This window comes from Urocitellus parryii, chromosome 6 (assembly GCF_045843805.1).
Source record: "Urocitellus parryii isolate mUroPar1 chromosome 6, mUroPar1.hap1, whole genome shotgun sequence".
Taxonomy (NCBI): Eukaryota; Metazoa; Chordata; class Mammalia; order Rodentia; family Sciuridae; genus Urocitellus; species Urocitellus parryii.
This window is the reverse complement of record NC_135536.1, coordinates 189,581,869-189,726,047: the sequence shown is the minus strand read 5'-3', so window position 1 is coordinate 189,726,047 and position 144,179 is coordinate 189,581,869. Positions and strand designations below refer to the sequence as shown.

General features: G+C 47.2%; 1 protein-coding gene across 6 annotated transcripts; it reads right to left on the bottom strand.

Moving 5' to 3' along the window:
- Positions 1–23,155: 23,155 nt before the first annotated feature.
- Bcas1 (brain enriched myelin associated protein 1) lies at positions 23,156–108,427 on the bottom strand. 6 transcript variants are annotated; one of them, XM_077800084.1, is made up of 13 exons: positions 108,356–108,427; positions 107,409–107,426; positions 105,733–105,784; positions 92,679–93,226; positions 67,973–68,131; positions 66,979–67,023; positions 64,610–64,744; positions 58,807–59,019; positions 49,483–49,524; positions 42,063–42,236; positions 35,165–35,230; positions 30,049–30,318; positions 23,156–23,271 (listed from the first exon to the last, which is right to left on the bottom strand). In XM_077800084.1, the coding sequence occupies exons 1-13, from the start codon at positions 108,425–108,427 to the stop codon at positions 23,197–23,199; spliced, it is 1,869 nt and encodes a 622-aa protein (XP_077656210.1). In that variant the 3' UTR covers positions 23,156–23,196. The 6 variants fall into 6 exon arrangements, with proteins under 6 accessions (XP_077656210.1, XP_026246807.2, XP_077656212.1 ...); XM_026391022.2 differs by lacking the exon at positions 64,610–64,744; XM_077800086.1 differs by lacking the exons at positions 35,165–35,230; positions 64,610–64,744.
- Between the last annotated feature and the right edge of the window lie 35,752 nt (positions 108,428–144,179).

Genomic DNA, 144,179 nt, shown 5'->3' with positions numbered 1-144,179 from the left:
ATAGATCAGGGCTGCCTAGATGCTGGGGTGTGTGGTGGGGGTGGTTAGGTATGTAGTGGGCCCTGGCAAGAGCGCCAAAGAGGCGCTCTGAGTGTGTTTTGCGCATGGTCTAGGGAGTGGTACAGAGAGGCCTTGTAGAGAAATGTCTTACAACCTCATAGAGAGGAGGTCAAAGGTGAGGGCCAACCCTGTCCTAAGGAGTCTGGGGTTCAGTAGTGCAGAACTGCTTCACCGGGCATCAGAACCAGCATGGTGTTATTCCTTCCTTAAGGAAGGCCCGGTTATTACAGAAGAAGGAAAGCCGGTGCTGCCGTCAGACCTGGTGCCCACTGCCGCCCACTACTGCGGGGATTAGCCACAGGCTGGGTTTCTTCTCCAGGGCGCCAGGAGCAGCACTGGGCACTTCCCATCCAGCAGTCCCTTGGGAAGGTATCCGGGCATCTTAAGTAGTTAACCTCTATTTAGAAAGGAGCTTTTCAATCCGATAAATATGTCCAGTGCTCCAAAACACACCCTCAGAACAACCCAGACTCTTAACTCCCCCCACTACTTAAGAACTACTACTAGCTGCTTGGTACTGAGTTAACAGCACCCGGGGCGGGAGGGTGCTGCAGGGAGCCGCGCAGGGGAATGGGGCGAGAGGTGAGGGGAAAGGGAGAGAGACCGGGCGCCACCAGTGCTGTGCAGCTGGGGAGGGGACAACCCAAGCAAGGTGCCCAACGTCTCGGGCGCCTCCCCCTTGCCAGTCACCACCATTTTGTCGCCAGGCAGAAGTGGAGATGCGAGCCCGTTCGCAGCCCGCGCCAAGAGCCCTTGGTCCCAAGCGCTCTCGGTCCAGCCCGCGAGCACAGCGGGCTGTCGCGATGCCCCCGCTCGGAGCGCAGCCCGACCCCTTCCTAAGAGTTCTGCAAAATGGTGTCGTCCTTGTCACCGGCGCCGCCCCGCTGCTGCGCCCCCACCGCAGCCCTAGGAGCTTCCTAGGGCCTGAGGTTAACTGCACTTCATGGCTCTGGTCCCCAGGTGACCAATATTTTCTGCCACCTACGGTAGCAGCTCACACAAAAAGTGTCCCTGGAAGGAAGAAAAAAAAAAAAAAAAAAAAAAAAAAAAAACCAAACCCGAGCGATCGGGTGCACTCCTTGCTGGGAATCTTTGAACGCAGCTGCCCTCTGCTGGGGACACGCGAGGGCCGCGGCTCGCCTGGTCCCAGCCGATCCCGGCATCCTTCCTGGCAGGGGCCCGAGCTGTTTTAGGCCAGGGCTGGGGAGGGTGAAGAACGAAACCGAAAGTGCTGACAAGTCAGTCTCTTTCGGAAAACAGATAATGGGCTCACCTGGATCTTTTTTTTTTCCCACCTATTATTGAATTGTTGGATTTTATAGGTGGGAATTAGGAAAAAGAGAGGAGGCTGCAGAACACCACCAACTTTTTCATCATGACAGAGGGCCCTAGGTCTCAGGTGGCTCAGTGGTTAGAGACAGTAGGACATACCATGACATTGTGAGAGTGGAAGAGAGCACCAAATCTGACCATTTAATCCAGCGCTGTACAAAGAGGACTTTCCAGGATAAGAATGTTCTGTGTTGCTCCTGTCTAAGAGGGTAACCACCACCCACAAATAGCTGCTCAGTACTTGAAAAGAGGCTTATGAAATTGAAGAAACAAAATGTTTGCTTCATTTAATTTTTGTTTATCTGAATTTGTATTTAAATAGTCCCACATGTCTAGTGGCTTCATGTTCAGGTGTGGATCAGCAGCGCTCAGGCCATAGTGTCTGTAGGAACTGACCAGAAGCCTCAGCACAATGGTGGAAGCCCCAGGCAGAGGCTTGCTGGGAGAGGCCCCCCCAACATCAGCTTGTTGAGCAAATAAAAACTCAACAATAAAAAGTCACTGTGCTCTGACTCCACAGGGATGGGAATTCAGACCCATTCTTGGAGATGAGCAGGAACTTTGAGGAACACAATTTCACTTGGGGAGTGCCAAGAGCCCAGTGACATTTCTTGTGCACTGTCCAAGGCTGGCCCTGATCTTGAGCAACGGCCCTCACCCGTGGCTCTGCATTGGCAGTAGGAAAGTTCATCTTAACTTACTTCCAGGGCTTTCCTGGTAGCATCCTGAATGGGGGCTGGTTTCACGAGCCACTTTAAAAATTTCTTTAATTGTCTCCTGGTGTTATAGATTTGGCATTTTTGTTTCTAATTATACATTCCTGGGTGATGTCATGAAATCCCCAAACACCCAGAGGGGCTGTACTGAATAGGGAAAGACAATATGCTAACAAGTTATCTGGAGGTGTCAGAAAGAAATGATGAGAAACAGTACACTGGGGGGAAATGTTTTCCAGCCTGCTCTCTGGTTTTAGCAACTGCTCTGGAAGAGATAAGACACACATGGCTCTTATAAGGAGGCACTGGGGTCTCCAGGGAACATGAGGCAGAAGAAAAGAACTGGGCTGCAGTCATCGCATATTCTCGGAGAAAGAGATTGCAGCGTGGCCAGGGAGCTGCGGCAGGGACCTTTGGGGCAGAGATTCAGTGGGCTCTGGGACAACTTGACTTCAACTAGATGGTATTTGAATAATCTGCTAGAGAGAAAACAGATATAGCACACATTGTCACATTTAGCATTGAAACTCTCGGTTTGACTATGAGTAATGTGCAGCCATGCCCAGAGGTCAGGCCTACACTCACTCAAAAACAAGTGGGGAATTGAAGCAATTATTCAGATAATCCATAGACATAGTGCTATGGCCGGTGCTGCATCCTTGATTTAGCCCAGAAACAGTAATGCTATTATAAACTGTTAGTGATTTGTGGAGCTATCTTGAATATATTAAGGAAAGAAGATTACAGAAAAATCCAGAATGTCAATGGAGATGCATTTAGGTTGAGTCATACAAAGTGGGAAACTGAGGGCCTCCCACTCCGGAAAGGAACATCTTGCTTTCAGCCAAAATGGAAAAATTTAGGTTTGACTGTTGCAGATGGTTACAGACTTGGGGTCTCCAAGCCACTATTTTTGCACCTACAGCTGATAATTTTCACATTGGATTGTATTTGGCCCAACAGACAGAAAATGGTAAAATAGGTCATTAAGAATTGTGAGACTTTATGGATAAAATAATATTATTTACAACTATCCCTTCATTACTACCTTCCTGCGGTTTTTAATAGGCTAGTTATTGGAGAAAAGGTGTTTCTTTTTCCTTCTTCAGTTGTTCAAAGTCATTTACCTGCCTAAAAAGAAAAACCCAAATTCAAGCAGCTAAGATGTATTTTTTCTATCCAGTGTGAAATCCAGAGGTAGGTGACTGCCAGCGTTGTTGTAGTGTGGGTACTAAGGCCAGACTTGTGGCCTTTTCCTGAATCACACAGCATTTAGCTAGCAGGAAGGGAGAGGCACAAACGGGGTCACAAGCTGCACTCCTGCACACCTCCACCTTTAAGGAGCTGTTGGAAAGCCCCGCCCAGCGGCTGCTGACATCCCATTGGCCAGAAGTCTGTTAAGGCCATTCCTAGCTGCAAAGGAGGCTGGGAACTGTAGTTTTAAAAACCTCTCACGGAAGTCTGATACTCTTAGAAAGAAAGAAGGAAGATTGGATAACAAACATCAAGTAGACCACCATGTCCAAGAACTTTGATACAAAAGGAACAAACAGAAAAACTATACTTTTTACTAAGTTTTATAAAAATAAGCCTAACTCAATGATTCATTTCAGCAACTTTTATTTGTAACTAATTATCAGGGAATGAAACAATTATTGTGTATAATAATTAAATATGTATATCAAGGACAAGAATCAAAGGGAGTGTGTGTGTGAGTGTGTGTGTGTGTGTGTGTGTGTGTGTGTGTGTGTGCGCGCGCGCGCACGCTAAGGGTATTAGTGGCTCTTTGAGGGGGTTTGGTTTAATTTTCTTTATAGAAATTATAGGTATTTAATAGGTTTGTGGTATTAATATCACTGATGATAACATCACTGAAAATTTCAGAGTTATACATTATAACTCTACAAAAATAAGTCATATATATTAAAAGAATTTGATTTCTGTTAAGATAAACATCTCTGGGCTAATATCATAAGCATCCAGAAATACTTCCTACCCAAACTCAGCCCGTATCTGCAGCATCACAGCATCGCCATTGTGGACATAACCATGGAGTACCACCACCACAGCACCTGCCAGGGACAGCCATACACTTTGTTATTTAACCAGGTTCCTCAAAACTGTCGTTTCCTTAAATGACACAAAATTTTGTCAGTTGGGACCAAAAGAGTTCTTTCTATCCTTCATATTTTAAAAAGTTCTGAAAAATACACATAATTTAAAATGTTGTCTGTAGAGCAAAATTTTTAAATAATTCCTAATAATATTCTTCAAGGAACAGAACTTGGCAATCATGGTTTCTTGCCTCAGAAGATCAAGATGGTCACGAATGTGGCCCCATAGCCTCCAGCCCACTTCAGCCTCAGGTGAGGACAGAACGAGCCTCACCGCATTTCTCTGGGTGGGGGATGGATGAGGTGTGTCTTTGCAAAGCAGCTCCTTGGACTCTGAGCTGAGTAGGATACTCCTGAGCACTAAATAAAGAGCCTCAGCAGTAGATTCTTAAACCTGAAATGCACTGTCTACAGCAAGTTCAACTTCATTAGCAATTTGAGGAGTGATTTATTGAGTCAAAGGAAGACCTCTCTGAATGGAGCTTGTCCACCTTGATTAAAGTGGCTCAAGCAGCCGTGGCATTTGAGTGGTGGTTAGGTTCAGGTCTGAAACAATTTCTTTGTGAGTCAGCTCTTATTAGCGGGGGAAGAAAGGATGGAACAGAAGGAAGGCTGGGAGCAGAGGCTATGCTGGGGCAGGGGGGCCCGATCTCACGGGTCTTGTGTGTACAGTACGGGCTGAGCTGTGGCCTGGGGCTGGGAGTTGCAACCTCCCTAGGCGCCAGGCATGGGCTGGTGGGAGTGAGGAAGCAGAGAAGGGGGCAGAATGGCAAGACTACGAATCACCTGATTCCCAAGGCCACGGTCACTGCTTGGCTCCTGCCAGATTTTTCAGGTAAAGTCCATTATCTGAACATCCAGAGGGAATCTGACTTGATAAAGTTGGATCAAATTTTATAATGCTGGGTCGAATGCGGATTAAACGTGGCTACATTTGGCAATAGTGCTTTTGGGCAACAAGGTGTTCATGAGGCTCTGGGCAGAAGAGGGACATGGTACCTCCTCCTCCTGTCCGTCTCCTCTCACGTGAGGCTCCACCTGGCTGCCATGGTGAGGAGGCTTCTAGAAGAAGAGGGTAGCACGGGCAGCTGAGGGCAGCACAGGACTATCAGCTGATGACAGGAAGGCCAGGTAGGATCTCGTGGTGAGAGGATGGGATTTGGCGAGAACAGTGAAGATGGACGGGTGGGCTGATTCTAGGACAGTACTCAGGTGGAATCACAGGAGGAGGGTCTGATTGGAAGGATACAAGTGCAGAAAGGAGGACTTGAGGAAGGGGAGTGAGTTGAGTTACAGTTGAATTAACACTGCTAATTTTCATCTTTTATGAAACTGTGAGCTGTTACATTCAAATCTAGATTTGCAGTTTCTTTTGAAAAAAAAAAAAGAAAGAAAACCTGAGAGTATTGGGCTTGGATCTCAATAAAGCCATAGCCACTGGAGCTATGGATGGGGTTGAGCTTGGGCAACCGGGGACAGTTGCATGGACTCCTGAGTATTTCTTTCGCTGTTCTGGCTCCTACAGGTATTTGAGTCTATGACCCCTAAAGGGTCAGATTGTGCAAGGTGTAGGAATAAATGCAATCACTCAGGCAGAGCAAGAAGTTAGGAATTCCAGGCAACAAGTGCATTTCAGGACAGAGGGAGCAGGGGAAGATGGCAAAGGGGATTTAGAAAAGATAATCTGAGAGAGAAGAAAACCAGGGGGAAGAAGTGGAATTAAAAAAAGAAAAGCTCAGTGCTGCTCAGCAGGTCAGTTGCACAAAGATGGAAAGAAGTTGGCTGTGTCATTGTGTGCTGCCACTGAGGAGTGGCGTCAAAGTGTAGTCACATAAAAGGAAAAGGTACACACTCGGATGGCCTGCAGGTGCAACTGTCTCTCTGCTCCAGAGGAATGAAATCCCACAGGTGTGCCCAGAAAGAGGGTGGTAAAGCATGCGCTTTGGTGCATTACTGTTTGTTACGGTGAAGAACTGGAAACAACCTTTTTATCAGCAGACTTATAGGTAAATAAACCATGGGTTAATTGTGCTGTGGAGGCCTAAAGAACAGTTAAAAAGATCAGACACACTGGAAAATTTCCAAAGAAAATAAACACTGCATGTACGCCCTGCTCCACTCATCCCAACAGAATGTCCATCCCTCAAACTCTCCATGTCCTTCGTAAAAGGGGAAAGTTTCCAAGATTGGGAGTAAGAGGCCAGAAGGGACTGTATTCGCCTTTATGTTTAAATTGTTAGTAATTATTTTAACGAGGAGAATGCATTTTGTGTATCACTTGTGAAAGTGAACATTAGTCAGAGCATTGAACAATGAATCTGGCATTTTGGCAAGTGCTGTTTCAGCAGAACAGAGGGAGTGCAGAATAGATGACCACATGTTGAGGCGGAACTAGGAGACGAAGAAGCAGAAGTCTAAGTTAAGGGGACAAGGAACGTAAGACTACAGAAAGGATGGGGTGGGGACCAAGAGAGTCTAGGGGATGTCTTTGTTGGTCTGCTTGTATCAGGGATGACCCAAAAACTCCACTCAAGGCGTTGGCCTCTCCTTGGAGGCTGTTGCTTCTTCAGAAGAGAAATGGACCTTGCTTCAGAGTTGGATCACACTTTACTGTGATTTGCATCCGAACTCTTCTGATGATCTCTGTGCAAGGGTTAAACATTTATATGGGATAAAACATTGCCTGATGCAGAATGCATACGATGTCCGCCAGTAGAGGGATGATTAAATGCTACCCGTGGTGGTGGAGATCATTACTCAGTTATTAAAATCCTGTTTTCCAAATTTTCTTGTAAACATGCTACAAAAAAAAAAAATCGCATACAGTTGAGTCTAATTGTGCCAAGAAAGAAGTTGATGTGTACAAGAAAAAAAGAGGAGAAGCACTGAATGCTCACTGTGGTTCTCCCTGGACGACGGTGATTTTATTTTTTATGCATTTCTGTTGACGCAGCAATTTTCTACCAAAAACATTATTGTTCTTATAATTCCCCAAAGGAACTGTTTTTCAAACTGCAGTTTGAACATGGTTTATGAGGAAAGACAGCCAGGGAAGGGTTCCCGTTTGGCAGGGACTCAGGAGGCAGGCCCTCGGCGCCTGGCTTCCCTTTTGCCCACATATCAAATGTCAGGCTCCCACACGGTCACAGAGGATCTAGAACGATCCACTTCCCCAAGGCTGGGTGGCAAAAGTCAGCTCCTCCCTGTGCCCAGTGCCAGTGGCTGTTGTGTGTGTGAAGTTTACAAGAGAAAACGGCCCTCTAGCAGGCTGGAGCCTCAAGCCAGAAGCAGAACTGTGGCCTGGCTCCTCAGCAGATCCTAAAGGACAGAGAGAAAACGGCTCCTCTCTCTCACACCAAATCCCCCTGCAGCCCCCAAGATGGCGGCAGGCAATGACACCTCCTGATTAACTCTGGAATCAGATGTGCCTGTGTGGAATCTTTGGTCTTTTCACCTACCAGCTCTGTGGCTTCTGGAAAATTCTGTAACGTCTTTGAACCTCCGTTTCTCATGTGTAGAAAGGGAATGAAGATACCCTCCTCTTCCCAACCACCACTGGGTTTCTCTGAAGATTGAAGAGGATAAAATGTATGGAGTGGAACATGTAATGATCACTAAACCAGTGATTCATGCTCAGGATCTCTAATTATATGTCTTCACACTCTATGTTATGGCCAGATCTGCAGATTTTCTGTGAAAGGCCAAGACTTGCCAATGCTAGGTCATTCTCCATCCCGAGTCAGTGAACGCATCTGATGACCATGGTTGCTTTCCATGTAGGGGGCTTCCGCCTCCTTCCAGGTAGATGACCAGAGTTCACAAGGATGATAGGATCCTTTCATGATGCGCTGAAATAAATCCTGGAAGCAGCCAGTCCCACCACGCCTTGGGCAGTCACACAAACCCAGGTCACTACCTTTTCTTGCTCAGTGATAATGGCCTTCCTGTATTTACTCTTCCCACTTGTAGAGAACTTTGGGATCATATCAAGTAGGAGAAAAATAAATTTTTAGAGCTGGGCATTAGGCCCAAGGGTTTGGAGGTAAGGACTTAATGATGTCCTGCTCACTAGGTGGCCAGTGACAGAGCTGCTGTTCCCACCCAGGGCTGCCTGGCTCTGGGGATCACTGCTCTGGGAAGTGAGCCTAGACATGCAGCCGGCTGACCTGGCCTCTCACAGAGGGAAATACATGGTTCCTCTTTGCTTTCCCAGCTCCATGAGGGAGAAGCATATCCATCCAACATGTCCTAAGAGTCTGGAGGTTTGCTGCTTTAGAAAACAACACATAGCTGGAAATATTCAGCTTGTTAAAGCCAATCTTAGAATGAGTTAGGTCTGCTGCGGGCTTTCTTCACTTATCTACTAAGAGTGAATTATTGATGCTTTTGCTAATGCGTACCTCAAAATGCTCAATCTTTTACTGAGCTGTGGTGTAAGAGAACAACTTACACCATGATTGCATGTAACAGTAAAAAGCAAGGTTTCAAAATGAAAATCTGATCACGATATAATTTCATCATTTTGTGGATTTCGTCTTATTACTTCTTTTGGAAGGAAGCCCAGTTTGGTTTAAGCTTTTTTTAGGTTCTGTTAGCAGATAACTTAAAAGGTTTTGCCTAAAATATTTATTTCCATAGTCTACAATTATCTTGGGGAAATTTGTAAAAATTGAAAACAACAATAACAACAACAACAACAAAAACAACCCGCAATAGGATGCAGAAGTATTTATAGTGGTGTTATCTAATATGGGGTGGTCTACAGTAATTCCTTTTATAACTGGTCAGCCAAAGGGAACGCCTTCTTCAAGTCTTGACATTGACACAAGATACTTGTGGCCATAAACCATAAACATGTAGCTTACGGAAAACACACAAGGGAAATGTACACAATATAATTGTAGATACACAAAGCATAAAACCAACAAACAAAATGGCTTGCCTTGAACTGGGAGTCAGACGTTCAGTGAGTACTTTGTTGAGTAAATAAGAGTTGAGAGTCTCCTACACACTGAGGATGTTTATGACCACCCTGGGAGTCTGGGTGTCAGCTAGCTGGTCCCCTCGCTTTGAGCCCCCATAGGCTGAATCAGTGCATTAGTCAGGGTTGCCGGGCAGAGAGGAGGGCTGAGGGGACTATGGAAAGATAAGATTGTGTCCAAGGGGAAGGATTATGGTGGACCATGTGCCATTTCCCCCATAAAATTTTGAAACGTCCTGGTTTAATAATTTTTAAAGAAACTAAAGGAATATCTGAAACAGCATGGTGATTAAAAATTACAAATATTCATTTGTGCTAACTGCGCCTTAGGTGCTGCTCTGAGCAGTTTGTGCCCACACCTGATTTTCTTCTAGGATGACAGTATGGTCAACATCACGGCTCTTTACAGCCAGGAGGTGCATGGAGACAGGACACCTCCTATCAGACAGTATCTTTGAGTCTTCTGGAAACCACATCCTCAGTTACTCCAAACACATCACCCAAGGGCACCGACAGCATCATGTGCCCAGGTCCCCCTTGGGTGGCCCCTCCCGCAGACTGCAGTGTTCTTTATTTTTCACTTCCGTGAATCCGGACTCACAGTGTGCACTGAATCAGCTGATGAATAAACCCTGTCCATTTCCTTCTCATGAAAGAGACGGGGAGGAGGGTTGGCCACTCATTGGTTCAGAGCTATCTGTGAGCTCCCTGGGAGGTTCCTAGAGTTTCTCTTCCAGACTGATGATGCCAGCTCACAAGACAAGCCAACACTCACACTGGGAAGGCAGTGATAAAAACAGGAAATTAGTTCATCCTGGGAAAATTCCGGAAACCAAGTTTGAATAATCGCTGCATGTTCAGGTGGACATAGGTTCACTCCCAGGCTGACTCACACATGTAAATGCTCCTGGCTACACTCTGACTGCAGTGCACACACACGCACACACACACCTGGCTGAGCAGTGGCATGAATGAGTCACTCTGGATGTGGGAGCCCTGAGCCCTCCCCCGTCCACCCTTGGTTCCTCTTCTGCTCTCCTACTCACATCCAGTCCAACAGCACCTGCCGCCCCTCCCTCTCAGTATATCCAGAATCTCACCCTCTGCTCACGTTCCAACCATCTTAGAGCTGGAGGACAGTTGTCACCTCCAAACCCCTCTCCTGGTTTCCTCCATCAGAAGGTTTGTGCAGATTGTGACATGACACATTTTGGAAGAATCTCTATCCCCCTACTTTCTAGGTGACTTTATAGGCTACAGTGGGAATGTGAGATCAGCAGGAGCTCTGCCTGTCCTCCTCTCTCTGCTACAGCTACAGTCCAGCTCTGGACCACCCCCAGCACACACAAAGGGTGCACTCACTGCCTAGTTGTTGAGTGAACACCTGTGAGTTCATTTTCTACTGTTGTGATGACTGCTCAGTCCACACCTTCCACTTGGAACCCTTCTCTGGGCTTCCAGCCTCCCGCCCACGGGCCAGCACAGCAACCTGACATTGCTCATCTAAAGGTTTCTTGAGCTCAGAGAGCATGACCCTTCCCACGTAGGTCACTTTCCCAGTCCCTCCTGATGGGTGCTTCTCCTTCCTGGTGGGGCTAAAGGCATCCACCTCCACCTGGTCAACCAACCACAGATGGGAGCCATGATTTTGGCCCTCTTTCTCTCTCTTGCTTCCCTAACAGCCTAACAGGTGGAGTTAGAAAATTGCCCTCTGAAAATCTTCCTGGAGTCCAGGCAGGCAGAGGGCTTGTTCTGGGGGGAGTTCGCTTCTTCTTTGGAAAATAATATTAATGGAAATTTAATTACAGAATGAAAAGCCTGTTGGAAGGGAAGTGACAAATTAATCTCCTCGAAGGAGCAGAAGAAAAACACATCACATAGAACGATGGGACCCTGCCATTTCCCTGTCGAATGTTCCAGCACCTTCCTATCAAAGCCAGGCTCCGTCTAGCTCTTGTGGCTAGGAGGGCTTTGCGGTGCCTGATAGCCCCTCTGACTTCGCCTCCGGGGCACTTTCGGATGGGTCCTTTAAGCAATCACAGAGGGCTTCTTTGGTACCTCATCCTTCAGTCTGGTGTGCTTTCCTGCTCACGATTTGCATGATTGATTCCTGACTTCATGAAATGCTGGTCACATGTCACCTTAAAGAAGCCTTCCCTGGTCCCTCTCGTGAGTGCACCTGCCTCTCTCTGTGTTACCTCTCTTGGTCCTTCACCGTGCGGTCCTCGTCCTCCTGTCCATCCTTGCTCTAGTCTTTTCTGGTTGCCAGTTTTTCTGCACTGACACAGACTCTTTGAAGGCAGGAACTTTGCTTTGCTTACTTCCTGTTCTAAGAAATTAGTACAGTGGCTTCCAGGCAGCAGAGATTCTCAGTCAGTATTGCTTGACTGATTGAATGAATGAATGAGTGGGCGAGCGCATGCAAGGATGGACGGACAGGTGGGCGGTGGGGCTTTGGACCAGCAGCGAGAAGCGCTGCATCTCTGCAGGGATGGTTCAGTGTGTTTTTGTTCTCTTTTTCACAACTTTCTTCTTCCACATTTTTTTTTAAATTGGTGCTAGCAAAGATTTTCTCTCATTCTGTAGGTTCTCTTTTTGTTTCCTTTGCTGTGCAGAAGCTTTTCAACTTGATGCCATCTCATTTATTAACTCCTGCCATTATTTTCTAGGCTTCTTCATATGGAAGGTCACTTGTCCCAGCACCATTTGTTTAAAAAGGCTGTCTTTTCTCCAGTGAATGTTTTGGCCCCTTTGTCAAAGATCAGATGACTGTAGATGCATGGGTTTGTCTCTATGTTTTTAAGCCAGTGCCATGCAGTTTTGTTGCTTTAGCTCTGTAGTATAATTTGAAGTCAGCTATTGTGATGCTTCCAGCATTGGTTTCTTGACTTATAATTTATTTGTCTATTCTTGGTCTTTTATTCTTCCAAATAAGTTTTAGGACTTTTTTTTTTTTTGTTCCCTAGTTCTATGAAGAATGTCTTTGGTTTATTGATGGGAATGGCATTGAATCTGTATATTGCTTTTGGTAGTATGGTCATTTTTTGATGGGGGTGGGGTACCAGGGATTGAACTCAGGGGCACTCAACCACTGAGCCACATCCCCAGCCCAGTTTTGTATTCTATTAGAGACAGGGTCTCACTGAGTTGTTTAGTGCTTCGCCATTGCTGAGCGTGGCTTTGAACTTGCAATCCTCCTGTCTCAGCCTCCCAAGGTGCTGGGATTACAGGCATGCACCACCGTGCCTGGCTAGTATGGCCATTTTAACAATATTAATTCTGCCATTCCATGAACATGGGAAGCCTTGATATTATCTTTTGTTACTGATTCCTAGCTAATTCCACTGTGGTCTGAAAACATGTATGCTTTTATCCTTTGCAGTTTATTGAGACCTGATCCACTGCCAGCATGTGACCATTTCTGATAAGTGTAACATGTGTACTTAAGATCATGAACTTGTGCAGCTGTTGGCTGTTCTGCTTCATAAATGACAGGGGGGTCACCCGTGTGTGTGGTACTGGTCCACGTTTCTCCACCCTTACTGGTTACTGTCTTTGTTGATCAGCTACTGATGGAGGTACAGCCCATCCCTGTATGTGATTTCTTTACTTCTCCTTTTAGATCTGGCTGTTTCTGCTCTTGGCCTGCTGAGGCTGTGTTAGTAGGTACTTGTAGCAGAAATGCTTTATGTTTCTGGTGGGTAACTTGGCTGTCATAAAATGTCCCTCTTTGTTCATATTGTTTCTTGCCTTAGAATCTATTTCCCTTGATACTGGAAGAGCTGCACTGGTTTTCCTTTGTTTCCTTCAGTCAGTGTGAGCTTCCGTCTCTTATTTCTTCCTTTCTGTGTGTTCATATTTAGAGATACAGTTGGAGTTGTTTTTTCTTTTCATTCGGCGTGAAATTTTTTATTGGGCTATTTAGTTCCTTTCTATTTAATGTAATTACTAATACATCACTAATATAGATTATTGCGTGTTTTCAATAGTTTCATCTGTTGTGAGCCCCCCCCCTTTCTCCTTTCTGGCCTTTTAATGAAGAGAGGAGTTTCTTAGATACTCTATGTATCCTATCAGCTTGCTATTGCTACATTTTCTTCTTTTATTACCCTATGGGTTATCTTCAACTTCTCAGAGACTAATAAAACAAATTCGACCACGATTCCACAGACATTACGGGAACTTGGGACATGTTTGTGGGCTTCCTCTGCATGCCTGCCTTTTGAGCTGTTGCTGCCTTGTTCAATTACACAATCTTTCAAACCCCATAAGACACTGTTTTTATCTTAACGGTTGATATTTATTTAGACTTACTGACAATGTATTCTTCTGTCGCTACATTCTTTCCTACATTTTTATTCTCCCACCTGAGATCATTTTATTCCTCCCCAGAGGGCTCCTTTCGGCATTTGTGTGTGTGTGTGTGTGTGTGTGTGTGTCTGTCTGTCTGTCTGTCTGTCTACTGGTAAAGAATTAACTCAGTTATCATTTTCCTTTGGGTATTTATTTCCTCTTCAGTTCTGCTGGGCATTTCCTTCTGGATCTAGGGTTATAGGTTGGCAGTTATTTTCTTTCAGCCCCTTATTTCCTTCTTTCTTCCTTCTTTTTGTTCCTTTCTTTCTTCCTTGTACCCGTTTTATTCTCTGTCTTTCACAAGTTCTGCTGAAAAAAAAAAAATCAACTGTTGGGCTCATAGTTGTTTTCCACTGGGGCGGAACATGGCTGCATTGTCCCAGGTACCTTAAGAATATATATATGTATTTTGGCTACTTTGGGCCATTGTGTTCAGTAGTTGAGGTGAATGGAGATAGTCAATGGCTTTGACTTTCCCTGGCTGTCGCTGGAGAGAGCAGGTGGAGCGGGAGGGAATGAGAGGAGATGGGAGGGTGAGAGATAAAGACGGAGGAGAAACTGTACTTAGGAGCAGTTGACCCCAGAAGATCAGCAGCAGGCTGGGACCCAAGGAGACTGCGGGAGACAGCGGGACACCCAGCACTCCTGCGACAGTGTCATCCAATCTGACATCTGGTATTTCTCTGCTGTGTTCCTTCTGCTTCCCTGAAAGCCCTCAGCGAGGAGGCGGGTCAGCACAGGAGAAGAGTCACAATGGTCATTTCTTGGACCAGGCCCAGCTTTTCAGAGCTGCTCTCTTGGGCTGCTTGGCTGCTGAGGGATTAAAGAAAAAAATGCCCCCCCCCCCCCCCCCCCCCCCGCCACTCCAGAATTTCCTGTCCCGTCTTGTGGTCGGCTGAGGAGGTTTTCGACGCCCGCCTCCCGTTTTCTCACCAGCTCTTCTTCATGGTTAGGGTGGTTAGAAATTTGCAAAGGAAATGATTAAGCAAATCCAGAGATCTTGGCCACGGGGCCTGATTTTTCAAGGCCCTCCTTTTTGAGGGCTGCAGGATTTTGCACATGAGTGTTGGAGCCTCAGCCGGGGTTGGGGCTCTTCCTGTTTTTGTCTTCTCAGAACTGCTAAAGCTACTTGTGAGCAACTGGCCAGCAAGATAGGGAGGGGTGGGGGGTGCGAGAGAGGGCTGCGAGCCAGCAGGGAGGAGGGGGCGCGCCCCCCAGCACTGGCAGGACCTCTGTGACAGCGGAAAGATGTGTTTAAGACATCTAGGGGCAGACTGTAGCCCTGAACTGGGGGGAGAAGTCCTAGCAGGAGTGGGAATGGGCTGGCAGCTGCTCAAAGAGCAGCCGAATCTCCAACTGCTCCTGCAGCGGGCAGGCTGATCAGGCCCTGGTTATGTGGCAGGCGCGGTGCTGAGGGTCTTGTGTGGCACAGTGCCACACACCTGGCTGTGGCCACTGGCTCCACTTCATAGATGTGAAAGTGAGGCTTGGAGAAGTCGAGAACTTGCTCAAGGCCACGAGGCTAGCGAGCCGCAGCACTTGGATTCCAGCCAAGGCCATTTGGTCCCGAGCTTGTGTTCCTAACCACTCCTCTGTTCTGAAGATGCAGAAGGTGACAGGTCTGTCACCAGGACTGCCGTAACACGATCTTCATTGATTCAGACTCAGGGTAGGAGCTGGGACCCTAACCATGGCTGCTCCCTGATGCTTTCCCCCTCTGACTGTGCTGGGCATTGGCCTGCATGCTCTCGGGTCTTCTTCCCAAGGGCCCTTCAAACGGCAGTTTCCCAGCTTGCATTGCCAAGTGGCTCTGGTTGGGAGAGGCCAGTGGGGTTCCTGCCCCTCCCATAGCAGATCCCTGGCTGGTCCAGCTCCCATGGGCTCCTTAGCACCCCCCCCCCCGCCCGCCCCATGCACTTGGCCTTCACATCCTAGGGTGCTCACGCTCCCTGGCTCTAGTACCTTTGCCTCTCCCCTGCCCTCTGTGTCTAAGAGAAGCCCTGGCCTCCGTATTCCTGCCTCTGCTGCCTCTCTGCCTTAGGACTCCTTCGGGCCTCCTCTAGCATCTCGAAGACTCCTGTGGTATTCACTCCCCTCCGTCCCCATCCTTGGCAGGGGCTCGGTTTTCCATAGAGGACCCTAAGTGAGACGCAGACGCTGAGAAGGGCACGTGATGCACTTGTTTATTGGGGAGGGGACCCCAGGAAGCACAGAGCAGGGAGGGTGGGGTCGGGAGCACAATGCGACTGTGGGCGGCTGTGTCCAGTCCTGCTGAGGACCCCGTGGGAAGGCCCAGAAGAACCTCAAGTGTGTCCCCCTGAGAGATGGGAACCTGATAAATCCTGGGGTCGTCGTTTCCCATGCCTCTCTGGTGGAGGGTTGCCCCTCGGGCACAAAATCTCAGATGTTTCCAGAAAGCCCTGCAGGTGGACTAAACAAGAGCCCACTGCCTCTGCAAAAAGCCACCAAAAAGGAACGAGAAGGCTGGGGGCGTTGAGCTGGGAAGCCCCCGGGGCTGCTGGGCGTTCGGCGGTGGGCTGAAGAGCCCTCGGGTGGGGCACCCGCCCCTTCTGCTGCCATGGCAACCGGGCTCCTGCTCTCAGTGGGTCCAACAAGGAAAGCCGACGACCCTCCGGAGGTTTCTCTCTGCTTCAGAACGGGATGAGCCCTGAGGACACTGGCATCTTTCTTGGTCTTCTCTCCTTGCTCCTTTCTCTCTCTGCCCGGCAGCTAAAGACTTGGTGGCTTTTGGGCCCGTGCACTCAGGAGAGAACCCGTGTTCTCCCTGGACAGATGTCACCTGCACCCTCAGCAGGAATGCTTCCTGCGCACCTGTCAGCTGCCGACTCTGGACTCTCCCTAAGAGACTCCCATTTCCTGCCCTCAGCGGCCCGCTGGCTCAGGGACCTGTCCTTATTGTTCCCATTCTAGAGAAGGACAAACTAAGGCTCAGAGAGGCAAAGTCATTTGCTCAAGACCTCACTGCCTTGGACCTCGGCTGTGGATCATCTGGGAGGATGGGTGGGCCAAATTCCAAGTCCACACTTATGACGCTTGGGAATGAACAGTTATGTGTCCTTTTAAGAGCCAAAGCCACTTAGATGTTGATCTGAGCATTGGTTACAAACTTAACAGAATCTTCAAAAGAAAATGATTCACTTTATAATCAACATCTGGCAGATAGGCCACTGGATGAATATTACTTGAACGTCGTTGGGATTGGATCCTACCCGCAGTCAAAATACAAACCTGACTTTGCCACTCTCCAGCTCAAGTCTCTTCCTAGGCTCCCTATTACCCTCTGCAGATAGCTTTTCTTCCTTTCTTTTTTCCTTCCTTGTGCTGCTGGGGAGGGAACCCACGGCCTCCTGCAGGCTCAGCATGCCCTGGGCCACTGAGCGACATCCCGAGCCCCTAGACAGTTTAAACTTCTTACCCTAAACTCCTTCCTACATGTCCTGACGGATCTGGCTGGGCCGCTTCCCGCCTCTCTCCTCCCGCCATGCTCTGACTTGCTGAGCTACTTGCCATGCCCTCTCTGGACTCTGCTCTAGCACTTGCTGCTCTTCCGGGGACTCTGTCCTTTATCAGTCCGTCTGTCACCATCTCAGGTGTGCCCTCCAGGTGGTCTTCTGCTGTGCCTTCCTCTGGGTCCCACGATGTCCCATGGCGTCACACCATAATCTTTTTGCCTGCCTGTCTCTTCCACAGGCACGAAAGTGGGCCTTTAGGAGCCTAGGATGGGTTTCCACCTTGGGCAAAGTTGCTTTTTCTCTCTCAGCCTTAGTTTTTTCATCTGTAAAATGATCAGTAAACAAGATTTGTGGGATGCACGATGCCTGGGACATGGCATGGCAAAGTTCAATGCCAGCTTTTATTATCTGTGCATGTTCAGGGCCAATGTTCACTGAAGTGGCAGCTCCTCTGAGACCAGTGGTTTTCAGAGTCTCTCCTACGTTAGAACCATGGGGAGGGCTCCGTAGACAGAGACCAGGTCCTGCTCCGAGAGCTCTTGATCCTGTGGATCTGGAGTAGGGCTTGTAATCTCTATTCCTAACAGCATCTCAGGTAAGGCGGATCCTGCTGACCTGGAAGCATACTTAGAGAACCACTGGGCTGGCCACCTGTGGAGGTGGATATCTGATGAGAATGAGCAGCACTTGGAGCTGAAATATGCTCATACAACAATATAAGGCAACCCGCTTGAAGCAGGAAGTCTCTGTGGAATATTTGTTTATCAATTTATCCATGCAGCCAGCACTTATTGAGCAATCTACTACTCCAGGCATTGTGCTAGACACAGACCAGAACAGAGCAATCCATGAGATGAGCCAGAAGGCCCCCATCCCCTGCTTTGGAGAGAGGAGCTTCATAATTACCCAGGGCCTATCAATCTGAATTGAAAAGGGGTGATTTGTTGGGAAATGGCTCACCTTAAAAATACCGGTATGGAGGACAGCACCAGTTCACCAAAACGGTTAGTTGACACTGACAATATCCACCCCCCACTCCCCTTGCCTGGAACAGCAGCCATCGCTCGGCCACTAGTTTGAGGATGAAGTCAACCCATACAACAAGGCAGAGCCTCAGAGAACCAGGGTCAGACTGTGACCTGACACCTGTTGCAGGTAATGTTGTGTCTCCTCATGGTTGCTATCAGCCAGCACAGAGTCTCAGATAGTCAAAGCCAAGGCTGTTACCCAATGCCTATATGTGAAATAATCCAGATCTTCATTGTTATTATCGTATAAGCTAATTTGACTTGGGGCTTTCTGTTACTTGGTACTAAAGCGCCCTCTGATAGAGGTGCTCTCACTAAATGCTCCTTGCGTGCCCCCCAGTGTGCCTGTCAGCGTGCCCACCACTGCACCAAGTGGCTAGAACCATCTCCCAGCTCACGACAACAGGTGTGGAGGGTGGGAGGCAAGATGGCTATGTGGGGCCTGATGACCAGTAAGGGTGACTGAAATGTTTCACAGTCACCCAGCCTTGGCCTTGCAGGATGGAGCACATAAGGATGGAGACACACTTGCCTTTGGAGGGTTGGGAATCATAGAAAGCAAATGACTTGCCTGTTTGGCCTTCTCGCCTGGTTGTCCTCATCAAAGTTGACTACTTTCTAGAAGCTGATCTGCAACACACTCCGGATACTGCTTTGGCCCAACTTCCTTGTTAGGCGATCTTGGGAAAAGGCCTAGAGATGGTAGGACCCCAGGTCCTGGAGTGCCCCCGTGTGGCTGGATTTGGGGACAGCCGGCGGGTAAGGAAAGACTTTCTCTGGCAATCATTAGCAGAGGTGCAGCTGGGGGCCATTTTGTCAAGAAGTGCTCATTTGAAAAACAACAACAAAACTCACACAGGCGCCTGCCAGTCACCCCCATGATGAAATGCAACCAAGGAAGCAATTAAATTCAATTAGGGGCATTTGGCTTTAAATTAGATAATGCATTCAGAAAACAGTCTGTAAACTGTAATGTGTTCCCCTTACTCCTGTGAAATTGCCTGGGCTGCTGCTTCTGCCTTTGCCAATTAGAGGCCTGGGGATGGAGAGCAAAGAGGGCAGCAGAGGCTAAAGAGTCACACTCCCCAGAAAAACCAATTTTTGCTAAGGGCTGGACCCTGATGGAGCAGGGAGGTTGGGCCTGGGCTGCAGAGCTGCCTTACCCATGTGCAGAATCTGCTGTTCATAATTTCTTTTCTTCCTAACGCAGCCTGTAATTTCCAGGGGGCCAGTGCCTCTTCATTTTCACTGATAGAGCAAACAAAATCTTGACCACGGAGAAGCCTAATTCTACTCACCGTGCAAAATTGCCTTCTTAAAAGGCTTAAAGGGGGCATTGAGAGCATGGTGAAAGCCAAGCCCCCCAACCGCATGTGGCTGCAAAGCGCCCCTCACCCGCCCCCAGTGTGAGCAAGTTAGACTGGCACATTTCCCTCAGGGCAGTAGGAGAGGTGACGTTGTGTTCTAAGGCTTCAGATGAAGCTGGGACTATCTGACAGAAGAAATGACCCTGTCAAATCCTGGCTGCACAGATCTGCTCTTTTGCTAGCTCTTTGAGAAGGATCCAGAGGGACATGTTCTGGCCTCTTGGAATCTAATTTAATGGGACCTCAGCACATCTGGACTCCTTGCAAACAGTAAGGGCAGCTGAGAGAGAGAGAGAGAGAGAGAGAGAGAGAGAGAGAGAGAGAGGGGGGGGGTGGGGAGCCTCTGTGGAAGAGACAGACAGACAGACAGACAGACAGTGCTTACATCCCTGACAACATGCTTGAAGAAAAGGGGTACAACCAACCAACTTCCCTGCTCTCTTTTCTCCCCTCCGCTGCAGCTCCTGGCGGGTTGCTTGTTCCCCAAGGTGGTGGATTCAAAGGGGCCTCCTGGGCTGCTGGGAACAGCTGCTTTTTTGAATAATTCTTCTATGGATATCAGTCAAAAGTCACCGTTAGCTGGAACTGGAAAGCAGAGCGTGTGTGTGTGTGTGTGTGTGTGTGTGTGTGTGTGTGTGCATGTATGTGTGTGTGCATGTGAGAGTGTGACGCGTTTCTGTGGGTGTGCGCGCATGGTGGCAGCCATTTCAGGTCACCAGCGCCGTTCCTGGAAAGGCCACCTCTTCTTGGCATGGGAGAAGATACACTTCCCTGTGCACCTAAAAATAAACCAGTACAGAAGTCAATGAATCACCCTCATCGAGAGGCACCTTTGCCCTCCCGCGGCCTGAGGCCCTGTTTCCCGGAGGGCAGGTTGCAGTGACGAGCTGTGGCCACTTGGGCTCTGCCTCTGTCCCCTTTGGGGACACAGCTGGGCTGGGCATTGGTGGAATCGGTCCCTCCCTGAATCCTAATCCTTCTGTGTCCTCAGGGCTCTCCTGAGCTCCCCTGCAGAATTTCTGCCCTTTTGTACCCTAGGAGTGGAGATTAGTGTTGTTGTAAATGCGCCAGGAATGGGGATGCAACTGAAGACAAGAAGCAAGTGCGGGGAGCCAGAGACCAGGACAGGACACACACAACAGAGTGGAGTGGAAACTCGCTCTTTCCACAACAGCTGGATTTAGGGTGCCCCAGCAAGGCATTTTTTGAGTTCTCCGTGGTTTACATGTTCTTGTCTTAAAAAAATTTTTTTTTTCATTAAAAGATTTTTCTTTGGCCCTGGAGGAGAGCACACCAGTTATAAAAAAAACAAAAACAAAAACAAAAACCATCTGCCATGCTTCATGGAGTCAAAGAATGCTTTTTTCCCACCCCCTGTTTTGTTTTGTTTTGTTTCTGGGAGGTATAGAGGGAGGGTCAGTCTGCATCAGTGACCCAGCCTGGCCACTCACTCTTCCCGTCCCCACCTCCTGCTGGGGACATTTCTCATCTAGGCAAAAAGCCTCCTGTGCCCAGCGAGGTGAAACTTGCAAATGATACTGTCACCTTCCTCAATGGACAGCCGCCAGCAGCTCACCAAAGGTCACAGCAGGCAAACCCCCAGGGGCTTGGGGACAAAGGAGCCGTCAGCTGCCTGATTTCCGGGATCCATCCCCTGTTCTCAGATGGCCACAGCAGAGGGACGGTCTCCCCACAGGCTTCCCCGAGGGGTCCTTCCTGCTTTGTGGAAGCAGCAGTCAGGCTGGGGTGGCCTGAGAGCTCTCAACAGCGTGAAGTGAGGCACCAGTCATCTCCAGGTCTGGTCAGGACAGAAGAAACCAATCCAGCTTGAAGCAGGTGGCCTCTGGTCTCTCCTTGCACCTAGAGTCTCCATGGGCACTGGCAGGTCCCACAGCAAACCCTCCACTCAAGTTCGGGTGATGGGAGAGATGGGACTTGGGGACACGTCTCAAGAAGCCATCTTGCCAAAGGCCGTGGCCCCGTGCTGTGGTCCATGTAGGGAGACTGTGTTCAAGGCTCAGTTCTGATCAGTGTGGGGTGGATCTGGAGAGCAGGCAGTGCGTGTGGGTCTGTGTGCACCGCGTATGCTCCACCTCTACACTTTTCTGTTTGTAAACATGAGTGTGCAAGTGTACAGAGTTGGGCATAAATACACTTCTGGACATACCTGCCGTGGACACTGCCTACGCACACATCCTGCGGTTGCTTAGGGTCCCAAGCTCTCAGATGGATGGGAGCAGCTCGCTGACCCTGCCACTTCCCAGGACAGCTGTGGCTCACTTCCAGGGGCCCAGGGCTGGCCTCTTGCCTCAGGCTGGAATGAATCGTGTAGTGCAATTTGCAGGCCAACAGAGACCCCCTTTCCCCTCTGCCCACTCTCAATATATCACAAGCATTTGAATCCCTGTCTTGAGCTCTGCTCTCAGCATCCTGGCCTAAGACAGCATCGTATTAGCACTATGCATATGCTAATACACAGGCACACACATGTGTGCACGCACGTGTGTGCTCTCCAAGCGCACCCACACATGAGGAAATCCAGGAGGATTGGAGGGGAGAGAATTATCTTCCAAAGATTCCAAAAGGATCTTCCAAAGAGGAAGAGCATTGATTTTTTTTCACTGGGGAAGGTCAAGCCACGTCAAACAGAATAGGAGCACCTTGCTTTAAAAGTTGAACATCAAAGGATACTTTAGAAATAAATGAATTTTTTATTAAATCAGAAAAAGAAAGATACAGTATACATGACTGTCAGTCAATCCTATGCTGCTGTGAATTACATTGTAACAGACTCATCGCCCTATTTAGTCCTCTCTACAAGGGTTAAAAAAAAAAACTTCAGGTATTTGAGTAACATTCTGTAAATTTTTATTAACAGGGGTTATGGGGAGGGTTTTATGAGAGCACATCCTGAGAACATTAGGGAATTACAGACAGACTTGAGATAAGCGTCAGACGGAACAGATGAAGCAAGCCCCCCAGCCATCTGAGAGACATTAATAATGTAAGCTTCGCTAGACCAGATCCTTGTTAGGGATGCGGGATGCAGAATAAAAAGGGGAGACCTTGGCGCCCCCTTGTGTTGCAAGACAAACGTGCAACCTCCTGTATTGTATTCTTGTTTTCTGAAGCTGTGATCCTTTTCCTTGTCCCTGAGCCTAAAGAACAATTGTCCCAAATCGTTTCAAGCCCTCTCCAGTCAATCGTTTCCCTCCTGTCAATAACTCTCAAGGGCCCTATTTGAAAACCTGCTCTTATTCATTCCTTTCTCATACCCCACACATTCCATTTCAGGAAATTGGCAACCGCCCAACACAGAGCCCCGTGCTCTCCCTCCTTCAAGTGTGAACTTAAACAAACGGATCTTCCCCCTCCCCTCTTCAAACTTAGAGGAGGAGCATGCATTTGCTACAATGCCTTCCCCCCCCCCTCTCAGACAATTTTCTTCTGTGACTTCCTTGTTATCCATCTTTCATAGCTTAACACAAAGGCATCCCCCCACCTCCTTCCTCCCCGGCTCAGCAGTCAACTCTCTGGACCTAAGGATTCAACCTGCAGACCCATGCTTACAGTTATTTGCTAGGAAAGACTGGACCAGAGAGATAAATAATACACCTCAATATACAACAGCTCAGGCTTAATTTGTAGGCAAAATTTCATTTGATGGCCATGAGAAGAAAAAAATATATATACAGAGTGTGTTTAGGGAGGAGATGGAGTAGGGAGAAAACATCCTGGTGGTGGGAGACCCTGGTGGGGACTGTGGTGATGTTTACTTGGATTTGCCAACTGGTCCGATGGATACCGGGTCTGTCTGCACTTGAGCATCTGACATCCGCTTTGGTCCCTGGGAAAAAAAAACAAGGGGTAGCCCATTGAAGACGGGTAATAGCAACAGCAAAAATCACCTTTTGGTGAGCACTTATTCCGTGCTAGGTGCCATGCTAAGTCAATGTTTCTTAGACCTGAGTGTTGGTTAGGAGAACGGTCTCCAATCAGATGTCCAGATTCACTGCCCAGCTATATTACTTTCTAGCTTTGCCAGATCTTGGACAAATTACAAATTTATCATTACAAATGATAAAACTATTCCCAGAGGCTGGTTCCCAACACAAAGCGAGTTTATACTTATAATGCAGTTAGAACAGTCCCTGGGGTGTACACCCCACACTTCAGCTGTCCCTCTGCAATCCCTGTCTTATTCGCTCATAAGCCAACCCTGTTTTATTTTATCGGAAGTGAGCTTCTCATCTGTCTTGTTAGTCTCACACCTGCCTCCTGACAGGGTGCAAGCTCCATGGATTCTGTCTGCTGTGTCCTCGGTGCCTTGCAAGGACCTGGCACACCGTGGCTGCTCCTGAAGGGTGAAGGCTGAGGGCACCTGCCATTGCCACTGTGGTTATTGTTGTTCTACCCGTTCTGTCCAGTAGAACTTATGAAACTGTCCCTTTCCTTCTGTAATGATATAAGCGTGGACCAACACGTGACCAGGTCACATTAGCACCACCCAAACCAACATATCGCATGGGTTCATTGCCCCCACCCCACCTTGTCCCCCTTACAGTTAAGCCTCCCCAGTCGAGACTGACCCCAGACCCTGGCAACCACTGATCTGTTTCCTATTCCAGAGTTGTGCCTCTTCCAGAATGTCATGTCAAGGAATGGTGAAGTACGCAGCCTTTGAACCTGGCTTCTTTTACATGTCGTGATGGGTCTGAGGTTCACACAGGCTGGGCATGGTCAGAGGCACCAGCATTGCTGGTCCAGAGTAGAGCAGTAGGGTTGGTGGAGTATACTGGAGTGCATGAGTGGTAAAGTATGTGGATAATAAGTACAGAATAGTGCAATGTGGCGAAGCATGCATGGTATACAGAGGTGGGGGCAGGTAGTGTAATTCTGGGACAGAGCAACATTGGTGGTTGGTGTAGGTTATATGGTAAATATGGAAGATAATTAGTATGCATGGAATATATACATAGTATAGCCTACTGTACTAAACATAATACATACAGCATAGTATCAGAGCACATTATATAAACTACAGTATTGCCTTATATATGTAGTATAGGGTAACATACATAGTGCAGGATAATGTTGGTTAGGGTAATAAAATATACATCCTTGGTGCACATGATATAGCCTGTGTGCACAGTGCCATGTGGTATAATGTGGTCTACATGGTATAACAGAGGATCGTATAAGCCATAGCCAGCATATATAACTCTAAGGACACTGTATACCCTCTCATTTCATTTTCATGCTGACCCTATGACGTCAGGACTATTAGCCTCATTAAAGAGGTACCTGCTGCTCGAGGTGCCGACTTGACCCTGGCTGCACAGCCACTGAGACGGAGAGCTAGGTTCAAACCCAGGAGCCAGCTGCACCCGGTGCACCTCCCTGGTGTCCTGGTGTGCACACGCTTCTCTGCCAACGCTTCCTCCTTGGGAGTCCCCTGACCTCAGTCCCAATGGGCTAAACACAGCAAACTTAGGCGGCCCAGTGGACTTTCACAAGAAATGCTCTCTCTTATTTTAACATTGAATCTGACATTTAAAAATCCAGTGCTTTCATGTACATGGCTGCTGGTGGCACTCTGTTTAAACAGCACTTGCTCTTCAGGTTGCAAAGACCCCCCTCCTTCCCCGGGGCCCACTCCTTCCTGCACCGTCTCTTTTGCCGCTTGGGGTTGGACTCTGGAGGTCGGAGTCACGTATGTGTCGCTTTGTGTGTCAGGAGTGCGCTTCACAGTTAATAGTGCCAAAGCCACTCTCTCTTCTGTTCTCTTACCAATGTGGTGAGGTGGGCAGCGACCACTAACCCATTTTACAGATGAGGCAAGTGAATCTCCAAGAAGACCCAGGACTGCACTGTGCCAGATGGTCAGGCCGCCCTGACCTGAAGCCTGGGCCTCGGCTCACCCCTCCCCGGCCCCTTCCTGCTCACTCTCCACTCCTTCTAGTCCCTGTCCCAAGCTCCTTGTGGTGCAGAGCTGATGGGTGTAAGCCTCAGGCCATGCCCAGTGGGAGACCGTCTTCCCTGGGCAAGTCGCCCGCGGACCATCTGCTACACCTGCAGATCACAGCGCACACAGTTCCAGAGCTTTGGGGACCTGTGAGTAGGAGAAAGGTGAGGAGGACAGGAAGTTGGGGGGCTTGGGGGCAGTGGGACCCAATCTCCACCGGCCAGGGTAGCTCACTTTTATCAGGTGTGTGTGTGTGTATGTGTGTGTGTGTGTGTGTGTGCGCGCACACACACACGTGCGAGTCCCTTTGCATAAAAAGAAGAGAAAATCCAAGCCCCAGGACTTTCTTCCAGGTCCTTCCTGACCTGTCAGCATCAGCCAGGCAGCTCTGGGTGGGAACCCCAGCAGCTGGAGGGGGAAGGAGGAGATGAGGACTGAGAGAGGTGGGTGGCCGAGGAGGGCCTGGTGGACACGCGGTCAGAGGCAGGAGCTCATTTCCTGTTGGCGACGGGCACTGCAAGGCACCTTCCTGGTGCCAGTGCTGGCGCCACCACTACCTTCTCAGGAAGGGGCTGGGCAACCACAGGAATGTGCCAGCTGGAAGTTCCTGGGGGTCCGATCTCTGGAGAGTGTCAGAAACCCCTCCCTCCTGCCTCCACCATGGCTGCAGGTCTCCTGGCAGTGGCCGGAAGCAGGACCCGGGGTCTGGGAGGCAGGAACTGAGTCCCGCCTCCTCTCTGCCTCTAGACGCCGTGGGATGCCCAGGAGAGGACACCACTTCTGGCCGACTCATCCAAGACGTGGGAATAAGTACTCCCACCGGGAGGGCTTGATGTCCGTAAGAAGCTGGTCCCAGAGCAGGGACCAGTGACTACAACTGTAATTAGTGTCTTAAACGCATCCACCCCGTCACCTCTGCGGACATCACCAGGCTAAACCGTCACCAGCCTCCAGGCTCACAAGGACACGCTCTACCGGGGCCTCTATCTCTGTGGTTGCCCTTGACAGCCTCTTCTGGGCCTCAGCCATGCAGCCTTTACAGCCAGGACGGGATCCCACTCCTCCTGCTCAACTCTGCGACTAGCTTCCCAGTTTACCCAGGGCCCTGGCCACATCCTCTCCCTGCCCAGGGCTCCTGTCTCACCTCCTGTTATCCACTGTGTCCCCGGCCACTCAGGCCTCTGTCTCCTCTTCAAACACCCTGGACTCCCCCAGCTCGACCCCTCCCTGGGGCCTTATGCCAAGGCTGCTTCTCCAGGAAGTGCCCTGCTGGTCTGCTGTCTGACACCTTGAACCCTCTGCTATCACCTGAGACATTTTCTCTGCTGGGACATTTCTGGATCCATTTCAAAGTAGCAACACCCCTCCCCACACCCAGGCAAGCACTCCCACGCACCCTGCTCATTTCCCTCAGTGACCTCACATACTAATTCCTCCTCTTCTTCTTTTTTTTGACAGGGGCTTGAACCCAGGGGTGCTCTACCACTGAGCTACATCCCCAACCTTTTTATTTCTTATTTTAGGACAGGGCCTTGCTGAGTTGCTGAGTCTGGCCTTGAACTTGCCATCCTCCTGCTTCAGCCTCCGGAGCCGCTAACATTACAGGTATGTGTCACCACTTGGCCCACACTTACATTCTCGTCTGCTAATTTAGTTTACCAATTTTGTTTGTTAATTTGTAGAACAATGATGGAAGAAGAAAGGAAGGGAGAGAGGGAATATCTTCGACATCTAGAGATCAGTGGGCAGGAAGAGGAGGGGGCCAGGGCCCTGGGTAACCCGGGAAGCTAGTCACAGGGAGAAAGAAAGGAAGGAATCTGAATTATTTCAAAGAGTAAATCAAACCATAAAGAATACCAGGCCTCAGTGTCTCCATCCAGAAGTGGACTCTTTAAAACATGCAAGTAGAACCCCTAAGTGCGGCTGAAGTTGAGTACAACATTCCATTAAAGGGTAACAAAGTAACTTATTTGATTCTTGGGCACAATATTTTAACATCTATTATATTTTCTTCTTTCTGCTCATCCCTCTGTTTACTGGGTGCATGTTGTGTGCATGGTCCTATTCTGGGTGAGTGGGAACCAGCCGTGACCCCAAAAGATGAAGCCCTATGGTTGGGATCTGAGGTCCAATGGTGGAGGGGGTACTTCCATGTTGTGGGGAGATTGAAATAAGCAAATCTAAAATACCTTCTCCTCAGTCTGCCGAAAATTGCAACCAATACAAGGGAATTCTGCATCTGGCAGCCATTGCTCCCACAATTGGGGAGATTGAACTGGGCATTTATATCCTGTTAAATTAAATAAACAGGAGGCTTTTAGCCTGAGGCTATCTCTTTACTTTAAGTTCTATGTGACAAGCTACAACCTAGCTTACTTCAAGAACAAACCAATACCTACTCAGGAGTGTAATTTATAAATAACGAATACCTGGGTTTCTGGCAATCACAGCTGAGCGTGGCCAATTGCAGGCTGCCAGCTAGTCAGACCCCACCCAAGGAAGGCCAGTGCCTCCTCAGGCCATGCTGAACAGGACAAGGCATCCCTGTGGCCAACAGGCCAAAGGCGATGTCCCCCTCTGTCCCTGGCACAGGTCTGTGAGGTCACTGCTCACGCTGCAGGGTGGAGCTCTCTGAACCTCTTCTGGTTCTGAATCCTGCCTGATTCTTGGATTGTTCTTTGCTCAAATCAACTCTCTTAAATTTAATTTATGTAGTTTTTCTGTTAACACCCCCACAACGGTACCACGTAAATGGGATAAGCTGATAATGCATTCATGCCCCATACATTCCTTCAATAAATATGTGCCCAGAGCATCGGCCACCTGCAAGACATTGGCCCCTCCAGAGGATGAGCTGGAGGAGGAGGAAGGCTCCAATATGCAGCTTTGCTCATTTGACCCGTTGGTAGTTGGACCATCGGGTTTTGCAGTTCAAAATCCAGCACCATGGACCAAGGAACCCAGGGCAGGGAATCACATTTAGAATGTGGGAAGGGACTGGGCAGATGGCCTGGGGGAGGGAGTGAGGGAGGACCCTGGATGTGGGCTGCAGGGAGAAGGGAAGGGAGAAGGGATCCCCCTGTGGTGACTTCTACTACTGAACTCCTGCTTTGTGCTGGGCACTGGGCCCAGGAGTTTAAATAGTCATTCAGTTCCCACAGGAGCATCAAGACCATGGCTGCAATCATGAGCTCAGTTTTACAGGTGGATACCTGAGCCTCAGAGGGGGCGGGCAGTTAAACTGAGGTCACGCTCAGGACCTAGGAGGAAGGGGCTTCAGCCAAGCCTCTGGCACTGACGTCCAGCACAGACTCTCAGCTAATCCCTCTTCTGTCCACTATCCTGTGCTATTGGGTTAGAACAGGGCTCCTCCACCTTGGCCCTGTGGATGCTCTGGGCTGGTCACTTCTTTGTTGTGGGTACTATCCTGTGCCCTGTAGTTCACTTAGCCATACCCCTGTCTCTACTGACATCTCAAGAAGACTTACTCCCAGCTATGACTGTCAAAAACCTGTTTCTGTACACTGCCAAACGTCCCCCGGAGGACAATATCATTCCTGGTTAAGGACCCTTGGATTAGCCCCCCTCCCCTGAGCCAGGGTAAGGAGAGAGCGCAGATTGCATTTTGGATCTCTGGCCAAAGACACTAGGACCCACAGAGAAAGAGAGGAAGCAGGCTGTGGACTCAGAAGCACCAGGGCCACCCCCCACCCTGCAGACCATGTTCCACCCAATGCCACAGCACTGCAGTGACCAGTTCCACCAGAACACTGCACAGAAAAAGGAGACGGTTTGGAAATCACTGAGGAAAGTGGGACTAGCGTTTGCACTTCTCCCTGAGGAGCGGGAGCCCAGAATGGAGACAAACGCTCCAACAGGACCACCCAGGGGCCAACAATCTGCATGCAGCCCCTTGTTTTGATGGATACCCTCTTTTCTTCAAGGGAAGGGCTTTTCTCCTGAGGAGCTGGGGAGAGCTGGGCTTCCGGCCAGGCTTTCACATTGCCAAGCAGCCTCAAGTCTGGGTTCTTAACACCGCCTTCAACTGGGGTTCCACATACACACTCGAGGACAGAGACGCGGGATAGCAAGACGATGACATTTACCACAGAACCTTAAACTTAGGGCCTGAAATCTGTGTTTCTAACAAGCTCCCCGGAGATGCTGCTGGGAGCCACATGCAGGGCAGGGGGAGAGAGAGTGCCCACTGACCTCCTCGCCAGAGCTCACTGATGCCCCCTGGTATCTACGGAATGAAACGGTTATGAATGCATAAAGGGTCAGCACCTGTGCACCTGTGGATCCCTCCATCTAGAACACGCTGTGCCTTGGCCTCCCCTGGCCTGCTTTCCAGGCTAAGGTGAGGTCCTGCCTGAGACGGAATCTGCTCTGCAAGGCCTCCCTGTCCCTCCTCTCAAACCCAAGGCCAGACTCAGCCCCATTCAGCCTTCCTTCACGAGCCTCCTTCCCCTCTCCCACCTCCCCGTGCTCTCAGCACCTGGCGACCCTCTCCATCCAGCACCTGACCATGAACCCGGAAATACCTATGGGCTTGTCTCTTTCCTGCTCCCAAAGCCCAGCCAGCCCTCCCCTTCAGAGGTATGGAAACCGCATCCCTTGCCTGAGAGCTCCGAAAGAAGAGGCGAAAAATCCACCTACCAGGCCCCTAAGGAAGCCCCCCAGGGACTGTCGCGGTTTCTCCAGTTTCTTTGGGGACTTGCCCCCGTTCTGCAGCGAGTTCACGTCCACTGTGACCTGCTCCGTGCACGGGGCGGGTTCTTTGGCCTCCTGCTTGCTGTTCTTCTGCTTGGTGGTCTCGGCTGCGGGCCTCTTGTCCTTGGAGGAGGCCTCTGAGCCCTTCTGGGCCGCCCCCGCGGGCGCGGGCTCGGGCTCTGGTGGCGTGGCGGGCTTCTCCGTGGAGCTGGACGTCTGCGGCAATTTCAAACAAAGCCCATTTTTAGTGACTGCAAGGCAATTGCCAAAGGCAGCGGAGTGAATGTGTGGAAGCAGGGATGTTCAAATGAGGGGTGGCGTCTGCAGGTTCGTAAGTCTTGGGTGAAATGAGAAAAAAATGATATGAGGTTACGCACGGTGCGGGACATTTCTTATCCATGAACCCTTGAGTTAATGCTATGTTTTTCCAGCAAGCGTTCTTCCTCCTTTGTTGGTACCAGAACTTGGATTGCTCTTTGGAAACCAGCCTTTTCCCTTCTTGGGGTCTAAGAAAACTCATTCTACCCGTGGGCAAGACACCTGATGCAGGCCTGGCCAATCAGAACACTGCGTGGTGATTGGGCAGCTATGATTGGTTCAGGGGAGCAGAAGAGCAAAAGCTGAGCCACTCTCAGAACTTAAGAGGCACAGATTTGAAGCTGTGAAAAGGTAAGCCTGGGGCTTTCAGAACCAACACCATTTTTAGGGTACACGTGCCTGGAAAGGAAGCCAACACAAGAAAGCAGAGCGGAGACAGGGAGAAAACGACAAGGTGTTGATGGAATCATGTGAGACCACTTGACCTAGCTGTTCTTGAAGCCCACTTTGTGCTTAAACCAGCTTAAAATCTACTTATAACCAGATGGATACCTCTTGGGGATACCCATTCTTTTCTTTGTGATTGGATCTACCTTAATTTTTGATATGAAACTGTCCTTTCACTTCATGAAATGGTGGCAAAAGAAGATGATTGGCTGATTTTGAGTTTCGATGTACATTCTTCTATGCCACGACAAGAAGCTGACGATTGCCGTTGGTTCCTACCATCTAGAGAGCTGAAGCTATGGAGTCTAGAAAATGGTGGGTAAATTCCAGATTTACAGATCAAAAAAAAAAAAAGGAAAAAATGTTAGGAAATAGAGATCCTTTTCTCGTAATTTTCTTAAATGCCAATGCCTACAAGGGCAAGACAGATAATGTGAATGCAAAAGAAAAAAGAAAAAGAAAAAAGAAGCCAAGGGTAAGAATAGCCAGTTGGAGATCTTCTTTCCCCAACGGTGCAAGCAACAGAGGTCAAAGAAGTATTTCTCGATTGTGAGAAAAACACCAGTTCAAGGAACGCTGGTTTTGGTAACGGGGAGATAAGCTGAAGCCCGGTCAGAGGGACTGCTCTGAGCTGAAAGTCACATGCCCTGGCCAAAGAGATCCCAGCTGGGAGGCACCGGATGGGCGTGCAGACTGCTGCTGTCAGATGGGCTGTATTTTCATTGGAACCTCAAAGCTAAATCTTTTAAAAATGAAAAATGTGTCGACTTTCGACTTTAAAATACTGACTTCAAAAGTTTTTAAGCCGTGGTCACAGCAAACAAAAGGAGCCACTGAATATGTGGTCACAACCTAATCCATCAAGGTATGTGCTGTCCCCAGGAAAGAAGTTCTCTGACAGAGCTGCAGCTATGATTGAGAAGACCACAGGCAAAGAACTATCATTTTGAACCCAGTGAACCCAGCACACCACTTAGATGAGCCTCTTCAGCCCTGAAGGTGGCCTCAGGTGGCCGCTCTCAGGAGGCAGAAGACCTTGGAGAAAAAGCACCGAGGGCCAGCACCAGAGAAGCCGAGCTTAGGATACACACCCTCCATGCCCTGCCCCAGCCCAGCAGCCAAGTTGCAGCAAGTGCTAAGACGTCGATGTCCAAGTACCATGGACAGCCTGGAGCAGGCCTGGCCTCAGAATGACACAGAAAAGCCCACCATGGTGCTCTGCAGAGAGGTCAGAAGCCTGTGACCCATTTCTGTTGGGTGGAAGAGGTCAAGATCTAGTAAGGGCTAAAGGCTCAGGGTCCAGAGTCACAGGGCTCTGGTTTGGATCTAGTTCCATCACATCCTTGCTATGACCTGGAACAAATGGTTCCGTCTCTTGGTGTCCTTGTCTGTATGAATATGAAAAGACACCTCGTGGGGTGGCCAGGATCAGACTAGCCAGGATGGAAGACCTGCTTGGCGCAGCGTCTGGCCCAGGTGACATGCCAGACACAAGGTGGCCAGTCACCTTTGTCCTGGAACAAGGAGGTTCCAGGACAGGGAACTGACAGCTTTACTATCAGGAGAGTCCCAGACCAATGGGGACAAGTAGGTCACCCTGACTTAGTATCCCCAGTGGCGACTCCTTAAAAAGACTGTGTGGCTCTTGACTGCCTGGTACAGAGGGGACACCAGTAAATAACTGTTGAGCATGACAAGACAGTGGCCCCCATGCCTCTCTCCACTTGTCGCCTGTCCCTTGCCCTTCTAGTCCCTCTGCTCAGCTACAAGACCTGCTTTCCCCTTGGAACAGGGCTTCACATTTCCTCTAACTTCTGTCCAGTCTGCCGCCATGGTTTCCCGCTGAGGCTCAGCTCTGATGGCATCTCCTGGGAGACACAGCCCCTGATCCCCTCTGGAGCACAGCAGTTGCTTTCTTTATGCTTACAGGGACTCAGGGCTTCTCTGTTCACTCAATAACGTCTATATCTGGGGATTGAACACCTGGGGATTTATTCAGGTGCTGGGACAGGGTTGGTCTCCAGTGAAATATGTTGAATGAATGGCCAGCAACTCACCCTCCAAATGCTTCCCAAGTCTTTCACTGTGGGGCAGGAGGTGGGAAGCGCAAGGAACCAAGAAAGAGCTTTGGAGAGTTGAGGTCCATCCTCCACACGACCGCCCCTTCCTGGCCAGGCTTAGAGCACCTTTGCAATGACCTAGGTACTAACTTCTGAAGATGGTCATTGACCGTCTCCTTATCCATGGAGTCAGTTGAGAATCAAAACCATGCAAGGATTGCTCTGTCACTAAACTCAAACCTTTACTTGGGTTTGACTCCTTCTGCAAACGCACAAGCATCTTCTCATCTGAGCTCTCGGGAGCAACCTCTCCTGGAACCCAGCAGCTCTGGCAGGAAGAACAAGGCTGTCTCATGCGATTCCGACTCCAGAGGCCCAACTAGCAGGAGGGCCTGGGCTTCCATCCCTAGAAGCATCCACTAAGGGTTTTACAACCGTAAAGAGGAGAATCGCAAAGGAGCAGGGAATATCTACTCTTGTCCCTCCAAATTAAATAAGTATTTGTGACCTCCCAGAGAGTCAGCATCTCTCTTGCCTGGATTCAAGGTCCTGGAAGACCAAGTTCCCTGAGAGACTCTCAGGAACCTCGTGGGCGAGCCCAAGTAGATTTCCACAGACTGCATTCCATTTCTGCATTTTGTTTTGCCTTGTTTGGGGCTGGGGGTAGAGGCCACACCCTGGGGCACACCAAGCACAAGCTCACCACTGAGCTACACTCCCAACCCCTGTTACAGTTTTAGAACCACCAGAAAAATTGGCATAGCGGTTTCACGGAAGATTCCAGACCAAATACACAATCACATTTAAGTCCCCCCCCCCTTGCTTTTTGAATTAGGTAAGTTTATCATGTTTGCAATGTGGTAAGCTTGGAATTTTTGGTTCTAAGACTGTACTTTGAGGGTGGGTGTAGACATACATAAATAAAGGAAAAAAAAAACAGTTTGAAGTATATGAAGAAGGAAAACCCCTATTATTATAGAAATACTAAAAGCGCAATCATGCTGTGAGCACTGCAGGGTGGTAACTCCCAACCAGCAACCCAACAGTGAGAGAAGGAAACAGCAACTGCTGAAGACTGAATGTGCGCCCAGGTTCCTGGGCCAAAGCCCCAACTCCAGTGTGACTGTATTTGGATGAAGGAAGTAATTCAGGTTAAAAGAGGTCACAGGGTGGGCTCTGATTCTCAAGGATGAGTTAGGGTCAATGTAAGAGGGCTCTCTCTCTGTCTTTCTGCAGTGTGAGGGCCAGGCTCCAGGGCAGCCCCCTGCAAGACAGGAAGGGAGCACTCAGCAGGGACTGACACCTGCCGGCACTTCGCCTTGGCCTTTCCAGTTTCCAGTGCTGTCATCTGACCCCCCAGCCTACAGCATTTTGTTAGGGCAGCTGGGGGTGCCTCATGCAGCAGCTAACATTCATGGAAGCTGTTGTGCCAGGAAGGATCTCGGTGCTCCAGTGCTCCGTGTGCATTGACTCATCTGAGTGTGACACCCTAGTGGGTCTTCTTTTCCTAGCTCCCTCATCAACGAGGAAAGCGAGATGCTGGAAGATTTGGTAACTGGCCAGAAGTCACACTGCTAAAAAGTTGGCTGTGCCAGGATTGGCACCTGGGCAGTCTGAGTCCACGACTCAGCCTCTCGAGCATTTCTCTATCTTGCCCAAATTGAAAAAAGAGGATTGATGACATTTTTTTTTCAGAGATACATTTTTTAAGTTAAAAGAAGAGTGCAGATTACAAAGTAGGATGGGCATGATCCCATTTTTTTTAAAGAACACCTGAGGTTGTAAAAATGTCATAGCTCTGTTTTCTTAGAATAGAGAAATTATGGAAGCAAACTCTGTGACCCCATGTCTTTCACTCCCACGACGTGCCAAGCACCCTGCGACGTGATGGGAAATAGAAATGAATGCTTCACAGATGTTCCCAGAGGGATGAGAGGGGCAGGTGGGACAGGCAGCTAACAGACGAGTGACTGCAATTTGTGACCGGTGGATGAAGCAAAAACACAAAGCGGGGTGACTGGCGGGCTTGAAAGGCTCTTTGAAGAGGTGACACTTGTGCTGACTTGAAGGACAGGAAGTGAGGAGGGAAGAGTGCTGTGGAAGGCCGGAGCTAACTCCAGCAGGTCTGCAGAGCCCAGCAGGCGCCTAATATGCAGCTGGGAAGTGCACTGCAGACAGGTGGGAAGAAGAGCACACACCGCCAAGCCCACCACCAAACCAAGTTCAAGGTCACTTACATGGCAGCTGGAGTCTTTCCCGTTTATTTCTTCTGAGGGCGGGATCCCTTCATCCCCTTTCACTGACTAAAATAACAAACAGACAAGGGCCTTTCAGCTCCCATGGTATGCAAACCTGGGGAACGCGAGCACCACTCATTATTGAGACTCGGATCAAGACAAACGCAAGGCCCACCGGACACCTGCGAGTCTTGGGATACCTGGATTTCCTTCCACATGTGCAACCAGAGTCTGACAGAATCCGAGCCTTGGCCTCCAAAAAACACAACAGAAGCTCTCAAACCCTGGTTAGGTCATTCTGAGACAAATAAATGGTGACAGTACTATCAGTGCTGCAACCAAGCGGTGGTTGAACATGTTGCAAGAATGAATCTCCAAATGGGAAATCCAGCCTTGTAACCCCCCGCTGGTACCATTTAGGTGGTGGGTGTAACTAAAGTAGAGATTTGAGTTAGACTGAGCATTCGCTTTCCACCCTATAGCGCCCCCTATAGCACCCATAACAGGCCTGGCTGAGGCTGAGTTGGTTCCTTGGTTCCTTAAACCCCACACTCTGAGCTATTTTTTCTAGAAGTGTGGTTCCAAAACCTGCAGCGTCAGCCTCACCTGGAGCTGTGTTAGAAATGCAAACTCCTGACGAGCACTCCAGATCTACTGAATCAGAAATCCTGGGTCTGGGGCTCAGCCATCTAACCAGCCCCCCAATGGTGCTGACTAATGCTGGAATTGGAGCACCAGCACTTTAAGCTATTTGGCCACAAATGAATTCGGACCAATCCTGGGGGTTGTAGTTTTAACCGTGCATTTAATAATGCCCTATTATTGATGCTCGATAAATCTGATAATGAATCACTCAGTCCATATCAACAATACTGACTCAGGTCTAATCCCTGAATTGGTCAGTGCTTAACATCTCCTCCCAGTTGGTAAGGGAGTGCACAGTGGGGCAGAGAAGACCTCAGGTTGCACTCATGTCACCATGGCTGTGCTCTCAGTGGACAGCAGGAATCCACAATATGTGCAAAACAGTTAACAATGTGAAAGACACTCAGATGCATTGGGGCTGAGGAGCATCATATGCCTCCTCTGAGCTATGGCACTCATGTCTTCACAGGTAATGGCAGGATTACGTTTGGAAGCTAACTTTTGGCTGGTGCTAAGCACCAAGACACTGGGCTAAATGAGAGGACAACTTGCATAATTCAATCATCCTATTAGAACCTTAAGAAAGAGGAGGAGGTGTGATTATTTCCTTCCCTCAATATATGGGCAAAAAAAAAAGAAATCTCAGAGACACCTTGGGTCATGAAACTAGCAGGGTAGAGAGACTGAGTGTGTGCTCCATACTGGAAACCTTCCCAATATCACTGTGCATGAGGAGGCACCGCTCAATGAACAATGGTTCCTGAACATCTACTATGAAGTTGGTAACACTAGCTTCAGCCACGCGATTAGGGTTTGGGTGAGAGGAAGGTTGGTAAACCTCACAGAAGGGCATGTGTGGGACCAGCCCTTTCCCAAGGTCAACAGTGCTCTCCTTGGGGTTGCTCTCCAGTTCAGAAGACTTGAACAGGACCTCCAAGGGCATAACAGTGAGTGGGATCCTGTGCTTTGACCCAAAACCCACACTGACAGATCTTGCACAGGGCAAAAGCCTGACATGCACTTCGGATTGGCTGGGATGGACAAAGTGGTGTCTGACAGCTCTCCATGCTTTCCTTAGGGACAGCACTGTGGCACTCCCCCAAGGTTTTCATCCTAAAGGCAAATAAGAATCATCCTGTCCTCTACATAAAATTTGCATCTCTTAACGCACTAAGTGGTTTCTCCTTCCTCTGGGTCTCCTGCTTTGTTCTGCTGAGGTCCAGCCTTGCTTGAGAAGGTTTAGAAGAAGAATCGGCCTCTGTTGCCTTTGCCCTCAGTCTGCCCATCACACGTGAGGGTTAGACCTTGGGGATTTCATTCAGCCTCCTGGATTCAGGCTGCATCTTTAGGGCGCTTACTGCCTGGAACGTGTCCTTAGGACACGCCTGCCTGTCCATATTAGGTGGCATCTGGGAAATTTTGAATGGCAAAAAACAAATGAACACGTAGTCCTTCAAGCCAAAAACAGAATGGACACCAGGAGTCAGGCATGGCCCTTCCCCCTCCTCTGGAAAATAAAGCTCTCTCTTTTGCCCCCGAAGAGGGAGGGGTTTTGAATTTCCTGTCAGTTGTTTCAATTTGGTATTCGTTAGGTACTCTGCCGGTTTTAAGGTTTCAATTTGCTCTCCTCCCCTCCCTTTCTTTGATGGTTCTCGGATGAGAATTGGGGTTGAATCTAAATCATGCTAGGTTGGCAGCAATGCAAACAGACCTTCAGGCTGTGGGGAAGATCACTGCAAGTTTAGCCTCTTTACGAAAAAAATTGGAGTGGCTACCTTCAGCATTTCCGTGATTTTTCTCTGTTGCTCATTTGGAGGCACAGAAAGCTCAAAGCGCACAAACCCGACTGATGGCAGGGTTGTGACTCAGGGTGTTATTTAGTGCATCTGAGGTCATTAACAGCCCTCCCTCTCACCCCTCCCTCTCCATCCCTCCTTCTTCACTCTTGGTAGAGCCTCCTTCAAAGACAACTCAGGATAACAAGGTTGGGCTCAGCCATTCGAAGGGCCAGAACCACACAGGCTTATTTTTTCCAGCTGTCAAAAATAGCATAGTTACTGTTTAAAGAGACGAAAAGTCTTTCAGAGACCATTTAGCACTTTGAAGAACAATTTGAAAGCTATTAAATCAGTTTCCAAAAATTTCCAATTTGACACTGAGCAACTTTCTTCTCGGGTTATTTTGTCCCTGAGAATCCAAGGGGAAGCATCTCAGGGCACTTGGCCTGCAGTGTTGAGAGGGAATCTTGTTGTGGCACCCAAGCCTTGCATATTAATGAAGTCACTTTTTATTTCTTTCACTGTGTCCTGAATTCGGCTAGCTTGATAACGCTGAGGAACATCTGAACCGTTTCCAATACATGGAGTCAGATATTCAAAATTCTAGCAGAAGCATTCAAAAAGGAATGGAAATGTATTTTGATGTCAACTTAATTCAACAAAAGCTGATATTTAGAAGAAGAAAAATTGGGTTGAAATTTTAATGTGCTATGAGAATATCAGCGATGCTGTTTACTAGATCAACCTCACTACCACAAATGCAAGGAACTGGGGCTACTGGAAATTTCCAGGTTCCACAAAGGTAATGAGTCCAGACTCCGTGCTTTATCAAAATGCTTGTATAAAACAGATTTGGAATATTTTAGCCCAGTGGGGTAAATTTCCTTTTCATGACAGGCACATGCAGGAAACCTATGTCCAAGCTTTCCTCTTATGCCTTCCTGTACTTGCAGGTAAGAGCAGTATCCCAATACATAAAAAAGATCTTTCCTTAGAAATCACCACGGAAGAACACACCAAAAAATGGAACTGACAGTTGTCCTGCGCCCAGATAGCCTCATCTGCGGCAGAAGACCCAGAAGCAGCAGTTGCACTGGAGAACAAGGGGAACGTTAGGAACAACGAAAATAAGAAGAAAGCGCTGACCTCTGTCAGTACCCGGTGCCCACGGAGGTGCTAAGCCCTGGGCTCCTTGGGTTTCTACCCTAAAGATAGAGATGTGGGGCTGGGGTTGTGGCTCAGTGAAGAACACTTTGAAGAACAATTTGAAAGCTATTAATTCCCAAAATTTTCCAATGTGAAAGTAAACTTGCCTAGCATGTGTGAGACACTGGGTTCGAGTCTCAGCACCGCATATAAATAAAGAAAGAAAGATCCATCATCAACTAATAAAAATTTTTAAAAAAGAGAGAGATTGTGCAAGCAGCTCCAGCAGAGCGCCGCCACGTGGTGGGCACATGAAGGACAGGACTGTCGTCTGCTGCGCTGGTAATCAAGGAGTGCCCGGCGACCTGCAGTGACCCTGCCAGGGTAGACAAACCCTAGTCACTGGTGGAGACTGGAATTGCCCAATTAGACGCTTCTTTCAGAAACCTGCTTTCAAAGAGCAAATCAGTACCAACATTTTAATACTCAGGGGAAAACCTGAGAACAAGAACATTGGCTAGGAGACACCTGTTTTTTTTTTGAATTATAGTTACCACTGCAAACCATCTACTTTCCCCCTCCAGATAGTAAATTTCAACAGCTATCAGCTTCTTAGATGAAATATAATCATTAAAGAGCTCTGATTCCTCAACTATTTTCTCATTTGGTCCTTTAATTGGCCTGGTATTAAAGCTGACAGTCTTTCTCTGAGTCTGAGAATGTTAGTTTTTTACTTATAAAATGAATGGTCCCAAATTAAGAGTTAAGAGGTGGATTAAATGAAATAATGTATGTGAAAATAATTTGGAGGAGGAACGCACTTTTCAAGTGCAAGGTGTTATTATATTGACAAATTATAAATCCCAAATCTATACATTTCTATCTGCCACCTTTGTGGTTTCAAACCTTCCTACCTGGTTTGTGGATACATGAATGCAGCACTCTGCCCACTCATTTTATAAAAATATACTAGCACTTCAGATATTCAATTTCTTGACATACAGCTGAATTAATATGTATAAGAATCTTTTTCTATTTAGGGCATGACAGATGTCTTAGATGTTCCTTGCAATTATTTTGAAATCCTGTAGGAGCTGATAGGATTTTTGCAAAGTGGTACATCTACATGCATTGAATGCAACATTAGACTTCTATTACTGAATTCTTTTTACTTGAAATACAGTTATTTGGAAGAATGATATTCCATTTTTTTTTATTTTCATGAGAGGTTAATTTCTGGAAAGTAAATGAATTGGGTAATGCCTTATTTTGAAAAAAAAAAATCAACTGAGAGTCAATTTGTCATGGGATACGAAAATATGCTCTCAGAAACTAAAGAGAAGCAGAGTCCAGGAAGTGGAAAATCAATGATCTGATGAATGAAGAAATCGAACACAAAACAGAGGTTTTGCAATTGAATTTTCTCTTCTATTAAATCTTTTTTTAAATCCATATTTTATGCTCACAATATGTAAAATTAGTTTGGAATTTTCACTTATTTGGCTCAAAAACATTCTCCTGGAATCCTTAATATGACGCCAGATACTGTCTTTATTTTTAAGCCCCTAGAGCAGGCTTATTTTTTTTTCTTCTCTCCCTTTGCATAAACCCAAAGACTTTAAATTAATTTGGAAGCCACGAACATGTTGCCAGAAAGCCAACTTCCAGGAATCTACCCCATGGGAATATTAATATGTGTATAAAAGTGAGTGTCTGCGGTTCTCAGGGAAGCACTGAGACCCCGTATGTGAAATGCTCGGGGTTAGTTCATGGTTGAGAGGATGAGGACGGAGTTAAAAATGTCCATTGTCCTCACTAAGCTTTACTCCCCCTGAGGACAGACACTGCACCCATTTATGCTGTCCCTTATGTCCCTAGTGCCCAGAGGAGAGTGGACACCTAATAATTCTTTGTCGAACGTCTTTTGTGCATTCGAATGGGTCAAAATGGCAATAAAATTTTCTAATGAAAACAAAACAGGAAAAAAATGACAATAATTAGGAAGTCTGGGATTTTAGGGGAAGTTCCAACAATCCAAAAATATGCTATTTTCCCCCCCTGTACCTTCCAGCTCTATCCAGAAACAGGAAGGCTGATCACCCTCAATATTATGATGCACTACTTGAGGATCTCATTTGTCATGCAGAGGCGCTGTCAGAGACAGACTCAATGTTCTTTTCTTTCTTGGCATAATGTGAAAATCGGTTTAAGAATCTCAAATCTTGATCTTCCTTTTTAGTGCCAAGTTACAGAGCAAATGATCAGCCACAGAGATGGGGTTTCAGCCACACTCATGGATTGTCTACTGTGCATGCTGAGTTTCTTTTTTATTTTCCTCCAGAAGAATCCAGCAGGAAAATAAAATGATTCCTGCCAACAATTTCCAACAGAATTATTTCTAATATGCGTCAACTTCCACTGACAAGAGTTTTGTTTTGTTTTTATTTTTTTGTGGACCCAAAAGAATTCTTTTAACAGACTGATCTCATGAAATTAGAGAACTACTTTCTCAAAGGATTAAACTTCCCAATACTCCCCAAAATAAAGGCACACTGTAATGAAATTCTCATTTTTCATTAAAAGAGAATTAAACCTATGACCTTTTATGTGGATTTTTGATTTTTTTTTTCTCCAACTGATTCAGGTTTTGTTGCATTATGTTATTTTCCTGACTATTTAGAGATTGAAAGTATGTGATTCTTCATAGGCACCAAAGATATCTGTCTACATTCTTTCCATTCTGTACATAGAGGGAAAAAAATGACAAATTTACCAGCTAAACTATAAATATACACTATGACAATATCATGTTATCATTTCCCTATTTGAATTCTCTATGTTAGCTTTGTCTAAATTTGAGTCACACACATGTCACCTTCAGAATTCTTGACCCCTCAATGTATAACTTGGACTATTTAGTATTTTATCCACATAAATGCCTCATGTTCTTGATGTAAATAAATGCATTTTCAAAGGAAACTCCACATTATTACCATGTTGTAAGCGTCATTTGCCACCAATAGAAGGAAACTTGAAAAATAAATTAAATCAAATGCAAGCCATAATGTTAACTTTTAGGACGATGCTCTTGTTTGCTAGAACTCAGGATCCAAAGCCAGCTCTTCCTTAATAAAAAAGAGAATCAGCCAGCATTAAAGAAGGTCAGCCATTCTCCGAGGCTTCCTCCGAGACTGAACTGGAGGAGGAGGGCATTCTCTCACTTGCTGGGCGTTCATGTCCCATGCACATCCCCTGCCACCGGGCACTGCCCCTTACTTGCGGCAGCGGAGCTCGGTAGTGCACTGCTGTGCTGGAAGGAATTGGCTTACCATGTGTCTGAGCAATGCCATCAGGGAGGTCCTCCGCGGCTTGCTGGCTTCTCTTTTGAGTTTTACTTCCGTGGGTTCAGGCTTAGCATCTTCTTCTTCAGTGAGATCCACTGTTTGTGAGGCTGAGTCTACTTTCTCAAACTTTGTAATTTCTACTGGTGATTCACACACCACCTGGATAGTTTGCCAGGTATTAAGAAAGTGAAACAAAACAAAACAAAACAACAAAACAAAACATACATTTGCCCAAAGCATGTTTTATAAAGGGGCCGGGGCTGTCCCTCTCCACAGGGTAGCTATAGATTTGCGTCGATGACCATTTGTACCCAGGCACAGCTGCGTGTTGTCCAAAGTGCTTTCCAACAGCCAGTTTTTGAATCACTAACACACTGATGTGGACATGGCAAGTTCCCTCCCATGCGTCAACAGGACACAGAGGGGTCCCTCTGGGGACCCCTCTTCTATTCCAGTGAGCCCACCTCTTTGGTCTGCTACAAGGGCAAATCACACTTGGCCTGTGCAGAAATCAGGAATCGCCACTCCCTAGAGTCCCACCCTAGAGGCAGTGGCTGTGACACCTGCTATTCCACAGCCTTTGTCCCTCGCAACTGTGGGGAAACTGTCCTCCTTGCAGGAAGGCGGAGAAGCCACTTGGCTTCCTGGACTGGACCTCCTCATGCACTCATTTCCCACCTCTCCAGTCACTTGCATTGTGACTCAACTGGAGTTGGGGCTTCCAGAAGAAAAATGAACTTGACCCCAGAGCTACGGCTGTGTTGGTGGTGGCGCCTGCAGAGGGCTCGTGGGCTAACGCCCTCTGACCACCTACTGGGGAGAAGGGTAGCCAGCGGTAAGCTCGCATGGACTAGCCCATGTACTAGCACACGGGCCCCAACTTGTGCTTTTGCACAGTCACGTGCCATTTCTGTGGCCCCAGTCACATCTGGGACAGTTTCTGCGACTATAGTGGTCCTTGCAGCAGGACGGAGTCCACTGGCCGGGAGGCATTTTTCGTTTCCTCGGTTTTCCAGGCAAGAGCTGGCAAAGGACCGCCCACCCACCCAGCCACCCAGCCCTGTGCCTGTTTTACATGGCCCTGAGCTAAGGATGGTTTGTTCGTGTCTAAATAACTATTCAAAGATGAAAATATTGGATGCAGACAAAAAACGTCCCACAAATCCTAAAATATTGACTCTCTGGGCCCTTTCATCCCAGGTTTTCCATCCCCTGTCTCCAACAGAAGCACTGCGGAGCCAGGGGCCTCTCTGCGTTTGTCCCTGCGGAGCCAGACACCAGACTGCTCAGAGCCTTGTTCTCAGTGTCGGGGTGGGGGGGGGGGAGATGGAGTTGTCTCCAAAATACTGAATGCTTACGGACAAGCTACCTCCCCTTCCTTCACATAGTACACGCCACTGGTTTGCAGTGAGCCAAATTTTCCAAATAGAGATTTTTAATCTTTGTGTTATCAACCAAGGCAGAGAGCTGCCAGTCAACAAATCAGCATGCAGAGCACCCTGGAATTTGGCAAGGGAATCAGAGTAGTCTGCCCGTGCCTTGCATTTCTTAAAATAGCCACATGATTTGTGGTATTTTCCCTTTGGAAGGGAAGGACTAAGCTCAGGTGTTAGGACTCAAAAGGCCTCCTAAGCAAGGCAGAGGTGTCCCTGTGCAGGGACCAGATAGAGAGAAAAGGTGTGGTCAGGACTACCGCCAAGGAAGGTCCCATCTGAAGACTTTCAAAGATAAAAACACTGGACGTGCTTGGGGGAAGCTGCTGCCACCGGCTGCTGGTTTCTGATCCCAGTCTGGCTTTAGACCAACGAGAGTCTGGGATGGGTGTCTGAAGGGGGACGTGGTTTCCGCATCTAGGCACGTTCCATTCAACTGCATTTCTGGAAAATGAGCATCAGCCACAAAAGCTCATGAGCTGGGCCTGGAACATATCTGTCCCACAACGTGGTCAGAGAGCAGAGGTGCTGGGTAACCTGCTGGGCAGAACTCTGTCTTTACCCCTAAGTGGGCCTCATCCAAGGTCAGCGTTTCATCTTCTCTGTTCTGGGTGGGGACACTGTACTCATCACAAAGCTGTTCTGAGGATTAAATCAGGCAATTCATTGTCAGGCCATAATTAATACAGGGGTTGTGATTTGTGTTAGTTACACCTATTTACTCCATGAGCACAAATTACCTGGAATCACCACCACCCGCAAGTCCATTACTGAGGGGTGATTATTTTAATAACTACCTCTGACTGTGCCTGGAGTTGAGAAAGCCATGTTTTATACATAACCTCAGGAAATAGTCACAGAGACAGCCCAGGAAAGATAACGTTATCACCACTTTATAGATGAAGGACATGAATGATTGAATGACTTGGCTAAAGTCACAGTACAGAGGAGAGGACATTTCAAGGAGAAGAGCACTTTCTGCCAGTAATTGAATATATAATAGTGGATTAATTGATAAGGATATGGAAGAAGGAGTCTGAGAGCAAGTCATTCTGGAGCTGGTCCAGCAGCTCTGGGACTTCACTAAGGACTAAGCATCGTCTTATCCTGTGTCTCCACCACTCTTGTCATGCTGCATTTTCATTCTGTTATTTGTTACCTCATAGTCATGAAATAGCTGTTATAGCTCCAGCATCACATCCTTATCTCAATGTCCTGAGATGGAAGGAAGGTCCCCATAATAGACTTGCTCCATAAGAGACAACTCCAGACTGAACTTTGGAATGAACTTTGGAATTCGGATCCTCTAGTTCAAGGCACACAAATCTCACTGGTCATAACTAGGTCACTTCCTTATCCCTAGACTAATCATAGGTGAAGAGAACGGGTAAGAGGAAGATTAGCATGGCCCTAAAGTGGGTAATGAGCAGTTTGACTGACTGACCCTTGATTCTGAATTCTATTTGGCCTTTGAAACAGCATCTTCTTTTTTTGTGTTCAAGGGCCTGGAAGGAAAGTCACTTCTGTAATAAAATGATAGATTGCATGACAATAACTTTGTAAACCACCCTTATCCGAGTGCCAATGGTTCCCTTGTGGGGTCTTTCCAAATGCTGAGAGGTGTCAGCTCATGAATCCTAGGCCGCAAGTCCATTCTCCAAAACACAACAATTTTAGTAGGAAAACAAATGGGGCTTCTAGAGACTTCCATCAGCTTTGAAGTCAGGCCAAGAAGTTGGCTTTCAGTAGCCAAGGAAAATCCACCGACATCGGGTGTGGGAACCCAGCACAATTTGGACTAAGTAAGGATTCAATTTGCATATACAGACATGAGAATTCAATTTTTACTTGGATACTTCTCTGACTTCCTTTCAGGCTACATACAGCTTTGGAAAAAGTCATTCCCTATTTAGAATATATTAGTGCATCTGTACATTTTAATTTTAGGTTTTATAGATATAATTAAAATCAGACTTATGCCATATTTTATTTTTGTGTGAGCTATAGTTTAGAATTGAATCTCCCTTGCTTAATTTCAACAGGGAATGTGTATACATTGTATAGGATTGGCCAGTATGTTTAACATGCAAAATATACCTTTCTGTAAAGGGTGTTACTTATTACCTCAAATTTTATACCGTACTTATATTTTTTATTTTTAATTTATTGGTACCAGGGATTGAACTCAGGGGCACTTGACCAATGAGCTACATTCCCATCCCTGTTTTGTATTTTAAAATTTAGAGACAGGGTCTCACTGTGTTGCTTAGCACCTTGCCATTGCTGAGACTGGCTTTGAACTGGTGATCCTCCTATCTCAGCCTCTTGAGCCACTGGAATTACAGGCGTGTGCCTTTTGAAATTTTGTTTATACGGTTTTTCTTTTTTTATTAGAGCTGTGAGTTTTGGGAACTAATTTATAGCAAAACAGATATCCTCCACTTAAAACTTCAGCCACCACATAATAATAATATTGGTATTTAAGGGTTTTACTTTAGATTGTTTTTTATTGGATTTATAATGTGATTATTTGGTTACAGAGAATTAGAGATTTTCTTTCCTACCCAGTAACTCTTTTTTTTTTCTCATCAGTTTATAGCAGCCAGTTTTGCTTTGGGGCAACCATCCTCCTTGACTGATTGAAAAAGTCTCAGCCAACCAACCTGGTCTAGCTCCTTGGCATGTTGGCTTAGGGAAGGCAGAATCGGGTGGGCAGAGTGTGTTATTTTTACAATTATTCACTCTACCTTCTTGGGAAAGAATCACACATCTGTGCCCCTTGCTGGGTGACCTGCTTTAGTGAATGGGATATGAGTGGATATGACATAAGCCACATCTGAGCTGAGGCTTTAAGAGCCATTGTGGCTTCTCCCTGGTGTTCTTCTCTCCCCACAGGTCCTTGAGGAGGGACCGCTTATTTATGCTAGATCTTGGCAGAAAGAGACCATGTGAAATAGCTGTGGTAAATGTACAGCTGACTTGTGGCATAAGTGGAAAAAAAAAAAAGAGAGAAAGCTGTTGAAAGCCACTAAAATTTGGGGTTTGGTTGTTACTGCAACAAAACCTGGCAAAAGCTGACTAAAAGAGCATGTGAACACATTTGCGCCAACGAAGGAGACAATTCCAGGACATGTGGGCTTGGACCTGGAGAGATCTCTCCTTTACTCAGGACTGGGTGATGTGCTGTTGGAAAGCTGAGAAGGCACCCAGACCAAGAAGGCTGAGCTAAGGGAGAGCCCCAAGGGAATTTGAAACCAATTCTACTTTCCAGTGATGACGCTCAATACATTCCTTTTTCTTTCTCATCCAGGTTGTGCTTGGGTTTCACTGGCGACTAAAAGTTCTCTTATTAAGAGGGAAACAGCAAAAGTGTACTTTGTCTTGGGAAGGAAGTTGTTTTCGTTAGTTAGAACATTAACTCAGACCATTAACAGCCCAACATTTCCAAATCACCACTGAAAGATTCAATAATTTCTATAGTCTATATAGATATCATTTCTGATAGGAGAAAAAGCATACCCTAGGAAAAACAGTAAACTTTTTTTTTTTCTGATTAAATATGAATGGACCTTTCTGGGTGACAGATTGTTTTGGAAAGTTGGGCATAGAGAAATTTAAAAAAATAAATTCAATTCTATTTGACCCAGAAATAAGCCAGGAGTGACCTGGCCAATCGAGTCTGACTGCTCTACAGCCAGGGTTCCGGGGCCACATATTGTTTTGACCCATGCCACCTCTCCCATTAAGTTCTTCCTTTTTACATATCCCTTCTCTTCATGGGGACACCCATGTCATTTTATTTGGAGATTTAATCCTCATGACTGGGAAGAACTCAAAGATGACCTTGTAGCCTGGTCACCAACAATGACATTGGGGGTCACCCAGCTTTCTTGCCAAAGGTCCTGCCGCTCGAATGGTCTCTGTGAACCCCAGCTCTGCAGTCCTAACAGCAAAGCAGCCACAGGTGACGTGGTAGGAGTGAGTCTGGCCGTGTCCTAATAAACATTATCAGCACACACTGAGATTTGAATGACAGTTTCCACACGTCATGAAATGTTATTCTTTCCAGTTTTTTTTCAAACCATTCAAAAATGTAAAAGCCGTTCTTGGCTCACTGGCTGTTCAAAACAGGTACTGGCCTGGACTTGCCCAGGAGCTGTAGTTTGCTGATGCCTAAATTTCTGAGTGCTTCCTGAGATTTGGGCAGTGAGAGGAGCACAATACATGCCTTATCTCTCCTGATGCTTCCCCAATTCATGAAGTGCTGGTAATGCTCTTATCACCACCTGGAGATGATGGGGCCCAGATATGACAACTATTAACTTCATTCCCTCTGGGAGAGGGGCAGTTAGAAGATGAAATATTGAGCTTTAAAAATAGAAAAGTAAGTTCTAGGGCTAATCACATTAAACACTCTTTATGATGCTTCTTTGTTTTCTTAGGAAACTAATTTGCTTTTTTTTCATATCCTGATCAACTTTTGTGCTGTCTTTTGGTATTCAGAATTTATGCTTTAATTCACATTCATATTACCATTTCAAGCTTCCTACTAGAAAATGAAATCAGATCAACTCTGCATTTTAGCATCTGAGCTACTGCAGACATCCCGAGGTGAGCAGCTACACTAAACATCCCCCAAAGAAGTTTCTCTTCAGAAACTCAGAACCTCAGTGCTAACTGATGCTCTAAGTTCAACCTGAAGCTTTAACATTTAAACTTCATGGGGAAAAGACCTGTGGGCTTCTTCGTTGCAGGTTCCTAAAGGTCTAGAGACTTTGACTCTCTAGAAAATAGCCAATAAATTCATGAGAACTTTCTGGAATCATGAGAAGCCTGAGCTTTGCTGAGCTCCTCAGTTTGGTTCAAGAAATAAAAGAAGGAAAGGATTGAGAAAGGGAGCGATACACAACAAAAACAAGCAGATTGAAAAGATTTTCTCCTCAAGAGAGTCATAACAGCCATTCTAATTTCCCTTCCATATCATGGATAGCATTTCTGGAATGTATTTGGATTCTCAACATCTGTTCAGTTCCAGTAACTAGATAAAAATGAAAATGCAAACTATCCGTGGCAGTGAACAAGAGACACCAGAAGGATCCAAACATATTTTGCTTTGGCAAAATGAAGATGTTTTGTTTCTACCTTAAGGAGCTGTGGATTCACTTATCCTCACTTACAAGATTATCCAAAGACCGTGCTTCCTTCAGGAATGAGAGCAGCTCTCTTGGGCCTGAAACTCATGAGGCCCATTTATTAATCTCCCTGGGAAATGTTTGTTTTTTTTTTAAATACACACACACACAGACAAACACACACACACACACACACACGCACACACACACACACCACCACCACCACCACCACCACCGTGGCACTGCATGTGACACCATTTCTTTGGACATGAACGTACTATCTTGAAAATTTTGAGCATCTCTTGAGGCCAGGAGTATCTGACCTTGGTTAAAGGTCGAGTGCCCCCTGTCTGTCAGATGCAGACCCACGGAGTCCCCTCTCCAACTGAGACCAGCTTCTGCAGCTGCAAGATGTTCTCCTGCTTGAGGCAACTGCCTGTCCTGGGTACCAACCCAAATTAGTAAGAATCAGGATCACCATGGAGATGAAGGTGAAGGAGCAGTCAAGGCAGAAGCAGGAGATGCAGCATCATTATCCCTTATGGAAATGCCAAGCCATTCCTATGTGCTGTAGACTCTTTCACCCCTAAATGATAACCAATGATGAAGCAGCATGCTTTCCTCCTGCAATTATTTTGCATCAATTCAATGGGAGTTTCAAAAATTCATCCAATGTTGTTCCCCTTTGGCCCCCAGTCACCAGACAGGGTGAAAGAGTCCAGAGCGGATGATTATACCTGGAGCATGCAAGAACACAGGATCCCAGGGTTGGAAAAGCCCAATGGTCCAACATGCCCAAGCCGAGAGGGGGATGATTCTGTCATCGAATGCCTCACTTACATTTTCTTCTGCACCTGGGGCGACTGATTCCTCTTTAACTGACTAAAGGAAGATAAAAACAAATGTGAGAATCAAGATGTTACCCCCCCCCCAAAAAAAAAATAATAAGTTACACAAAAGCAAAGGGCTCTTAGGGCTGGCAGTTCTCTGATGTTGAAATGCTCATCTAGACCTTGTTCCAAAAAGAACTTGGAAGACGCTGACGAGCGCAAACAGTCTAACAAGATAATACAAGTTGTGCATTTTAAAATGCCAACAACTTACAGGCACAGCCAGGCTCAAATGGAACACAGAGGGGCTGCCACGGAAGACACCAGCCACAAAGCCTTGCCTGGGGGAAAGCCACGCCTTGGCCTTCATGTTTTTCTAGTAGCTGATGATAAGAGGGAACGATTTTTAATTCGCTCAATTGATAGTCAGTGTTAGGTAAAAACAAACAAGCTGCTCAGGAATATTCTAGCAGTAGGCTGAGAAGTGCACCCACGATCCTCAGGTTCTCATGACTGTCCTGTCATGAGCAGGTCCTCAGCCTTTTCCTGACCCTGGCATTGGAAGCCACTTCTTACATCAGCCCTTGATCTGGGCCAGTGTCATCGTGCTGAAGTTTAAACACTCTGGGGAGAGCCAGAGGGCTGGGGTATGATCCATCCAACTCCACACAGTTGCACTCCCTGGAGTAATTCTGCATCTCCTGTCCTGTCCTAATATCTCAGCTCTATTCTGAAGCTCCAACGTCGGATGTCATCTTTGCCTCTTTTCTTGGGTTGTCCTTAAACTTTTTTGGGGGAGAGTGTTAGTGGTTTCAGACCAATTTGATACTCAAATTACTAGATCTGGACTCTCCTCCCATAAACAAAGTACTTTTTAAATAATCGCAGGGTGTTCATAGACTTTCTGCATCTCTCCTCTTTATTCCAGGGCAAGAACTCTTCCCTGCATCTCTGCTGGTACAAGACCCGCCCTCCCCTGTAACAGGTGCAGTGTGAGCCACGCAAGGGAAGCGGTATTTACAGATGTCTTTCACAATGGCGCCTTGCTTCCACCTCCCCGCAAAGTGCCTCCAAGTAGCAAGTACTGAGGGCCCCTTTGCACAGTACTGCAAGAATAGCACGGAGGGGCAAAGTCACTTGTTTAGGCTAAACAGCTAAAAAGGGGGAAGCAGTGTTTCCAGAAGCTAAGTTTCTCTCTTGCCAACATGACTTTAAGGATGAAAATATGTACTTTTATTTGTGTGTGTTTGCCTGGGTAAAAAAGGTGTCCATGGAAGGACTGTAACATTTCTGGAAGCTTCCGACTGTCAGAAAATGATAGCACATGCAGAAGGAATTTGGGAGGAGCTCTGTTTTCTTGGAACTGTACCCCGATTGCGCGCTGTTGAACACGATGCACAGGTAAAGAATCAAATGCTGTTTTAAAAGCGGAACCTCTTCAAGCCTGACCCACAGAAGTTTCAGGAATAAATAGACCATCTATGTTAGACTGAGAAAAACCCTCTTACTATCTAAAAATAGACCGGGGGGCGGGGTTTCAACCCTCCTTCCTGTTCTATCCAGTTGTACTGAGACTTCTTTGTGTCTGTGATTTCCTTGTCTGGAAAGTCCCTGGATTTTGATTTCTCACTGTATTCTCGAAGACACTGGGAACCTGGAGCAGGTGACAGATGGGAATAGAAGGAGCTCGATCTGAACACTCAAGTTTCCTTGATCTTCATTATGTTTTCAGACTGCCAAATCTTTCTGCTGTTTTGAAAACTGGCCTTACAAATATTGCCTGTTCCAAACAAATATTTTTAAAAGTTATTCTACCAGCAAAAGTTCCTTATTTTGTGAAATTTGTCTGTGTGAGCATCTACCAACTGCAATAATTTTCATAGCATGTTCTCATCTTTGACTTGCTTGTTCATGTGTCACCAGTTTATTTGATATTTTCTATACATTAACCATAGATTTACTTAAATATATTTGAAAAGAAAGTTTCTTATTATTACAGAAATAAATGGTATCACATTAATATTACTGTTGCTTCTTGTTTAGCTTCTTATTATCACAGTCAATGTGTACCATTGACTGTGATAATAAGAAGCTAAATGGTAACACAAAAGAAATCATAAGAATCATAAGAAACTATATGTAATCATAAGAAACTTTCTTTTTCAAATGTAATACCATTTACTATAATAATAATATGTATACAATACATATTAAAATAAATACGATGAATGAAGCAAACACTTATTAAGTTCTAATAAGGTTTAAGTCTTTGTAAAAAGGGAGCCCAGCAAGGGCTAACACAGTGGTAAATGCTTGTTAATATCTTCTTGACATCACCACAAGGACAGGAATAGAATGGAAAAAGGAGAGAACTGTACTCTGCAGCCAGTGAAATGTTTTCTAGGGCTATCTCCAAGAACTGCCCCAAATTGTTTTGAACTTTTTGTACATTTGCAAATAGGGCTCCAGGTGCAGGCTGCATGTGAGCAGTGATTGACACGTGTAGTTCATGTAGAGAGAGTCCAGGTTCTGGTCACCGGTTAGCATGTGGCTCATCTGAGGAAGTATACTACATGGCGACTGGTACATGGCGACTATAGAGTCAGGTCCAAGTTCAGAGTTTCAACTGTGTGACCTGGTTTAGTAATCACTCCTCTCTGAGCTGATTATTAGCCTGTTTGTGGTCATGCGTTGTTTCAGGAGTAAAGCTCATTCAGGGGAAAGCCTGGCAGAAACAGAGTGAGCTGCTGGCTGGGTCCAGCCCACACAGTCCTCCTGGGCCTCACAAGAGTACCCCGTTTACATGGAGCTAGAGAGTCTGGAAGTTGTGTGGACAGGTGGGGACAACTCGAGTGGTGTCTATAATTAAATGCTCGTTAATATCAGGTTTCTATAGACTCTTCTAGAAACCAGAGTATATGAGGTAGAACAGAAAGAAAAATTTCAAGAAATCAGCCCCAGAAGCAGAATTCACCTGTGGAAATTAGAACTGTAGGTGAACCCATCACCTCCAGGGCCAGGGCAGCTGGTGGTTGGTGGCCACTCAGTCCAGCTCAGCTGCTGTTGAGTTGTCTGGGAAGAGAGGGCCAAGGATGGATCTTCTACATGGTGTCACTCTGGGGCCTGAGTGGCTGCAGGGGGCTTCCCCAGAGCTGATCGAGAGCTGGGGGTGTGCTTTCTTCCTGCTACCTTGCAAATGGCAGGTGAACTGCTGGCTGGCCGCTGAGGCCCCACAGGGGTGATGGGGGTGGGGGAGAGTTGTCATGCAACTTTTCCTTGGTGTCTCTGATGGCAGTGGTGTGGCTGGGGGCAGAGACATATGGCAGCCCAGACTGACTCACAGTCATCTGTCTTGGATTCCTGCACAGGATGTGGGGCATGATTTATTTATGAATCCTGAAGACTGCTGTTGTTTATTTTGTACATATAAAGCACTTAGCAAAGTGAGTGCTTGCACATAGTATGGGTTCAACTAATGGTAGCAATTGTTATGAATGCTGGGAAGAAGTGATATCAGCTAGGTTTGTTCCACTTCCTTAAGACTTTTCTTGATGAATTCTATGTTGTTTTGGAAAGTCCTTAAGTCTGCTCAGGCCAGAAGTATGTTTGCTCCTGGAATCCTCATGAACAGATATTTTTTAACACTGCTTCGGGTTCTAGTTGGCATGGGGTAGGAAAGGATGTGGGTCTCAGTTACAACCTTGGTGACTCACTCTTTATAGTACAATGGCACATTGACCCGTATAAATAAAAAATGCCAGGTCACACTAACCGGAGCCCATTGTGGCAGTGTTTGGAGATCTTTACTGTGTATATTTTGGGCTGCCTTAATGAGCCCACCCAGCTGTCAACTTGAGCAGTGTGTTTTATGACATTGTCCAAATCACTGAAAAAAAAAAAAAAGTCAACAGGATTAAGAGCAGATTCCAGGGAGCTCCGTGCCGCGTTGTTTTCCTCCTTAATGGACCCCCTTCAGTGGCTTGCACCCCTGCACTGGATTAGCATACTTTAGACACCACTGGAGAGAACCCAGGAAGACAGTCTTCTGTTAACAAAGACAAAGGTAATGATGGCAACCGACGCTCCTGGGCTAGGTGTCACTTAACTGTGGGTTCCGTGCTTCCCGTGTGCAGTCAAGGTGGATGCAGACTGCCCTCCAGGCTCTGTTCCAGCATCTAGGAGCTTTTGCTCCCACCCTAGGGTCTTCCTTCCCTGTTGAGGTCTCAGCTCTTCTCTGCTTCTCCCGAAAGCAGACTCAGGCACCACCGCACCCCCATGGAGCTGGGTCTCTGAGCCAAGCCTGGATCTCCTGTTCTGCCTCTATTTGTCCCAGGGTGGCTTCCACGTTCAGTCCAGGGTAACAAATGGAGGTCTGGGCAACGTCCTCTCCCCTTTCTCTGACAGTTCAGAGGAAGCCTATGGGGTGGGGGAGCCAGGAGAGCAGATTTCTATTCGTTATTTCCACTGCCAGTGAGCGCACGGAGGTGGGTGACCTCCGAAGAGGAGAGACGCACTAGGACCGGGTTTGGAAGGGAACTGCTGAGACAGGAAGAAGAACTGGATGTCAAGGAAGCAGCTCTCTGCAGAGTCAGGGAGAGAACAGAATGATTCCAGGCAAGGTCCAGGCTCTTAGATTGAAGGCATTTTTCAGGTCCTGGACCTCTTGGGGTAGTCAAGAAGCACAGTGTGAGACTAACACTCAGGTGTCAGAACAGAATCACTGTCAGTCTCCTTCAACGAACTGGCACCTGGCTATTGCCAGAATCTATAGACAGTCCAGCTTCATTAGCAATAATAAAAGTTGCACTGTGCCATCTACAGGATCCTGCTTAGACCTGTAGGGCTATTTTGAAGATATTCCAGATACTAAGAAAGAGAAGATAAATGGCACATAATCTATGACCATGAACTTGAATGACAACGACTCCTCTCCTTTAAAAGTGAATTCAGTTCTTAAATGGAAGATTCTTTAAAATACATTCACGTGGTGGCACTAAAGTCAGCAGATCCTGGTGGGTCTCCTCTAAGCATCCTTTTCATCACATGACATCTGTTCTGGGTCGGCTTGTTTCACAGTGGGCCTGAGACTTATCCTATTAAACCCACAGTGTTCTGCCTCCAAGTAGGTGCTCCTGTGCCTCCCCAGCCACACACCCAGGCTTCCTAACCAGAATCCCCCAGGAAGGCTTACGGGTCTGCTTGAACACCTAGCCCAGGTGACTCAGAGCAGCGCGTGGGAACTCTAAGCTTACTTCAGCCTGCACTGACTGTGCCCTTTTTCAATCCCCAAGCCTTTGTACCCTGTTCACTGCAGTTTACCCTGGACTGCAAACTTCCCTGGGTGGAATGGAGCTATGCTCACAGAATCCCAGTCCCTTGGCCTCCCAGTGATTATGAGAGGTAGCTGACGCTGTTAGGGTTTGTGGTGGAGGAGTCCGAGGCCCTAGGGGCTCAGCCATCTGCCACTTTCAAGCAGCCAGGGGCCTGGGACTGAGATTCGAAGGTGTATCTGGGCGATGTTAAAACCCACATTACTGTTCCACTCCAGTGTTTGCCCCCCCAGGAGAAGGCAGGGGAGGGCTATTTTGAGGATATTCCAGATACTAAGTACATGTGCAGGTGTACACACAAATGTGTGTTTATCATGCTCCTCCAAATACATCGCCAACCATTCCTATGGTCACTATGCCCTGAGGGTGGGAAGCCACATGGTCTCAGGTGCTGTGTGTGTACAGTTTCTGGTTCCTTATTACCACATTGCAAGATAAACTAAGTTCTCATTTTACAAATAAGAAAACAGGAGCTCAGGTCAAGTAATTTTTCCAGGGCTACACAGTCCATTTTTTTTTTTTTTCCTGATTTGCTACATAAAAGAGGTTCACAGGCTGGGGCTGTAGCTCAGTGGCAGAGCGCTTGCCTAGTATGTGTGAGGCACTGGGTTTGATCCCTAGCACTGCACAAAACACTAAACAAATAAAGGCATGCTGTCCATCTTCAACTATAAAATTTTTTTTAAAAAGAATTTCATGATTATTTATCTCAACCCTTTCATTCAACAGATGAGGAAAAGGAAAGCCAAAAAATTTGAATAACTTGTAAGACCAGCCAGCTAGTGACAGCTCAATTGACCCAGAACAATCATGGGCATATTTAATCCAGGTCACTGGATATTAAACAGTTTTTTTGAAAGTACAGTTTAATTTAAAATTAATTTCATCAAAGACTATTTTTGTTTTTTTATTTTATATTAAGTACTTCTTCAGCAATCAGGACCACAAAATCAAAATGACTAATACTTTCATCCCTACCGCCTGTTCTGGGGAGAAAAAAAAAATCTATTTCTGAAGTTCATGGCCACAGACTTGGAAACATGTTTAAAAGCTTCTCAATTAAAAGCAAGAGAAGGAAGAGGGTAGGGTTGGCTGTTAGTGAACATGTACAAGTTGTCTGGAGTTTTCCTTTGTGTTTTTCAAGATCTGCACAAGGCTGATTTTATCATGACGCCCTTTCTAATTTAAAGAAGAGAAAGCAAAGGCCCTGGGTCTGTTCCCTACTGGAATGACCCTGTCCCACAGGAACAGGGCTCTGAGAGGGCCAGCGGCTTTTCTCCCTGCAACTGTCTTCGCCTCGCCCTCCGTACCAGCTGGCACAAAAGCCCGAGCACAGGGGGGCACCCGGAAGGCTCCAGATGAGTGAAACTCCCCTCTTTTCCTTCCTTGCAGAACATTTCCATCTGACTGGGTTAGAAAGGGAAGTCAGGATAGCAGTGATTTGGTTTGAATTCCTCTTAAGTTCACGAGGTTTAATAATCCATCGAATAAAGGTGCCAAAGGCAGCCAGCATGATAAGGTCCTTGGCTGGGAGATGAATTCATGTTGTCCTGAGGATGGCTTCCCGTGGGGAGACTGGTCGAGCAGGTACGCAGAGGGAGCTTAGCGGCTTCCCCACTGGGCATCACAGGATGGAGCTGTTGGCAGGGGGAGTTTCACCCTCCCGTGACATGGCGACAGGCACAGAGAGCGGCTGCCCTTAGCTGCTTCTGTGACAGGTGGAGTTGGGTTTGGCTGTAGCATGTCCTCTCGATTTATTTCTAAGATATGGGTGCCGCTCTAATTTGCATTTCACAAGGAAGGGAAGCCGGAGAGGTGAACTGGCGCTCAAAGCCAGGTCTGTCCAAACGCATGACTCTTGGTCCTCGGTCCATCACCTGCGGCACCTGCTGTCCAGCATGTGTGGTCTGTTGCGCCACCAAGTGTGCTGCTCAGGCTCACACGTGGGGACAGCCTTGCCCTGGCACAACTGCAACCCCCGCTGCTAAAGCCAAGCCGAGTTCCCCTGGTGGCTCCTGTCAGTGACGGAGCACCGTGGCGGACTGACCCACCTGGCCAAGGTGGACTCTCCATGTGGGCAGTCAGACTGTCGGATTCCCTCTGGTTGGGCCAAGATGCACCACCCTCCATCCAGCCCTCTCTCTCCTTCCTTCTCAGCCACCGCAGGTGTCAGCCCTCACCTGGACTCAGTGCTCTCCAGCTCCCCTGTACCCTCTGAGAGCCATCACAGGCAATTTCCTTCAATAAACCTCTAGGATGTTCCTTCTGCCTTGGTATGTGCTTCTTGAAGGGCCAGTACTTAAGATTAATGCCATTATTATATAACACTTTCCTTTAATTGGTCCTTTAAAAACTAAATACATTTATTCTCGCCCTGAGCAAAAATGCATGTTAAATCCCAAGTTTAATCGGCTACCTTTATTTCCCCCATACACGTGTGTGTATGTACACATATACACATAGGTACACATGTACACACACGGATATGAATGGATAGATGATAATTATTTAATCAAATGTACAAACATGAGTCACTGAGGTCATCTCTCTCGTCCCTAATATATGCATTTAACACATCAGAAATTGTTCCCTACGTTATGTTGCTAGTAAAAGACTTTTAAAAATAAGTAATGGTGATTAGGGAGGAAGAAGGATGGGAACAGAATGTCAGTTGACCTCTTCCAAGGTTTCCACGAATTATCGGACTCTGTGTTCTGAGAAGAACCTGGAAGGAAGATTTCTGTACAACAGGAAACAGACTGGAAAGATGCTCCGAAGTCCAGCTGGATTCTGGACAATAGGGTGAAACCGACGCCACAGTGACATCTGGATCTGTCATCTGCTCTGTACAGTGTGCCAAGTGGCACAGACGTTTTAACGAAACTGCTAAGTTGGGTTTTCTCGGCTCTATGAATTTCCACACCCCCCCCCCCCAACTTCTTGCTCATCTTTTGGCCCAATTTAAGCCAGGAAGGAGTGTCCTGGACATGTGTGGCAGCTGGGGCCTGCTGAGCACGGTGAGTCAGGAGTGGCTCTGGGGACTACTCAGCCCCGCCCACCACTTCCTGGCAGAGCACAGACCTCCTGCACGTTAATTTCAGAAGGGGAAACTATCAGGTAGTGGTTTGACTTTTCCTGCCCCAGAAAACAGTCTGCGCTTGCCCTGGTGGTGACCTGGTGGACACACTGGCTCTCTCAAAGGAGAGTGGCTCCCGTAGACTGACTCTAGCTGAATGGGAAGGGATGACACGGAGGCCATTTATCCACCAGGACAGACAGGATAACGTGACATCCCAGAAGGTTCACAAAACCATGGAAGACCACAACCCTTTCTCAGGAAGCCAAGTCATTCAAAGAATGAGAAATTCTACTTGTTCATTTCAATTTCTTTCCCACGAAACACCTGTTCATAAACACGATAGGCATTTCATTCTTCCTGGGAGTACAGCAGGGTCCTTGGTTCAATGGCAAGTGGAGTCACATTGGAGAGGAAAGCAGGAGGAAGGAGGAGGAGGAGGAGGAGGAGGAGGAGGAGGAGGAGAGGAGGAGGAGGAGGAGGAGGAGGAGGAGAGGAGGAGGAGGAGAGGAGAAGAGGAGGAGAAGGAGAGGAGAAGGGGAGGAGGAGGGGAGGAGGAGGAGGAGGAGAAGAGGAGGAGGGAGAGGGGAGGAGGAGGAGGAGAAGGGGAGGAGGAGGAGGAGAAGGGGAGGAGGAGGAGAGGAGGAGGGGAGAAGGAGGGGAGGAGAAGGGGAGGAGGAGAGGAGGAGGAGGAGGAGGAGGAGGAGAGGAGAAGGGGAGGAGGAGGGGAGGAGGAGGAGGAGGAGAAGGGGAGGAGGAGGAGGAGGAGAAGGGGAGGAGGAGGGGAGGAGAAGGGGAGGAAGAGGGGAGGAGGAGGAGGAGGGGGAAGCTGCTATACGGGTTGAGTACAGCAACTAGACCAATAGAAATAGATTCTCAAGTCATCTTAGCCCCCAAGGACTCTGCAAACTTTTAAAATCCAACTTACCTTTTTCCAAAACAGTTTGCCCAGAGGCAGAGAGGTGGGTCCTGACTTCTCCTTGCCGCCTTCCTTGGTGGTTTCAGGCCCAGTCGAGGGCTGCACGGCACCTGAAGGGCTGCAGCCTTTGGGGCTCCTGGCTGTCCCCGGCGTCTCCTGGGGTGTGAAGTTGGCTTTGTCTGACTTGAGGTTGGCCGAAGTGGTGGGTGACTTCTCAGCATCCTGAAGAGTTTTAACATAGGGGGTGGGGATTCAGAATGATTGGATTATTTCAAGAGTGAAAGATCTCTTCTTTGTACCCCTGGGCTCGGGTGGTACATAATGGTAATATTTTTTTTTCTTTATAATTTTCTGTATTTTCCAAATTTCAACTGTGAATATGAATCTGTGTTAAAAATCTCAAAGAAATTTGGGATATATATTTTTTTCTTTTGGAAAACAACCAGAGGATCATTCATGATGCTTCTGTGAGTGACTCTAGGGGGGGCGGGAAGGGACACTTTGCTGCTAGGATGTGGCGCTAGCTCCAAGTGCTTTTGATTATCTTCTCCTCGGGACACACTTCACGCACCCCAGCGCGTGCACATTTTTTGAGAAATATTCTATCATCATGTGTGGGTTTACTAATCCAAATGGAAAATTAAGGAAAGGTGATGATAAATATAGTTCCGATAGAACTTCTGAAATTCCTTCCCCATGTTCCACTTTGGAGATCACCATCCAGCTCTGAGGCATAAGGCAGCTGGACTGAGCTTGGTGAAGGGGTTTTGAACTGCATGTGTCCACGAAGGAATTCTTTGCTTTTAGGTTCAGCCCCATGCTCCAATGTCACTTCTTTTGTCCCAATTCCCTCTCTCCCTCCTACCCTCTTCCCCTTCCCCTCATCTCTCTCCCTTTCCCTCCTCCCTCCCTCTCCCTTTCCCTCCTCCCTCCCTCTCCTCCCTCTCTCTCCCCTTTCCTCCTCCCTCTTCCCTCTTCCTCTCTCTTCCCTCCCCTTACTCCCTCCTCCTCCTCCTTCCTCCCACTCTCTCCTCTCTTCTTGCTCATCTTCCTCGCACCCTCCCCATCTCTCTCTTTCTCCCCACGTGACTGTGCTAAAGTCTGGTCCTAAGACATCTGATATCTTCAGGGAGGTGGGATTAATTCCTATGCTCTGTCTCCTGTTGAGTCACTGGATAAAGAATGATGGTCACATTTTTTTTTTTCTGGACATGAGTGAATACTGGCATTAAAAACTCTAATACCAGGTTGATCTGACCTGACTTCTCCACCCTAAGCAGCTTCACTTTATGATTTTGGATCTGGGGCAATTTGTGATTCAACCCTCTTAAATTCCCAGGGCTGTCGTATCTTCAACTACATTTTCTGACTAAAAGAAAAAAATAATCTGGCGTTGAAAATGGGGTGTGGACAAATAAGGAAGTTTCATATTATTTTTGGTACTGGACAGAGTCTTAAAGTCCATCTGGCCCAGTATTTAAATTTTCAGATAAAGAAAGCGAAGCCCGAGATGCACTGGACCAGGTGTGTAGCCTGGCCTCATGTCTGGACTGCTGACCTCATCCCTGCACTCACACACAGCACCTGGGCTCCCTGAGGGTGTGTCCAGTAACACAAATTCACTCTCTGGTGCAGGATGTGACATCTCGCCCAGGTTCTGAGTTGTTTACTGAGCAAACTCTAAGATCAAATCAAGACAAAGGAGTGGAGCATAGAAATGGTAAGGGGATAACCCAGTTCCATTCAAGATACGCCAAGTGCATAATGCTAGAATTTAAAATAACTTCTGCATTTTACAGAGAGTGAACTCGTGATTACTATTCAGCATTAACAATGCTTCAAATGTGCTTGGGCCCCTGGTACTATTTTAGCCCTAAATGGCCATTAAATTCAAGGGGAAGCACCCACCCATCTCCTAAGCAGCTTGTTTTCTTTTTTTTCAGAAAAATATTAGGAAATATCATCTATTCATTGACAAACACATTCTGTAGCTTTCCACGAGCCATGGCGTAGGCGGAGTACCAGGGCTACGCGTCCTCTTGGAGAGAATGACAGTGAATAAATAATTCCACAGGTGTAAAATTTCAAGTGGGAAAAGTGCTGGAGGAGTAGGAGGATCGGTGCCACCAAAAGACAAAAGAAAGCACTTCCAAACACTTAAAGCAAGAATTGCAGCCCCATGTGACAACCAGGAGGGCTTTACTCAGGAAGGGAGGTGGCTGGAAATCACAGGGAGGAGCTGCCCTAGCCCCTCTGTCAAGGGGACCCCTTTTCTTGGGGGTGATCATCAAGATTGGACATTAACATGGTCTGTGGCCATGCAAAGGGTCCCAGAAATAAGCGGATTCACAGTGTGTCTGTGGTATTAAATTCCACGGGGAGAAGTGTGGTGAGGAGAGCTTGTCCAGAAGCCTTCACGCAGGAGCTGATGATGGGAGGGTGGCTGAGCAACACCTCTACCCCGAGGGGCTTCCCTGGGAGGTGCCCCTCTCCTCCTGCTGGGTGCACCCAGAGACCATGGGCATGATAGTAAAATGATCATTCTTTAACTTTTTCTTTTTTGGTACCTAGGATTGAATCCAGGGGCTCTTAACCACTGAGCCACATCCCCAGCCCTTTTTAATTTTGAGACAGTGTTTCGCTAAATTGTTAGGGCCTCGCTATGGTGCTGAGGTTGGCTTTGAACTTGTGATCCTCCTGCTTCAGCCTCCCAAGCCACTGTGATTACAGGCGTGCACCACTGTATCCGGTTGTAACATCACGCCCCTAATGCACTTGTGTAACTGTTGGTTGACTCTGCATCTCCCCTGATAGACTTTGAGCCCCTTGAGGGAGAGAAGTTCTTGATCTCTATGACACCCTAGCTCCCCTTGGGACCAAATCCTGGCACAAAACTGATGTTCACTCACTGACTAACTAAATGAAAGAGGCCAGAGAGAGGTACTCACAGGATGCTGCTGTATCCGGCTTCCTGACTCTAAAGTCCATTCATCTTTTCATCCCTGCCCACTCCTTTCCTTATGTCCCAAAGAAGTTCCTCAAACAGTGTCCATCCAAATGTTCATTAGCCAAATTAATAGTCTTTGTTTGCATTATGGGAGAGGCTACAAAAACTCTAACCATGATTTCAGAGGCAATTTCATGAATGGGGTTACCAGATTTAAAATTAAAATGAAAATATAGAATGCCCCATTAACTTTGAATTTCAGATCAGCAAAGAAAAAATTTCTAGCTTCAATATGTTCCCAATATCTTGCTGGACATATTTAAATTTATATAAAATGATTTATTATTTTTTTAAAATATGAAATTTGAATTTAATGGGACACTGCATTTTATCTGGTGACTGTACCCAGGAAACTCTAATGGATCAGATAGGAATATTACACATAAGTGGCCTTACCTTCTGAGCAGGTTTTCATGTCATTAACACATGGAGTATGGGAGAGAGGAGGTGTTAGGAAAACGGAGACTTTACAAAAACCAATGAGTGAGTGGCAGAGCATCACCTGAGCCTGCTGCCTCATTGAGGTGTCCCCGAGAAAGCCCAGGAGAGGGCCAGCGTTTCAGGCAGCACAAGAACATTTTAAAGCACACCTGCCTCGCATGCTTGGAGGACACAAGACGAAGTGTCACTCTGAGGCTTCCTGTGCAACAAAGGCAAAAACAAAGACTCCGATTCAGCAAAGGAAAGCTGATGCTTTGCTTTATTTTGGTTTAAAAGGAAAACCTCTGATTTATGAATTCCAGCTTCCCCATTTTTTTAACCTAGAAAATTCTTTTTTTTTTTTTTTTTTTTTTTTTAAGGAAGGAAAATTGCACTGGAGAAATGAACACAGAAGTCAACCAGATTTCTCACAGCAAAACTAGAAGGTAGCACTTTCTCCTCTGATGCCTGGATTCCCCTTTTCTGCCTGAGGTCACTATCCCACAGAACCCCAGGGTACCGCTCCTCTGCTAATTAAGCAACGGGAGTCATGGATAGGACCCGGCTGGTCATTTAAATAACACCATTTTCTGTATACAACTGAATAATCAAAAGATGTAAAGAAATAATCTGTCCTAGATAGAGGTAATAGCCGAACTGCTGCATAAATGAGATCTCAGAACATTTGGGAATAGTTCCCTTACTTTATTTCACATTGACATAAAGAACACACTGGATGTAGCTCTAGGAGAGACCTTGAAGTCTGCATGTCTGTATTATGGGATCCATATAAAGGATGTCCTCTACATTTCCCCAGGGTCCTGAATCCTGTTTTTCTCCCCATTGTACCTCGGGGGCAGGATGCAAGGCCAACGACTCCAGGGAACCCTATAAATAACAACATTGAACTTGGACAGTCCACATATGGATAGACAGAGATCTGCACACAGTGAAGGCAAACGCAGTGCAGATCTGGCGAGGGAGACACACACTTCCTAAGCTTTCTACGAGAGTGCCACATTGGAGCTAAACCAGGTTCCGTGGCATGAAGCCCATGGTATGTTTCACTGGCCATTACTAAGCTCTCACATGCCCAAGTGGCCCCACCACCCTAATGTTCCCTCCCTCATTGCAATATCCATTGCTCCCTCTCTTTCTTTCTTTACTGAACAAAATAAGCCTGTCTGGAGACTGAAGGGTGGTTTCATAATGTGTTGGTTATGCAAATATAGATTCAGCTACAAGAACTTTCTGTGGGGCTTTTATTTGCACACACAATCAACCCTGGGACTATCATATCCAGCTGGGGAAGTTTTTTAATAAGTTCATTCAACTTGATGGAGAATGGTTGATATTTTAAAGAAATTTCCAAGCTTGAGGACCCAATTCAGAGATCTTTTTAATTGATGGTTTCAGGCACACACCGGCATATTCTTGGACATTAGAAGAGTAACATCTCCAAAACTGGCTTCATATTATCCCGATTCCACCTCCCCCCACCACACACATGGAGAAATAACTCGCTCTGCCTTCATTCATTGCTTTTGTTTTTTTCTTGCTTGGGCTTTTATGTGAATTCAGTGTAAACTTTGTTAATACTGGAAATGGATGGAACAGACACACAAAGGTGAAATTGTTATCTTCAGGTTAGAAGAGTGTTTCCCAAAATGCAGGCAGCCTACCACTGCAGGGCCAGAGGTGACATCAGGTTGCATGGAAAGACGATATTCAACAGCATTCAGACCGTGAAAATACTTTTCAAACTTTCATATCATCTAATAACAGTCCAGGGAAAGACAGGCTCAGCCTGGTACTGGTGTGGCCTTAATATTCTACACCACTGGCCAGTGGCTTTCTAGTAAAGCTAGTGAGGGCACTGTGCTAGAGCTTCATGCAAACGAGGCAGCATGAAGTCAGGATCCTTTCATGAACCTTATTAAAGGTTACCCTCCTCTTTGGAGAAGATTCTGGTTCTCATGTATAATGGAAGTCAAAGTTTCTTTTTAAGATACATTTCATTGGACATGGTCAATTTCTATATAAAAATATCAAGTGATTAATATGACCTCCAACAAAAGTGGCCAACACGGTTTGCATGTGACTGGCGTTTGGGAAACACTGGGTGAGAGTAACTGCAGAACCCTGGTCCACTCTCAGAAAACCCCCCACCTGCGCGATATTGAGAGCTATGGCAACTTGACACCATTCACTGATGTTGAGTCACGTCATTTCCAATCTCCCTTTAATGATCTCAGCCTCAGGAGGCTCTGTCTTCACTAAGGCACAGGTGGCAGGCACAGGGCCCGTGTGGCAGGCACAGGGCCCGTGTGCCTGGCACGGTGAGGACCAGGGTTCTTCTTTCTGCTAGTTTAACGGGATACAGACCTTATGTCTAAGCAATTTCCTAAAGGCGAGGCCCAGCCGGGGGCTCTCCAGGTGCTTCTTCTTGCTGCCCTTCGCCTGGGTCTCAGATGTCTTCTGACCCACTTGCCCATCGCAGACGCTTTCTGCTTTGGAAGCCTTGCGGGCAACAGCAGTTGCAGCTTAGAATTTTGCTTTTAAACAAAATCTAGTTTTCTGTTGTTTTGAGGTGCATGAATACACTGTGACAGTTAGCTGCTGGCATGTTACTGCCATCTCCCACCCATAAGACACAAGAACATTATCTTTTTAAGATGCTTTGGTAAAGAGCATATTCACAGACAATTTCAGGCACATATTGCTTTTCAACAGAGTGACCTATTTAAATGACCCAGATTAACACATCTCCAAAAAACCCTACAACCAAAACTAAACTACCCACTCCCCACCCTGTCCATATTCGCTAAAGACAGTAGTAGGGTAATTCGACTGTAAAATATCAAATGAAAAGTACATAATTAAAAAAGATAACATAGTCTATTTAATAGTGTTAAATATCTAAATGCTACTGTCACATGGGAAGGACTAAAATAGTCCTGCTGCAGCTACTGGACACGTTTGACTCCAGCTGCAAGCGGCGTGAGAGTTTCTGTGAGTACTTAGTGTGCTGAGAATCACCCGGAACCAAATGGGACAAGGTTACACACCTTTCAAAGGCACAAATTCAAGAACTAGAGTAGAAAAAGATGTCAGGATCACACCAGTGTCGAGTTGCGAAACTTGAGCTCTAGGAGGTCTTCTGAGGCCAGACCTCGCACACCTTGTCACGGCTTAGGTAAGAGAATAAGGTTTTGGGAAATAGGTCTAATTGTGGGTGTCATGGACAACCCAGATGAAAGGCCCTTATCTGAGACCCAGGTGAGCAGCAGGGACCCCACAGTCTTCTGGGGAAGACCATAAGATCTTATCAGCCAGACATATTTGGTTGGGAGCACATCTGGGTCACAGAAGGGTCTTGGTACATGAGCAGCTGAAGAGAAGGAGTGTCCCAGGTCACTTGGGGAGCCACACAACACACCCACATTCCCCATTGTTTATGGCCACTGTTCTGACTATGTCGCTTCAAACAAAGCAAAACACAGAACCCAAAGAGAAACAACTGACCCAATCATTCATTGAACTTGACCCTAGCTGCCTTGTAGGAAATGAGTAATTTTAAGGAAAATGCATATAGATAGATGCCTTGGAAATCTACTTTTCAATGGGATAAGGAGGAACTCAATGAGTATAAATCAAATGTAATCACGCCGTCCAACCTGGCTTGGATGTGACATGGAAGCAGGGGTCACCAACATCTGAATAGAGCTCTGCCCTATCACACCTTCTCTCAGTTCCGGGGGCTGGGAGAAAGTTTGACTGTCCCAGTTTTACAGATGTGGAGACTTGGTCCAGACAGGTCAGGATCACACCAGTATCTAGTTGCGAAATCTGAGCTCTAAGAGGTCTTCTGAGGCCAGACCTCGCACGCCTTGTCACGGCTTAGCTCTTCGGGATATAAGCAACAGATGTAGCAGGGGGGCTAAGTCATTTATTTCATCCCAGTATCTTTCAAAGGACACAAGACAGTTATCTGTTACCAAGTTAACCTTCCCTGGAGGCTCTTCATGAAATTTAAACCATGTGCTCCGCCAGAGGCGACCTGTGCTGTCAAGTGCAATGGGAAAACACCTCTAAGAAAATACTGGCTCAGGTCACATTTATTTTGAGGAGAACTGGTTGAATTTCTAGAGAGACAGTGGAAACTCCAGCCTCCCCACTCCTACCTACATGGCTTTCCACTTGGCCTATGTCCCGTGGCTAGTATAGTATTTCAAAATGGTCTTTGCAGGAGAGATTTATTTTTTTTTGAAACAAAGAACACATTTTTTTAAAAACAAAAAACAAAACTCTGCATCTTTCTCCTACTTTAATGGGGCATTTTAAAACTATATTCCCTGGGTCTCTACACATAACAAAAAAGACAAAGATGATGGTATAATTTTTAGTATTCGGCTCTTATTCTACATAATAAATTGGTTATTCCCGCCATTATGTACAACTCTAATGCACCAATAGAAATGTGGGGGGAGAAAGAAATTGGTTATTGTGATATTATTTAACCAACATTGGAATATGATTTAAGTTACTCACTACATTTTCATTATAATACCATTAACCTAAATGAAATATTTAAAAGACAATCCAACAGCACTAAGTTGCTAACTATGTATGTCCATATATGTGTCTCTACATATATAAAACATATAAAGGACACGCACTTCATACAGAAAACAAATAAGCAGACTCCCTCTAAATCCAATTCTGTGCACAAACCCATACTTCAAAGGACCTACCGTATCTTCTGGATCTTTTTTAGTTTCAGCTTTGTTAGGTGACACCTTAAAAGTTTGAGAAAATCAAATGTTAGAAATCATAGCTCTTTAGGGTGATTTTTATTTCATAATTACATCACTGTTTAGAGTGGTCCAGTTTACTAACACTGGCAAAGCAAGAAATAAGAAGCACTTTTAGTTCAGTAGAAACCCAAGGACCTCTGGGTAATAAAAAGCTCACCAAATTATTATTTAATAATGAAATGCATCAGATTATTTTCATTTACCACAAGTTTGACCACTATCAAAATTGTCTCCTGGAAGGCCCAGTTCCCACCGACTCCACTATTACTCTACAAGCAGGGCAACCCTGTGGTGCTAGGGGCACATTCTGTGGACTTTTTCTTCATTTTATCTTTTGAAGCTAGTCTTGATATCTGCAGATAGCCCAAACACTTTTGTGGCTGTTCTTATTTTTGTATGCATCAAGCCATTCAGCTCTTCTTTGAGTGTCTGGCATATGGCAAGCTAGAGGGTTTTGCCCTGGGGTGGTCAGAAATGAGCAAGCAAAGCAAAGACATGGTCCATGTCCCCATCTAATGAAATAGGGAAAGGTAGATATCACAAGATGGACAGCAATTTCTACAGCATTTTACTTGCCATTTGAGTGAGAAAATTACTTTGATAGGCCAACAGCTCAAGGCAGTATTTTCCGATATTGTTTATGATCAATGACCATAAGACATTCAATTGCAATAGGATTCTATTACAGTACAGCTCATGTCACATGGTCTGGGCACCTAGTGTCCATGTCATGGCTCCCAACTCCAAGGGCTCTCTCCCTGGGAGACTGATGAACACCTTCCCACAGGAGGCACTTTGTCCCCGTTGTCTCATGTTCCAGCTGGGCCAGGATGGTAATCCATTCAGGACAGCAGCATTCAAAGATGCATTGTTCTTACAAGTAGCACAACTTTTGGGCAATAGAAATGGGGAAAGAAAGGAAACTACTCACCAGAGTTTTGAAGAAACTCATGATGGAATTGTTACTCTCTGTTGTATTTGTTGCCTGGGAGTCGTCCTTTGCAATCTCCAGTCCTTCTGGGTCCCCAGGGACAGAGCAATTCAAAGTTTCAACCTCTTGTCCTTCTGTTTCCTTGCTGTCAACTAGGTCCTAGGAGCAAAACAGAGTTTTCACAGCTGCGACTTGTTGAATGTGGACTCTCAAAGCAATTCCTTTTCTCCCTTACCCCCAATTCCAGCCATACTTCTTCTGCCCACGGGCGTACAGAACAATCAGGAGCTTATGAGAGTCCCTCTTCCTTCCCTTCCCCCTCTTCCCAACATATTCAGCATTTGCAGTTGGTTGGAGGGACACTGTTTGGTGCCAGAGGGTAATGAACACAGCAGTGTATGGTGCATTCCAACAAAAACCCTTTACTCCCAGTTTCTGCAAAGAGACTGTGTAAGATGCTAATGTTTTCCACCACCTTCCTGGTCACCTTGACTAATGATTTGTACATCAGCCCCAGAGATGGCTCTGTCTGACTTCCCACAACCTTCGCAGTAATGAATCATATCAACCAAAGGAAAGAAAAAAACAACCAACCCTGGTGTTTCAAAACAACTGTTCTGCTTTGCAAATCTGGGAGTTTATCGGTGCCAGGGATGTGACATGCAAACAAATTTTCTCCTCTGACTTGCTAGGGAGGTAGGATGCATTCTGAACCTGACTTCCTTGGCCCTTTGCACCTCCCCAACCCGGGGCAAGACCCTGTCATCTCTCTGCCTTATGATTGCCAAGGCCCCCAGCCCTGTTTGCTTGGGCTCTGAGTGCCCTCAATCCATTCTACGCATCCCAGGCCCCATCTTCCAGTCCTTCCCTGCTCCAGTGGCCTCCCCTGGCTTGGGAGTTGGCCCATACTCTGACACAGCCTCCTGGACATCTTAAGTTGTGGTGCACACCAGAGCCCACCCCCCTCACTAGCTGCTGCTTTTCCCTCCCCATTTATTTTGAATGAATTCTCTTGGAGTTTCTCAAACATACTTGTCATGGTTAAGTTGAATTGTCAACTTGATTGGATTAAAATATACTGAAGATTAAAAGGCTTCTGGGCGTGTCGATGGGGGTGTGTCTAGGAATGATTGGCCTGTGGGATAGCAAACTGAAGTGGAGATCCTCCCTAAGTGTGGGCAGCACTGTCCAATAGGAAGGTGGCTTGGATGGAAAAAAAGTTGGAAAAACAAGGAAGCAGCAGCAGATGCAAGCTCAATTTTTCTTGAACAGGTTCGTGATTGCTCCTGTCATCACTTGAGGACATCAGACTTGCTCCTTCACTCTTCCAAAGCGGACTCTGCCAGGTCTAGGACTAGGAGAGCACTGTTGTTTCTTCTTGTCTGAGACTTTAGCCTCTTGGACTGGTTCCTCCCTGTCTCCGGCCTGCAGATGGCCATTGTGAACTCTCCAGCTTCTGGACTGTAGGCTAATCTAATAATTTTTTTTTATAATCATACTTCCTGTTAATTCTGCTCCTCTGAGAACCCTAACACAATACTACAAGCAATTTCCAACTTCACGGCTCTTTGTCTGGAACATTCTGTCCCTCTGTGTGCCTGTCAGTAATTCACATTCATCCTTCAAGTCTTAAGTGTCTCCTTTCTGGGAGTCCACTCCTAAAGAGCCGTCTTAAGCTCTCCTTTGCTCATGCTCACTGTCTTCTGCCTTCTCCACCTTTGCTGTTGGCATCATTGCTTACAAGATCAGCAACACCCCATCCACCATATCATGCCAGAAGGGAGGTGCAACAGAGACAGGGATGTCTCAGGTATTGAAGGCAGCAGGGCACAGAAAAGTCATTTTATTAATATGTACTATTTGACTTCTGAATAAACAAATGGAAGAAATGGAAATTTTGCATAAATGAGAGGGGCTCTCAGTATCAACTTGCTTGTGTAATAACAGAGCAGAGGCTATTGCATCGTTTCTTTCTTTCTTCTTCTTCTTTTTTTTTTTTTTTTTTTTGTGGTGCTGGGGATTGAACCCATGGCCTTGTGCACGTGAGGCAAGCACTCTACTAACTGAGCTATAGCCCCAGCCCCCATTGCCTCCTTCCTGTGCGCCTCCAGTGGTTTTCATTCCCCGGTTTGGTTGGCCTTATTGCTGGGCATTTTCAGGATTCACAGTTTCACATCTGGGGTATCAGAGGCTGTACTATTGGCATCTTTCACTTTTAATTTTAATCCCTCCTGTGTATCTTTTCTTTGAACAAATGGCCCAAAGTGAAATTTCTGCATCCAGAGGCATGCAAATTTTATAACTTGATAAATACTCTTGCAAAAAATATCGTAGGATTTCACTAGGAAGATTTCCTACTGGTATGTGTCTGCATCTGATTATCTGTCTGGTGCAATAGTAGGGGTGGCAGTGATACCTCAAACATGTCCAGGGCAGGCGGGGCCACCCTGGGGGCTGTGGTCATGCAGTGAAGCTTGGTCAGCAGGTGGGTAGAGTGAGGGAGGCCAACTCCACTCTTTCCTGGCCTGAGCATCCTCTCCCTTCCACCCCTGTGCAGTCCTGTCCTTCATCCCAAGGCCTTGAGCTTCTGGCCTCCCCAAGCCATGCCCTGCCGCCATTGCTGTTGGTTCCCTAATTTCCAGGAGAATGGAAGGGAAGCCCTTTGTTTCTACGTGGGGACTTCTAACAGTGCTCAGCGTGTGAGGTGAAAAGCCCATGGAAGACCTGGCATCTCTGTCTATGTTGACTACTTCCTCCAACGGTGGAGAGTGGAGTGGGGCAGCTCTGCCCAGTATCCCAGTGTTATACTTCCTGGAAGATTCTGGAAACTCCATGTAAGCTGATATGGTTGACTATCCAACCAGCAAAAACAATTAAATTCAAAGCAATTTCAAATTATGAAGCACTGCATGTGTCCTCTAGTTTCTGAGCTAGTATGATTCAAATATGATTATCTAATCTTAATATATTATTATATATTATAGAATAATATGCATTTTCAAATATTTTGCATTCACAACACCCACTGTACAAAATGCAAGCCACTGTACAAAAAATGCATTAAACACAAGTTATTTAATCTTTACAACTATTTTCTGAGATAAATGTTACAATTTACAGTTTTTCCAACAATGACGTGAAGCTCAGAGAGGTTCGACAACTTGTCTGAGAGGAGAATGTGGGAATTCTGACTCAGGACTGATGGAACTGGACGTCTGAAATATTACCATCCATCTTCCCCTGCATGCCAACGTGGCAAAATTTAAGTAGCAAAGCAGTCATCTTCAATGTCATGCTGGGAAACTGAGATTCTCATAAAGCGTGTATATAAGTATCTACTAAATCCATAAATTCTCAGAAGATCTTTCAAAGCTTAAGTCTCCCAAGAAGTACAGCACTTAGAATGGTGCACACCCCATTGCCTGTATTTCTTGAACAGTGCTTCTTTATGAAGCATTGCAGAGTCTTAGTTATCAGGTGCCTTCTGGAATCTGCTACGTCCTTTAATCTCTGCAGAGACGGTGAAGAGCATTTCACAGATGAGGAAACTGGAGCCCAAAGAGGAGTAAGAGCATGTCCAAGGCCACACTCCTAGCAGGTACAATTGGTGGTGACTGTGGTCCTGCCTGTCCAACACTCTTTACTCCTTGTGACTACAGGACTCTGCTCATCCCTAGGGAGCGGTCCCCATTCATCCCCATCCACATCTGTGCTGACCTGTGTTCTTCCCTGGTCACTCTACTGAGATGGCCTCAGCCTTCTTGCAGCTCTTCAAACACTACAAACAGGCTCCTGCCTCAGTGCCTGTGCATCTGAGTTTCCGCCTGCCCTGTATCTGAGCACTCCATCTCACGTCCTTCAAGTCCTTCCCAAATGTCACGTTTTTCTTGAGGACTCTCCTCACCTTCTACCTTAAATAGCCACAGCTCCTTCCCAGAATGCCCTGTTGGTGCTCACAGTCTTATTTTTCTTCTCCTGGCAAAGTTCACTTCTAATGGGTCACTGGTTCCCCTCCTCCAGGGGACATGTGGCAGTGTTGGTGATGTTGGTTGTCACAGCTGCATGGTGCAGCGACTGTACTGTATATAATATTCACCTGCTTATTTTGGTTTTGGAGTTTTTTTCCAGAGTAGAAAAACAATGAAGGTGGGCGTTTTGTTCCTTTTCTCCCCTGTATTTCTCCTGCACCTGGCAGATGCTCAGTAACTAGAAATGGACGAATGATGCTAATGAAACTAGCAACCTTCAGCTTTTATCATTACATCTTCAGATATCCTGTCTTCTCCTTTCCCCTCTCCTTCAGGGACTCCAAGTGCTCATATTCTCGTCGCCGTGGAGTCACCGTCCAGCATATTGATGTCTCTTTCTTCTTGGAATTCTTCTCCCCTGTTTGCTTGTGGACAGCGCCCACAGCTGCGTCTCCAACTCCTCTAATCTGCGTTCTCCCCTCTGCTGGGAGTCTCATCCGTGGATTTCCACTTCATACTCTGTAGCTTTCATCTCTAGACGTCTGATTTTGTTTTTTTTTAAAAATATATCTTCTGTGCCTCTATTCAACGTTTTTAAACACACAGAACCCATTTATCCTTTTCTTCCAGTTCTAACACCTGAGCCAGTTCTTGGTTGGTTTCCACTGACTTTTTCTCACATCAGGAGACATTTTCCTGCTTCCCTGATATTTTTTGGCGGGTTCCAGACAATGAGCATCTCCCCTGACCAGGCTCTGAATATTATTGGTATTTCTATAAACATCTTGGGCTTTGTGCTAGATATGATTAAAATACTTGAAAAGAGCTGATTCTTTCAGTCCTTGCATTTCAGATCTGTCAGGCAGGACCAACGCCCCACGGGGTGTAGAGAGGGCATTTCCCCGGGTGAGGATGGGTTACCCTGAAGACTCTGACCCAGACCTGGTGAGGAACTCGGCTCCCTGGCCTGGCCCTGCACAAGATGGAGAGAGGACTTCCACTTGGGGCCTTTGCACCTGCATTAGCTTCCTCATGTGAGCATCATCCCAGGAACTACCAAGAGCTTGGTCTCGGGGGCTGGGCTCCTCTGGCAGTGAGTAGGGGTGGTCATGGCACACGTCTGGTTCCCCGTTTCCCAGAGATCACTGGCGCCTGGTGCCTGATATCCAGTGTCTTGGAAGCTGTAGTTGGGTTCCAGTTTCATCTGTTCCAGGCAGAAGGGTGAGGCCAGTTCCTGTCATTCCACCTTGGCCGTTAGCTTCTATTCTGCTGTTGTTAATAGTGACCCCGCTACTGACATTATTTATAAATGGATGAATGAAAACTGCCAATAATCAGTGTTTTGCTTTTTTCCCCAGGGACTGGGGTTGATCAAGTCATTTTGGAAATGAGAGTGCTGCCCCACTACCCCCCAGCATGTTACCCCCACATGTTCTGGTCATTTCCCTCTCTTCAGTACCCAGCATGCTGAGCCACAGTTATCCACTTGTCAGCACTCCCGGCTGGACTGGGAGCTCTCTGAGGACAGGTACCATGTCTGAGCTCTTCACAGCAGGACCAAGGAGTTCACAGAAGCACCAGTACCCAGGTGGACTCATCACCTGGCCCCACTTCCTGCAAGTTAAGAGACCTCACGCGGCCAGAGTCTCAGCCTCTCTGGGACACAAATGTCAACATGAAAACGCCGTGTAATTGGTAAAGTTCCTGACACACAACAGATCTGTGAGAAACCCTGTGGCTGGAGGCAAGGCGTTCCCTAGCCTTCCAGCACCATGCTTCTCCACCAGCTTCCCTGGCTCCCCACACCTGGGCCCTGGGAGCGCATCCATCCTTCAGCCACGGCTCCGGCTCCCTCCCACTGAAGCCCTGTGGGTAGAGCTGCCCATAGCGATCTGTCTCCCTTCTGAATTGCCATCCACTGTCCCCCTCTGCACCCATGTGGCACTCAGCTACCTACCTAGACCAGCCTGTTGCCATCCACTGTCCCCCTCTGTGTTACAAAGAGGGCTTCAGAGGGATGGTACATAAAGCACATTTCTGTGAATATTTTTAAGGTGATCACGGTGTGTGTATTTCACACAGGCTCCATCCAGCTCTGAGATTATGTCCTAAATGGAGACGGACTTCTTACTTCTTGTAAAATGCCTCATAAAGAGTTGGAGCTTCGTAAAACTATAAGCAAGTATAAACTACGGCCTTGACAGTCTCATTAAATTTTCTGGTTAATTCCACGCAAGAAGCTTTTTGCTTTCGGAGAGAGGTGCTTTTACAAAACAGGTTCTAATAGGAGTTAGATTTTTTTATAATTACAAGCCATAATTAGGACCCAACTTGTTGGACGGTTGATCAGGAGGATGTTGAAACTTCTGTCAAGGGTTGTTGAGGGCCGGTATGCCTCGTTTTATTTTGGTGGTACATGTACACATGAGGTTACTCTTCAAATGTGTGTTATGGACTGAAAGTTTGCGTCACTTCAAACTTTGCATGTTGAAATCCTAACCTCCACTGTGATGGCATTAGGAGGTGGGGTTTTTGGAGGATGATCCATATTAAGAAGTAGAGCCCTCATGAATAAGATTAGGGTCCTTACAACAAGACACCCCAAAGACTTCTCTACTTCCCTTTCTGCCTCTCAAGGATATGAGGAGAGTTCAGCAGTCTGCAAGCTGAGGGAGGGCCTCACCAGAGCCCGACCGTGCTGCACCCTGCTGTCAGACCTCCAGCCTGCAGGGTGGCTGAAATCCGTTTCTATTATTCATAAGGTATGGCACTTTGATGGCAGCCTACACTAAGACAATGGGCATGAGAAAAATATTTGTAGCCTCAAACCTCTGGTAGTATGAATGTGTTTGCTTAAGTCAAGCTGAGTTAAGGTAAATTTTAAATAAAAATATCATGTATAATTAAACAGGTTGTTTTGAAAATGAGCCATTATGAAAAGTGGGACAAGAAATAAACCTGGACTGAGAAGCTCCCCACTGGGCCTAATTAGGGTGTCTCCTGGGAACGACGCCTCGTTTCCACCCATTCCTTTATGCATCCTTGTTCATCATCTGTGGGGGACACTGACCCTGTATGAGCTGTGCAGAGGATACACAGCCTCAGCAGGGCCCTGCGTCCAGCTGGCCCGGACTCGACTCCTGGCTCCTGTGCGCTCCCAGCAAGTGTCCTGACACGTGTCTCCTTTGCTCATTTGTAGAAGTGGGGAAATGAGTAGCACCTGACTGTCAAGGGTGCTGGTCTCATAAATGGGATAATCCACATCAAGGACTTAGAACAATGGGTGGCATACAGTAGGCACTCTATAGATGTTAGCTATTATGATTTTTTAATCACCAGCACTGTTTGGAGCCCTGTGGGATTTACAGAGCTGAGTCTGATGTTCTTCCCTTTTAGGTGTCTACAGTTCCTCCTCTTTATTAGTCTTCCTCCCATCTCTTTGACCCTGTACTTACCTATAACCCCCAGGCCCTGGGGGGTGGGAAGTCCACCTGTGAATTTATCTCCCAATTCTATTCTTGGCCAAGAATAAAAGTCTCCCTCATGGCCTAATGGCTGCTCTGTTTTGCTCTTGGTTCCAAGAGGGAAAAAGGAGCCAGGCTTTGGGGTCCACAACAGGAAGCATGTCAGTGTGCACCAAGCCTGGGAATGACTGAACCAGACAGACGGACGAGGGAAGGCTTGAAGGCGGCACACCCTCCTGGGCCTTGGAGCCCAGGCAGTGTGGTCGTGCAGGGGCTGGTGGGGTGCAGATGGGGCAGAGAGAGGGGCGTGAGGCAAAGGTGGGAAATACAGGCAGGCATGGCTTGGGGTCTGGGGGGCTTCAGGGCAGGTTCTTCGGGGCAGCTGAGCTAAGGGGTGTGAAGGCAAGGTGGCTGGAAGGACAACTGGGAGTTGGACTGAGGAAGCGCTGGGTGCCTGCTTTGGGGGGAGTCTGGGCCCAGGAGTGTGTGGCACAGGGCAGTTTGAGTGGGAGCACCCGTGCCCCAGAGACCCCACGTGGGTGAGCACCACAGAGCAAGGCCCAAGAGCTAGGGGAGAGCACGGGCAAGGCGGGAAGACGTGGGCCTCCTCCCTCATCCATCCTCCTGGAGCCCCCAGGCCTGAGGGACAGGAGGGAAAGGGCAAGGACCTCCCTCCATGGGTCAGACCAGGGCTTGGTTCCAGAAGGAACTGGGAGGCATGTCAATATGTATGCAAGGGTGACATTTTGACACGGATGGGGTGGACTTTGGAATCATAGCAAGTGCATCTTTGATGGTACCAGGAAGGAGGAGCAAAGGAGCTGTTTATCCAATATCGGCCCCATTGGTCTAGGCACTGGGACAGGGAGTGACAAATTCCTGTGCTCAGGAGCTGAAATTCTAGCAAGGGAGGAAACCAAACCAGATTGAAATACAGATAAACCAGTGCAGCGCAGGTGGGAGGCCTGCTCAGGGAAAACCGAGGCAAAGGGACGGAGGGCCATGGACCTCGGGCTACTCGTGACAGCAGCGAGGTCCTCTAGGAAGCTGGGCCTGGGGCTCATCTACAGCTCTGAGCCACTCTGCCCAGCTTCATGGGCTCCCTACTGCCCGTCACTGAGAATGGGAGGGGATCATTTGGGCTCCCCCCAGCTCCTGCCCAGACCCAGACCTTTCTAAGGTTCACAAAAAACAGGGATTCTTCTCTGTGATCCCAGGGCTGGGCACATGGGGATAGTCACCAAACCTCCTGGGAGTAAAATGGGATGCTGTGAAGCTGACCAGAGGGGAATGACCAAAAGGGAATGGGTTGCGAGGCTGCCAGGCTCTGCACGGATGTAGGCAGCCATTAGGAGGAAACTGTAGTGAGGGGCGCCGTCTGCACAGGGGACAATGTGAATCCCTCTTCACCCAGGTAGAGAGCCCTGACTGGAGACGACATGATGGACAGAGGCCCCAGCTTCATGTTCTGCCCTGACCCCTCTAAAGGTGTCCACGGTGCTTCCCTGATGCCCACCCACAGCCCTGGCTCATAGCGTGGACAGCAGCAGAGGACTTGCTGCAGTGCCAGCAGCTGCTCCGCCTTGGGATTTTCCTGGGTGAGAGTTCTGGGGCCTTTCAAATAGAAATTCTCAGCTTGAACTTGAGCCCTTATTTTGCGGTTGTTTTTCCTGGACTTCCAGACTTGCACTGACACCTTCTGGTGGAGGATAGCCACCTTCTCCTGCTCCTCCCACAAGGGACAATAAAAGACACTAGAAATTATTTAAAAACAAACAGAAGAACTCTGAAAGGTGTGGAGGAGAAGGCTGGCCAGCCAGGGACCTGAGGAGCAGCACAGGGCTGAGTCCCTGGGTCGCCTTATGTCTTTATATATCCTGGACTTGGGGTCGAAGAAGCCGGCAACCTAGAAACACCAATGGGTCCTGGCTCCTCCAAATCCTCCCCAGACTTGTTCTCTCTAAGTAGAGGACAGGGGTGCTCTAGTAAGAGAAAACACCCAGCACTTAGAGCAATCCTGCAGAACAGAGAACCCAGGAGGAGACCCACACAAGTACGCCCAGCTGATTTTTGACAGCATCATAAAATCAACAAGGAAAGGCTCTTCTCCACAGATGGTGCTAGAGTCACCCGCGGAGGGAAAGGAAGAACCTCAACCCGGTTCACCCCTGTGCAAAAACTAGCTCAAAACGACCACTGACTTCAGTGAACAACGACAAATACACAACCTTAGGAAAAAATAGGATTTCTGGGATTCTGTGGTCAGGCAAAGAGGTTTTAGATATTTTGCTGAAAGCACAACCCTTTTTAAAAAAGGGGGGGGGGAAATTCATGAGTTGGATTTCGTCAAAATTAAGATTCTGTGCTGTGAAAAATCCCGTTAAACAAAGGAAAAGACAATCTGGAGGGTGGAAGGGAATATTTGCAAACCATCTCTCTGGCAAGACACTCGCACGTGGAGTACGAAAGAACTCTTAAAACTCAACAGCAGAACAAGAGACAAAAATCCAGTCAGAAAACAGGCAAGTGACAGGACATCACAGCAGGGGATGTATACAGATGGCAAACAAGTGCTTGGGACATGCTTTCCGGCTTCACTAGGGAAATGCAAAATAGAACCAAACCAGAGGTCACTACGCTCTTTTAGAATGACTAAAGTAAAGAATAACAGCAATACTGAAGGCTGATAATCATGCAGAGAAACTACATTACCTGAAGATTTTTGGTACAAAAGTGAGGGATACAGCCAGGACAGAAGTGATTTCAACAGTCTCTCTCTCTCTCTCTCTCTCTCTCTCTCTCTCTCTCTAAAGCTAACTATGCAACAACAAGAAAACCAGCAATTGCACTCTGGGCATTTCTCCTAGAAAAATGTAAAGTTAAATTCACACAAAACCACTTCTTTAATGTTTATACAGCTCTGTCTGTAATAGGTCCCACATGGGAACAACAAATTCTTCTCAGTGAATGAAAGGTTATCCTAACTGGGCCGTCCTAGCATGGAATACCACTCAGCAATAGAACAGGAAGGAGGGGACAATATCTACTGATGAACTCAATGACCTGCACCAGTCCTGGAGAATTATGCTGATGGAAAATAAATGCCTCTTGAAGGAGTACGTTCTATTTATACACCTCCATGGAAGAGCGGACTCTGGGAATGGGGGACATGTGTGCTGGGGGCTGCTGGGGCTCAGGAAGAGGGCGGAGGTTGGGGGAAGTGGGTGTGCGGACAGCAGGCCCGCAGAAGCCCCTGGTAGTGTTGGCAATGAGTGTCCACCTCAATGAGCTGGTCAGGATGCAGCACCACGGGTCTGCAGGACGTTACCACTGGGTGACGGTGGACTAAGGGCATGGGAATCTACAATAATGCTGAGATGACAGAGTTCAAAAGAACATTCACAGGGCAGTGCTGGAGGAGTGACAGCTCCAGAAGTCTGGGTCTGGAGTGGTTAATGATTTAGCATGAGGTGTCAACATGTAAAATTAACCTGCGACCATGTGATGGGCCAGCTACGACTTGTTTGAGGAATATGAAATGAGAGGGGAGAATGTCCATGGTAATAAAAATGATCAAACTATCTTTATGTTGGGCTTAACGTGAAGCGAGGTAAAAAGGATCCCATTCAGTATTTAGTTTTTTGTTTGTTTGTTTTTGGGTACTGGGATTGAACCCAGGAGTGCTTGACCCTTGAGCCACATCCTCAGCTCTTCTTATTTTCTATTTAGAGATAGGGTGTCACTGAGTTGCTTACAGCTAAGTTGCTGAGGTTGGCCTTGAACTTTCAATCCTCTTGCCTCAGTCTCCTGAAGTTGCTGCAATTACAGGCATCACCACCGTGGACTGGCCCCCATTTAGTTCTTTTTTTTGGGGGGGGGGACCAGGGATTGAACCCACTGAGCCACATCCCCAGCCCTTTTTTTATATTTTATTTAGAGATAGGGACTCATTGAGTTGCTTAGGGCTTTGCTAATCACTGAGGCTGGCTTTGAATTCTAAATCCTCATGTCTCATCCTCCTGAGCTACTGGGATTATAGGCATGTGCCACTCTGTCTGGCCCCATTTAGTTCTTGATGAATGAAAAGAATAACTTCTTGCCTGAGGTTGTAGAGCAGAGCTGGGATGAGAGCCCAGGCTCAGAGGTAAGAAGCTGGTGAGACCTGATCTGGCTGAGCTCATTTCCCTTCTCTCCGGTACTTATTTGCCCATTATCTTCTTGCCAGGGGCTTTCCTACATTCAATTCCTGGCTTCCCTCCCTTTTCCCTGCTATATACCTTTCCATGCTGTTACCATGAACCTTACAACCTATTTACCCAGAATCACATGGGAATTTAGTAAGCAATAGAGATGGCATCTCAAAGGCTTCGAATGGAAGGACTTCTTAATAAAAATGTAGGGACAGCAGAGCAGCCATCTGGGGGAAAAAATTAGCTTGGTGTCACCAAGTTATACCAGGACAAAATCCAAACGAATGAAAATACTACAAGAAAACATGGGGAGAGTCTTATAATTTTGTATTGAGAAGGTTTTTGTAGCTATGACTCAGAATCTAAAAGTCATGAGAAGAAAGATGGAAAAGTCGAAAAGATCAAATATTTACACAGAGATGCATTGGGCATTGGGCAGGTGGGGTGAAGAACACCCTGGGGCCGTGGAAAGAGTACAGATTAATTCAGTCCTGATGGAAGGCAGCTTGTCATTGCCTGCCAAATTTTTAAAGAGGATGTGTTCTTCTACCCAGCAATCCCACTGCTAAGAGTTGATTCTAAACCTAAAATTCACATGTGTGAAATATCAGATGTCACAAATGAGGAAGTTCTTTATGTGCCGATATAGAAAGATTGTTAACTGGAAAAAAAAAAAAGCATAGACGAGAATGGAGTGCATATTATATTATCATTTGTGTAAAAAGAAGAAATAAGAATTTGTGGTTTATTTCCTTATTTATGCTCAGAGAAATCCTAGAAAGACACATTTAAAAAATATAAACTGATTATCTATTGGAGAAGTGTTCATGGACAAGGATCGTGCTTTCTAACTTCTTGTTTTGATCCAAGTGAATGTCCTACCTACTAAAATTAAAATCAAGACAGAATGTGCATGACTAGTTTAAAAAATCTAAGAACATCCACAGGGCCAAGCTAAACACAATTGGAAGGAGGACCCAGCCTTCCGGCTGCTGATCCCAGGCGGCACCTTGACAGTGTTATTTGTCCTTGACAGCAAATAATTTGTCTTTGCTACTCTCATCCGGTCCTCAGATAATCATTCTCAGCAAACAAAACTCACATGAAGCAGCAACGCTCTTAAAGAAACACCTAGACGCTCCTTTTAAGAAGGCAGGAGTTGTGGTGTGGATTTGTATTTCTTCTCTAAGAAATGTGTTTTCTTTTTCTTTAAGTGATCACAACTTGTCATGCTGAAAGATAACTCTGCTTTATCATAAGTTGATGGCTCTAATGAAGCCCTTAGGAACTCTACAATAATGCTCTACAATAATAGCTGTGCGTCCTCCACTGCACCTAGCTAGGTAGGCCGGGCCTTGGCCAGCACAGTGCAAACACAGGGCAAAGCCGGATCCGGGCTGAAGCTCCTGTCTGGAGCGCTCCGGAGGCACCTCTCTGGATCTCTGCTGTGCACCGATTCGCTCGGAACCTTCACCGAGGGCAATGCCTCGAGCAGACCCTAAGACGGGACCCACACGGGAACACGTGTCTGCAAAGCAGAAGTTGGTCCCATCCCACCCTCGCTTCACTCCTTCCCATCTGCTGGAAATTCAAGCCACATGCTGCCTGGGATGAAAGGAAAGAGGGATCTGTTTCCTCCCTCCCCGTCGGATGTCCAGGGTTGAACCTACCAGGCGTCCAGCGGTCACTGAGGCTACACTTTACTCCTCCCCAGAGCACTGTCCCAGACACAGCAAGAAAAAAAAAGGCCTGGTCAATTCTCCAAGCTAGAATTCATCCTCCAGCTTGTCTTCAGAGGAAGGTAGATTAGCAAGCAGGAGGGACACTAGGACCAAGGGCTAAAAGCGTTTTGCGGAATCTGAACATTTCCTAAACAGACTGAAGTCTCTCTCTCTCTCTCTCTCTCTCTCTCTCTCTCTCTCTCTCTCTCTCTCTTTTTCTTTCTTAATAGGAAGCTCTCGGCCACCTAAGGAGCGTCAATAAACGCATACCAACGTAGGAAGTGCTTACTTTTATTTTCCCCACTGTGCCTATCCAAGCCTGATAAAAGTGCATCTGCATCTTTCAAGCCCATGGCGACAACAGGGACAAAACCCAAATGGTGCCACCGTAGGAAATGCCGATTATGAAGGTGATTCCCCAGCTGCCCATTTGGCACAAAAATCTCTCTCCGAGTTTCCTCTGGAGATGGCTTCACATCGGCCATAAGCGTATTTTAAGAGTCAGTGTTATTCGTGAACAAGGACTTGCCACGCACAGTCCGCACGGATTGCTCTGGGTATTCCTTTTGGAGCCACTGTGACCAGGACCCCCCCACCCCCTAACTCCCGCGCAGTTTCCGGAGCTCCGGGATTTTTCCGGCCTCACAGCGCCGCCTAGTGGAGGAGGCGGGGAATTACCTAGACTGGAGCATTTTCCTCTGCTTCCGAGGGTTCACTACACTCACTACCCCTTTTACAGAAAAGAGACAATATTGATAAATAAAAAGTGGGAAAGTATATCCCTCAGGCCATTATGAAAAAATAAGTGCTATTATCAGTTTGCAAATTTTCATTCCACACTCCCCTTAGGTGAAGGCATGGATATAAATGTGGGCAGGCAGGTGGAAGTGGTTTCTACCCCAAAGAGGTCATTCTATTCTGTTCTGTGTGACTGCATCCACGGGTCAACCTCTGCCTCTTGGCCTGCCTTGATTATGGGGTTGGACGCATGGTGCACCGTAACCCTCAGGAAAGCTCTCCTTGAGGGTCTTTCAGCCTTCTCAACTTTTTTTTTTTTTTTTTTTTAAAGAGAGAGTGAGAGAGGAGAGAGAGAGAGAGAGAGAGAGAGAGAGAGAGAGAGAGAGAGAGAGAGAGAGAGAGAATTTTTAATATTTATTTTTTAGTTCTCGGTGGACACAACATCTTTGTTGGTATGTGGTGCTGAGGATTGAACCCGTGCCACACGCATGCCAGGCGAGCGCGCTACCGCTTGAGCCACATCCCCAGCCCCTCAACTTTTCTTTTACAAATAATACTGGAGGGTTTTTTTGTTTTTGTTTATAACATTTTGCTCCACTTTTCAATCACTTCCTAAGTGTAGACTGTCTCAGTGCAGAAGCGTGTGTGCTTTAAAACTTTAAAATTTCGTGTTGCTGAAGTATATGGTTAAAATGAGATTCCTAGAATGATCCAGGTGAAATTATCAGAGATGATGATCTGGGAAATTATCAGAGACTTTGGGGAAAATTAAAATAAAACCTAGATTTTCATTGCTTTCTGTGATGTTTTCTAAGAAGGGAATTTAAGCCTAGTACACGAGGTCTAAAAATTTCCATTTACCCATTTTTCTTCCTCTTTTGGGGGAAGAGAGACACAATCTTGTTAATTTTAGCCTCTTATACTAACTGAACCAAGACAGGCTGAAGGATCCGGAGAGGCTCTTCATTGTAGATCACATCACTGCTGTTCCCCACTCCATGGGTATCATCTCAGCACCCTGAAACTCATTCCTTAGAGCAATCGTCTAGCACGTGCAAGGCCCTGGGTTCAAACTCTAGTACCACAAAACAAAACAAAACAAAACAAAACAAAACAAAACAACACCAACCTCATCCCACATCTTCTCGGTGGAAGTCCAACATGGGGCTTTTACATGATAGATCCTCATCAACCCACAGCTGTTCTCACACGGACAGGTGGCATTTGTAGGATGAAATAAACCAGATGCTTGCGTGGGCATGGGGGAGGACAGACAGTTATCTAAGAAAGCAATGTTTACTCCTTGTAAAGGAGACTTCCCATTTTCTCTCTCAACACCTCCTATTTGAGGGGCAAGTGACTTTTGTCAGCTTGACTTCCATTGGCCTGACTTACAACCGCTTGGGAAAGTGGGTAGAGAACTTAGCCATGCAGTGTCCCTCTTGTGCTCCTATTTCGGCAGCAGCCATTACTTTGGGGGATAGTCCCATGCTATGTGAGTCAGCACATGCTTAAATACAGTCCATTTAGGTATAATTTGAAATAGAAAAATACATTTGCGCCTGGCCAGGGGTGGGCCGAGGGTGATTCCTAGGATGGGCTACACTGGAGAAAAGGGTTTGTAGAAGGTGCCTGTGTTCCAACAGGTGTGGCCTCTACACTGACGACGGCACTGAACCTTACTAGAGGAAAAATACCCAACTTCAAAAAAGCTGCCTCAAAATGCAGAAGCTGATACCCCATAGCTAGAACAGGTTTCCTGTCTCTTCACCCAACACTTCCCAATAGTGAGAGAGCTGGTTTGAACGCTGCCAGAAGCCAGCTGCACATGACCTTAGAATTGTTTGGCATCATACAAAAGGAGAAAAAGTCACAACTTAGTCCTGCACTTTTAAGTAAATCTCTTTCCTGCCTCTGCCCCACCAATTTCAGCTGACATTCTCCTCTTTTCTCCATGTCCTATTTCAAAACTTTCTTTATTTTTCTCCCATTCTTTTTCCTACCCTGGAATGGTTTGCTTGTTTCTTTTCTTATTCTTTTTTTAATTGTTGATCTTTCCACTAGTGTGAAAGTGTCCATGGTGTGTTCTGTTCTACTCATGTTGGAATCTGGAATTCATATTTCTAACACAAAGAAGGCACTCGTGTGTGTGTTGAGTGACTAAGTGAGAGTACTCCTCCTCCTGTTTATTGTTGAACATCTGCTGACTGATGGATGCTCAGGGTGGAATGGCAGACTAGTAAGCAGACGCCCCCTAAGCAGCTTCAGCTTGAAGTAAGTGCTATGGGGAAATAGTTTGGGATGGATGTATTTTACTTGACCCTCAATTCTACCACCTGTGAGTGCTGTAATGAAAGACGGCTCAGTGGCTGCACTATTAGGGGGCACTAGGGAGGGGTGGGGACTTGGGCGAGGTGTTGAGTAAATACGCCATTTCAAAAGACGGTCACCCCTCACTTTCCAGCTGGCTCTAAATGCCTGGTTGGTGTTTGCTGGAACGGCTCTTCTGAAGGTCTTGCTCTACTTGTCAGATGGCTCAGAGCCTAATTAAGTCTGAAAACACTTGGTGAAGGTTAAACAGATATACTTGCTGCAGGACTTCTCAGGACCTTTCGAAGGCTGGTGTCTGCTGAGTTTTCAGGAGGAAAGCAAATAGTATTTTCTGAAATGTTTTGGTGGTGGAGCCCTATTTCTTGGCCCATCTCGTTGGACTGATGTTCGGGAGAATATAGAACTTCAGAAAATTTAAAAGAATATATGATATTTCAAGTTTCAAGGCATTTCCTCATTTTGAACTTCCAGACACAGTGGTTAAGCATGTGGGGCCTGTAACGAATTCCAGCTCTGCCACTTGCTACCCAAATGATCTCCCTCAAGGCATTTCACCTTTCTGTGACTTCCTGAACTCTCTATAAATTAGCGATTATTACAGGCTTTGAAGGAATGAGCTAGACAGGCTAACCCTGGAGGGAACGATGAGTCAATTCACTGGATTTCAATTTGATCAACACCATAACAGGCTAAAGATCAAACAGAGAGTTTCAATGGGTGACGGCAGTTTATCCCAGGGAAAGCGTGCATACCACTCCTGCATTTTGAAATCACTTTCTATTTAAAGTTATGTTAGGCAAGACAGATAATATTCCCAACAGCATATCCTAATGGTCTTCAAAAGGTAGTAATTTGAGGTGTAGCATCTTGGCCATTTCCAGGTTCGCCAAAAGAGCACCCCTGCAGCCAGTGTGCACAGCCATCGGGAGCGCCAGCTGCACAAGGGACCATCACACCCCTTAAGACCACCATGCGGATATGTGCAAAGGGTCACTGTGATAGAACAGCGTTCTTCAAACTCTAATTTTTTACCATTAGTGGACTGGAAAACGATTTGGTGAGTCAAAACCAGCATTATAAACCCAAAAAGACTAAAATATAAAAATTAGAAAATACTAGCCTGTATGACATGCTATAAAAATGGAATTACTTTGTGACCTTCAGTTTGTGCATGTGCATGTGTATTAGGTGAAGAATTGGCACCTGCTTCTTACTGTGGGGCCATGGTCAAGTTGGAAGCTAGTCTAGGGGGTGAACTGGAGTCGTTCCTGGATGGGGGTGCCTGGCAGCCTCCAGCTGCTCCACACACTAAAGATACAAAGTTGGCACTGAATGTCTACCTTGCATTGTTATAAGGCTCAAAGCAGACAACGGATGCAAAATGCTTACTGCTGCAGTGGAATCCCATATCTAATGTTTCCTGGTGCTACCATGGAAAGTCGCTATGGAGGTTCCTCAAAAGACTAGGCATGGGACCACCATGTGACCCAGCTATACCACCCCTCAGTACCCATCCTAAGTCATCTGACTACAGTGAGACAGGCACACCCACGTTTACAGCTGCACAATTCACAACAGCCAAACTATGGAACCAGCCTCGGTGTCCATCGATAGAAGAATGGATTAAAAAATGTGTTTTACATCTACACAATGGAGTTTTATTCAACCATAAAGAAAAATGAAATTCTCACTAAGTTGCTGAGGGCCAGTTTGAGGCTGGCCTCAACAACTGAGTGAGATCCTGCCTCAAAATTAAAAATGAAAAGGGCTGAGGATGTGGCTCAGGGTGAAGCATCCCTGGGTTCAATTCTGGTATTTGAGTATATATACATGAAATTTTGTCATTTTCAGGAAAATGGATAGAACTTGAGACCATTATGTTAAGTAAAATAAGCCAAACTTAGAAGGTCAAGGGTCAAATGTTTTCCGTCTAATGTGGAAGTTAGAGAGGAAAAAGGAAAAGAAAGGGGGTGGATCTCACGAAGATCAAAGGAAGATTTGTCGAGGAAAGGAACTGGGGGAAGGGAGGAGGAGATGGAGAAGGAGAGAGGGGACGTGCTGGCTAAATTCTACTTTCATAATGTGTGCATGTGCGAATATGTAATAACAAATCCCACCAGTATGTACAGCTATAACGCACCAATGAAAATATGGGAAAAATGTTCCTTGATGCTAAATTCATCACAATTATAGAGTTATGCAGAAGGCCCTGCCTGCTCCTAACATGCCTAATTGAAGACGGACTTTTCCTTCTTCACTAATGAAGCCTTTAGGAGAGTAGTTCCCTTTACTCATCCAAATGTCACACCTGGTGGCCATAAGGTAAAAAGCAAAACAAATTAAAAACCACAGTGTATAACTCACTTGGCCTTCTGATGTGGGAACTAGGTGACTCATTTTTTTGATCTTTAAATTTGGGATTAACCTGGCATTTCCCATTTTGCATATATTAACTTTTTGAATCACACTTCCTCAAATGAAATATTATTCAACGTTGTATAAGTTGCAGCCTTTATTGCACGAATTTCAAACAATTGGACTGGCTCTAGCTCAGCGGTTCCTTCAACACAGAATCTACAATCAAACAATTAGTAAAAACATTAGTATTGAGTGTTTAAGAATACAGATTTTTGCAAAGGCAGGAGGATTGCAAGTTTGAGGCTGGCCTCAGCAACTTAGTGAGATCCTGCCTCAAAATTAAAAATGAAAAGGGTTGAGGATGTGGCTCAGTGGTGAAGCATCCCTGGGTTCAATTCTGGTATGTGAGTATATATACATGTATAAATGTGTATGTAAAGGAAGAAAGGAAAAAAGAAGACAGATTTTGGACCTGGATGATTCTAGTTTTGCTTTAGCTGTGTGACTTGGACTGAGTGACTTTGTTTCTCTGAACTTTTGATTTCTTCATCTGTAAAAAGGTGAAAATGAAGGAATTTTCTTGTAAGTTTTGATGGGGGTTCATGAGATGATCCCTTCAAAGTGATTTCGTCACAGAGTTTGACTTAACACATAGCAGAAAGAAAGACAGTTGAGGACTTCATATTGTCAGAAACCACCTGGGAATGGGGGCATCTTGTCACTTCAGGAAGAACTTGACACTTGTAGCTGAAGTTAACTTTTGATTAACAGGAAAAGAGAGAGAAAGGTAGAGAGAATCCTGGGAAGCAGATGGCCACCACCCAAGTCAAACGCTGGCCACAGTGACTGCAGAAATTCAAGAGGCCAGGGGAAAATACAGTTGGGGGAATGGGCACAGGAAAGGTTGTGGAAACACTTGACTGTCAGACTAAGGAATTGGGCCTGGAGTACGGGCTTTAAGTCCCCAAATAACTTCACAACTTGTGCATCTTTCGCCAAGTTAGCCTCGTGCATTTCGTAACAGCTCTCAGATTAGATCCAATTGTGCTATCTCTGAGAGTTTGGGTTGAGAACTGCAGGAATGAAAGGTAGCAAGAATAAAATATGGAGCAGTCGGCGGGGAGGAAATCCATGATGCTAATAATAGCTAGCGTTTCTCCTTTATCAAAATGTAATTTCTCAGTGCTAAATATATAACGTATCTCATTTAATGTTCACAAGTGTGAATCACGTGAAAATGTGCTAAATACTATCATGATCCCCACTTTACCAATTAAAACAACAACAACAACAACAACAAAAAAAAAACCCTGAGGCTCAGGAAGGTTAAGTAGCTTGCCCAAGGTTGCAAAGCCAGGCGGTGACGCAGGCAGAGAGAAAGCCCAGACTACTTGACTTCAGTGTCTACATTTTAATTCAGTGCTAAATGCCATGTGGAAAAGGACCCTGGGAACCTGGGCTCTTTGGTTCCCATTCTACCACTAGGGATCAGTGGCAGGAGGCAGCTGCCATTGACTGAGATGAGCAAAGCCGTGGACCATGCCCAGGGCAAGCTGCTCTGGGTGGTGAATGAAGAGTTCAGCTGGGGACACGCTGTGGCGGAGGTGGGCCGTGGATATTCACAGGGAGGTGAAGAAATTCAAGCAGACCCGCCGAGAGGAAGCTGGACACTGAGGTCCGACTTCAGGGGTAGATCTGGTCAGCAGGTCACTACATTCAGGCACGAGGGACCTGGGGGATTTTCAAGGAAGTGTATTTAGAGAAGACACCCAAGAACAGGACCATGGGGAGCTCTGACAATTGGGTGATAAGATGAGCAAGGACACCAGGAGCAGAGGCCAGGGAGGTGGAGGACCTGGAAACCAAATGAGGAGGATGCTTCAAGAAGGAAGGTGTGGCCTGCCGCACGGATGCAACTGAGATCAGATCCTCTGGGATAAGTGCTGAGACTTTGGGTATTTGGCAGCTGTGAGGAGGGCAGGGGGCAGGCACAGCATCATGGCAGCCTTAACCAAAGCTTGAATGGAGTGTGTTCAAGGGAGGAAAAAAAGAGGAGGCAGGAACACTGGGCATGGTTCTTAACATCCGTAGCCCGAGCAAATTTGAGGTTCAACGTACTTATCGTGATATCACTATAAAGATCATTTTTCTTATTAGGTGATATGCTCCTCAAAGAACTAGAAATGTGATTTATCTTTCGTGCTTTGCACAAGGTAGGTGTTTAAATAATAATGGCAGAATTTAACTAAAATTTTAAATGAAACATTCTCTTTGTCCCACGGTACATGGTAACACTTTATGCACCCCCCACCCGGCCCTTCCCGGCTCAGACACCTCTGGGGAGGACCATGTGGAAAAGAAGAAGAAACTTAGTGTGTTTTTCTTTTTGTTCTTTTTTTTTTTTAAACCAATAAAGGTCAAATTTCCATTGCATGATCACTTTGTGCATGCGTGATGAATCTCTTAAATGCTTATCTTAGAACTTGGGTTCAGGAGGGGGAAGAGGGGAAAAACCTCAGCCCTGCCAACACGTTGGTTTGTGTGAATCACAGCTCAGTGGAACCTTTCAGGCATATAATTTATCTTTTCTTTGGCCTGTGTAGTAAAGGCTTCATTTGTTCGTGAATTCTTGCCTTGTTTTAATGATGTGATGCTCTGAATGTAGTTTTATGAGGCACAAAAATAAGATTGTCATTCTGAAAACACAGAAGATTTGTGTGCTTCCCCCCCAGAATGAAATAGTGGCATCTCTTTCCCAATTCACAGTCCTGTGGCTTTGTGGCTGGAATTCCAATCCACTGAGGAGCAAGTGGTGAAAGTTGGGGGGAGGGTTATGGGAGGGGGAGGGGGACAGCTGATGAGCCCAGAACATAATTTACCCTAAGAATTCTGAGTCAATACATTGCATCCTGTCTATGCGTAGGACATTTTCTGGTGGTGCCCCCACCCAGAAAGCCGTTGACTGTGAAGTTTTATTCTTACTTTCTGAGGGCTGTGTTCTCTCATGGCACTTACAGAACAATTGGTCCCCCCTCTGAATACAGGACTGTGTAGCCAGGGATCTGCTGAGAAACCTTAACAAATCAGAAGCCCATTTTGGGGGTTAAAAATTCTTCAAGACGTGTGCATTTGAAAATCACACAAGTTCCCAGGTTGATGGAGAAATGCCTATTTCTTCACCTTTTTTCATGTTTTATGTGTACATCATGCAGGTTGAGCACTGAATATTTCAAATTACCACCAACCCAAGATGGAAATTCGCAGCATATTGTAACAAAATCAGATGCAGATTTCATTGGTAAATTGGAGGGCACTAGCTCACTTATCCAGAAAGGAAAGCAGGTTATAATTTTGGGGTAACCTGAGAGATTATTGCAACTTCACAATATCACTCCTGGGTTTGCTGTGCTAGATACCTCCCATGGTTCCAACACAAGCCCCCACCTTTGGGCTCAGATCTCACCTTGAAATCCATTCCACAAATAGAGTTGCCAACTCTTGAGTGGGTTTTTTTTTTCAATAAAGGAAGCTGAGATAATAAAGCACAACTCTGAGCCAGGTGTGATGGTGGCACACATCTGTAATCCCAGTAAACTCAGGAGGCTGAGTTGAACTTTCGTAAGTTCAAGGTAGGCCTCAGCAACTTAGCACTACCCTGTCTCAAAATAAACTAAAAAGGGTTGGGAGTGTAGTCCCCTGGATTCAATCCCCAGTATTGCAAAGCAAAAAAAAAAAAAAAAAAAAAAAAAAGAAAGAAACAAGAAAGAAAACAAAACCCCGGAACTTTTCTTAGATGAAGAGTGAGTTGAAAGGGCTGGAGTTTTATGGTCACATACATTCAGGATCAGATGCAGAACTGGCTTACAAAGATGGGGATTTGGATGAGTCATCAGGCAACTGGGCAAAGATGGGAAAACAGCCCTTCATTCCTTTCGCAAATAACTCAGTCTTTTCCTGACTCAGGCAATGGATGGGCTTTGATGCCCACACCCCAGGAATACCCGACTATCAAAAAAAATGGCAACCTCAGAATAGCTTTGGAAGTCATGGCCAAAATGACAACTCCACAGTGCTTCTCTGCTCAGGGAAAGGGAGCAAGCAGTCTCTCCAATGCTCATGAGAACCAAACAGCAGTTGACAACCTCAGACCAGGGCCTCTTAGGCTCCTGGGGTGTCTGTCTGATCCACTGCTCCCTGGCTGGGGTGGGGGGCGGTGAATCCTCCTGAGTCTAGCCACCCCGCAGCACTGCTTCCTCAGCACAGCATGGAGCACCCTGCACAGCACTGAGCACCCTGGACAGCCATCACAGGTTTATTTATTCGTGTTTCCTTACTGAACACCAAACTCCTTAGAGTAAACACCCTAACCCTGTCCACCACAGTAGCTCTGTGTCTCAGGCTGCTCCTGGGCACATCTGAAGACTCACTTTTTATTAATCCAAAAGCTATTCAATTGACTCCTTGAACTGGTACAGCTTGGGAAGTGGGCATTTGAAGGGACTTTTCTTTTTCAACTTCTGAAAAAAATTTTGAAAATACTTTCAGTCAAAATTTATAGGACTGGGCATGGGGGTACATGCCTGTCACCCCAGGCAGGAGGCTCAGGCAGAAGGATTGCAAGTTTGAGACCAGTCTCAGCAACTAAGTGAGGCTCCAAGTAACTTAGAGAGATCCTGTCTCAAAATAAAAAATAAAAAGGGATGGGGATGTGGCTCAGTGGTTAAGTGTCCTGGGTTCAATCCACAATACCACGCCCCTCTCTACAAATTTATAGGAACAGCAGAATGCTGCTGGTAAGAGTCTTCACATGTGAAGTCTTCACATGTTTTCCCAATTTCAAATGTCCAGAATTTTTGGCTGGTGTCTAATAGTCTCAATATGATGCTTTACAGCACCCCAGATGCATTAAAACCATTGATTAATGTGATACTCATTTTCATTAAGAAAAACAATATATGCACAGTGCTTAGAACACAGCCTTGAATATTATAAGGACTCAAAAGATGAAAGCCAGTGTTATTAGCATCTTAGCTGTACATCATTAAGTTGTCATTAAGACAAATATATTGACAGTGGTGATATTTAACCATGTCATAAAACCTGAGCCCATCTGTTTTTTTCTTTGTTCTATATTTAACTAGAAGCTCCTACTTTATGCTTACATTTTGAAAAATATTGTTATTGAAAATGTCTGTTAACCAAGAAAAGGAGTGCTTCAAAAATACCCTGTATTGACTTCTATTTTCTTCCACATTCAAGGAGTTATTTTCCTGCCCAGAATACAAGCAAACTCTTTCAAGGTTAAATGCTCTCTTTACTGTCAAAAGAGCTTGGCTTTCTTTGCTCAGGATTCAGGATATCACCTTTAAAAAAAATATACTTTTTACAAAAGTATTAATTTAGCTTGTTGGAAAGTAACCAATACATAAAGTAGTCTGTGGAGCTGTAAATGACACCTTCCTGCAAGAGATAGTTAAAGATCAATCCAGGTTCTTCTGAGCAAAGCATGAAATGTGTCCCAGCTAATGCCTGAAACCACACCGTATGTCAAACACGCTGCTGAGACCAGGCAGGGGATTTAAGTCTTTTAGGAACCATTTTTATTCCACTAATGCCTTTCTGTCCGGACTCCAGTGATCATAAATGCGACCTGTCTGCCTCGTCTCTGATAAATGGAAGGACGGGTTCATCTGCATGTAACTCACCTTCTCTTTTCTTTTACATAAAACAGATGTCCCAGCTGTTATTGTTCTCCAAACAGATGTTTCTGCCCAAAGAAACAACCCTCTGCTATTTGTCCTAGAGGGGTGCACGGCTTGACCCCTGTCTAGGACCCGGGGTGACTGTAGGGTGATGCATGTGCCCCTGTCTGGGGTCTTGGCCCATCAGGTCTGCAGCGCACCCTGGGCGCCCCGGGTCCTGGCACGCGCTCTTACCTTCCCTGCAGGGACCGCATCGCCCTGCCCCGGGCCTCCGGGGGCCTCCTCCGCCTGGTCCTCGCTCTCTGCCCTCCTGGCCTCCTCCTGGATGTCAGCTGCTGCCTTGTCCCGTCCCTTGTCCAGTTTGAATAATTTGTCAAAAAAGCTGGTGTCCTTGGCGGGGGCCGCCCCTGACTCGGGTGCCCCGGGGGCAGACAGGGCCTGGTCCGGGGCAGGGGTCCGCCCTGGGGTTTTATCCGCGGCCCTGCCCGGTGCAGCTGCGCCCGGAAGCGCGGGCTCCTCACTCGGGTCTTTGTTCCCCGGAGCGTTATTGGAGCTGACATCAAGCTTCGCGGGTCCGCTGGATGAATCCGTGCCTTGGTCTCCGGTACGTCCTGGTACAGGCCGAGAGAGAGTCAAGAAAAAACGAGATTTAGCAGCTGGTGCCTCGGGTTTGGCCTCTTTCCCAAGATTCTTTCCGTTGGCATCGGCCACAGCGCCCATCTCCATTGTCTTGGGGGAAGAAGTGGTCACATTATCCTCCTGCATGCTTATGCCCAGATCCACTGTAAACACAAACATAAACAGAGGTCATTCAACGAGCCAGGAAATTCCAGGATGAATAATGGACTCCAAACTGTTGATACACAAAGGCACACAAAGGCCGCCATGCAAACGGGGACCTTGCTTTCTCCAGCTGCTCCCAAAGCAGAAGTTCGCCATCCAGATGCCCAGTGACCTGCTCTTCCCAGGAGGGGCACGGCAGGTTGGCGGGAGGGCAATCCCTAGGGGTCAGGCACTGCCTGAGTGACACCCAGCCACAGTTGTCTTCTATCTCCACAGGAAGATGGGAGAAGCATTTATCGGACAGTGGTTAGGAGCCTGGATCTCCGGAAATAGATTAAGGTCTTTGGAACTCCCCAAGGTTAACTTTTGGGATCAGTCATTCTTTATTATGGAGATCTCTGGCCTGGTACTATTGGGTGGATGCCAGTAGTATTCCCTTCTTGTGACCACCAAACACATCTCCAGATTTTGCCCAATGTCCCCCAAGGAGACACTCATGTTTAAGAACCACTGAGTTAGACTCCATTTGAATCCAAGTTATTTATTTTTTCTCTGCTTCAATTTTCTAGCAAAATAAGGCAAATAATAGAACCTGCCTCATAATTTTGTTAGGAAGATTACATGAGTTGATATTGTTAAAGTACAAAGGAGGGGGTCAGTACTATACTAAGTGTTCTAAATGTAGTGAACCTTAGCCAATACCATTACTCAGGAGTGAGAAGCTGATATCCAGAGAGGTTGATCTACCTTCTCAGGGTTGCCCAGCAAGCTGGGAGGTAGCTGAGCCTGGCACAGGTAGAACCTGACTCTTAACTTCATTGCTTTCTCATGTTAGCATGAACGGTTAAAAGTGTTGCAGATTGCTGGGCGCTGTGGTGCATACCTGTGATCCTAGCATCTTGGGATGCTGAGGCAGGAGGATCACGAGTTCAAAGCCAGCCTCAGCAAAGGTGAGGGTCTAAGCAACTCAGCAAGACCCTGTCTTTATTTTTTTATTTTTTATTATTTTTTTTAATATTTATTTTTCAGCTCTCGGTGGATACAACATCTTTGTTGGTATGTGGTGCTGAGGATCGAACCTGGGCCGCACGCATGCCAGGCGAGCGCGCTACCGCTGAGCCACATCTCCAGCCCAAGACCCTGTCTTTAAATAAAATATAAAATAGGTCTGGGGAGATGGTTCAGTGGACCAGTGCCCCCGAGTTCAATCCCTGGCACTGCCCCCATCACCACCAAGAAAAAGTTTTGCAGATTGATACAAGTAATACTGGCAAAGTTTGCACTTTGAAGACCAGCTAAGCAGATGTCTTCCCAGGAAGGCTAGTCGGACCTCAGACCCCAGTAGAACTAGACCTCTTCCCTGGAGGAGCACTTTCCCAACACCCGCCTGTTTGTGCTTTGCCCTCTGCCTCAACTTAATTGAGCTGCTTTCCCCTTTAAGCAGTGTGTTTTGGGGAAGTGGGGCGGCGGAGGATAGCAAGAATTTGGGAATCACCATTAAAGATCTTCTGGGCCCTCCCTTGATGAACCATGTGGTCTTGAGCAAGTCTCTAAAATTCTCAGCATTTCCTCATTTGTAAAACGGGAACATTCGTGGCTTCCTCGCAGGCTTGCCATGACTGACGCCAGGGGAACCTCGCACAAAGGACTTGGCACAATGCCTTTACCATGGCGTGCACCTCATAAAGTGACAGGCCCCCTGGTTACTTTTAAAACTCCTCCCCTGCCTTTCATAACACGGCATTGTGTTTGATTCACTTGGTCAGGAGATGCTTCTTAATATGTTGATAGGAAGACAGACAAGGGTAAAGGGAAAGGGAAGGCTCCCTTGCTTATATTGTACCTTAATATATGGCAATCACCTCTCCCTCTCTCCCTCTCCCTCTCTCTCTCTCTCTCTCTCTCTCTCTCTCTCTCTCTCTCATTGGTAATTGTTTTTGCCAAACTCTAATATCTCATAGTGTCTAAAGTCAGGAGCAAACACACAGGAGAGAGGGAGCTGGATTCTTGCTTAGCACGGCAGCCTCCTCCATCAACACAGAGGGGCAAGGAAGTGGTAGAAGACCAGGCCAGAGGCTGGTGAGTGCTGGGGTTCCTCCTACACCCCGACCTCAAGGCCCCTAGCTCAGCTGCTGGCTCTTCTCCACCTTTTACCTGTGATCCAGGAATTGGTACTGGAGGTAGGTGCTGCGGGAGAGAGAAGGACAGAGGGAGAAGTGACAGATGGAGCAGGGCACCTGGTGAGCACAGGAGGCAGCTCTGACACATTCAGAGAGGATATAAATGACTTGTGGGCATGGGCCACACCAGGAGTAGAGGAAACAGTTGACAAAAAGGAAGAGGCTGGGCGCAGAACAAGGAAGGGACTTTCAAAATGCCAAGAGCATCAACTGGCTCCTTTCAGTCTGCTTTCTGTGTTCCTCACTCCCTGGCTGGGAACCACAGAACTGGTTGTGAGAGTGTCAATGCTAGAGACATTTCTTTCTATGGAAAAGAAGCCCAACGTCCCATAGATAGACTTTTTTAAAAAGTACCAGAATTTTGCTTTGCTAAAGGGCGAATCCCATGTATATTAGCAGATGTAAACAATAGCTCTTGGTTTTCTTCGATATAAGGAGGCTGATTCATAGTGGGGTAGGAGGGGGAGCATGGGAGGAATAGACGAACTCTAGAGAGGGCAGAGGGTTGGGAGGGGAAGGGAGGGGGCGTGGGGTTAGAAATGAAGGTGGGATGTGATGATCATTATTATCCAAAGTACATGTATGGAGACACGAATTGGTGTGAAATACTTTGTATACAACCAGAGATATGAAAAATTGTGCTGTCTATGTATAATAAGAATTGTAAGGCATTTTGCTGTCATAAATAAATAAATAAATAAAACAATAGCTCTTGGTATCAGAAAATCGACAAGGTGTTTTCAATGACTTAATAATAACTCAGTGTCCTTAGATGGCACATTCCATGACCACTAAAGCTCCAACTCCAACCTTGGGGAGGCACCCCCCGGTTGATCACCTGGGTTCCCATTTTCCTTGCTAAGATGCTCAAGTCCTAGGTGGGCACATGATCTAAGCTTAATTAATAAAAAATAAGTCCTGGGTCTTTGGCTAAACCTACCAGAAGAAAATTGTGCCCTTTGTGCTGGGGTTGGCAATCCACCAGGTCATACATCTAGAGGTGGTGCTGGCTTTGGCTACAACATTGGGGTAGTGACCAACAGATGAAGGCAGAGACAGGAAATCCAGAATGTAGACTCCCAATGATATCACTTGGACATCCAGCTGTGCCTGAAATTGGATTTTAGTGTCACATGAGCCAACATTACCTCCCCGCCTCCTTGTTAGTTTAAATTGAGCACATACTCAGTGATTCAGAGAGAATTTCAGGGAATTGGCCAGTACCTGTTTCTCTTGTTATTTAGTAGGAATCAACTCTCCCCTAAGGGAGCGGTCTCTAAGCTCTTCAAATGTGTCCAAAGACCCAGTGAGCTCTGTGAAGTTGGGGGTACATGAAATGCATTCTCTAACATTTCATCTTAACAAAAAGGGAGAAAATCCATAAGGGAAAGAGAGATTACAGTCATCTGAGACCTTGGATACCAACTCTTAAAACAGATAAAATATGTTCTAAAACACACTCACACACACACACACACACACACACACACAAAACCAATCTGTGTGAATTGAGTTAGGAGAAATGCCGTTGGAGTTACAAGTTTTGTCCTCTTGCAAAGATAGGGCATATTTACATGCTTCTCCACATTATCATGGAAGAAGTACGTTCCTTCTAGAAGACTGGAACTGAGCTTTCAGTTCCTATGAAAAATCTTGGGGGAAACCCATCTTAAATCTGGTTTCAATAAAAAAATGTTCTTGGAAAGCAGACAAGCAGATGACATAGCAAAGAGATTTTACTTTTCATGGAGGAGAAAAAAAGTCTAAGAAGAAAAAAGGAAATCAAGTAAGAATATTTGCAAATGGCAGCTACCAAATACTTAGAAGGTGAAGCCGAAAAGTTTGACCTCTTTCATGCAGAAAAGGTACTTTGTACTGTGCATGTGTTCTTTTAAAGGAAGTGATTTTATCTAGATGTGTGATTGGAAACAATCCCAGGAACATCTGCGGGTAACTGTAAAGAACTTAGATTGTGGATCAGAGGGACCCAGTTTTGATTTTCAATCTCTCAGTCACTAATTGGGTGGCTGGGTAAGTTACATGGACTCTTTATGCCTTAGTTTTCTTATTAAATGGACATGAAAGTAACAGAGCCTTCCTCAAAGGCCAATTGTGAGGATTCATCGAATTATTCCCTATAAAGTGCCTGACACATGCTGGTGGGTGGGTGATGTTCAGGAATCAGTAGTTGGTTGTCTTTGTTCTATTTTTATCCTATTACTATGATGATTATTTTCTATTTCTCAATGTAGGCCAGAAGGGGAGGAATGATTCAAATGGTTTCACCTGCAAACTCGAGTGCTCTGGAAAGGCTTTTAAGAGCAAGAAGCCAGAAGCTTCTAGAATATCCTCATCATCTGCCAAGCACCAGGTTTTCTTAGTCTAAACAGGGGCTTCATCAGAGTTCTGAGGGTGCATGTACCCCTGCGTTGGTATTGCAGTATTCAGAACATCCAAGGAAGGCTTATCTGCTGTTGCTGCTGTTTTTCAAGTGTCAGGGCTGAAATTTTCACTTGGTGCAACTGCAAAACCACCAGCCCACATTCTGGGAGTGTTCCAGGAGTCAGGCAGCCGGGAGTGTGTGCCGTGTGAAAAGGTCATTCATGAAGGCACCTTGACATCGCCACAGGCTGGGGGCCGTGGCACCCCCACTGTACAGGTGGGGAGACTGAGGTCGGAGGAGAGTTTCTAACACTGTCCAACTCATAAGGGGTGGAGTCAGGGTCAGACCCATGTTTGCCCGATTCCAACGTTCCAACTCATAATGACACAGGACAGCGGGAGCAAGAACAGGAAAGGAAGGAGGACGGGAAAGGAGGGGAGAAGAATGAAGTGGACAAGGTTGGGTTCATAGCATGGACGGATTTCCAAGAAAAACTTCACACAGATGCGGGGGTGGGTGGGTGGTATACATTCTCACATCTAGGAAACACTGGGATATGATTTTTGTTTTAAATGGAAATTAGGTGATGTCATTTTCCTGAAAAAAAAAAAACATACAAAGAAGGCCTCACCCTGACTAAAATCCAGTCCCGACACGACCCTGGACCCCAGCCCCTAGAACCCCAGGTCACACTGTGCTCTTCCTCACACACTCAGTATACGAACCGTTCCCACCTGAAGCTGTTCATGTGCTACCTGATCTTTCCAGCTGTGAACGTTTCCCTCCAAGATCTTCCCATGGCTCCCTCCGAATCGTTCAGGCCTCAAGTCGGTGGAGGCTTCCTTGACCACCTATCTGAGGGAAGTCCACCTGCTCACCCTCCTTCACTCTCCCAAGTACAGAGAGCATCTGCTGCTCTCTGGATTGATTTCAGAGCAGTAGTTCCCCCATGTCTGTGATTTTGATTATCATGGTTTCAGTAACGTGTGGTCAACTGCAGTCCCAAAACATGATTACAGCATAGTGCGATGAGAAATTAAAATAGTTTGGGAGAGACCACATTGACATAGCTTTTATGATAGTGCAGCATACTGTTATTCTTGGTTTATTAGTTATTGTTACTCTCTTACTGTGCCCGGTTACAAATTAAACTTCATCATAGGTATGCATGTATCGGAAACAACCTAATCTCGATAGGTTTGGTGCTATGGGAGGTTTCAGGCACCTGCTGGTGAAGGAGCACATCCCCGGGGCTACTGGAATTCCTCTTTTTCTGCTTCCTCCCCACTAGCATGGACGCCCCAAGTGGACAAAGCCTGGGTACCTCCTGATTACAGCCCAGTTCCTCCAGCAGTGCTTGACAGTAGGGTGAAGTCAGGTAAGGTGGTGAGGCAGCAAGCAGAGAGCCTAGGGAGGAGGAAGGCACCTGGCCACAGACCACAGTGGTGACAGAGGCAGAAACAGCCACCTTTGTAACCAGATGGCTGCTGGAAACAGATTTCTTTTTGTCTGAGAACTTATTGTCCAAATCCTCCTGGTTCTGAAGGTAAAAGAGGATAGCAGACACTGATAATTTTATTTGTAAAAAAAGGTGTCTACTTAGGAAAAGTATTTCCCAAACGTCCTCTTCTATGCTACACTGTCCTGTGTGTCACTATACAGATGGATCAGGATAAAGGATCGAGGGGCCCTACAATGCAACACTCACTGCAAGGGGAAATTGTAAATCTTGCAAAAGGCACAGGAGTTTGTAAAATCATGTGAATTCGCATTGGCGAGCTGCTGGGATCACATCTGGAACTGTTGTTGGGCAAGATCTGGCAACGTGAGAGGTCCGTCGGAGACCAGGGGAAAGTCATGATGAGGTCTTCAAAAGAGAATTCTATTTGAATTTGATATTTGAATATCAAAGGATTCTGATAGGCCCTTGGGGAGACTGATGAAGACCTCAAAGGATTTGCAAACTGACCCTTCTGCGGTCATGTTGCAAGAGTCAAATGACACTTCAGACAGCTGTGGCTTTCTGTGTTGTGCAAATGCATTTGCTGTTTTAAGTCATCAACTCAGGACTCAAGTGGGAGATACTCATCGCTTGGAGGAAGGCATTAGATTTGAACGTTTCATTGAATGATCACATTTCATGCTTTTCATCTCAGTATTAAAAAGCCAGGTTGTCTTTGCCAAGAAATTCTAGCATAAATAAAAGAAGGGAATTGGTTTGGGGCATGGAGGAAGAATTCCTGACTATCACCTTGATCCAACATGTCTGGATACTCAGGGACGAAAACGCTGAATTCTAATAGAACATGAATGAAAGATAACCACTAACCCACTGTGTCCAGAGAGACCCTCTGAGGTGGCAGATTATCAGCCACTGTGGGGCAAGACTGTGAAAGCAACATGCATGGACCCCACTCTCCTCTTGGCTTGAGCATCAAGCCACTATCATTCATGTGGCTACAGAATCTGAAATGTACAAAGCTAATGCAAAACCAGCCTCTGCTCCAGCACAAGCAGATTCTCAAAGACACAGCAGATGTTTGAGTTGGTCTTGTGGGTTTTCCTTTTAATAATTGGAGGATAATACACATGTAACATGTGCTTACTGCGGAAAGTGATTAATCTCTCTTAACCTTTTCCTTCCCTGCCTCTACCTTCCGCTCTTCTTTCAATAACAAACATCAGCAACCTGAAGGGCCTCATCAAACTTTGATGTGCATAGATATTCATCTATGGTGGTTGTATTTGTCATTGTGCATTTTTATAAAAATTGGATCATGTTAGAAATATACTCAATTGTTTTTTTTCACATCATAGTTTCTCCTCATGGCCCACATACCAAATCCATCTTCTTTTTTAAGAGCTGCATAATATTCCTGATCTACCAGAAGACATTTAGATCATTGTCTAATCCATGGATACTCTGTTCTTTACACGGTTCCTTCCATGTTTACCATAAACAGTGCTCCATGTTCATAAATCCTAAACTGGTATTTTCCTCCTATAAACTAGAGGCACAAATGTAGAATTGCTATAGCAATGAGCAGATAATTAAAAGCAAACAAACAAAACCAGCCAGATTACTCTCATGAAAGGGTCCAGAGACTCCCACTTCCAGAGGGTGTGACAGTGTATCTTTCCCTATTGATACAGTATGAAGCACCCTCAGATGGTAAGCAGTTCAGTATTAGAGCCCCCAGCTGCAGACAAAGGCAGGCTTTGATGATGGGGGGGGGGGCTGGTGAAGAAGAAGACATGCACAAGAAGACTGACTCTGAGAACAGGAGCCAGGAGACAGAACCAGCAAGGGCTCTGGGGAGAAGGGTGCAGAAGTAGCCATATCAGGATGGCCTTGCTCTCCCACAGAAAAAGGACAGTCAATGGACACATAGAAAGGGGCCTAGCAGTGTCAGAGAAAACCACGACAGAGTGCCAGGTCACACCCACGAGGCTGGGCCAAACCAAACAGGCAGACAGCCACCTGGAGAACCGCACCTCCACACAGTGCCCGTGGGAACGTGAAGGGCACAGTGGTTCTGGTCCTCAGAAAGTCAAACACAGAGGCACCTCGGGCGCCAGCATTTCCACTCTGAGGCGCAGCCCAGAGAAGGAAGACACATGCTCGTGGAAAACGGTGCCCGAAGGTTCAGCGTAGAATTATTCACGGCAGCTCATGGAAGCCACCCCCATCTCCATCCCCTTATGAATGAGTAAGCAAAACGAGGCCCGCTGAACAGAGGAGTATTTACCCATCAAGGGCGTGAAGCACTGGCACAGGCTGCCACGTGGATGAATCTCCCAAGCGCTGCCCTCGGTATGAGAAGCCAGACAGGCTGAGTAAGCAAGGGCAGGTGGCGGGAGGCTGGGGGCGTCGGAGCTGGAGTCCGAGGTGCAGAGTGTACACCGTGCCTAGGCCCCACTGCATCTCATGGCATGAAGCAATGTCCCAATAATGAAAAGAAAAGAAGTAACAGGAAAGATTTCCAGAAAAGACAGAGGGGATCCAAAGCAGAGGGAAGGATCAGTTGACTGTCTCCTGTTTTTCGAGGTGGGCTTGCAGCAGTGGCCGCTCTTAGTAATCTCTCCTCCGGGGTCTCCAGGCCATGTGGGCCTTGCATCCTAGACTGAGAGCAATAGCTATGGGGACATCTCCAAATTCTGGTGTCTAACCTCTTGCTTGGAAAATTCAGAAATTTGAACGGTTTAAGTTGCTTGGAGCAATGCACACCCGCCCCCCCCCCCAGGCCATTTTAAAAGGGCTGACACATGAGCCCTGCAGGTAGCTTATTGGTATAGGGTGAGACCACAGTGCTATGAGGTGAATGGCCCCTGGCAGTGTCCACCACCGTCCCTCTCCGTGGAAACATTGATGGGGAGCACACACAATGGGCAGGATGCCCAGTGAGCTCAGCAACCAAGCCAGCCCACTTGGAGTTGGCTCTGGGACTTCAGGGCTTAGTTCCTTCCAGATGGGAATGATATTTTTTTAAAGCTGTCTTTGTTGACAGGTATAAAGTAGGGGGAGGATCAAGACAACACAAGAGGTGGCCAACTATGAGATCTGCTTACGTCCCAGCACCGTGTGTGGCCTGCACAGTGTGGAGGTTTCTCAGAATTGGGGAATTTCAAGTCAACTCTTAAAATCAGGCTGTCACTGAAAAGCCTCATTATCTGTGAAGGGATCCCCACAGAGAGCTACCCCTGAAGCTGAGTGGAGACAGGGAACATCTCTGGTTTCCTGCAACCTCCACGATGTGCAGAGGTAAGCCTTCCTTGCTGCTCTTCACTACCCGTGAGAGCAACGGAATCTCCTGGGGATTCCAGGAAATAGAGCCATCGAAGCCCTGGTATATCTGATACCCTTTGCTAAGTTCTGTGTCCACTACAACAAAAGGTTGCAAGCACTGCTTTTATTTGAGTTGTGGAAACAGTTTTTTTTTTTTTTTTTTTTTTGTGTGTGTGTGTGTGTGTTTTAAAGAGCAGCCAGGCATGGTGGCACACGTCTGTAATCCCAGTTACTAGGGAGGCTGCGGCAGGAGGATACCTAGTCCAAGGTGAGCATCTTCAGCATAGAGAGGCTCCATCTCAACAACAGCAAGGACAGGAGACCAATTAGGGGAAATAACAGATACGAGAGAGCACATATATCTGTACCCATCCAGGCCAGGGACCCTGCCCCCTAGTTTTCTCTATCTAGGTAGCTATGATTTATGACGTTTGGTCTCCCAAGACACTTTGCTCAAATGGTAATTTCGTCTATTCTCCCTCCCTGCTTATTATATCATAAGCAGGAGCACTTTGCTCAAGTAAGAATTTTCAATTAAAAAAATCTCCATATATGTACGTATATATATATTTATGTATATATATGTAATCTTTAAAAGCAAATTTAGGGGGTTCTTTTCAGAAACAATTGTCTGCGAATAAAAGGGAAGATTTTAATTTAGAGGCTCCTTATCCAAGTGAAACAGAGACATTCTTCTGCTTCTGAAAAACGATGTGTCCTGGCAGATAAATGGCACGTTCGTCCCTGCCATCCATTAGCAATGAGGACCGGGCATTTTTCCTTTTTAAGAGGGGACTAATGTGATGGGCTTGCTTGAAAAGAACCAGAGAAAGAGAAAACGGAGGTATTTTCATTTCCGTAAAGATCTGTGAAGTTTTAGGCATCAATGCTCCGGTGGGGAATCTGGCTGGTGATAAACTGGGACGTCGGAGCCGAGGGCGGGTGTGACAGCAGACTGCTTGCAGTGGCCCTGACTCCATTATGTCGTCACCATGGCCCTGTGCAGCTGCTGTCCTCAGAGCTCCCTTATGAGGTCAACGTCATGATTCCCATTTCCAGCTGGCTCTCGATGGTATGAACACCTTGCCCGGGTTACATAGGTAGTGGGTGGCAGAGCCAGGACCTGTGCCCGGGTCTGGGAGACTCCAGGGCTTCCGTGTGCTGCTGTATCAAACCACCACAGATGTTGTGCCTTACAGATAAGTTACCCCACACTTCTGAAGGTCATGAGTAAGAGATGCGTCAGCTTCTAGAAACTCAAGGCAAAAGCCTGCCTCCTGTCTTTCTCAGCCTCCGAGGCCACCTGCGTTCCCCGGCCTGGCGTCCCCTCCTCCACCTTCAAGGCCAGCACTGCAGCATCTTGAAGTCCCTGTGTGACATCTGCTCCTTTACTACACCTTCTCCTACTACGTCCCTCCTGCTTCACTCCTTGTAAGACCCCAGTGAGGACATTGGGCCCCACCAGGTAATCCAGGTTCATCCCCATCTCAAGATCCTTAATCCCTTCTGCAAAGTCCGATTTTACTATGTAGGGTGACACAGTCACAGGTTCTGCAGCTCAGATGTGGTCATCTGGGAGGAGGAGCGGCATTGCTGTAGGTCCCTCCCTTATCTATCACATTCTGAGGCCTCATAAATAAGAAATTATACAAATAAACTGTGTTCCCTAGTGCACGTACTCAGCCGGGGGCTGGTGATCCCAAGGGGGCCAAAACTGGTTCTGCAGGGAGGATGGAGGGTTGTATTCTTCCTGTGTGCAGAGCGCAGGGGCCGGGCGCGCAGGTACAGGGCACATGTGCGCCCCTCAGTGTGGCCCGCCGGGTTCTCTGGGCTCTCAAGGCTGCAGGCCTCCTGTGAGGGTCACAGTCCTTCCCATCTGGTCCCCTCTGCCCTGCTGCCCACGCCTCAGGTCCTCCTGAGGGAGAAGGTGACTCCAGTTCTCTCAATTGGCCATTTTTTTTTTTTTTGTTACTGAAAACGTTGGCTTGATCTGCTCACTCAGAGTTGGATTTGATGCTAATCCTTGCCATTCTGCTCTTTAGGGAGGGGTGCATGGCAACTTTTGTAAAAACATAAGTTGGAAAACAATTATCTTCCGGAAGGTTAAAGCCGTTTTGGGGCATTTCCTCCCTGGAATATCCAGGCTTAGCCTTTATCTCTTCCTTTTAGCTTTAGGTAAATAGCTGTCATCTCAGACGGGGCCAGAAAATGATTGCTGAATGTCACCAGGGGCTGTGGCATCTCCCGGCTCATGGCTTTCTAAATGGAACACTGTGTTCTCTTTGTAGGATGATTAATCGGGTCTGGCCTGGAGGAGGGGGAAGGGATGGCATATTTCGTGGCTTCTAACTCTGGGATTTCTGGGCCGTCAGAGGTTTTGCTTTTCCTTCGGAGTTCCCAGAGTCTGCATGTGAGCACACACAGGGAGCCTGGCAGTCAGGGCAGCGGGGGAGGCGGGTCCCCTCCAAGATGGTGTGAGGGACCGAGATGCAATAGCTTCTCGTGTCATATGTGTGAAATGACAGGTTCCATGTCACTACATTTGGAGTGGGGATCCTGACCGAGGGCTTCTGATCCAAAGTCAAACCCCTCTGCTGCCTGATCTACTGTAATCCTGGTCTCTCCTGGCTTTCAGTCACATCTCAGAAGAGATGAGGATGGTTCTCGGTTGAATTGTACCCCCCACCCCCAAAGATATGGCAGTCCTAAGCCTGTGAAAGTGACCTTATTCGGAAACCGCATCTTTGCAGATGGTCAAGTTAAGATCAGGCCATGAAGGTGGGTCCTAGTCTAATGACTCTTATTAAAAAGACACAGAGACAGAAGTGTTCAAAGGGAGGGAGGGTGCGGTGAAGGTGCAGGGAGAAGATGTATCCACCAGCCCAGGGGACAGGACTGGGACAGCCCCCCCACCCCGCCCTTGGAAGGAGCCCATCCTGCCAGTGCCTCAGTTCCAACTTCTGGCCTGTGCAGTGTGAGACAATACTTTTCTGGTGTTTAAGCCGCACAGTGTGTGGTAATTTGTTATAGCAGCTCTAGGAAACGAATTTGGGTAAACTTTCCAAGGAGGCCTATGGCTTCCCTCTTCCGCTTTGTTTGCTATGAACAGGAATGAGATGGACCAGAGAGCAGCAGCCCGCCCAGCATGGTACTGACCTTCATCGTAGAGCTGAACAGTGTGGGTGGATATGATCACTGGGATCCCATTCTGATCACACGTGCTGTCGGATGCCTGAAACACAACAGGTGTCTGTTACTGGGCAGGTCTTCAGGGAAAATTGGAAGAACTCCGGGAATAGCCTGAAGATTACTTCCCAGAATTAAACTTCATTTACAGGCTGTTTCTAGTCACTCCTGAGCTTTCTATCATGCCTCAGAGTAATGAAATAACCTCTCCAGGGCCTGGATTCCCCCATCACATGCACTCTCTGGTTTGTGCCTGTCTTAGTGAGTGTCACAGTCAGGCAGGCACCTGCCCTGGGGCACCGAGGCTCATGGGCACTTACCTAACCAGGATGGAGCAAGAATTTAACATACTGATTCCCAAACCTGGGGGTTAGCTCACTCCACCACCTGACACACACCAACACAACCATCAGCCAGGATGCTGGTCAACAAGCCTGTCAGATACAGCAGGTGCAGTGTTGTGTGTGCGTGTGTGTGTGTGTGTGTGTGTTGTGTGTGTGTGTGTATGTGTTTTATGTGCTCTTCTCCATACTCCCTCTCTTTATCTTCATTGTTGTAAACACTTTATAATTTCAGGGCACTGCCCTGATTATTTTCCTCTTCTGTTACTTAGTATAGATACTTTCAAAGATTATCAAGACACATATACACACAAACGTTCATACTCACATGGGAAGAAAAACAGTTGCACAAGAGTATGTCATATAATGCCATTTTGTGATCCAATAATCTAATTATACTCCTAATCATTAATATCAATCAAATCTTAATTATGTTAAGTATTTAACATACTGTCTTGTTTTGATACTACTATTAATAGTAAGAACATGTACTAATAAATGCAGAAGGTAAAAAACTAAAGGCCAGCTCCTAAAGGTGGGACTCTCCTCCTAAGGAGGGAGGAGAGAGAAGGCTTCCCTTTGTGTTTTGTAATGGTCATAATTGTTGAAAATAAGTCTGTGTTCTCAAATCTATCAACACCATACCAAGAAAACATCAGATCACATGGCTCAGACGATGCTACCAGCTCTCCTGGGGGTCAATATTTATATAAATTTGATGTATTGAGTAAATAGACTATCTTAAGTATTTCAGAATCAATCGCCTTTTTTAAAAAAAATCGGGGGCTGGAGATGTGACTCAAGTGGTAGCACGCTCGCCTGGCATGCGTGGGGCACTAGGTCCCATCCTCAGCACCACATAAAAATAAAATAAAGATGCTGTGTCCACCAAAAACTGAAAAATAAATGTTAAAAAATTCTCTCTCTCTCTCTCTCTCTCTTCTCTTATAAAAATATCGGCAGATTTCATGAACACTGTTCCCTAATTCCTAATGAACAACAAGAATCTGAGAATACCAGCCCTCCTGGTGAGTGCGTTGGCGGGGGCTATGGCCCTCCTGGTGGTGCGAGTTGGCTGGGCCCACCGATGGGCTGCTGGCCTCCAGTTCTCTGCCCGCATTGCCTGGCTCCTGGAGGCCAGAGGTAAGGAGGCTTATCTGGACTTGGAACCATCTGGGGAGCTTGGGAAACCTGCAGTGCCCACCCCACGACCAGAGATTATGATTTTAGGAGGTCTCAGGTGGGGCCTGGCATCGGGAGTTCCAGAGCATCCCAGGTCATGCTGATATACACACAGGGTGAGGCCCACGCTGAAGCATTCTCCTTCCCAGGCTTTCTTCAAACCCAGTCTTCTGTTCTGAGTAGGAAGCCCCTCTCCTCTGTGATCAACTTGCACGCACAGGTGTTTTTCCTGTCGGGATTTCACAGGTGTTTTTCCTGTCGGGATTTCCTCGTTTAGCAAGGCTCCCAGTGTTAGGCTGAATTGATATAAAAATACTGATGGTAGAAATTTAGTCCGTTTGCTTCTGGAAGTAGAAGGTCCAAGGAGAAGCAATGAGTGTCCTTGGCCTTTGCTCTTGAGAGCAGCATGGGAGAGGGACCCCTTGTTAGCATGACTGTACACTCCAACAGCAGGGAGCTTTGAAAACCCCCAGCCTGCCCAGCTCCCCCACAGTTTCTGGCTGAACTGGTGTAGAGGGCAACGCAGGCATCAGGCATCGCAAGACAGTGGTGAGATCTGGAACCACAGATGCAAACCTGGGTTCTCACCCTGAGCCCTGTGCACATGTTGGGGCAGGTAATGGTTTGCTATGGAGCGGGACCACCTGTGTATTACAGCATGTGTAGCAGCCGCCCTGGTCTCTGTGCCTTAGACACCAGAAACACCCCTCCTGGGATGTGACTATCAAAAATATCCCCAGACATTGATAGGTGTCCCTTCAAGGATCAGCTGACAAGATGCTACAGTTGAGAGCCCATCTGGGAGTAGGTGACGAACTGGCTTCCTAGGGACCAACCACCTGTGTTCCAGAAGTGCCCATCTCTGCAATTTCTGATTGAGTCTGAAGCAGAGCCCCAGAACCTGCATTTTTAACCAGCTTCTTGATGGACCCCAGAGGTCTGAGAAGCCAAACAGCAACGAGGACAGGAGTCCTTCTTTAGCATGGCTGTGACGGGCACTGGGCAGCCACGGCTGCTTCTGTCTGTGACCACTACCAGTAGCCAGTTCCCCGTGTCCGCACTGGCCCTACCTTATAAGCCTCCGTTTCTGGTTCTTTCTCTTGGTCTTCAACTCTTTGTGGAACGCTCATTTGGTTGCCCATTGTTCCTGCATTAGACAAAGAAAGAGACCGGGGGAGAGAAAGGAATTAAACCCAAGCCAAACCAAAGTCTTCAACTGACACTTGCAGCCAAGGAGCAGACCCCCAACGGTGGCTTGCGGATGTTATCACAGGCCCAGCTTAGAACAGGTGCTTATATTCACTTTGGGGATGATGGGGGGAGATTTTGGATCCTCACACCCAACAGTCAAATGCAGTTTTCAGTAGCATTTCATTGCTGGGGAAAAATATTTATCAATGTGAAGAGGTATTGAGGGCAAAAGATGTTTTCTTCAAACACTTTTAGTGGGATTCCCAGCTACTCTATCAAGGGGACTTTGGAATAAGAGTAATAGGAATAATACTTAGGATTTCACTTTCTTCTGATCCTCACTAAATTAATCCCATTAAAGCCTCTCACTGGGCTGGCATCTCCTTTTCACGTTACATGACAGAGGACAGGGAGGCAGTGTGGGTAGGAGGGTTCTGGATGATCACTGACGTGGTCACTGTCCCAGACTTGGAGTGCCCCCAGGCCAGGGCCGAGTCTGCCTTCTCCAGCATTTTACCTCCTATTTCTAGAAGTGTGTCTGCATTTATGAGGAGCTTAGGGGTTATGTGTGAGTTGACTGGAGGGAAGAACCATTGGTAACTGTCTCCTGTGTCAGACCCTGACTCAGGTAAGGCCACGCCATCTCTGACCCTCTCAGAGCCTTGGTGTGTCGTAGTGATGATGTGACCCATTGGCCCGATAGGGACTCCAACCATGGTTTCCAGGCACTTGGCCCACAAGGGCTATTCCTCCCTGCAGTGCCCCTGAGCTCTGCCAGGCAGACGGACAAGCACATAGAAAATGAGGCCAATAAATACCTGCAAAACAGGTATTACCGCCATCTCATTCTTGACATGAGGAAGTTGAAGCCCAAGGAGGTTAAAATGCTTCCCACAGTAAATGGGGTAGAGGCAAGAGATGGGCACTGTCTGCTCCAGAATGTTCTGCATATTATTACCCCCCCTTGGAAAGAAGGGAATCGAGGCTCCAAAGCTCACTAAGGACACAGCCACAGCATGGCACGGGTGGTGGGGGGGCTGGATGCCGAGTATGTCTGATCCTAGAACTAGGGCCCTTTCCCCCACTCCAAAGACCTGCCGTCTCACTACCCCACATTCTCTTTCCAGTTAGCCCCTCTCCAAAGTTGGGCCACTGGTTCATGTGCTCCAGTGGCTTTCAGAATAAAAACGAGGAATTTTGGTTTCTGGCTGACAGCAGTCAATGTGTCTAAAAGGACTCCTGTGGGCTTCTCGCCCTGGATGTGAGTTTTTAATTCCCAGTAAAAGATACGTAGAGAAATCAGGAATTAGGGAAGCTAAGAAAGGGCCATGGCTCCCACCACCTGCTCCTTCAGGGGAATTTGGTACATAATCACATCCGGGGACTTTGTGTGTCTTCTAATCACACGGTGTCGCTTACAATGGGCCATCGCTTCCATCTATAAATGGGACATTAGGAATATAATGCAAGACCCCCAAGTCCAGGTCAGTAAACAACAGCTGTGGACAAATTCAGCTCACGGCCTGTTCCAGTACCGCCCGTGAGCTAAGGATGGGCTTCATATTTATAAACAGTTGAAAGAGTTCAGATAAAGAATCATGAGGTGCCATACATGAGCATCATATGAAGGTCAAATTTCAGCATCCCTGGTTGGAGTTTCATTGGAAGAGAGCCCTGCCCATTTACTGATGCATTGTCTAGAATGCTTTTATGCTACAATGTCCGAGTCGAGTTGTGACAGAAAACATGGTCTCTACGGCTTAAGATAGTTATTATTGGGCACTCTCCAAAAAGGTCACTGACCCCGCTCAGGATCGACCTTGGGGAATGAGGCATCTGAGAGATTAAGCACTGCCCCTGGTAAGACTGGCCAGGATTGCAACGTACCGTACACAAAATAATGACACAAAAACTCTAGCAAGCACACTCAAGATAAAGCAATAATAGTAACATCATTTGGTTAGAGCGCTCCATGTGTCAAGACGAGGTTCTAAGAGCTTCACTTGTTGTGAAGCTAATTTACTCCTTGTAACACATCAGCAAGGCAGTGGAATTATCATTCTAGATTTTCAGACGAGGAAAATGAGGCATATAGGTTAAATGTTTTGGCCAAGGTCATACATAAACAAGTGAATATGTATATACACATGCAAGAATATATTTACTCACCCAATTTCTCCATCTACATCTAGCTTTTAACAGGTTTAACATTATTTAATGATGGGCCTACAAACATTATAAGTATTCATTTGAATTTGGTCCTTTTTGGGAGCTACTTTCAATAAGTGCTTAAGGTTCTGATGTATCTGGGGCTGGGAGGTGGGGCATATCTGCAGGCAGAAGAGAACTTCTCCCCCCCACGGAGCTGGGGTTACATGATCCTGATCACTGTGCATTTTAAGTGGCCTCTTGGCAGCTTCAGGGCCAAGGGGACTGAAAGGAGAATCCAGCCACACATCTTCTGCAGGGATCACCTGGAATCAGGTAACACCCCTTCTCACCAGCTGTTAGAACTTGTGAAACTGCTCCTGTCTGACCTTCAGTTTGTAAAGAGCAGGATTTATATGGGACAAAAGCAAAAGGCTGCTGCTGCCACCTACTGGCGGATACATGAATTTACCCCACCTGCAGGCTAGGTCAGAGCGAGTGGGTGGGGAAGGTTTGATGATTGGCAGTCACTCCTCTGCTAACCCTTGGCAAGGACTGCAAGTCCTCCGATGCCCAAAAGTACTTTAAATAATAAAACAGTAATGATCACCACAGCTGAGGGGCATGAGGAGCCCCACCACGGGCCAGCCCTGTGTCCACCGCCCTGGATATACCACAGCATGATTCAAAGACAGGGATCTGGGCTCTGGCATTTGGGACCCCTGCTGACCACATGCTGAAGGAGTGATGTGGGTGAGTTTCTGAGCCTCCCTGGGCCTCACTTTCCTCCTCTGTAAAATGGGATAGTAATAGGCCTCATCTCAAGGGGTTGTTATAATAATTAAGCCAGTTAATATACACAAGCTGCCCAAAACAGGGCCTGTAAGTGCTGGCCATGAATAGCATTATCGTTGTTATTATCACTGCTGTTCATGGCCAGTTTGCCCCGAAGTTCCCTGATAGAACCCACTGAGGAATCTGGCAGCATCTCTGATTCCCAAGACCCTCTCACCCAAGTCAGGTTGGGGTCCTGGAAGCTGTACTTGTAGCAATTGCTGCAGTGGTTCTTGTTATCAGTTACCTATAGAAAATACTAGAATGGTGACTGTATTCGAGGTTGTCCCAGGAAGGAGGACCTTCTGGGATTGCAGGACTTTCATGTTAGAGCCACAAAGTCCTGGGAAACCAGAATAACTTGGGGACCACATGAGCTGCTCAGGACTCTGAGGCAGGGACCCTCTATGCCTGTAACTAGACACGAGGCAGCTCAGACAGTGATCCTATCTGTGATGAAGTTCTCTCCAGTCGTCCCCAACATGAGAAAAATCACCAGATAGGGAGTTTTTCCGGATAAACTTATTCAATCAGAAGAGCTGGCTTTGTTTAGAAGAAAGAGAGTGGGGCGGGGGGAGAGTAAATTAAGAATGTAGGTGTGGTGTTTAAACACCCTTTCTTCACGAAGCATTGATACTCGTTGTTTTGCTTTTACAGCCTGATTCGACATTAAGCCCTGTAAGCTACCTGAGGGCAGGGTTTTGGTTTTGAAACTGGATCCATGTTTGAGGCCCCACCACTTTGCAAATGTGGGTTGAGGCTACTGTTGGGGTTCAGGGGAAAATGCTTCTTTGCTTCCCCCTCCTGCCTCAGGTCTTGGAACCGGTCCTCAGACTGGGAAGTGCATAGAATCCCCTGCAGGTGGCATTTTGAGGCCTCTGTGCCCAGGCCTCAGCCAGGCTGAGTGCAGGGATTCTTAGCTGGGGTTCCACACCATGAGCTTCAAGCTTTCCAGTTGGGTGTCTGGGGTTGACCACCGCTGCTGTGGACATGTTGAGGGTAAGCAGGCAAGGATCCTCCTGGGCTAGAGCTCTTTCCTGAATGCTGCCTGCCCTGACACAGAGAGCCAGGCTCAGGGATCCTCAAGTGGAATAATGACCTTGGCTTTCAAGGGCAATAAATTGTGGCTGGCCTGGGCTTCTTCAAACATTCACTACCTTCTAGTGTACTGTGTTGCTAGCTACTGTCTTGTCAGCCTATAAACCCAGAGAAACATCCTGCCTCCGCTTTCCTCCACCCAGGGTGTGTGTGTGTGTGTGTGTGTGTGGTTATGCCTGCTGCTAAGCCTCTTCCCTTCCAGCTGGAGGTGCAGAAGTGAGGACAGGCCCTGTGAAAGGAAGTGAGGCTGCCTGAGTCCAGCAACTGTGCTCTGCTCCTTCACCAGGAGAGAATGAATGCAGTGAGACAGGCCTCTCTAATGTCCCCAGATCATGAGTCTAGCAGGGCACCTGATCCTTCTGACCACATCTTCCTTGTGGAAAATGGCAGTGACAGTAGTAGCACCTGTGGACTTTTCTGTGTGCATGCAGTTCTGATTGCCAGGTTTGGCTTCTCTTGGTCCTCCAGGTAACCCTCTGGGTTACTTTATTTTACCAATTTTCTGATGAGAAACTGAGGCAGGAAAGGTTTCAGAACTTACTGTACTGCCCTTAGACATCATGGTATTTTAGGGAGGGTTAGATGAGACAGGCATGTGCCTAACCCCCATGCATTTGGAGGTAGAGCCTATAACCAATCAATCAAGGTTAAATGAAGTTATAAGGGTGGGGCCCCCCTCCAACAGGATTAGAGTCCCTAGGAGTTGAGACACCAAAAAACTCTCTTTCACTTACTCTTCGACATGGGAATGCGTAGCTAGAAGATAGCTATCTCGAGTCAGGAAGGGGCCTCTGTCCAGAGCCTATTGACCCAAGCTTTGATCTTGGATTCCTAGCCTCCAGGACTTTGGGAAAGTAAATGTCTATAGTTCAAACCACCCCTCGTCCCTCCCCCACCTACGGTATTTTTGTTATTGCAGCCCAAGTAGACTAACACTGACTATCTGCTATTAAGTGGGAGAATCAAGACCTAAATTCCTGGAACCGGGTCCCAGACTTTTAGCTTTCACTTTCATACTTTCTCCTATCTCTCCTGCATGCAAATTATGCTATAATAATTTTAAATACTTACATGTAATACAGTAGAACATAGAATATAAAGTATCTGTGGCATTTCCATTTTTTTGTGATGAGAAAATATTAACTAATCAAGGAGCATGGTATGATCTAAAGTGAGGAATGCGAAATGAAAAGTTCCCTGGTGATCACAAGGTTGAACACAGGGCTTGGCAGGAGACAGATGTGTAAACGTCAGCTACCACTAACATTTACTCATTTCTCTTGGTAGCCTTATGATCAGATCTTGGTGTCCCGGATTCATGAGTCAATCTGCTGTTCTGGAAGTCACCTGGAGCCCCGTCTTCCACACCAGTCGGGGTACCTCTGACCCCTCAGGTACAGATTGGCAACGAGCCCTCCTGGGAGCAGGCCAACACCCAGCGCCATTCAAGCCAGTGGAGGAAGAGCGTTTCTGAGGCTCCTCACCAGTGGTGTTGAGCGACTGTGGAGTGGAAGGGGAGGTCCCTGAAGGGTGGAATGGTGACAGAATGAGTCACCGAGTAAACAGGAAACACCTTCCATCAACTCGATGGAATGTAGGCACACGGTGGGCCCTCCCAGCTGAGCCTAGGCCAACATGGTGAGGCTGGCACACCCCGCAGATCAGCCCTGTGGCCCCAGCCCCTGACCCCAGGGCAAGGTCAATATGTGGATGAGTAAAGAGAACAGATCCACCCTGCCAGGTCCTACATCCTGCATCTGTGGCCCTCCGAGCCCCAACACAGAGCCAGGAATGCGGTGTCCATGATCAAGTGTGCCTTGTACAGAGGTGCAGGCTGCTTTCTGCTCCCTGGGGTGCAGAGGACTGAAATGCAGCCCTCAGTGGGCCCCCTAACGCTGAGTCCTGGGGTGGGACGTCCTGAGCCCAGGGAAAGGGGTACTTTCATTGGAGTCTGCTGAGCACTCCGGAATGCTTGCTGATGAATTTGTTGCTCGATTGTGTTTGCGTAAGTGGTAGATGATCCTAGGAGGCGCAGCGCTCTCCGTCTGATTCTTAGTATTGCACCAAACATCTTTAAGCTAATAACGACAGAGGAGCACTAATTGAAGGCTTGCTATGTGCCAGGCAGGGCCAGGTTTGTTGAGCAGAATGCCAAGTGCAAGATCCCTCTCAGGCGGGGAAGGAGCAGAATCAGCCCTGAAGAGTGAGTGCCTCTGCATCTTCCCTGGCTTCACCCTTGTCCTGGCCCTGGTGCCAGGCATGCCCGTGCTGGGTCTCCTTTTCCCTTACAGAAGCCCATTAGCCCCCATTCCCTAGATGGAGAAACCGAGGCCCTGAGGGCAGTGCCTTGCCTGTGCACAGGAGTCAAGCCCCATTTGTTGGTTCAATGGATAAAGAAGAAGAACAGGCAGAAAGCTACGGAGACTTAGTGCCACGGGACTTAGGCACTGATCCTTAACACCCCACAGCACAGCAGTCGGCTGAGACAAGAGGAGCTGCCGTCACTGAGATCGTCGTCACACACTGACAAGCAGCAGGACGGGGGAGCCCAAACAGGGAGTCGGCCTTCCAAAAGCCTGTGCCTCCCTCTCACAGTGCATCTTGTCATACAGCAGCCAGGAAGGAAGGGTGCACAGGCCCACTCTTTTTTTGCAAAGCACAGACCCTTTTTCTAAAAAGAAAATGATCCTGGGATCTCAGAACTCTTTGGAAAAAAGAATCCTCTGTGATTCAGGACATTTGTCGGTCTCTCCCACTCTTTCTTAAATTGGAAAGCACTCTAGGATGTGCCTCTCTTGTCTTTTATCTAGGGGGAAGGTGGGGTATACATACGCACCAGGGCTTTAAGCCAGCTGGGGCACAGCATGCTGGGATTGGGTGAGGCCCTGAAGGCGTGCCCAAAACCTCAGTTATCAAGAAGGGTGCTATTTTAACACAGTTGTTGCAAACCAAAATCAATGTTGGCACTGATCTTATTTTTACTGAGTGGGTTAAGGTTTTGTTCATCACGGCTAGCTTGACATTAACATTTACTTTTTAGATTTGTCTTAGAATTGATCTTGATGGCTGTGTTTTTCGGTGGCCCTTCAGTTTTGCCCACTCACTTCCCCTTCCCCATCAGCCTTGACTGGATCCCACAGCTTCCTGTCTGGGAGACCCGGGGAACAGTCCCTCCCCGTCCCAAGCAAACTTGCTTCTTTGGATGGTAAGATGGAGCCGAGGGTGACAGCAGGAACCAAAGCAGCAGCTGGAGTTATTAGGGCAGAGGTGTCTGGGCATTAGTCCTCTCAGTCCTTCGATGTCAGTGCGGTTACATCCATTGTACGGATGAGGAAACTGAGCCCCAGAGGGCTGAAGGAGGTTGCCTCAGGTACCTGGACAGCTGTAGTGGGTCTGAGCTTGGCATCCTGAGGTCTGCCTCCAGGGCACCTGGGTTCTCCTCACTCTGGCTTTTCCAGGCAGGAAAGTAGCTCAGAGGCTGATGCAAACACCCATGGTCACACAGCCGGGGTTGGAATCCAGCTCCTGCCTCACAGAGCGATCTTTAAGGCAACTATGATAATTTGCAGGAAGAACCAGATTGACAGAAGACACTGAGTCCTTTTTCATCTCTTCTGGCTCTTAGATAGGGGCAGACTCAAAATCTGCTTCCTTCCAGGGAATGTTTACCCTGAAAGAGGCCCCAAATTACACAGCATGCCCTTCTGACGGCCGCCCTGCCCTGTGTCCTGCAAGGACCCTCAGTGGTTCCATGCAAATTGGAGCAGTTTCCGTGGCCCCGGGCCCGACTCTGCTCACACAGCCGCTAAGTCCTTGTAAAACTAAAACGTTTAGGAAGTGCTACCTTTGAATCCATTTCACAGAGGGCCAAATCGAGGCTCTCAGATGCATACTTAAGATGCACAGTAGATAAGCAACAGAGCAGGGGTCAAACTCAGCCCTGCAGCCTGCACCTCTCCATTCCACCACCAACCACAACCAGGTCCCCGGCTCTGAAATGGTTACCTGTGGGATCCCCGGTGGGAGTAGCTTCGGTCTCTGGGAGTCCCCTGCAGCTTCTCCTGCTCTGGGTTCTGAGTCTCTGGCTAGTGCTGCCCAATGCCAGGCTAGCAGTTGAGCCCTCTGCTTCCTGGTCTGCTGGGGCCTGCTGCTGAATACACAGCGCAGGGCAAACACAAGCCTGGGTGGAGTCGTGCCCTCCCCTCGGGTCCTATAGAAGCAGGTGCTCTTCCTGGACTCAGCTTCCCTCACCTCTCCAAGAACAACAAGGCACCTGAATTCTCACACACTGACGCCTCCCTGGCGCTCCAAACATCTTGTCCAGAGCCCCTCACCTGCCGGATGCCCAGGTGGCCTTGGGCATCCAGTCCCCTTCCCTGGTAGCTATGGGTCCTGGTCAGAGCAGGAAAATGAGGACTGTGAGCTCTGGCAGTTCTGCCCACCTCCCACCCTCCTGTCTCCCGGGCCTGACCCCCAAGCAGAAGGAAGTCACATCCTGCTGAACACCAGGCCTGGAATCCTTGTCCCTAGAGGGCTTTGGACGCGTGAGGCAGGTGACCTAAAGGGTGGCCTTCTGAAGGCAGAACATAACATTGAGAAGGCATTCTTTCCCTCTGCAGGCCAGAAATCCAAGACGGGTTACTTGATTAATTTTATCTCATTAAGGATGTTTATTCAAGGCTCTTGTGAGAACATACGGAACGCATTATGAGAACATAAATTAAAACACAGAAAGAGAAACCGGGGTGCAGTGGCGAATGCCTGTAATCCCAGCTGTTCAGAAGGCCGAGGCAGGAGGATGGCAAATGTGAGGCCGGTCTGGGTGACTTAGTGAGACCCTGCCTCAAAATAAAAAATAAAAAGTGCTGGGGGTGTAGCTCAGTGGTAGATCACGAGCATGCATAGGACCCTAGGGGTCCCCAGTACCAAGCACATTCAAGGCAAAAAAAAAAAATAGAGACGCAAGGTGGGGACATCAAATGGGAACAGGATCAAAAATAAACTGCATGTGGAATCACCGTCTTTCTCTGGAGGGTACACAAGCGTGACTGGAGCTTCCTAGTAGCCAAAGCAAAAGGAAAACATGCTCAGTTACACTGCTCAGGGCTCTTGAGAAAACACTGGGGAGAGACGCAACTAGTAATTATGGTGGCTTCACGCCACACTGTGCTCGGGCCAGCACGCACCCTGAGGACACCAGGCTACAGACAGGCCCGGGCTGAGAGAAGTGAATCAGGGAGGCCCGGTGGCCACCCTCCCTGGGCTCATGGTGAGGGAAGAGCCCGCGGTCCAGGTGCACACAGAGGGAGCCAGAGGCGTATTTCAGAAGCCGATTTTAAGGGGCAAAACACTAGTTCCATGATGGGAACCGTCAGGACCAGGTGCCATAATTAGGGCAACAAATGTGACTCCACTTCAGCGCTGTGCACTCAAAGCTGGGACATAACAAACCCAATTATTAGGCAGCTGCTGTGTACACACAATGTGCCAGCGTAAGCCTGGCCTGGCCCTGGGCTAGGATTCTGATTCTGTAGACCCGCTGTGTGATTCTGAGCAGGTCACATTAACTCCCAGCTCTGCGGCAGCCCCAGGGCTGTGAGTTCCTTCGTGTTTGTTCTGCACCTGTTTTTGTGTCTCCGACTCACTGTAAACCGAGCTTGGTGATCTGTCTGTGGTAGAGCAGGTCTCTGCGCCACTGGCTGTTCACTCTCAAGTCACACATGACAAGAGCTACCACGTGGGTGGCCGGTTACTCTTTGCAAAGCTTCGGAATCCATCCGTCCATCCATCCATCTATCCATCCATCCATCAGTCCATCCATTCATCTCATTTATGTGTAGATCAGACTGGGATTTTCTTGCATCCATTTTATAGAATATGAGGTTCAGGGCTTTGATGATTAGGTAGTGAAAGAAAACCATCCAGGCAGGGCCTGAGCCGTGTGTCAGGCAGATGGCAGACCGTCCCAGGTGCTGTCCGCGGGAGTCAGAGCAGTGGCGGAGGCTGGGCAGGCTACTCAATCTGTATGACCCAGTGCAAAATCAAAACGGCCCGCCCCTTTTTCTGAAGGTACTACTAATAGATTTAAAACAGTTTTCTCTTTTATTCCACGTTCTTGCCCTCTGTGCTTTTCACATATCTGTTATTCTAAGTCATTCCAAGTAAAGAAAAAGTAAAAACTTAAACTATCGCTATGAAATTTCTCGTTTGCCTTTACGTTGTGCAGGGCTGCTTTGAAACGCCCTGAACTCCCGTACAGAATCGCTACGGTCACACGGGGGCCTCCAGCTGGCGCACACAGGTGTATTTTGCTCTTACAAAACAGTGTAAGCGCTGCACAAACCACCCGGCTGTTCCTACCTCCCTTCTCCCCTGTCCTGCCTTCCACTGACTCAGCCACCCTGGGCTTCCTGATGAGTGAGGGGCCTGGATGGAAGCAGCCTCCAGGTTTCTGGTCTCTTTCTTTCTAAGTCACAGTGGGTCAGCAGAAGTGGGCAGCGTGAGAAAGGAAGGATGAGCCGGCTCCTGGGGGGCATTGCCCTCGTCCAGGCTGGGGACAATTTCTGATTTGAAGGGAAAGCGTGGATTCCCAGGACTCTTGGTGCCCCACACACTCAGTTGTTAATGTTACACTTGTACCTTTCACCTGCCTTTGGGCTTGCTCACACCCCACGTGGAGAGCCCCTGGAATTGTGTCTTGGTGGCATTATGACTGCTGAGTGTGGTTGGTGGCAAGGATCAGCGGGCCTGTATGCTGTGTGCCTCTTGTGCCCTCGTCCATTGCCCATCAGATATTCTTGCATCACCCAAGTTCAAAGAGAGCACTATTAAGAATTTCAAGATGGCGGCCACAGAGTGGTAAGCTGCGACCAGGGCCCTTGGGGAGTGCAGACGTGGTGGGAGACTTGCCCCATGGTATGGACGTGGCAGTGGGGTCCCAGTGGAGCTCCCTCGAACACCTGCTTCATGTGCTCACCCTCACGCCCTGACTTGGTTCACCTCCTAATCGTCTGGCCTTACCATCTCCACCCCTCTTCAAATATTGACAAGCTCATGAAGTTGTCAGCTGCTGTTATCAAACTGCTTTCCCCAGCATCTGGTTGGGGCTGTTTGTTGAGTGGAAGGAGTCGTGGAATTCTGAAGTCTCCCCGGTGGGCTTTTCCAGGCCAGGCCCTGGGCAGCTCTGCTTATGATCCAATCTCCTCCACCTAGACCTTGGCCCCTTGCTCACTGAGCTAACCTCAACCATGTTTTCCATCACAGAGCCCAAGGGGCACCACTCAGAGGTTAAAGGTGGTCATGCCCACGTGGCCTGTGGATGATAGTCTGGAAACCCACCCTGCTCCAGCTGAAGAGTAAACCTGACATGGACCTTTGTCTTTTGGTGTCTGTTCCTCCTTGGCATTTTTGAGATTACTTTCCTGCACTTTAACTGATGTACTCATTATTATTGTCCTATGACTTTAGTGTCCCTCTGAGTGAAGAGGAAACAAAAATTCAAACAAGATCAATGACGTATTCATTTCAAACCCTGGGCTTGAATCAGACGTCTCAAGGAGAAACCCAGGGATCACTCTTGGGTAGAACCCCAAATCTACAGTCACTCAGCCCAAGAAAGAATTCTGGCCTCAATGCAGATTTGTTGTGTGACCTTGGGCAGATTGCTTGCCCTCTCTGGGCTTTGGTTTTTATCATATATAAAATGGGAATACTGGCAGAAGTGCAATCACAAAGTTGCTGTGGCAGTTAAGTGAGATAACGCTTGACGTGGTGCCCGAGTCACAACCTGAGTGGTTAGCCACAGTCATGAAGGGATGGAGCTGGGATTTAAACATGTGCCATTGGCTTCAGAACTGATGCTCTTTACAGCAAAGCTTTCCGTATGCACATGCAAAAATACAAAGTATATAGACACGCATGAGCAGATAAACACACCAGTAAACAGTTAAAGGAGGATGAAAAGTGGAACCCATACTTGGACCTCCGAGTGTCGGTGACTTGATCGTGCTTATCTGTTTGAAATCTCTGAGCTTTGCACTGTATTTTTAACTTAATATTTCAGGAACTACCTTGATGCACCTGCACACCCCATGGTGTGCAGCTCACACTGGGCTGGGAGAACACTGTGCAAGGACAGGTCAGAGATACTTCTGTTGAGAGCAGCCTCCCCCAGCCCTGGAGAGGGGGGTCTGCTGCCGTAACTTCCCCTCCTCCTGCACCATGTGTCCATCACCGGTGCTGCCTAGGAGGGCAGGGTAGCAAGAGGGTGCAGAGCAGGGCCTGGAACCAGAGGCCTCTTTACAGCCTCATTCACCTTTGGGCTGTGGAGCTGAGTAACAACCGTGGTTACACAATGTTAAACACGGACTTTAAGTCCCCATGTAGACTTAAAAGCCATCAAAGTGGTAAATTTTATGTTATGCCTATTTTATTATAATGCAAGATGCCTCATTGTTGGGTTCCTCTCAACAAAAAAAACACTCAGGGTCACTCCAGGGGAACTGGGCTGCACGAAATGGCCATGCAAGAGACAGAGATACCTTTTTCTTTGGGAATCCTGGATGGCTCCTCTGACCTTAAGGGTCCGCAGAAAGAGAGCGAGCGAGCGCATACTGAACCCTTTTATTGAGGAGAAGCCGTTCAAATGAGGCAAGGGGTCAGGTTTCGGGGGGGGGGCATTGAATCTAACTTTATGATGTCTGCTGTCAGCAGGTTGACTGACATCTAGGAAGGCCACACCCAAAGGCAGAGCAAGACAAGGGGACACACAAAGGGCGTTTCCATGGAACTATTCCAAACAGGGCACAGGGGTAATATCACAAAGGAAGAGGTAAGTGTAGCTCAATCCACGGGGCCACACGCCTATGTCTGAAGACACATTCTGCTACTTCGAGGATCGGGGCAATATCCTGGTCACTACGAAAGTGACCCACAGAGCCTGTCTGATCACGGGAAGGAGTATGTGAAATCATTCTGGCTGCTCATACCTCATTAAATCTGAATACCTGATAAAATAATGATTACTTTTTTCAAAGATTCCAAATTCTGCATCAGAACAGCCTGAGTGTATCCCAGGCACTGTTTCAGATAAGGTAGTTTTAATAAGGCAGGTGGTGATTCTAAAGTGTCAGGGTAAAGAGTCACTCGTTTAAGCAAATCATGATTCTTTTCTTGGAGCAAACTCATGGCTGAAGGAACAAGTCCAGGTTCTTTTAGCATGGACAGTGGGAAATGGCTGATGGTGACCAACGTTGTCTGCCCCGTGGACAACTCACCTAGATGGCCATTCATTCATCCCTAGATGTTCTCAGGGCACCTGCTATTAGCCAGGCCTTGGGTGAGGCCTTGGGGCTCAGCTTGTGCAAGGTCTCTGTCTTCAAAGAGGGGGGCGTGGACAGGTTAGCAGGTGACCAAGCTATCCAGAGAAGGAGGGAAATTAAACTTAAAAGAAGGGGGTTGGGGGAAAAGGAGTAGCAGAACGATGCTTTGGAAGGAGAACAGAGAAGGTGTGCTCACTGGAAAGAGCGGAGCACAACATGAGATTTCTTTTCTTTTTTTTAGTTATAGATGGACACAGATTTCTTTTTTTAAATTTTTTTTATTTTTGGTACCAGGGAACCCAGGGATGCTTAACCACTGAGCCAGATCCCTAGTCTTTTTTATTTTTTTATTTGGAGACAGGGTCTTGCTAAGTTGCTTAGGGCTTTCCTATGTTGTTGAGACTGACCTTGAACTTGGGATCCTTCTGCCTCAGCCTCCTGAGCTGCTGGGATTACAGATGTGCCACAGCACCCAGCATCTTATGATATTTCTAACTTGGAAGACTAATGGCCAGGAAAAAAGCAGCATCTTCTCCTATAAAATGGGGCATGTCATAGAATTGCCTCACATCACTGTCGTGATGGTTAAATTACTTCACATAGGCAAAGCACTTAAGTTAGTCTTTTTTTTATTATTAGTTGTTCAAAACATTACATAGTTCTTGACATATCATATTTCATACATTTGATTCAAGTGGGTTATGAACTCCCATCTTTACCCCGAATACAGATTGCAGAATCACATCGGTTACACATCCACATTTTTACATATTGCCATACTAGTGTCTGTTGTATTCTGCTGCCTTTCCTATCCTCTACTATCCCCCCTCCCCTCCCCTCCTCTCCCCCTCCTCTCTACCCCATCTACTGTAATTCATTTCTCTCCCTTGTTTTTTTTTCCCCTTTCCCCTCACTTCCTCTTATATGTAATTTTGTAAAACAATGAGGGTCTCCTTCCATTCAAGTCAGTCTTAATAAATAAATAAAGTTTGATGTATTATTGGGGTGGCTGCTTTTACATATCTGACACTATTTGATTTAGAATCTCTGTCATTTTGAGTTCTGGGTTGGAAAAGAAAGTGCCTCATGAGCTTTAACTGTCAGAGAAAGATCTGGACCTCCTGGGTCCCAGCCTAGATTTGGGGACACTAAATTTTTCAAGCTTGGACAGGGTAAGGGAACTCTCCTAAGTGAATACACCTGAGTTTGCAAGGCCAGCTCCACCGCTAGCTTCAAGGGGAAGTCTGTTGCGCTGTCTTTATACAGAATCTGGAGGGAGAGAAGCTCATAGCAGTGACCGCTCAGCCCTCGCTGAGCAGGGATTAGGAAGGAAAATCTATTTTCTGCCATTTTCCTTGCTGGTCCTAAGACTTCATTTTGGAGAACTCAGGGTAAAATAAGCCTGCATAAATACTGCAATGTGGTCCATGTTCTCTGCTCCAGGGAGACTCATCAGAAAGCTGTTGTACATTAGAAGCATCTGCAAATACTTCTTCAAATGCAACTGGAAATACAGTCTGATGAAGTGCTAATAACTTTTGCTCATCTTGTGAATCCTCATCGTGTTTTTATTCTGGGATGAATAGAATAAGAGAGAAAATACAAACTCCAGAGATGACAAGGGTTTGTTCCATTTTCCTTTCCTGTTTGCAGGAAGTTGCACAGGGACACCCTGACCAGTTCTTCCCCCAGGTGTGAGCACACACTGGGCACAGATGCCTTTTGGAGAGTTCTGCATGTGGAAGTAAAGGTTATCGCCTCAGAGAGACGGGGCAGCCTCTGCATTCACAGTGGCCCTGTGGGTGTAAGAGACCTTGTGCGCCCGAAGCCCCCATTTTGTATGATGACTGTGGGCATTTTGAAGTCAAATGCATTACGTTTTCACATTAGCTTAAAATCTAAGATGCTTTTCCAAAGCACCATTTCTGTAGTCCCTTCCCCTTCTGGGTCACTTGGCTTGGTCTCCTTCCACTTTCTCAGGACACAGCCCAGAGAACACAGAGCGAATTGCTGTGAGCAGTGGTGGTCTTTGCAATATCGAGTGGCTGTTCTCAGCCAGAGGAGCAGGAACAGGGCTTGGCTGTCTTCACGTGGAGCTGAAGTGTGCCCACATAGGCCTGATCCAGTGTGATTGCCTGCACAGTGCACCTATGAACAGAGGTGGCATCAATGACAAGAGCCATCAAAAAGTGTCTTCTTGGAGGCTTCAGGGCCAGAGGGATGAGGCTCCAGTCCCAGCTCCTGCACTGATTAGCTCGTGACTGCTGGGGTGCTAGGGTGCCACCGATGAGCCCCTCTGGATGGAGTGCTCAGTCTCCACGTCCAGATTGTGGACGGCCTCTCTCCCAAAACTTGGCCCTAGCCTGGTGCCTTCTCCCAAGTTCAAGTCCCTTCCCAACATCTGATGACTAGTAAAGCAGAGAGAAAGGGCCTTGGTCCCTGCTGCAGTGGGTATGACTCTGAAGGATGGAGGACTCTAGAGCTCTGGGACTGGCAGAGGCCTTGTTGGGGGTTACCACAGCCATCCTGTCCCTCTGCCTTGGTTGCTTGCTCCACTTTTTGCATGGCTGGTTTCCCAGATGAACTCCCAACAGGTAAATCTCCTTCTTCGAGTCCTACCCTCATGGAACCAGTCTACCATGGTCCTAGGAAAAGCTTTCCATTTTTTTCAATTAAAACGCATGTGGGATGATATGAAATAGACAACTGAAAGGTCATCCAAACAAAACGCACCAAGAATCATGGAGCCCCCACTCCATCTCTCCTAGGCTACATCCCCCGAGCGCCATGCTTTCTTTCTCTCTTTTTGTTTTTCAAATTGGAACATTATAATCGTACATCATAGTGGGATTCATGATGTCATCTTCATATATGCACATGACATAATCTGACTGGTCTCCTTCCCCAGAACCTGCCCTTTGCTTTCCCATCCACCTGCTCTATCCTGCTCATTTCCCTTCTGTTGTTGGGATTTTAATGAGTGCATTAGGATCATATTTAAAAGTGGGACAGTTTAGTGGATTTCATTTCCCAGTAGCTCCCCATCCTTCCTTTGACTCTATTAGTATCCTTCAATTTTCCTGAGATTCCCCCCTACCTTTTTTTTTTTTTTTTTTTGGTCTTTCTCTCTCTTGAGCTTCCACATAGGAGACAAAGCATTCAACCCCTGGACTTTCTGAGCCTGGCTTATTTTATTTACCATGATGTTCTCCAGTTCCATCCATTTATCAGCAAATGCCACAATTTTGTTCTTCTTCATGCCTGAGTGTTAGGGTCTGTAAACAAGTCAAGATGGCGCCTGGCATTTTGCCAGAGGGAGTGGTTTGTGAAGTAACGCCAGCGAGCCATTAAGTGTGGAGATTCCTTATTGGTTGACTGCTGTATCTAGTTTATGTTAATTAAGATAAGCTGTGTGGAATGTATATATACCCCTCCTGTCCTACAATAAACGGCTCCCACGCCTGCTGTATCAATCTACACAAGTTGCTCGTCACCCCCCGGGTTATTTTGCTGCAGATGGACTGCGGCACCTGAGTAACACTCCATTGTGTATATATATGCCACACCTTCTTTATCCATTTGTCTGTCGACAGACACTAGGCTGCTCTATAACGTGGCTGTCGTGAACTGTGCTGCTGCAAACATTGGTCTGCATGTGTCACTATGATTTTAGATCTTTGGGATAAATACCAAGGAGTAGGGCAGCTGGGTCATAAGGTGGTTCCATTCCTAGTCTTTTGAGACCGATTTCCAAAGTGGTTGTGCTAATTTACAGTGCCACCAATGATATATAAGTGTACATTTTTCTCAACATACTTAATTACGTTTATTGTTATTTGTATTCTTGACAGTTGCTGTTCTGATTGATGTGAGATGAAATCTCAACGTAGCTTTGATCTGCATTTCCCTGATTGACAGCTCCATATTTGCTTGTGAATAGTTTAAGACAGCCATGCTCAAAGAGTGGTCCAGGGGACTCTGGTTGTCCTTGACCTTTTTAGGGGGCTCATGGGTGCATCAATCTTTGCTGTCATCCTCTGGTGTTACCTGCCCTTTCCAGGCTCTGCTGGGATTTCAGATTCCACATGGCAGCTGACTACAAGGATATCGCTTGTCAAGTTTCCATGTAGTGTCAGGAAAACTATCCACAGTTATATGAAAAGGCCATTAAAATACTTCTCCCCTTTCCAACCACGCACCTGTCCGAACCTGCTGCATCTTCTTCATGTGCTTTACCAGCACACTACATGACAACAGACTGAAGGTAGAACAGGGAGGAGAGTCCAGCTGTCCTCCGATAAGGCCGTCATTCAGGAGATTCGCAAAGATGCAAATCTGGGCCCATATTTTGCCCCACCTCCATTTTTTTCCCTGTTTTAGGGACAAAACAAATAGTTTTATTGGAAAACCATTGGAAAAATAGTTATGTTTCATAAAATATTATTTCTGCTAACAAGATGTGGATTTCTTATTCTTTGAGCGTGAATTTAATTTGTAAATATAAATTAAAAATTCTTGTTGTAATTTCCCACATGGTGAATATCTATAGCTCTACTCTATATAAGCAAAAGCTCTTTGGGTCCTCAGTAACTTGTAATGGTATAACTAAAGGGCTCCAGAGGAAAAAAATAATCTAGCTACTTTTTATCCCTTGTTACAGAAGGAATAGGTATTCATTATAAAATGTACAGAAGGGCAAAAATTATGAGAAGAATGATAATCTGTAACCCTGTAATGGAGAAGCACTCTCTTTAATATTTCTTTCCTTCTGCGTCAAAATAAGACACAATTACTCATTCCAAAATACTGTTTTAAGACAAGAACATCTTTTTTCTTCTGTTATGTATGTGCCAAATATGTCCTTTGTAATAGGGTTTGGGAGCTCCTTTAAGCTCCCCAGATGAACTAGCTACCTGGCCCTGTGGGATTTCTGCTTGACATGCTCTGACTTTTTATCTGAAGTTCCACAATCATGTCAGAGACCAGCACCCTTGCAGCAATGTTTTGGAAGTCATTTCCTGGCTTCTTTCTCTGGGAAGATGTTACTGTGTTGGGCCAAAGAGGAGGCATGCTTTAGAAGCATTGGGTGCATGTGGCCAAATTCCTCGCCTTCTGTTTGGCTTCCACAAGGTCAGAGGCTGGGTCTCTATTACGCTTATGTTCTGTGCTTCCACGAATGGCTGATGGACGGATGGACAGTTGGATGAATGTGTGTTTCTTTGTTCTCAAGTTAACATTGAGTAGTAGTAAAAAAATTATTTTTCATTTGCTTAATTTAAAAAAGTTCTCCCATTGAGATTCCTGTGGTCATTTATATTTCTTTGGTGACCAGGAGGTTGAAAATGTGGTCACGTGTTTATTGGTTATTTATCTCTATTGGGGTGTCAATTGCCAAAGCAACGGAGTCTTGACACCCAAACCCTGTTCTCTCAGACCTCAGCCTCTTTACTGATCGGTTTTCATTACTGGGCTAAACCAAAGATAAACATAGGGCAGAAAGGGCCAGATGTCTGTGACTAATCTTTTATGATGTTGCTTAGGGAAAGAGTGTTCTTTCAAAGAATGGATTAATGGCCAATATTTAGTAATTAGGGCACCTCATATAAAAAGTCAGAGTTCTGACTCTTCATTAAGAAGGAAAAGGGTTTGGCAATATTATCCCACCACAGTCAACTAGAACTGGGAACTGGCTTGTCCTTAAGGGACACTGTTTCCCAGTTCACCTTTGACCCCCGGCCCTCCCTGCCGTCTCAAGTCCCCTTATCAGTTATCCTTTGGCCTCACCATTTTGCTATCAACTTTTTAGGGATAAATTTATAAGCATCTTCAATGACTTCTTATCAAAAGTATGAAGGCTTCTATCAAACTTATAAAAAAAAAAAAGGTTCCATGTCTCTGTGAAGATACACAAGTGTCCTCTGGGTGCAGTCCGTGGTCCATGCCTGTAATAGCAGTGGCTCAAGCGGCTGAAGCAGGAGGATTGTGAGTTCAAAGCCAGCCTTAGCAACTCAGCTGAGACCCTTCCTCTAAATAAAAAAAAAGGGCTGGGGAAGCCGCTCAGTATTTGAGTGCCGTGGGTTCAATCTTCAGTACCAAAGAAAAGGAGTTCTTGTAAAACTACATCTATTATACATGCTCCACTCATCCATACACCCACCCACCTGCCCACCCATCATCCATCTATCCCCCCAGTCTTCCATGCTACATATTGAATACAGTACAATAATTATACTCTTTAATAGAAAGGTAGTTGTATATACTTGGAATTCAATACAGGAAGCATGGATTTTTCATCCAATACATTTCTATTACTATGATTTTAAAATAAATTTAAAAACATGCCTAGGGAGCCAGGTCTTTTGGTTGGAAAGTCAGAGCTGAGGTCTCCTTCATGTGCCCTGCACCTTCCTGACCCCTAGACAGACGTATGAGCTTGTGAGTCCTGACAAGGCTGCCCACCCGTGTCCATTCATCCTCCTGGAGTCCTTGGCTCCGAGTTTTAGGCTGGCTTTGCAGTGTGCTTGCTTCCTGTGGGAGAAGGAGATGCTCCTGTTTGGGTGCCTGGGTTATCTTAGCCTCTCTCTCGAGAGCTGTGGCAGAGAAGGCAAAGGATCAAAAATAACCTACACTACTCCCAGAGACTGGAACTTGGACAAACTGGAACTTGGTGGATTTGAACGTCACCAACATCCTGGTCCCTGTGTTTTGTGGAGATCTCTCACCGCAGCTGCCCAAACTTCACTTGTTCACTTATCCTCTTAGCCACGCCCCCTGCCGCTCAGGCCATGACTTTCTGCAACTTGGCTCACAATTCTGCTTTGTGATTTTAAGAATTGGACGTGACTTCCACAGACAGAAAACTGATATTCTTTCCCACAGATAAAAAGTGATCTTAAAATACAAACCTGCCGAGAAGGCAGAGGGAAGCTCTCACACTCCTGCTAAATTCTGCTGCCCGCCCAAGAGCCAGAGGCCAGCTCACTCCGGGACATGATGTTAAAGGAATTCTGGCATCAAACTAAGAATTTGTCTTAAACACAGTCAGAAACGTGGGTTGACAACGGAAAGGAACTGGCAGAGGGATGCACGATACCCCCTTTCGCTGGGTGATTCGCTGTCATTCCTAGTCATTCTACGGACCCTGCAGAATCTCTTCCATGGCTCTGGGTAAATATCTCAGGACACGTGACGTGCCACCCTCGAGTGCTGCTGAGCTTTGTTGACTGAATTGAAAATAGCTGCGTCACCACTTGGTCATTCCACCAGGCAGGGGCTGTGGCAGCCTCTCATTGACGGAGAAATGACTACATGGTGCTATTTTTCTTGCACCTCAACACAACTTTTTGAGCTATTCCAACTATTTTCACTTATCCTTCTCTCCGTTTTATAAATGAAGAAATCAAGGCTTAGAGAAGTTCTCAAAAGACTTAGCTAAGTTTCCACAACTAGTAACTGATAGATTTAAAACTCAAGCCAAGATGTGACCTTATTTGTAATAGCTCAACCTCACTGAGTTCTTGCCCTTCCGGTCCTAGCCTCCAGAGCTTAAGAAACAGGGGCTTCGGTGCTTTCTCTGAACTAGCATTGGATTTCTTTTTCCCCTAGCAATCAGGGGAGGTGTGATTCCAGACTCAGTGTCAACCACAGATGGGATGTGCACGGAACTACAGAGGAATTAGGTTCATTAGCAACAGGACTATCTTGATGAGAACAAGATGCCCGAAATAAGACAACTTGCATTCTGAATAAGGGGAAGTGTGGTTCAGGCCTTATTCTACAACAATGGATTCACAGACTTATGTGGAGCAATGATAGATGGAGAAGCCTGGGTTTCTTTGAATTTCAGAATATGGACGCTCCTGTCTCCTTTTCCACTGCCTCCTAGAAGCATCTCTCTATCTGTCCATCAATCCATTTGACCATCCACTCAACCATCCATTCATCTACCTACCAATCCATCCATTCAGGTACCCAACAACCCAGTCACCCACCTACCCACTCATTCTTTCATCCATCCATCCATCCATCCACCCATTCACTCATCCATACACCCACCCACCCACTCACCCCTCCACTCATCAATCCACCCATCCTCCCTTCTTTCCCCCAACACTTGGTACCAGGTACCGAGTGTTAAAAGTACAAAAGGAAACAATGATTAAAAGAGTTCATTTCCTGTCTGGCTTTTTATAGGGAGAAAAACCGTATATAACTGAAAAGACAAAAAGTTCTAATAGCAGGAAACCAAGGGGGGATCCGAGGCTGGGGAGAAGATGGCCTACTGCGCCTGGTGGGGAGAAAGGTCCTCGAGGAAGCATCCTATAAAGTTAGTAAAGGAAACAGTGACCTTTGGTCAGGGGAGGCCCCAGGTCTGGCAGGGAGGAGGGGCTGCTGCAGCTCAGGGAGCCCCCCCCGTGCAGAAGCCCGGTCATACAGCACTTTTGGTGGCACCGTGTCCCCTGTCGAAAGTTCCGAGGGGACTGGCTGTCCCTGATCAATCCCCTGGAAGTTCTGACTCTCCCTGGAGCCTCCTCCCTGCCCGAGGAGCTGGATTTTCCTTGGTGTTTGCTCTCTGATGTTGGCTGATGCTTGGTCAATATTGTCCTGGTTTCTTTGGCACCAGGATTAAATGCCATGGTCTTACTCAGAGCAATCAACCTCTAGTGTTCAGCCAGCGTGTCCACCCACAGGTGAACAGGGCCTGGGTTTTCCTCCGGCTGCTTTCTCCTGGCCCAGGGCCATCTGCTGGTAGACTCTGGTGCACAGTGACTTTGCCTGTAGACAAATGTTTGGAGGCTCTGGAGGAAGCCTGAGCTGAGCCAGCCCAGTTTGCTTTTCCATCTTCTTGGCATCCCCTCTGAGCTCAGTAGCCATCCCCATTTTTTTCTGGCGAGGATGAGGGTTGAAAACCATTATCTGTTTGCTTCAACCCTGCAAAGTCACAACTCTGCAGTGTGACGGTACTTAACATTTCCATCAACGACTGCAGGCAGTTCAGACGTGTTGCTTTCCAAATGCTCCGACATTGGTTTTGTTGGTGAACCTAAGAAAGTGCGAATTTGGGTTTGGGCAAGTGACTTAACATCTCTGGGCCTCTACCTGTAACATTGGACATGATATAGTGGTCACATCCTGGAAGGTTTAAAGGCATAGAAATTAATATTTGAAGTATTCAGAACACGTTTTATCATAGAGTAAGCATAGAAATATTTATTAAATATAATGACAATAAGGAAGGGTTATATGGCAGTGCTTAAGAACAAATGTGTAGAAGCCAGGCATACTTGGGGTCTAATGTGAATTCTGCCATCTCTTTGCTGTGCAGCCTTGGGCATGTTACTTAACATCTCTGATATTCCATTTATTCTCTGCTAAAGTGGGGATTCCGATAGTTCATCCCCTTAGGATTGTGTAGGCTGAGATGAGGACATGCATGCCATGCTCTTGGCACGGAGTTGGCATAAAACTAATGGCAGTGGGTTTGGACACAGTTATTGTTATTCCTCAACTTGTGCCCCAACCTGGTGGCCAAAACAAAGAATCACAACATCAGACGTGCAAGAGCAGGGAGGCCCTGCACTCCCGCAGGCCCAGCCCTCGTGCACACAGAGCACCACTGAGGGTCGGGCTGTGTGCGGGCAGCGGCTCCTTCGCTCGCCTGGGCAAGCCCTGGAACCAGGTAAGAGCAGCTTCGTTCCATCAGCGTGGATGCTGAGTGAGGACCTGCCCCGGGTGGCCCAGAACTAGGTGACAAAGAGCATCTGCATGCCCACCCCTGGTCCAGCTGACAGTCTTGCTTTTGAGTCCCTGCTTTGTTACCTGATGGCGGGGTGATGGGTCCTGAGTCACCTCAGCCCCCTCAGCCTCACGTTCCTCCTCTGCACAGTGGGGGTGAGGACAGCGGTGCCTAGGGCGCCCGCGAAGGTCAAGTGGAGGAGGTGGGCAGTGCCCTGCTGGACCCCCAGGGAGTGGGGCACTGAGCTTTGCCAGCGGGCCCCTAGTGTTTGCGGGAGTCAGGGGGTTCTCAGCACCCCCCCAGGTTTCCAGAGCAGGCGTTTTGAGAGCCAGGACCTGCCTCTCCCCACGCTCCTCGCCCTCCCGGGTGGCACGTTTATGGGTTTCCAGTGAATCGGGCGTCAACTGTCTCAAGAGGACTCTGCCCTGTTGGGAAGCCGGGGACAGCTGTATGGGACAGAAACCTGGCGAGGAGCTTCTCAGCCGCACGCCCTTGGCGCCAGGTTGTTTTCTGAAGGGTGGCTTTGGACTCTCGGCGACACCTACTACTGAAGAGGGCTTGTCAGTTCCTGGGTCGTCCCCTGGCCTTTTCTCTGCCTCCGGCTATGGTGGTGCAGGTGAGCCAGGAATCCAGGAAGCTGTCCAGCAGCGTCTCAGTGAGGGTCGAAGGGGAGTGAGTGGCACATTCGAATGTGCAGGTGATTCAAGGGAGCTCTGCTTCTTGAGAGGCTGATGGCCAAGGTGGGCACCCGCACAGGTGGCAGGAGACCCCAGGGCAGCTCATGCTCCAGGAGAGAGTGGGATGAGGCTGGTTGCTTTTGTTGAAGGATGTGCCAACCTGGGGACCCTCAGCCGCAGCCCTTCCTCTGATTTCCTGCCTGGGGTCCCCATTGGCCCATCACAATGGGAAGCCCAAGGTCACAGCATGGCATCCTGTGTTGGTGCCGTCCATTCGGGCTGGCCTCAGCAAGAGAGGGGTGGAAAATGGACCCTGCTGGGCAAATGGAGGAAAGGCAGCCGGAGAGCAGAGGCCAATGAGCTGCCTGCACTGGATGGCCCTGGAGAAGCTGGTCCTGTGAGACCAATTGTACTGTTGTTGATTGACTACTGAGCTAGCAATTCCAGGTGCCAATTAAAACTAAGCAAATCTTCTAAAACTAGAATACCCGGCTGCATTGCAATCCAAGAAACACCATTTCTGCAAGGACGTGTATTGAAAAGCCCAGATAATAGAATTATTGGCTGAGGCAAAATGGACCTTTCATTCTTTTCTCCCTACAGGGTCACGGGAGGCACATCTTATCTGTCCCCTCTGCAAACATGTGGCTCTTGTCTGGCCACACGCCTGCAGCCCATGCCGAGGACCCCAGCAGCCAGCAGCACCTGGGGTGGGGATTCCACCCTGTGGGTGCCCTTCCTTCCCCTGCTGAATCTTGTCTTCTTAACAGGACTCAGCTGTCTCTTCTGCCTGCAGCACCTGTTGGTGATCTATGAAATAAATAATTGAGCAAACTCTAAGGACCAAAATAAAGAAAGATGTTGCATCAGGGAACATTCAGTTAAGTTCCTTGGGGGGAATGAACCTCAGCAAAGGCCAGCCATTAAAAAATAACTGCTATCAAATTAGTTGTGAACGTGGCTTCTGTTAAGTGGGGAATCGTGGGCTCTGGGAGGTTCTGTTTATAATGTGTGGCCATCAGCCCCACTGTCCCCTGCGCCCTCTCTCCAGCCAGTGCTGGCTTTCCATGTTCTTGCCTCTTGGGGCTTTAAAGATAGGCTGCAGCTTCTATTCAGGGTGGGTATTGAAACCGCAGAGAACCCCAGCTCTGCTCATCTCCCAGGGACTTCCACGCACCTTTCCTTTCAGCCCAAGACGTAGTCCCCTTCCCCTCTTGCACCTCCAGGTCTCCAGGGAAATCTCTACCTTGGTCTGTTAATGATACCAAGGGTGGGACACGTCCTCCCTGCCTCACCAGGTCTGCCCTACTTAAAATTCCCTGAGGAATTCAGTGGGAACTTTGAGAAAGCCTTCCCTCCTCTGCTCACCCAGACATTTGTCCACTTGCTGTGAGATTCGAGATGATTTCCTCCCATGCCTATCTCTCTGTCTGACAGCCAGGTCCCTGGGGACCAGGAGCGCATCATTGTCCGGCGTCCTCTGCTGCGTTCTGTGCAGCCAATAAATGTCGTACGAATCTCTGCAGTTTCTAGAGTGTCTCAGAGAGTGTGTAGAGGCAATAGCATGTTATCCAAAGTCTTTAAATTTGAAGGAGGCTTGGGAGTTAGGCTTGTTGAGGGTCAGGCTTTAAATGAATAAATAATCAAAGGCAGAAAAGACCAGAACACTAGGTCAAGGACGATGGCACCCTGAAGTTTGTTCCATTTTTCTTTCTAATGATTTATTTCTCCAATTTGCCTGAAAAATTTATGTATCTGTAGGGAATTCTCTCGGCTGCAAGTAGCAGAATGCTCCCTTCCACCAAAGAAATAGTCAATTAAACCTTAAATCCACTTATCTATTTCTGAAGAAGTCTACAGATTAGCAGTCCCGGGACGATGATGATGTCTTAGTGATATCACTCAGGAAGGAATGCCTTTCTGCTTTTCCAAGGAACTGAGCTCAGAGCATCTGCTCTTGTCCTTATTTAAAACGGTGGCCACTGATCTAATGTTGTTTCCTGACAGTATCTAAAGCAGGAAGGAGGTCCTTTGGGACCTCCCTCGTGTGACTCTTTCTGAAGCAGGAAAAGAGTCTAAGAAACCGAACAGGGTTTCCTTCTCTCGATGGTCACACCTGGACTTCCTGCATTCCTGGCCCACCTGCAGACAAGTCAAAGACAACTGTAATGTGTCCCCACATGCCAGGGTTGGCTTGAGCCAAGCCAGACCCATCCCTGAGGGCCAGATGCATCTTTGCCTGGAAAAATAAACAGGGCTCTGTTTGCAAAGAAGAGGGAAGCCAGCTGTCTGCTGCCTGGGCGAGAATCTGTATTGAAACATTTGCTTTGATGTCGGAGTTTTGTAGCAAGGAGAGGGTCCTCTTTGTTCAGGTTTGCATTTCCCTGATATCAGGGTTTATGTCTCAGGATCAAAGACAGAGATTTCCAAACATTCACAAGACAACATTTAGGCTTTTCCTGGGAGGTGGAAGTGTACAGAGGCTCAGAGGAGGGAACCAGGGCTGGTGGGGGGAGGAAGGGGAGGAGAGTCCACTGTGGCAGACAGGGTGGTGTCCAGTACCAAGAGAGGGACAATCTTTCTAATGGGGATGCTGCTGTTTCCATGAGGGCCATAGGCCAGAGTCCCCTTTGCCCTCAGAATTCCTAAAGGGGTCAGCTGTGGGAGGTCAGAGGGATCCAGCTTCTGAATGGAAGGTTCTAGAGCAGTAGCGCTGGGCTGGACCTGAGCCCATGGTCCTGAGAAATCTCTGCCATGCAGGGCCACTTGGAGGAACGTTCAGCATCAGGATTCTGCAGACGGTGCCAGGGTCTGTCAGGAACAGAGACAGCGAGCAGAAAAGCAAGGTGGCCTTATCATGAATCCTCGGGACTGAGCCTGTTTCCTCACCTCTAAAATGGGAATTGTAAGAGCATCTCTTTCGTATAAGGAGGAATAAACACTGTGCTTTGAAAGTGCTTAGTAAAGTATTGGCACATGATACGTAAACAGCTAAGATACTATGGGTGTTATTTTCTAACTTTGTTTGAACAGCAGAAACTCCAAAAGCAAGACTGAAGTTGAATTTCTCAGCAAGTGAGTTGGTGATGTCTTGGAGCTGAAGTCATTTTATTGAGAGAAGGAGAGGCGTGACAGTTTGACTCTCAATGTCCTGGAGCAGATTCCCTTCGGTCACAGCAGGGAGTCATTCGATGTTAAGTCCCTGTGGAAGTCATGCTCTCAGGGGCACAGCCCTGCCAATGTGACTGCTCATGGTCCCAGGGCTGAGGCCTCACCTTGCATCCAGCTGTCCTGTCGCCTGCACACGGAATTAGTCACATTGTGGGTTAGCTAGTCCACCTCTCCACCTCTTTATCCATCTTTCTACCTGTCTGGTATTCCATCTGGGACAGGCACCGTAGCACTATCCCATCAAACCTCATAGAAGCCCTGCAGGCTTGAGCAATAGCCTTCAGGCGTTTTGAGAAACTATCAGGACATACTTTGTCCATAGAGATGCACACGCGCACACTCACACACCTGAAAAACGATTCTATGTTTACTCTATGTGACACTTTCCATTTCAATTCTACTTCAATGTATCCAATTTTGATCTGATAAGAATATTTATTATGAGCCACAATATCAATTTCAGGAATCATGATTGGATTGATTAAGTATTCTCAATTTATGGAGAGAAAAGGGTTGGGGGAGGTTACAGACAGGACTAAAGAAAACCAAGCAGTCACGTCAGAACTGGAATTGACCAGGGACTCCTCTAACACCTGAGCATTGACCATGATGCCCTGCGGCCTCCCACAATGCACCTCTGTGGGGCAGGTGGCTCAAACCTGTGTGCTGCTTGAGCCCAGCTTCCTTTGTGATGGACAGCTCTCAAGTCTCACCCGCCTACCTTGAATTCCGTGGTTCCTGATCCAGCTTCCTCCCAGGAATTGAGATTCCTGCTGGATTTGTGGTGGGCCTGGCAGGGGTAGGCTATGATTTTAAGTTTTGCCAGGTCATTTCACTGTGCATCTAAGGCAGAATCTCCGAAGGGAGAAAACTTATCAGGCTCTGGCTTCCTCTTGTGTCAGTGGGGGCTGAGATTGCAATGCAGGCGAGCTAATTTGCCAGGGCATTTATTACCAAAGATTAAACAATATGTACAAGCAGAAACACAAGACATATTATTAAAGCAGGCATGTGTGCAAAACACAGCGATCTTTCAATTGCAGTATTGTTTCCCTCCTCCCCAGTTGGCTCAGGGGCATGTAATTCCACCGAGTTGCCAGCTGGGGAGGGAAAGATGAAGCCCACTTTCCCGAATTGTCTGGAACGGTCCACTTTCCCTGCGCCTTCCCTCTGGGAGGGAAGAACAATGCCCTCATTGAGCTGCCTTTGTGGCTTGAATCTGAATTTTCTTTAATAATCCTGCTTTCTGTTTGTGTGTAATATTTAAATGCCCTGGGTCATGAGGTCGTCCTTGAAGTTGGGTGGGGGAGGGGGCTTATGCTCATATCTGCCATAAAAGGCCCAAAGAATATAATCGAATTGAATTTCCTGAATAGAATGAAGAATTTATGAATTCTAAGCAGTTTCTCCCCACCAACGGTTGATTCTTAGAGCAGGAGAACTGCCCTTCGTGAATGATGAAGGAGACGTCCTCAGTGAGGCCCAGTCCGATTCCATCTCAGGCAGCAGCATTAAGCATTCACGGTTTGTTTGCTTCCTGATATGGAAGAAAATATTCACTTAGCAGCATCAACTCCCGCTGCATCTACTTATGGCAAATCGGAGTGACCGCCTTTTACTGCTGTAGGTGTGGAAATGCCCCATTCCCCAGGAGCTTTGGAGCTCATCTTGATGGCTTCTTAGCAATCCTCCGTGTGTCCGGCTGTTAAGTGGATGACACAACCCTCTTCCAGAGAAAGATCCAGATTTTCAAAGAAAATGGTAAATGCCAAATTTATGGCTAACCTGGAGACTCACGGCTCTGCATTTAAAAAGAACACGACGTAATGTCCTGCTACTGTGGTCTCGGCAGCACCCTGGAGATGTCTGCTGTGGAGGACTGCCTGTCATTCTGATATGGCTCCTCCTATCCTGTCCCCATCCTAACCACGTGAGATGGAAGCTACCTTAGCCCACTGTTCAGGTGGTAAAGGTAAATGACCCTTGCCCGGTCACACACCTGTACACACTATTGCCAAGAGGGACGCACTGGTCCCAGGGCCACTGAGATCCCTGACTTCACTCCAGAGTGTGGGGAGATGTCACTGGGGAAGAACAGGACGCTTTTGGACACCACACAAGTAAATCCCATGTGCTTGACGTGAGTGAATCTAAGAAAATATCAAGTTAAGTCATACACACAATTTGGCAAACATTACAACCTGGGGCAAAGACTAATAAAAGCAAGATAAATGGATGATAGGAAAAAGCTGGAGTGAATAATAATCCAGGAAGTACCTGTTGAAAATTTTAAGACCTTATCTGAATGATTAGGAGATAATTTTTAAATTGTCAGATAGAGAAAGTGGTGGGTCCTTGATAATGTATTTTTTAAATGGTAAATTTATTATTTCTGGAATAATAATCCCCCAATAAAAGCAGAATCCCTAACTGTTTAGGGGTATAGTCACTGTTATTTTTTAATTTGTTTTAATTAGTTACATATGACAGTACAATGATCTTGACATATCATACATTTGAATCAAATGGGGTATAATTTCTCATTATTCTGAGCACAGGTTGAAGAATCACATTGGTCATGCAGTCACGTATATACATACAGCAATACTAGTGTCTATTTTATTCTGCTGCTCTTCCTATCCCCCCTCCCCTCCCATCACTTCTCTCTACCCAATCTAATGTGACACACTTCTTTTCCCCCTCACATCATCATACATGTAATCTCTATAATGATGAGGGTCTCCTTCCTTCTTCCGAGCAATTCCCCTTCTCCCTCCCTTTCCCTCCCACCTCTCTTCCCTATTTAGTGGTAATCTTCTTCTCGTGCTCTTCCTTCCTATCCTATTTTGAGTCACCCCCCTTCTATCAGAGAACACATTTGGCCTTTGTTTTTAGGGATTGGCTAACTTCACTTAGCATAATCTGCTCTAATGCCATCCATTTCCCTGCAAATGCCATGATCTTGTTATTTTTTAGTGCTGAGTAATATTCCATTGTGTATAAATGCCACATTTTTTTTTATCCATTTATCCATTGAAGGGTATCTAGGTGGTTCCGCAGTCTAGCTATTGGGTATAGTCACTGTTATGTTTTATCCACAGGGCAGTCCAGTGCTGGAGGCCTCACAGACCCTCAGAATATGTTGCAGCAGTTTGGTGTGGCTGAAGAGTCCAGGTACCCTCTCCGATCTAACTTGCTGTGTGACCTCAGGCAAACCACATCATCTCTCTCTGTCCTCATTTTTTTTCCTTATAAAGTAAATGGGATGAGAAAGTCTTTGTCTAGAGCATGTTCTAGAGCTTCTTCTGAGAAAGGTGAATTAAGTCAAAATTTATTTAGTGGGCACCTCTTCCCAGGATTTTTTTCCTTTTAGTGAAGTAGGAGAGCTCAAGAGCAGGGACGTTGGAGGTAGATTCCCTGGCTTATTGTGCTGTGTGACTTTAGGCAAGTTACTTAGTAACTCCCTGCACCTGGTGTCCCTGGGAAAATGGTGTTCACACTCGTCAACTGCCCAATTGTGGACACCTGGGATACCGCAAATGTTAGCTATTAATTTAGTTAATATGCGCCAGGCACTATTGTAGGTGAGAACGGCAGTGCTGATTTCCTACCACCAAATCACATTCATCCTCCAAGGGAATAAAGAGAATGATGATAGTCAGCATCTGGCTTCACTGTTTGCCAAGGTTAACTTGGCAAGGATGCTCAAACAGGATGCTCAGACACCACATGTACTTTCAAAAGTCGCCAGCAGGTGGCGGAGTGGGATTAGGTTTTAGATGGTCAGGTTTTGCTGGTCCTCCAGCCTGGGGTTAAATAGATAATAGTTTGTTTTTCTTTCTTAATACCTAGAACTATCAGCATCTTGTATAGATAGAGGCTCAGCTTGTCACTGCTATAGATGCATGGGGTGGGGGCTCTGCGGCTAGTGCTCTTGTTCTAAAACATCAGACCTGCGGGCACCTCCTGGGGGTAGCAGGTAGGGGGGCAACTCCAGACTTCTTGTTAAGTAAAAGACAAATGTCCCCTGTTTAGGGTTGAGTATTTTTCTACGTTATTAATAATATCTATGATCAGAAAATCTGGATCCCTAATGGAGGCTGAGTTCAGCTTGGTTGATGCCCCTGGGTCTGACTAAGAAAGCTTTGAATAGAGGAGGTGGGCTCAGGATGCTGCAGCAGTCACCCAGTGGGCCTCGGGAGGGGCCCCAATGGTAGGGGCAGCCCAGAGGCTTATCAGGCTGGGAACACATCCCGCACAGAGGCAGTGTCCTGCCCACAATGCCTTGCACACCCCTTTGAAAAACCAAAGCTTGGGTCCAGAGGCCCTCACCCCAAGACCCCTGCCTGGTGTCCTGTGGCCCCACACTGTAGCTCAACCTCACCTGTGATAGAGACTGCTCAGCCTGCCCCAGGTGCAGATCTCTATGTGTGCAAAAGAGAGTTCTTGACACCCGCCCTGCAGGTGGCGCTTCGCAACCTGCCGGCCCCAGTCCTGCAGAGCCAAGACTGGCCTCATCTGTCCCTCCCTGTGTGTCAGCATCTCCTGGGCAAACAGGCAGCAGGTAAGGCCGTGGGACCTGCCTCCAGCTGCTCTCTGCCCAGCTGGAGCGCTGGAGGTCTTGCTCCATCAGCTCCTCTGTCCCTGTTGCCCTGGGGACCCCCGTGGTCCATGGTCTAGTAGGCAGAGACTCTGATTAGCCTGCATTGCGCTAAGAGCCACCAACCCTTCCGCCCTCCCCTCTGGGCCCCGTCCTAGACCGGCAACTTGATAACTGCAAGGTGTTGGAGAGAAATGGGGAGTGAGAAAGGAAGGAAGGGAGGAGAAGCCGAGGTGCAGGCGGGAAGAGGGAGGCACAGACCCAATCAGGACAAAGCATGATTAAAAAAATATATATATTATAGGCTTGTAACGTGGGTCCACTTTGTGCTTTGAATTCTGTCCTTGCTGCTCTGCTACTGCGACTTAGTTTTAAAAGGACATGCTTCTTTCTCTTCCTCTCCCCCTCCCCCTCCCTCACCTCTCCCCCTCCCCAATCTCAGGGGAGACAGGTGTACCTTTCTTCCCTCTCCTGGGCCCTAGGCCATTATCTGTCCTGGAGCACACACTCACCATGGGGACAAAGGAATTCAGACTTGGGGATGGTACCAGAAGATCTCAGAAACGGCCATCTCCCAAGTGAACAAGTGAATTACAACGTGACACAGAACGAGTGGAAGGAGCCTTTGAATCATCTCTTTGGAAACTCCCCGTTCCCCTGGATGGGCAGAGTCACAGCCCCTGCCTGGGTCAGGAGTCCCCTGTGCTTCTCCTTTGCCAGCAGAGCAACAGAACTTCTTTTTCCTTTTCCTCAAAACCGTGTCCTCATTATCAGATTGGCTTTAGGGACAAGGATGGAGCTTTCGGTAAAGGATGATCTCACGGGTGTGGGATTAGTCACAGATTCCCAGCCTGCCCAGGCAGACCTTTAATTCCTAGCTGAGTTCCCCCACCTGACACCCTATTCTACTCCTCCCTCAGTCTTCAGCCTCCTGCCTGGATTCTGGGACATTCTCATCCAGGTACTTCCTGACCTCACTACATTCAGGTCTCTGCTCAGTGCCATCTCTGTGCTGGCCACCTGCTCCAGTCACCCAGCTCTCCTGTCCTCTCCCCTCTCCGTCATTCCTGGTAGCTCTCTGGCCACCGGGCAGTATATTAAACTTCTGCATGCTCACTTTTTATCACCTGTATTCCCTGACGACAATGTCATTTCCATGAGAATGGGGCCTTGCTGCACTCTGTCCAGAGCCCAGGCCTCAGACTGGTCACCCTTTATCACTTGGGAACTTGTTAGGAATGCAGGCTGCTGGGCCCCACCCAACTCGAGACCAGCCCATTCAGACACTGCAGGGTGCCACAGGCCTGCCCTTGGTGAGGCTCTGTTCCTAACAGGGCTCGGTATCTGGCTGGTTGAGCCAGGGCACAAGTGACATCCAGAGCTGCTCTTAGTTTTTTACGATGCAAGATGAGGGGATCAGCAAGGAGGAACTGGGTGTGAGCTGGAGGAGGCAGGTGACTCCTCCAGGGGCAGGACCAGGTGGAGCTTCAAAGGGAGACCCCAGGAACAGGAAGCAGGATGTAGGAAGAGGAAAGAGTGGGAGGGGAGTGTTTCAGAAAGATGTCCAGAAATGACCCTGTTTTGTGAGACGATGGGATGAGGGAGTAAAAGGGGATTTTAAAGAAGTGTCATGACTACACGTCATGACATTTGTACAGAAGAAATTCTGTACAAATAAAAAAAATATAAAAAAGTCTTGAACTGTGCAGAATTTTCCTCAACTGACAGACTTTGTCTCTGGTCCTACGACTCCCATGGGACTGAGCCACACTGTCATGATTGAACAGAGCTCCACTATATAGGCTCCAGCATCACCATCTTCTCAGTAAGACCTGGCCCATAGCTGACCGCTTCTGATACTGACCATCTATGGGGAGCAAGGGCCTGAGCTTTGATCCATGTGGACTTGGGGCCAAATCCGGGATACTTGCTTGTTCCCTGTGCCCTTGGTACTAGCTGCACCCTTTGGCACTTGACTTGGCTTTTGTAAGCAAAGTGAAGCTAATAATACCCACCTTGGCGAGTTGATGTGAGGATTACCCATGTCACACCCCCCTGGCACCGAGACCCATTGGCGCCACTTTATGAATACCGCTCCCCCTTCCCTGACCCTCTTTTCCCTCTCTTAGCAAAGCTTAGCGATTGTACAAGTAGGAGGATTAACAGACCCCAGGTGAGATGCAGCTGACCACGGTCATATCTGCACCAAACTTCAAGCTGAGCAGACCGAGAGCAAACAAGACCAGCAGGACATGGCGGCATCATCGTTGGGATATGCTTAAAAAGCAAGTGAGCAGGTTTCCTGAAAGTTCTGGCAGGAGACTCCGGAAGAAACAGGGTCAGCCCCTGAAACCATGGAGCTGCTGTGACCTTTGGAAGCAGTGACCGTCTGTCCTCCTCCGGCAGGCGTGTGTTCTGAGGCCAGCTGGGATTCCTGATGTGCCGCAGCGGGGAGCATAGCACATCCCCACGGGGTCACTGAGTGTTTTAGGCAATTGCTTTCTCCAGGTCACTGTGGTCATTGAGGCGTGGGGTGGCACCATGTTCCAGCCTGTGACTGGTCTGATTGATAGCAATGAGGCACGCCCTTCGTGGGTGCCCACGTGTGCGGGGAAGTGCCAGCTGCGAGGGCACCAAGAGCAAAGCCAGGTGGTGGGATGAGGAGGCAAGGATCGCTGGGTGTGTGGGGGGAGAAGCAACTGCCATTGACCAAGGGCTGCACATTGGGCCAGGTGCTCCCGGGAAGACTGGGAAACTGAGTCTCAGAGGCTCCACAGCTGAACCCAGGGCACACAGCCCGGACACGATGGCACCAGGATGCAGAGCTAGCACCAAGCTCCAGGAGCTTCCACCAGGGGATGCTGAGAAGTGGCCTAGAAGGTGGCCGTAATGTGGCTTCAATATTCCCCAGTGCACTGCAAAGATATTTTTGAGCAAGAGGAATAAGCAAATTACTGTGTCAGTACCCGCCTTTTTTGATGACAGAAGAGTTCTTAGTATGAATATCATCCAGTAAAAATTAATTTAGTGTGGAGTATAGCTCAGTGGTTGGGTGTTAGCCTGTGTGAGTTCCTGGGTTCAACCTCCAGCACTGAGAAAGAAAGAGAGAAGGAGAGAGAGAGAGAGAGAGAGAGAGAGAGAGAGAGAGAGAGAGAGAGAGAGAGAGCAAGCCAACTTATCAGGAAGAAATACTACTTCTTTTTGTTTTTGGGTTTTTTATCTTATTTATTAATTATTTTATTTATTCTAATTTGTTATATATGACAGCAGAATGCAATTCAATTCATATTACACAAATAGAGCCCACTTTTTCATGTCTCTGGTTGTATTCGTGCCTTCACACATGTACCGAGGGTAGTGATGTCCCTCTCACTCCACCGTCTTTCCTACTCTCATGTTTCCTGACGCCTGGGAACTGAGTTCCACTCTCTAGACTGCACCTATTCATTGAGATGCTCTCCCTCTGGCTGGAAGAACAACTAATAAACTCTGTAAAGTTCTTGGCCCCTTTGGAGTACTACTATAAATCTTCCCGACTCCCACAGAAGTCCAGGCTAAGCCAGATCGCGGCCACGTGCAGAAAGAGCAGGGCTTGGAAGAGACAGAGGCAGGCTCTGCTGGTTTTCTCATGAGACTTCAGTTAGCTCAGCTGTAAAATGGGGATAATCACCTCCATTGGTCAGAATCAAGTTCAGTGCTCAGGAGGCCTGAGCAGATGGTGGCTGACCCATCATCATTAATGGAGAAGAGGGAGAAAGCCATGGACCCTCCCCGAGGAGGCTGAGGTTGGCCAGCAATGTGACTTGCTGTCCCTGGGCAGTGGCGGGGAAGGGTAGCTCCTGTCTTCCAGAAGAGACTTGCGGGGGCTGATGGACAGGCCTCCAAACAACTCCACCAGAGAACCCTGTTCATCCTCTGCCCACTCACCTGCAGGTCTCAGGTGTTGAAATAAGTCTCCTTAGATCAGTTGCGCCCAAGGATGGGCGCAGGGGTCGAAATACTACAGCAGGCGGTGACGTCGTGAGTAAGGGAAATGAGGTACTAAGAAATCATGCAGATTATCACTCATCATCTTGACAGTGGCACTTGTCAGAGGCCTCGACGTGCCAGTGGATGTGG

Excerpts from the sequence above, each read along its gene's own strand:
- Bcas1 (XM_077800084.1), bottom strand. The coding sequence starts at position 108,427 with ATGGGCAACCAAATGAGCGTTCCACAAAGAGTTGAAGACCAAGAGAAA. Across the intron at positions 68,132-92,678 it reads ATGCGGTCCCTGCAGGGAAG|GACCTAGTTGACAGCAAGGA; the intron begins GTAAGAGCGCGT and ends TTTTGCTCCTAG. Across the intron at positions 59,020-64,609 it reads GGAAATTGCTTAGACATAAG|GATGCTGAGAAGTCACCCAC; the intron begins GTCTGTATCCCG and ends AAAACTCTTCAG.